This window comes from Hyperolius riggenbachi, chromosome 4 (assembly GCF_040937935.1).
Source record: "Hyperolius riggenbachi isolate aHypRig1 chromosome 4, aHypRig1.pri, whole genome shotgun sequence".
Taxonomy (NCBI): Eukaryota; Metazoa; Chordata; class Amphibia; order Anura; family Hyperoliidae; genus Hyperolius; species Hyperolius riggenbachi.
The window spans coordinates 456327396-456471574 of NC_090649.1; the positions used below are offsets into that span (position 1 = coordinate 456327396).

Below are 144179 nucleotides of genomic sequence, written 5' to 3' on the forward strand. Positions count from 1 at the left end.
CCAGAAAGGCAGGAACAATCATCCGACAACGATGTCTCTTTATTGGAATCAATTGGTTGGTGTGTGTGCAACTCATCCAAAATCGTTTGCCATACATAGATCACCAGATCCACATCATCCTTGTCACATTCATCGGAATCAATCAGAAGGTACATAGAGTCAAGACAAGCATTCAAGACATCTTCGCTTTTTGCGATGTAAAAATCGCAAAAGGCTTTCCAATCAAAATCGAATTCCTCCAGCAAGGCCCCAACATCCCAGGAAGCAAATGGGGGTTCAAACAGGCCAGTATCCAAATAATCTCCATAGGGGTGGAGTTCAGGAACAAGAACAGATTTTTTAACTGCTTTAATGTAGTGTGCGATCCTACCTATAGCAGGATCCACATAAGCTTTGGATTGGGGCAGAAAACCTGGAAACTGATCAGCAGATGCATTATAAACATCATTATCATACTGCATGGTTTTGCCCATTTCAGACTTGACAGAAATAACCTCTCTATCTGTGGTTGCCATGGGCAACGGATCTTTCCGCTGGGAAGCCTTCCTAGATCTTTTACGTTTAGACTTAGAGGCTTTGGATGGCTGCTTTGTGGATGAAAGAGTAGATGGAACAGCTGATTGAGCTGCTGACAACAACTCATTAAGGGGGTATGGAAATTGAGGTAATCTCAGCCAATTGTGAATTAAAAAGGCCAAGAATTCCAGGGGTCTTTGACTCAGGGTGGTATGATTTAACTCATCATAACCCCACATTGACATTTCGCCCCCCAACAGAATGTAGACCATTTGGGGGGCCCAGGTAGACACTGGGGTGCATTGGAATTCAGGGTTCGCTAACAGTTTCGTACACTCAGACAAAAATTCGTCTGCTGATTCAGGTTCAAGTTTTTTAAATCTCTTAAAGGTACAAGAGCCATATTCGACAAAATTGTACAAATCGGAAATTCCGTCTACACTGGGGTTTTGGGTTGGGCTGGTCATTCTGTCACGAATGTGGAACTTTCCCCGTGATCAGCGCACAACGCGTGCGCTGACACGGCGGAGATCCTCCACAAGCGTATAATTTGCAGGAACCCAGCAAAAGGTGCTACGCACCTGTAGAGGGAAATTCCTGTCGGCAGATGGCGCTGGGGAGTGCAGAGGAACCAATCCTCTGTACCTCCACAAGTGCCAGACAGGAATTGTACGAAGCGCAGAACGCAATCGCAAGAGAGGCGATTGCGAATGAGATTGAGCAAAAGGGATAGGTTGTATGTGTGTGCGCCAATCCAGTCGCCACTCCGCGACCGCGCACACACAACAGCAGATACGAAATAGGAACGCGATCGCGAGAGGTGCGATCGCGAGACGTGACACAAGGCAGAACAGAATAGAATACGAGGGTAGCAAAGGCACAGCAAATACAATAAGGAGATATGGAAAATAACAACGCTAGCTAACCGCGAACACCGCACTCATTCGCAACAGTGCACGCGGTTATGCGCGATCTCCACGTGATAAGCACAATAGAGACAAGCACGCCTAACTAACCATAAACAGACAAACATGAAACAGGGGACGCAAGCGCTTGCTTAACGGTTACCTCACCGAGCCTGTAGCAAGCGCAGCGGACAAGACAGACACACGAAAAACAAGAACTAGGCAGGAAGGATCCACCGCTCTTCCGCCAGAGCAAGTGTGATCCAAGCAGGAACACAGATCAGAAAGATCCACAGCCGCTAACGCTAGCGGCTAGTGCGATCTCAGCAAGACAGAACGATTCGCTATCAACCGCCGCTGGTGACAGCGCAATCGCGACCAACAAGACAGAACAGAAGGATCCCCAGCGCTCGCACAAAGTAGCTAGCGCGATCCCAGGAGACAGAACAGAAGGATCCCCAGCGCTAGCACAAAGTAGCTAGCGCGATCCCAGAAGACAGAACAGAAGAGATAGCTGGTAGCAACCGCTGCACCAGCTATACTCCAAGAACATAGATCAGAACCATTTCCTGTCAACCACCATAGGGACAGGACAATGGCAAACAGGCAAGACAAGACAGAACAGGCAATACAGATAATACAACCTGACTGGGCTAGAAGGGGAGCCTAAAGCAACCCCCAGGAATTAACTATACTAGATAGCAATGGCTGACACTCCAGCAGTGTCCATCAGGAACTGAGCATGGAAGGGAAATGACCAGCCAAGCATTGTGGGAAAGACATGGTACTTATAGTACACGCCTCCAATGAATGTGGCCAGGCAATTTGCATGACAACGTATGCAAATTCCTCTGCAAGCACAAGCTGCAAAACTGACAGAAACTCTTCTTTCCAGAGTCCTGCAGCATGCAAACTTACACAATGGTCAAAGGGCTGCCTGTCTGCACAGGCAGCTGAGCAAATCATCACACTAACCTATTTAAAGACCACGCCTCCTGAAAAATAAATGTAGGGGTTCCTCGAGACCAAAACATTTTTTGCAGGGGTTCCTTGAGATCCAAAGTTATTTACAGGGTTCCTCCAAGGTAAAAAGGTTGAGAAAGGCTGGTTCACGGGTACTTTAAAGCTCGATTGTCACCATAAAAATCTAATTTCAACAGCAACTGATCTGAGTGTATTAAGTGATAAAAATGCTAATCCTGCATTCAAAACTTTCAAAACTTTTTCTGCTGTTATGGTTTGGAGTTATCACATACTTTAGGAGCACTGGCCCTTTAATAATCAGTGCCAAACAGTTGCATGCTGGGGGTTCTTTTTATCTATAATATATTCCTCTTCCATTTATTTCCCTGCCTAGCTGCCTATCTGAAACCCGATCCTCTGCTCACTTGTGTTTACAAGCAAGGCTGAGGTGACTCAACGATTGGAGGAGAAAAGAAAAAAAATTAAGGGCAGAAATGACATCAGGATTTAGCCTCAAACTGTGGACAAAAGACATGGTTCGCACCAGGAACAGAATTCTCTTCATTTACTATATAAAATTCACTGAAATCAAAACGTGGACAGTACAATATGTGTTATGTAAGTAGATCAAGTATTTATCTACTTATATATGTGTTTTTTCCTTAGCATAGTATGGCTAATCCTACTGCTTTAAATTAAAGGGGCTGCTGTACTTGGATGGTACAAATGGGGGCTGCACATGGAATGGGACGGGTGTTTATAAGAATGCAAGGGGTGGTTGTCATATAGGAAAGGGGTTCTGCAGGGGGAAGGAGAGCCACAAGCAGTTAAGTGTACATATATGTTTGTATGTGGAACAGAGGCGCCAGCAGGATAAAAGTCGATAAAAGCCTTAAAAATGCTTGGAGGAAGTGGTGGGCTTGCCTCCTAGAAGCAGACACGAGATCCTGTCTTCATATAGATCAATACATTTATTATACGGTACCCCAAATAACAGTGCAACACGTATCGCAGGTCAAACCTGCTTCATCAGGCAAACAGAATGGGGACAACAGGACTTCTGTAGTATTAGGTTTAGCGCCTCAGCACCTGAGTGTGTACATATATGTTTGTGCATAGATACACTCGTGTTTGCTTGTCCGTGTGAGAGTCAGTGTGAGTCAGAGTGTGCATGCATGTGTGTGTCTCTGCGTGCAAACGTTCACGGTACATGCATTCTTGCATGTGCATTTGCATACCTTCCAATCGTCCCGTTTTGTCTGGGACTGCCCCAAGTTGAGAGTGAAGTTCCCGTGTCCCAGATGAACAAATCAAAGGACAAACAATTAAAAAGTGCAGATGTGTACATGCAGAAAAACGCAGTAAATTGCATGTCGGATTCGCACAGATGACTGTGAGCTCTGCTTATTTGATCCTTTTTGGTCGCGTAGCATAAATTACCATCAATTTCCTCAAAGCTGACCAATACATTTCAGCTGATTTTGAGGGATCGGATTAAACAGGTCTTGACAGATTGCACAGTGTGTGGCAGGTGTAAGCAATTCCTATCCTCTATAATAAAATCTAACTGTCCCTGCGTCATCCTCTTTCCCTGTCTATGTGTCCGCGTTTTTTTGTACTGCGCATGTGCGCAATACAGTCAACCATTGGGGCAGGAGGACGGGCCAGGGAGCAGGGCAGGCGTGTGCGCGGCGGGCATGCGCACTAACCTGCGGCGGCAGTGGTGGCAGTATCACTACCTAAAGCCTGTTTAAAGAGGCTTAGGTAGACTAGTTTATCTATAAAATCTATTGAGTGCCTCTTTCTCGTTTTCTTTGTGCGTTTGCGGACTGTCTTCTGGTGTGTGACTGTCATAATAACTCTCCGGAAAGTGAGGAGACATTTTCTGTACACGTAACCTGGTTAACCTGCTCCCCCTCCGGTTTTCGGATGACCCCCTCCCCCCATTGCTGGAAGATTTGTTTTTGGTGAAGAGTTTATTGGGGAGTAAACGGCCGTCCTGCGAATCGTTTTCCAGCTGTCTGTGATGGAATCAAGATTTATCTCCGCATCCTCGCAGGTTTATTCCTCTTAACTTTCTCCTCTGCATATTTCTTCTAGACAGCTGATACTTCAAACTGCGCCATTAGCATTTTTCTGGCATGTCGCGCTGTCGGCCCGCATTACCCTCACCTTTTTATTAAGAATCGGAATCTTGTTATCGCAGGTTTATACAGAGAAATGCCAAATGTATTCTTACCTTTCAGAATTCCTTAGACTTTAACTGATGTTCTTAACTTTCTTTACTGGCTTCCTTTCCTTCCTTTTTTTCTCTCACTTCCTCTGTCTCCCTGTCTCTCTACCTTCCTTTAGTTTCTCTGTACAGGTGTTCATGGTCAAATTTGGCATAACCGATTCAAAACACCAGAATACTCTCGACTGCCGCTGTTCAGCACCGAACAAGCAGACAGGGTCAGCGAAACACAACGTGACTCGCAAGCCAGTGAACTCATCCTACTCTGTTTGCTTCCTCCAGTCTCTCTCTCTCTCTACCTCCCTTCAGTCTGTCTCTCTCTACCTTCCTTCAGTCTCTCTCTCTCTCTCTCTCTCTCTGTCTCTCTCTCTCTACCTCCCTTCAGTCTGTCTCTCTCTACCTTCCTTCAGTCTCTCTCTCTCTCTCTCTCTCCCTCTCTCCCTCCCTCTCTCTCTCTCTCTCTCTCTCTCTCTCTCTACCTCCCTTCAGTCTGTCTCTTTCTACCTCCCATAAGTCTGACTCTCTCTACCTCCCTTCAGTCTCTCTCTCTCTCTCTCTCTCTCTCTTTTTAATGTCATGTGTCCATTTCTCAAAAATAAGATAAAAATAATCAAAAATAGCTATTTTTGGCATGACCAAGATAGTATGCAGCAATTGTTACTGTGAATGCCTCCTCTCAGACTATGGCTTGCTGTGATGTAGTGTGAAGCGATTGTCACTGTGGATTCCTCCTCTCAGTTTGTGGCATGTTATGACATAGTGTGCAGCAATTGTCATCACGGACTCCTCCTCTCAGTTTGTGGAATGTTGAGACATAGTTTGCAGCGACTGTTACTGTGGATTACACCTCTCCGTTTGTGGCGTACTATGACACAGTGTGCAGCGATTTTCACTGTGGATTCCTCCTCTCAGTCTGTTGCATGCCGTGATGCAGTGTGCAGCGATTGTCACTGTGGATTCCTCCTTTCAGTCTGTTGCATGCTGTGACGTAGTGTGCAGCGATTGTCACTGTGGATTCCTCCTTTCAATCTGTTGCATGCTGTGACGTAGTGTGCAGCGATTGTCACTGAGGATTCCTCCTCTCAGTCTGTTGCATGCTGTGACTTAGTGTACAGCGATTGTCACTGTGGATTCCTCCTCTCAGTCTGTTGCATGCTGTGACATAATGTGCAGCAATTGTCACTGTGGATTCCTCCTCTCAGTCTGTGGCATGCTGTTAGATAATGTGCAGAGATAGGGGGTGAGTCCAGGGAAATGGGTTTGGGACAGAGGTATAAGGTAAGCAGTCCAATGACTTTCCCTTCCAACTCCCCATCTCTCTCCACCTCTTTCACACCAAGTCCATTGTGTCGCAACGGACAATATAATCAAATCACAACGCGATGCAATGGCTTTAGGGCCTGTTCAGACTATCTGCGTATGAAGAATGCGTTTAAAATCAAAGAAACGCAAGTTGAAAAACGCATGCGTTTTTCTTGCATTCTAATGCGTATTCTATTGCGTTTTGCACACACACGTGACCCAGGGGAAAAAAAAGAATTATGGGAACCGCAGAGGAAAACGGACGCTAAAAACGCAATAGTACGTGTTTTTGATACGCGTCCATAGACTTTCATTGCGTCCGTTTCTATCCGTGGACGCACAGAACTGCGTGCAGCAATGCGGATGAGAAACGTATGCGTCTCATACGCATACATGTGAACTAGCCCATTCAAAAGCATTAGGAGCCGTTTCTATGTGTTTTTGGTACCCAGACACGTTCCCTGAAAACGTCTAGGAACGCACATAGTCTGAACAGGCCCTTACCCGGAACGTTGCCACACGTTGTGACTTTTCGACAGCGCTGCATTGCAATAATATTGTAACGCAACCAGCACAGTAAGAGCCCTTATGCCTTTCCTCCCACCTCCTTTCCCAACACTACTTATCTATGCCCCTTATTCTTTCCTCTCCTCCATTTCTCTCACGCCCTCTACTGCATACCTCCCAACTTTTTGAGATGAGAAAGAGGGACACTTAAGCCACGCCCTTGCCACACCCCTGACATACCCCTAGCCATGCATACCATACAGATTTCATAAGAAAAATATGTAGTTTTATAATTCAAACCACACTGGCCCTTTCTATCCTGGTTCATTTTCCTTCATATTAACATTCTAAAATTAGTAATATATCAATGTAAAGGATGGGAATAATGTTTAGAGTCAATCAAATACATTTTTTAGTAGAGAAATATATATATTTACATAGAAAGAGGAACACAGTCCTGAAAGGGACAAATGAGGAGGAAAAAGGGACAGAGGGACAGGGCTCCCAAAGAGGGACAGTTGGGAGCTATGCTACTGGATGCATACTCTACTGCCTAAGGCTGCATGCTGTACTTTTGGAATTGCGAAACGGAATGGATTGCTAAACATAGCAAACTGTATGTAGTGCAACACAGCCTTAAAGGGACTCTGTAACAAAAATGTCATTGTGTTTTCTACCATCCTACAGGTTCCTAAACCTATTATAATGTGCTCTGGCTTACTGCAGCACTTTCTACTATCACCATCTCTGTAATAAATCAGCTTATCTTTCCCCTTTCGGACTTGTCGTCCTGTGTCTGGAAGGCTGCCAACTCTTCAGTGTGAACTGCTATGCATGCCCCCTCTATGCACACTCCCCTGTGTGTGTGTGTTATTTACATTAGCCAGCTTTTCTCTGCTCTCTTATCTTTTACAAGCTGGATAAATCCTCTGTTCACATACTGATGAGTCACATACTGCAGAATTACAGACAACGGGGCAGAGCTGTCTGCAAGAAGAAACAAACAATCAGCTTGAAACTCTTCAGTGAGCTGCAGGGGGAAAGAAACACAAAAATGATCTCTTGAGATTCAAAAGGAAGGCTGTATACAGCCTGATTGTGTATGGATGTATTTTCTATGTGTGGACATACTGTACATCAACCTACTTCCTGTTTTGGTGGCCATTTTGTTTGTTTACAAACAAACTTTTTAAAACTGTTTTTGACTACTTTTAATGCGGCGGGGAGCGGCGAAATTGTGACAGAGGGTAATAGGAGATGTCCCCTAACACACTGGTATGTTTACTTTTGTGTGATTTTAACAATACAGATTCTCTTTAACACCAAACAAACTATTTACCCTTTAGCAGCCAGTTTATTTAGAGGTTTGCAAGTGCTCCAAGCCAATTTTTTTTTTGTATTGGTTTCATTTTGTTGCTTCTAATTAGTACAGCTGTGATGCGCATTTACAGCCACTTGTCACTAGGGGGCAGTGAGAGACATTAACAGAGGATTTCTGCTTTCAGTTTCCATATTTTCTGCTAGCACAGAGACATCAAAGCATTCCAAGAATTTACAGCACAGCGAGTTCTGCGAGTACTGAGGTCAAAAGCAGCACACTTATCTCAAACGACATAACTCTATTGAAGCTGCTAAGGGTTAACACCGTACTAAGATCAGTCTGTTATACCCATAACGTCTAGTTACGTGCACATAAAGAGAGGTGGTCAGAAATAATTCTGATTTCCATACAGATTGTATGGAGCTTTGAATTGGACCAATCAAAACAGTCTGGAACTGCATTTGATTCCAAGCTGCATACAATTTGCATTATATTTGCATGCATGACAGTATTATAAACCATGTCATCATCGACCACCTCTATACGCAATGATGAGGAGTGGAAGCAGCCAAAATATGATAGTCCTAATATATGTAAATAGAAAATAATACAAAGACTGTAAAAAGTAAGGTATCCAACCTCTCCAGATGACACAACCCAGACAAAAAAGCGATGTAGATCAGGTCAGATTTATTTAAACAAGTATAAAGCAGTCAACGCATTTCACCGGTCTCTGTTCACTTCCTCAGGTCAATACGAGTGCCTTAAAGGGAAGGTTCAGGGTGGCTCTTAAAAAAATAAAAATGCCCATCCACTTACCTGGGGCTTCCTCCAGCCGTGGGCAGCCAGGACGTGCCCTCGGCGCCGCTCCGCAGGCTCCTGGTCCCCTCCGGTGGCCAACCCGACCCGGCCAGGCCGGCTGCTAGGTCGGGCTCTTCTGCGTTTCAAAATGCGCCTCACGGGGGCGCGCTGACGTCATCGGACGTCCTCCGGGCTGTACTGCGCAGTACAGCCCGGAGGACGTCCGATGACGTCAGCGCGCCCCCGTGAGGCGCATTTTGAAACGCAGAAGAGCCCGACCTGGCAGCCGGCCTGGCCGGGTCGGGTCGGCCACCGGAGGGGACCGGGAGCCTGCGGAGCGGCGCCGAGGGCACGTCCTGGCTGCCCACGGCTGGAGGAAGCCCCAGGTAAGTGGATGGGCATTTTTATTTTTTTAAGAGCCACCCTGAACCTTCCCTTTAAGACGTTCAGGTTTGCAAAAGGGCGCCAAAATTACTATTATTAGTAGTAGTATTTTTGGCACCCTTGTGTAAAATTGAACATCTTAAGGCACTCATATTGACCTGAGGAAGCGGACAGAGACCCATGAAACGTGTTGTCTGTTGTTAAACATGATTGAGTAAATCTGACCTGATCCACACTCCTTTTTTGTCTTGGTTGTGTCCTACCACACTTTTCATAGTCTTTTTTATTACTTTCTATCAACTTATATTCTGACTATCATATTTTGGGCTCCTCCACCCCTCATTATAGCCTACCACACCTCCTCTAAAGGTGATCTTCCAAGTGGTGTGGTGCTATCCACAGCCAGTAGGGATCCTAGGAAAGCAACCATCCAGTTCTGGCAGGAGCTGAGATACAGAGCGGGGATGTGACATATGGTATATGGTGGTTGCAGGTTTTGCAACCCACTTTTGTGAGGTAGCAGGAAAAACGTCCCCCGGCTGAGGGTGGACTAAAAGGGCGCCGCCATAGACTCTAATGCAATTATCGTTAATATGGTGAAAAAAGCAGAAAAAAATGTGTCACAATAAATATCGTTAGCAACATTAGAACATTACAGTTTTTGAAGTATGTTATCGTTTTAGAAGCTTGCAACATTATGGTTTTTATCATATTTTGTTTCTATGTACAGATTTTATGTTATCAAAGATATCATCGTTTCTATGTGTAAAAGGATGTTTCTGGAGAGGGAGTGGTTAGGTTTAGGCACCACCAGGGGGAGTGGTTAGGGTTAGGCACCACCAGGGCGGCGGTTAGTTTTAGGCAACACCAGGGGGGGGGGGTGACTAGGCCTAGGCACCACCAGGGGGGTTGTGAGGGGTTAGGCACCACCGGGGAGGGGGGGGACGGGGGGGGGGGGGTAGTTAGGGTAAGGCACCACCAGGGGGGATGGCTAGGGCTAGCCGACACCATGGGAGTGGTTTGTTTTAGGCACCACCCAGGGAGGGTTCTGTGTGACAGTAGGGTTGGGTTAAGCTGCATTGTTGAATTACGTAGCGATTTTTAACGTTAATCTCTTTTTGTTATTATTTCCTGTCTGTTTTTACAATGGTATTTATCATTAACCAAGTTTGACAACGATGTTTATCGTTATCAGATTTCGTTATCCACCTGCGACATTTAGTTATCGAGCCGGGCCTTTTTTTTCACGCCACCCTTTTTTCATGCATGCCCTTTGTGAGTATAACTACTCTTTTCTACTTGAGCTTTTCCCTTATCCAACGATACTGCACCATTTGGCTCCTGGACTCACCTTATCGCACAGGCTACAGTGGATCCCCCCCAGTAACCGTTCCTACCTCTACACACAAAGATCTTTTTCTGTGAGTCGCACCCCCACCAAACTTTTTATGAATGACTTCCCAGCAGCTGAGCGCAAAAAAAATGGGAGCGGGTAATTTTTTCCCGTTCGCCATGGACCCACATAAAGAAAAGAAAAAAAAAAACCCGAAAACAAATAGACACATAGCGATAAATACATCCATGTATATTATTGGCTCAGGTCTGATGAAAAGTCATTCTGTTTTGTCCCCTGTAATAGCTCTGTTCTTTCTGCATTACAGGAAATAAATATGCCATATTTCCTGTCGCTGCTCTCCAATTAGACATTAAAAGCAGTGAGAGGTATTTGACATAAACGTTAATTCAATCACTAAGTATCCGGCGTGTTCGCTCTTACAAGGCACAAGTGCATAAATAGTGACATTTGTCATTTTCCCAGCATCCTCTCAAGAACCATTCCGATGGAAATATGACCGGCGTGTTGAAGGGCAGCCAAGCCGATCGGCCTCGCCGCGGCGCGGGTCGCCATGCTGCGTCCTTTACAATTGTGTCTGAAAATGATGAAGTTTCTAAGTGCTTATATATTATCTTTGCTATTACAGTTACAAATCATTGTATTACTTAGATTGCACCCTCAGACGCCGGCCGGGTCCTGATTTACGGTCGCTGGAGGGTGACGTGACAGCGCGGCGATCTGGCAATGCTGCGAATGTGTCCTTCGCTGAATTCACTAAAACGCTACTTGGCAATGGGATTCCACGTTCAACTGTACATATTCTGCTCCACGGATTTACGTTTTCTGCCTTTGAGGATAACTTTCTTATGCTCCCGCCCCCTTCCATGTACAGCCCCCCACCACCAAGTACAACAGCAGCCCCATTCCAAGTGAAGTTCACTTATGCACAGCAGCCTCCTCCCATTCTATGTGCAATCCCCTCCCCCCACACATGTACAGCAGCCTCCTCCAATTCTATCTGCAATGCCCTCTCCCACACCAATGTACAGCAGCCTCTTCCCATTCTATGTGCAATCTGCCCCTTCCATGTACAGCCCCCATAGGCAAACGCAGCCGGGGATTACAGCTGCCCAGAATCCTCCCCTGCGACCAGGGCCTGTGCAGTGTCAGGGGACAGGCACAAGTTGAGACACCAGAATATCTGTAGGTGTCCTGCAGCTCACAGGCAGCACCGCCCCCTTTCTTTCCATACTACAGTTGTCTTTGGATGGAGCAGCAGCGTGTGTACAGAGAATGAAGCAGCTCTGGGGGAACTTAACAGAGTCAGGTATGAGCACAGCCCTGTGCCCTGCTGTGTGAATGTTTCACTTTCCCCTTCATTAGCATTGTCAACTGTCCTCATTATTAGTTACCACATTTTCAGCCTTTAAAGGGACAGTATACATAAGTGTTTACACATAGCTCTATTTGTTTAGTAACTGTCCTCATTATTATCTGTATCCAAACTGCTCATGATCGATCCCGTTGTCAATCGGGAGCAGATTAGACATGCCGGAAATAAACGTCAAATCCTGTCAGTCAGATGGGAAATTGCATTATGTGTACCCAGCATGATGTCCTACCATATTACATAATATTATACTGTATTGTCTGTGACTGAGGAAGAACTTTCAGGAATCCCCCCCTTCAAAATCCTGGGTTTGCCCCTGGCCCCCCATTACCAATAACAATAGCAGCCCCATTCCATTTGAAGCTCCCATTGTATGTGTAATCCCCTCCCCCCACCCATGTAAAGCAGCCTCCTCCCATTGTATGTGTAATCCCCTCCCCCCACCCATGTACAGCAGCCTCCTCCCATTCTATGTGCAATTCTCTTCCCCCACCCATGTGCAACAGCCTCCTCCCATTCTATGTTCATTTTCCTCCCCCCACCCATGCACAGCAGCCTCCACCCATGCTATGAACAATCCCCTCCCCCCACCCACGTACAGCAGCCTTCTCCCATCCTATGTGCAATCCCCTCCCCTCAACCATTTGCAGCAGCTTCCTCCTATTATATGTGCAATCCCATCCCCCCACAGCAGCCTCCTCCCATTCTATGTGCAATCCCATCCCCCACCCATGTACAGCAGCCTCCTCCCATTCTATGTGCAATCCCCTCTCCCCACCCATGTACAGCGGCCGCCTCCCATTCTATGTTAAATTCACCCCCTTCCATGTACAGCAGCCTCCTCCCACTCTGTTAAATCCACCCCCTTCCATGTACAGTTCCCCACCACCTAGTTCAACCTACCATTTTATGTGCAAACATGCCACACCCCTGATTCTTCCATCCATATATTCACATATATTGCTAGTTGGCTGTTTGATCTTCCTATGGGCCCTCACAGTGTTAGTTAAAATAGTGTAAAATGTACTAAAAATGGTTTAAAAAGGGAGGTAGTGGTGGACTTTCTTCCCCAAACTTAGACTCAAAAAGCCATGATTCAGCATAAAACAGACTTTAATGAAATAAGCTCCAAACAGGCCATGCGTTTCGCAGTCACAACTCTCTTCTTCAGGCAATGAAAGGAGCAGCTTTGTTGAACTATCAGCCAAAAATAGCGCCTCCTTTTTTGGCTGATAGTTAAAGAAAGCTGCTCCTTTTATTGCCTGAAGAAGCGGGTTGATGCCTGCGAAATGCCTTGCGCTGTCGTGCAGCTTATTTGATTAAAGTCTTATATCTGCTGAATCATGACTTTTTCAGTTCATGCTTTGGGGAGGTAAGTCCAACACTACCTTCCATTTTCAACTGTTTTTAGTACATTTTACACTATTTTGGTGCCTCTGTTTCCAGTTGTTTCACTACTAATAGTCCACCCTTGGTGGAGGAGTGTTACTTCTTTTCATTGTTTTTTTAACATCTACGGAGAGTGACATCTTAAGTTCTTAACTCGAGTGGGGTCGGGTGTAATCTCCCCACCTGTCTGTACAGTGGTTGCATTGGTGGTAACCTACCTTTGTGAGTATTCATTCACTACGCTAATATTGGAGATTGTCTCATCTAACGTACTACACTATCAGGGGCTATCAATGGTGTCCCCCCTTCTAGTCTTACTGAGATGAAATAAGCTGACCTGAACCGAATTCGACCATTATTGATTCTCTTCATAGACTGGGGACAGTGTGGATAGAGTCCATTATAGTGTCTTCTCAATGCTGTTGAAGTTATTAGACTGCCACACAATACTGAGGTTCTCTCCATGCATAACAAGCTAGGTTTCTGGGTGAACTGGTTAGTTGTTAGCATAGTTGTTAAAGAGTTGAGAGGATATCAAGGTATCTCCCTTTGGTTGGTCATTATAAGAAATGCCCCACATACTTATAATTTTCTGTAGATAAATGAAAAATTGTTTATGTTCTAAAAGTGTAGGGGCACAGTCCCTGCCATTGCAGCGGGACCCAGAGCTGTGGTGGGCCCCCAGCTACTAACATTCCGTTTCTCTGATTCAAGGGACGATAATTCAGATCAGAGTCCATATGCAATTCGAGGAGATAAGAATCTTAATACATGCAAGCTTTTTATCTCCTCACATCGCTCAGGATTTACCGGCAAATTGAATTGCCATTTTCACCTGAGCGATGTCCTTGCGTAAAGAAGCATAACTCAGGTGAATACTAGGTATTCGCTGAGCGATGCTCATGTGTAGTGAGCGATGTGGAGCGAGGCATTAGTGCCGGGGAGCTGTCCTTGAGCACCACAGCACTGCAGCCTCACTCCCCCGGGAAATGCGCACGCATCGTCGCAAGAGCCAGCCTTTGCTCTTACCCGCCGCCCGCCGCCTCCTGCCGCTCGTCGTTGCTACCGCGGGACCTTTAGCAAAAAACATACCTCCATCGTTCCATCTCGCCGCATGTCCCACACTGCTCCTCCGCTCATTCTTCCTCCATCACTGTGCATTGTTGGAGCCGGCAAAGGATCTTTGAGTCTCCCGCCGGGGCTCCCCATTCATCCACTAAGTAGCCCAATGAGAATCATCCTGATTCTAATTGGACCAATGAGAATCAGAATGAGATCAACCTCAGCTCAATGCATTTCAGCAATTCAGGATTACAGGTTTCAACATTTTTTACAGGTAGTATGCAAGGAACATTGACCACAAGTTTTTTGCATCTGAAAGAGGAGCTGTCAGCCATACTATCTGAGAAAAAAAACATATATATAAGTAGATAAATACTTGCTCTACTTACATAACATATGTACAGTATTGTCCTGTCCACATTTTGATTTTAGTGATAGTAAAAAAAAAGAGAAAATGCTTCATAGGATTCTGTGTCTATCTTGAAACCAATCCTGATGTCATTTCCTCCCTTACTCTCCTCTGCCTGATTGTGTATGCATTGCCCGCCCTCCTCCCAGTCTTCAGACACTCCCAACCAGCATTGCAATAGAAAGTGCATTGTCTCAGCATGAGAAATATTGGCCAATCAGAGAGGAACAGAGGTGTGGGAGGGGAAAACAGGGGGAAAGAGGCTTCAGCCAATCAGGCTGCATTAGCAAAGTAAAGACGCAAAAACAACCCAGCATGTCCTGCAACTTCCTTTGTGCGTCAATGTACCAAATAAGAGTAAAAATAAAGAATTGATTTTTTATTTTATGCCCGACAGTTACACTTGAAGGTTCCTTGCCAGGCTCCAACTGTATGACAACTCTTGGTTTTCGCCATAACGTTGGAATGTTACATGTTTGGGGACAATTACTGAAGAAAAAATGTGTTGGTTGTATCAACAGGATTACCTAAACTGCAATATAATAAAGCAACCACGAGATGTCACTGTCTGTAAAATGCTGCAATGATCTCTGTGGTATTGTGATTTCCTGCATTCATTCTGTGTTCCTCTCTGTTCTAAGTAAGCTGCATTATCTGACGGTTGTGTATGTTTTATCTCTGCATGTTTTTCTTCAGTAAAGATCTTCTTACACTGGATGTACCTACCAATCTACTCCATCAAAATTGGGGATCTGTTTACCACAAATATCATCAAAACGAGCAATGAATCGAGAGCAGCTCTGTATTCAGCTTCTATGAAAGGTTAGCTGAAGATGTCTATCTTCTGAGCAGGTATTTGCTGTACTTTTGCCCTCTGTGTCTTGTCCAAAGATTACTGTTAAGAAGCTGATGTCTTGCAGCCTGGTTAGCATTGATGTTGTTACAACATTGTTGTAGTGCTGCTTGGCTTCCCTCTGGTCTCCGGAGAGCTTTCTTATTGCGGCCCATACCTGCTTGCTGTTGTGTGACATATTAATGCTTTCAATGCATGTTGTTTGCTGGTTCTTCCTCCTTTACTTGCTGAGAGACTATTTCTCATCTGGCTTATAATCTTCTCTCTGGGATCTTCTTCATCCAGCCAAGTATTATTATATTGCTGATTTATATTGCACCATCATCTTCCGTGGTGCTGTACAATGGAAGAAACAAGAAGGTACATAATATACAAACACTGGTATACATGACAATACTGCCCTGTGTCACTTCTCCCCTTTGCATCCAAATTACTTAAAGAGAATCTGTACTCTAAAATTCTTACAATAAAAAGCATACCATTCTATTCATTATGTTCTCCTGGGTCCCTCTGTGCTGTTTCTGCCACTCCCTGCTGCGATCCTGGCTTGTAATTGCCATTTTTATGCAGTGTTTACAAACAAAAGACATAGCAAGTGATAGGCTCAGTGTGTGAGTCATACAGAATGTGCAGGGGGCCTGGAGATGGTGTGTATAGCTTCTATCACAAGCAGCACAGCACATTCCAGCTTGACTGCCTCAGCCCGACAGAGCCGACAGAGGAGAGAAGATTAGATCATATAACAGAGATAATAGAGCCACTGTGCAACTAGGAAAGGATGCAGTTAGACAGAGCACATTAGAACAGGTATAGGAACTTACAGGATAGAAGAAATAAGGATGAAAATTTTGTTACAGAGTCTCTTTAACGCCATATACATGCTGAACTAAGCCATTCGCTTGCCGGTGATCGAGCTAAATTTCCCGCCTGGATAGATCAACTGAATCGATCGATTTTAGGTGGAAATCGGTAGATCGGTCAACATTTGCGTAATGATTTCACAGCAGATTTCAATCACAGTGAACGAATCTGCTGTATATCGGCCGGAAATCGTTTAAGTATATGGATACCTTTAGTCCTTCAGATATTTTTATCTGTAGATATAAAGGGCCTTGCTCTCTCTTGGATGTCTTTCTATCTCTCTAGAAGGTCTTTCACGGTCTCTTAAGGTGGCCATACACTGATAGATTTGCAGCAGATTTGACCATCAAATAGATTTCTGTCAGATGCCTGTCAGGTCGAATCTGACAGAAATCTATCTGATGTGTGCCACACACTAGGAACAGATTTCTAATAGAATTCAGAATGAAATCTATTGGAAATCGATCTAAATGCATTACTGCACCATTAAAACCAGTGCAACTCTATGGGCCATTGATCTAGATTTTCCATCCTGTCAGCTAGATCAAATTGATCGAAATTGGCCGCAAAACGATCGCTCGGCCTATTCTATACAATCGATTTGCTATCGATCGATTATATAGAATTGATCAATCACTGAAATCGACCAGTGTATGGGCCCTTTACTCAAATCAGATCTCCTCTTTACATCTTTTATCTGTGGGGGTACCTCAGGGTTCTGTCCTTGGCTCCCTCCTCCTACAACTGTACCTCACGCCCCAGACCTTATCTCCCTCCTCACACGTGTTCCTGACTGCTTGTCTGCTATATCCTCTTTCCTGACCTCTTGCTTCTTAAAACTTAAAGAAAACCTGTAGTGAAAAAAAGTTCCCCTGGGGGGTACTCACCTCAGTAGGGGGAAGCCTCTGGACTCTATCGATACTTCCCCCATCCTCCTGTGTTCCACGGCGGTCTCGCTGCAGCCCAAAGAACGCACAGGCGACAAATCCGACAGCCTGTGCAATATTTACCTTTTCGGACTCCAGCGGGGGCGCTGTTGCGGCTTTTCTAACAGGGATAGGCGAAAATAGCCGATCTCCGCCGGGTCCGCTCTACTGTGTAGGCGCCGGAGACTTGCGCCTGCGCAGTAGAGCGGCCCAACGGAGATCGGCTATTTCCGCCTATCTCCGTGGGAAGAGCGGATACTGCGCCTGCACTGGAGACAAAAGGTAAATATTTACATCGCCGCCGCTCCGGGGGATTAGCCTCAATAGGATCCGGAGGCTTCCCCCACCCGAGGTGAGTACCCCCCAGGGGAGTTTTTTCATTACAGATTTTCTTTAATATGAGTAAAACAGAACGTATCATCTTTCCACTGTCTCTGCCTGACAATAATAAATGTTAATAGCACCCTTTAACTTCAGTTCCCAAAGCATGTTGCTCAGCGATATTATTTGACTTATTTCTTTCACATATTCACTCTCTAACCAGCTCCTGTCATCTCCAGCTCAAAAACACCTCCAACCTTTTCTCACTTGGGACACTCCTACAATGCTAGTACCTACTATTATAATATCTGCTTTGGACTATTATAATATACTATTTTGTGGACAAACTAACAGACTGGCACTGCTCCAATCTGTACTGAACTTGGTTACTGTACTCATTTATCCCTCTTTTCGCTCCTCCTCTGCTCCTCTCGGTGAAGCTCTTCTTTGGCTGCCTAATTAACCAGATGACCCAGTTCAAACTCCTAACCCTAACCTACAATGCTCCTCCCAATCTCTTTCCCCTGTACATCTCCTGACTAGTTTCCAGATACAACCCCAACCGCAATGTCAGATCTTTACACAAGCTTCTCATGTCCTCTAAAATCACCTCCTCACATTCATGTATACAAGACTTTCCACGTCCCTCACCCCTCCTCTGGAATCTTCTACCACAACACATTCGTCCCTCTACAACCGTTGAACTCTTTAAGCAATCCCTCAAAACTCCCTTTTTGTGACAAGCATACTCTATAACTTAGGCTGCCTAAGGCTGTATAAATATAATAATTGTATACTACATATTGTATACCCAACCTCTTGTTTCCTCCCTGTTCTTTCAGATTGTAAGCTCACAGGGGCAGGGCTCGCTCACCCTTTTGTGTCTTGGAATTTGCTTTATATTTTGTTCACCATGTTACAATTGTCACTGTAATTATTATGTCTACCATTTCTGTATCCTGTATCAGTGTCAATATATTGTGCATACCGTTGTCTGTATTAATATGTCCCATGTTTTGTTCTTACTCTGTACAGCTCCACGGAATTTGTTGGCACTTTATACATCGATAATAATAATATAAAAGTGATGATAGACAATGTAATACGTTACAGTGACAATTGTATGGTAACATACAGCATTCTACAAGACACAAAAGGGAGAGAGCCCTGACCTTTTGAGCTTACAATCTAAGAGAACAGGGAAGAAAGAAGAACATTAGTGATGAGCTTGAATTTTGCGTAATCGTAATTCCACATCGTAATTTACAATTACGATGCAAAATCGTAATGCTACATTTTGGGAAAAATCATAATTTTTATTTGTAAATGTAATCAGGAACTGTAATTTTGCGTAATTGTGGGAACGAGACCAAAAATAATTTTTCAAAGACATTGTAGTTTTAAAAAAAAATTATTTTCAAAATGCAAAGGAAAAATTATTTTTAAACTGCCATTTTTACTTTGCATTTGTAAAATCGATTTTCTCAAAAACTAGAAGGTCTTTTTGATAAATTATCTTTTCTCAAAAACTACATGGGGCTTAATTCACTAAGACAAATAGCATGCCTTATCAGAGTTAACACACCTTATCAGAGTAGCATAACAAGCGCTACAAAATTATGCCTGCTAATTGGCAATGACGAGAGCTCCACTCGTCCTGCCCTGGTCCATCCACTTTAAAGGACATTATCTGTCAAGTTTTCTGTCAAGGCAGCCTATTGGGCCAATCAAAGTGCGAGGATAATGTTCTTTACAGTGAGTGGACCTGCAGGGGCTCAGGGCAGGACGAGTGGAGCTCTTGTCTTTGCCAATTAGCAGGCATACGTTCGTAGCGCTCACTATGCTACTCTGATAAGGCATGCTATTTGTCTTAGTGAATCAAGCCCAAGGTCTTTTTGAAATAGTCTTTTTTTTCCCATGTTTCCACTATTCTCCTACATAGCAATTTAGGTAAGGATAGAATGTACTGGGGCTTCGCTATTAACCGCTACAGTTGGCAAGAAATTAGGCGAAAATTATACAAAAATTACGAATGGAATATACGAAATCAATTGAGTATCCAAATCATAATTACGTATGGCTGTAATTGTAAAAAATGTATGCAAAATTTTGCGTAATTGTAATTAGCAGATTATGATGATATATTCAGAGTACAGATTGTCGAGACGCTGAATGATGTGGAATGTCCTATATTGGATTGTATGCTAGTCTGAAAAACTGTGTTTTAAAGGAAACCTGAGATGGACAGGTACCTTTAAAATAAACCCCTGAAAGTGTACGCCAAATATCGGCTATTCCTGTAATTTTTGTTTCTCTCCTGTGCTCCTCTCATTCTTAATTTTTCATTTTTATCCTGTCTAAAATCCAAGATGGCCGCCATCTGCCTCCGGGTCAGTGTCACTGCGTGTAAAGTCCTCCATCAAACACACACACACACACACACACACACACACACACACACACACACACACACACACGTGTGTGTATATATATATATATATATATATATATATATATATATATATATATATATATATATATATATATATATATATATATAATATAAAACACTTTTGCACTTTTACTTAGAAGAAGATGTAGATTTCTCCCAGATTAAAATGCATTGTAAATTACTTTCCTCCTGTGATCCTGTTCCAGATCTGATATTTTTGAATTAGTCCATCTCCTTATGGTGAGTTGTCAGACAGTAGCGTAACAATAGGGTCCACAGCCCCTGCGCCCAAAGGGACCGGGGCCATTTTGGGAGGCAGGAGTGGTTGCAGCATGAGGGGAAACTGTGGCCACACATCGGCGGGGAGGGGGGAACAGACCCCTCCTCCCTCACCTTGGGCTCTCCCCTCAGAGCGCTTCCCTACTGCATCAATTAGTGGCAGCAGGCGGCAGGCAGGAACACATACCTCCATCCACGCTCTGGAGGTTTCCGATCTCTAAGTGTCTGACGCTGCTTCCTTTTTAAACAGGAAGTAGCATGAGGCACTTCGAGATCGGAAACCCAAAACGGACCTGAGCGGGCCTTACGGGGTGTCCAAATTTTTGCAAGGGGGCCCGGGGGTTTTCTAGTTATGCCCCTGTTGACAGGGTTTTCTTTATTTTCACAAACACTTGCTGAACAGCATTTGCTCAGTGTGTAGATGAGTAGGGATGATGGCCGTCATCTTTGTATAGATCATTTCCTTTTTGTAAAAAAATAAAGGAAATGCTAAAAAAAATCCTCCACGAGTAGATGGACTAGTCTAACATTTGCCAGATCTGCAACATTTTTACCACCTACTGTAAGTGACAGCTAAATAGGAAAAAAAGTAATTCACAGGGCATTTTAATAGGGGAGAAATTTACTTCTTATAGTATGTGTACACACGTACTTTAAATTTTAAAATTTTTCGCAATAGTGGTCCTTTAAAAAAATGTATATTTTGTTATAATATATTTTATTAGTATTAGTGTAGTTATTTTGTACATATTACCCTCTATTGTAAACAGATTGTACATTAGAGATGTTCCTGGTTGTCTGTTTTTTTCATGAGGCTCTTCAGACTTGCCCATACACCTGCCATGAGACTCTTCAGGCATTGCAATGCCCCTCCCATAAGGTTCTTCACGCTAGACCATGCTTCTCCATGAGGTTCTTCATGTTTAACCATGCTCCTCCCATGAGGAACTACAGGCCCCTCCCATGAGGTTCTTCATGTTTGCCCATGCTCCTCCTTGAGTAACTACAAGAAGTTGAGGAGCAGTGCATTATTGTCCTTCAACAGTGTAGGTTGGTAGGAAGAAGAGACGTGCATCTGTTGTTGACTGACTGAACTTTTAAAATGCAAAATATGATCTTTAACAGCCACTTTATTTCAATTTTCTGTCCCTGTTACTATTCGTAGAGATGGAAAATTTAGCCCTTTCACTGTACACAGTTCATTCGCCTGTTTCTCAGATGAAAGTTATTTTCCAGGTAATGTGCTATTTGCTTTTCTTGGGGGAAAAAAACGCATTTCAATTTCAGAAAATATGAGTGGCGGACGGCCAATCTGTGATGCATCAGAGATATTCTGGATTGGTAAACACTATTCAGAAAACGCTATGTTCCCTATTGATGATAACGCAATATAGCTTCAGTAAATCAATCTGCATACTCCGTCGCTTTCATTCATACGACAAAATGTATTTTTATAAAGTGCAAAATCATTACGGTAAAAGGGGGAGCCTCAAAGTCCAGTCTCTCTAGTTCAAATGATAAACTTCTGATTTTTAATGTGACAGTAAGTGAGACTATATATACTAGTAAATGTGGGTGACGTGATCCCAAGCCTGGGAGGACTGAGCTTGTTATGAGAAGCCAAAGTGCTGCTACAATAGGCTAGCCACACCGTAAGAGCTTCTATAAACAAGCAATCATTTGTAACATACTGTATTTTTTGGACTATAAGACCCAAAAGTGGGGGAAAAGTCCCTGCGTCTTATAGTCCAAATGCAGGGAGTTCCTGACTTGTAAACGCCAGCCGATACAAACCTCAAACCCACCACAATATCGGGGACTCCCTGTACTGTGCCCATGCTGAGGAGGACACAAGGGGGACACAAAGGGGCATAGAGGAGGGCTCTAGGGGGACACTAAGGGGCTCAGAGGAGGACAAAGAGGGGCACGAAGGGGCAAAGAGGAGGATACAAGGGGGGCACAAACGGGAATAGAGGGGGACATGAGGACAGAGGTGGACACAGGGAGACACAAGAGGTACAAAGGGGGCATAATTCACAAAGCCCCTTCACCATGGATGCACCAGGTTTAGTGTATATAATTCCTCTAGTTTTTGTCCTCTAAACCTAGGCATGTCTTATGGTCAGAAGCATCTTATAGTCTGAAAAAAAATGGTAGTTGCTGAAAAGGTTAATAGACTGTGTTTCACTTTGCTTAGAGGAGCAAAAAATACTCGTCTTAAGGTGGCCATACACTGGTCGATTTGCCATCAGATTCGACCAACAGATAGATCCCTCTCTGATCGCATCTGATCAGAGAGGGATCGTATGCCCACCTTTACTGCAAACAGATTGTGAATCGATTTCAGCCTGAACCCGATCACAATCTGTGGAGCTGCCGCTGCTGACGCCCCCCCTCCATACATTACCTGTTCCGGCCGGCGCGAGTCCCCTGGTCCCCGCTGTCTGCTTCTCCGCTCCGGGCTCTAGACCGTTCCTGCAGCTACTGAACTTCCCGTCCAGGGAAAGTTTAAACAGTAGAGGGCGCTCTACTGTTTAAACTTCCTGCCGGGACAGGAAGTTCTGTGTAGCTGCAGCCGGTCCAGAACACAGCGCGGAAAGAAGACAGTGGGGACCAGGGGACTCGCGCCGGCCGCAACAGGTAATGTATACCCGCTGTATTTCGTCGGTCGTCGGGCATTCAAACGCCGCTATCGACGTACTCCCAACCCGCCGGCGATCGAGAAAAATCTTCTGCACGGACTGATCGACGGGAGTCGACGGGAACGATCGATTTCGGATGGAAATCGATCGTTCTGTCAGCAGTGTGCGTGGCGATTTCACAGCCGATTCGATCACTGTGATCGAATTGGCCGTATATCGGTGGGAAAATCGTTAGGTGTATGGGCCCCTTTAGGGTAATAGCTTGAGGTGTGTTCCAATTGAATAAGAATACTACTTTATATAACTCTTATCAATAAAATATTATAACTTTAATTCAGTGTAAAAAAAAAAAAATCACAAAAACTTTGCTTTTGAAGGATTCATTGTAACTGTAACCCGAAAACCCGAAAAGAGTCACTGTAATAGTTTTCATAATGAATACATCTATTGCAATGCTCGTTCCCAGCCTAGCTGTACCCCGAGCTGGGGGAGGGGGAAGAACTTACGAATTAGGCGGTGTTTGCCCATTGTGAAAGCTCTCCTCTAACTGATTTACATTCAATTTATCACAGGTGACAAATATTTAGTACTGTCAGGTGCATCTCTATGGAATGTTTGGTTACTGAGATTTCTAAAGCCAGTACACAACATACCTGGTCTTCCAGAATGTTCTGGGAGGAGAATTACGTATATATAATCAGCCTAGGCTAAGCATCACTGGGAGGGCGGGGCTACATAGCAACACACAGCAATTTAGAGGTATAGGAAAGTGTTTCTGATGCTGAACCAAGGAAAATTACCGTAAAATGTATTGCATTCTACTACATGTCACTACAGTGCCTCTTTAAATTGGGCTACTGTTTTATTCTAGTTGTAACCATCCCCCTAATTTAATTCAAAATGCATCAGCTTATCACTTCTCTGTTCAAAGCACATTATTAATTTGGACATAATGGATTAAAATGCTGTTCAGCTTGTAGCCACCAGGGGGCAGGTTTTGACTTTGTATTCATTCCCTGGCTGCAATGAATAGTTTGGAAACTCTTCTGTGCAAAGATAAAAGCATTCACATATTTGTGTTTTATATCAGAGAGAATGAGCTTGAGCTCAATTTTTGTAGTGTCATTAGAAATCTTGGTTCATGTGAGCATTGTCAAATTGTGGAGATAGCCAGACACACACCAAGCATTTCACATTAGGAAAGGCATGACTGTTGGTCTGACATCTTCCCCTGCCTCCCCCTGAACCCCGCAGTGACCAGTCCTTTCTTCTTTTTTTTCTCCAGTGTTGCCCTTAATCTGTGAATCAGCACTATTTACATATCTGAGATCAGATTCACGTATCTGTGATCAGTGCATCATGAGTGACAGGATGTACAGGGAATCAGTGATAGGGAGGGGCGATCAGACCTAATGTGTAGATAAGAGATGATAGATAGATGAGTAATCCTGTCACACACAACCTTGGACAGCAGTGGGGGAAGAAAGATGCAGGAAGTAGAAAGAAACATGCTTGTGGAAGCTATATGCACTCATTCACACAAGTGGATCAACGCTTGCTTTACTGATTTTGTTTTTTTCCTCTGGTAGGAAAACATTTCTGGCTGCCAGGAAAACAAGCATTTATAGGAATCAATGGGAATACCACAGATAGCGTACACAGGCAGTTCTTAGTGATGCCTATTTGTTGTCATGGTTACCAAGCTGGAGCAGTGATGGGTATACATGAACAGGTTAGCACAAAAGGGGACCACATGTAGCCCACAGGCAACCAAAAGGTTCCTACAGAGCAGTATCATCCACACGGCCATGGCAGTTTCTAGGCTAAATTGCACGCAGAGCGAGGGTATAAAAATTCTGCCCCCTTCCCCTGTGGACTCTCAAAACCTTACTTAGGGACAGTAACACAACCACAGGTCACAAGTAGAGCTGGCTACTTACTAGTGACCAGCCGATCATCCAGGAGGAAGCAGGGACCAGGATAACACACATGCAAAGAGAGCCCCGGCAAGCCGACTCCTCCATGGACGCCGCGCACTGACAGCCTGCAGTACCGCTGCTGGACATCAGGTGTCATCACGCGGTGGTGTAGTGATGATGACTTGACGTCTGACGCAGGCAGCCCAGGAGGAGCCAAGGAAGGTGATCGCGCTGGTAATCTTCTTTCTTCTTCCATTTGGCTGCACCGCGCGTCACCAGCTCCCTAGCGGTTATGTTATTCTGCCTGTGCCCAGCTTCTTCTACTTGCCGGTCTAGGCTCAGGACGGTTGCATTGCCCAAGAAGCTGCCCTGCATAAGGCAACCTAGGCAACTGCCTGGGGCCCAGTGGCCATCAAGAGGCCCAGCTGTCAGAGAAGTCCAATGCCCCACCTCAACTTACCAAAACTACTATAGGAGGAATGCTTAAAAACAAGAAGAGAATCGAGAGCCCAATATGGTGCAGTATTGTCAGGTAAAATGAAGAGTTCAATACAATTTTATGTATATATATACTCACAAACACGGGTTACCAATAGGCAACCACTTTAAATGCAGGTGGGGAGCATTAGGACCTGACCCCACTCAGGTTAAGAAGTCGCTCTCTGTAGATAGTAGATGGGGATGCACCCCTCCACCCAGGGTGGACTAGAAGATCAGCAAAAACTCGGTATACAGAGGCGCCAGAGTAGAGTAAAACGTTTTAAAAACCGCTTAAAAGGAGAGGGGGATGTTAAGGTGGACTCACCTCCCTCTTACAAAAAAAGAAAACTCACTTGAGTCTCAATAAAATAGAATTGTCAAGTAACTTATTCAACTCCACAAATGCAACGCGTTTCGCGGGCGTGACCCCGCTTCCTCAGGCAAAAATGGGAGCACAACTCAGTGGGTCAAGTAGAGGTGCTCAAACTTATTGCTTGACCCACTGAGTTGTGCTCCCATTTTTGCCTGAGGAAGCGGGGTCACGCCCGCGAAACGCGTTGCATTTGTGGAGTTGAATAAGTTACTTGACAATTCTATTTTATTGAGACTCAAGTGAGTTTTCTTTTTTTGTAAGAGGGAGGTGAGTCCACCTTAACATCCCCCTCTCCTTTTAAGCGGTTTTTAAAACGTTTTACTCTACTCTGGCGCCTCTGTATACCGAGTTTTTGCTGATACTATAGGAGGAAGCAAAGGATAGTACCTTGCCTTGGGCCTCATTTCATCCTAATCCTCTTCTAAGTTCTTACATGTGTTCCTGCATAATACAATTTTCTGCACCGAGGACAAAGTACTGTCTTGTTTCCTATACCTTCCTCCTGGAGATTTAGCACCTCTAAAGAGGATTAAGATTAAAGCAATCAAACTACTGTCCCTACTAGTTTGTACCCATCGATGCAATGCGAGGGTGCACTTACACTATGCTGGGGTGTCTTATAACTCAAGTTGTAATCGCACAGCAATGAGCTGCAATGGTCCCACAATGAGCAATCATGGGTCCTGCAGCCTGCGCCAACTGGACCTGACTGCATAAATTACCGCCTAGTGGAGGATCCAGTCGGCTTGAAAGGATGGCCAGGGACCGATGAGCCTGAAGGGGGCTAAAGAAAGCCCCAGGTATGTATATATATTTTTTTTTACATGGTCTTAAGTACACTTTAAAGAGAATCTGTACTCTAAAATGCTTACAATAAAAAGCATACCATTCTATTCATTATGTTCTCCTGGGCCCCTCTATCAGAATCCATTTATTTCACCAAGTACAATGTGAGTTGTACCCGGAATTGATTTTGGCACAAACGGGGTCGGTGATGGTACAGTATTAGATATACAGTGGATACATACAGATGCATACAGTAGATACAATGCATATTCAGGCAGAGTGTAGCATATAAGGTATAGGTAAAGGAACCGTAAAAGATAAACAAAAGGGAAAGGACCGGGGGATATTCCGCCGCCGTCCATGGCACTCAAAACGCTTCTGCAGCGATACTTTGAATCGGATGTCTCCCGGTCTATCCTGGAAAAAGAGAGAGAGGAGAGGAAAGAGAGAGAAGGAAAAATAGAGAGCAGGTGAGAGAGCAGGGACAGTGAGACCCCTTAGGGTTGCAGTGTAACCAGTAAGTGTCCCGATTGGCTGGCTTTGCGTCTGTAAGCGATTTGCTATAAGGGATCCATGGCTGCTGGTCTGGCAACATCCTAGTGAAGATGAAGATGGGCCTTAGGATGCCAGACTGGGAAGCCAGGTTGCCAGTGTGATTGTTCGATCCATGTGAGGGCCAGGGTGGCTAACCCACAGTAGGAGCCAGCAGCCAGGGGGCCAGGAGGGCCACAGCAAGTTCAGCAGTGGAGGGCCTGGATCCTGGATGGAGGGGAAAAGATGATGGTCTGGCACCCTTGGGTGATGTTAGGCTCACCTGGGCAGCAGCAATGACACTGGCGGCAAGGGGGTCCGGAGGCCTGGAAGCCCAGATGTTGCATCCGATCCACCGTCGGATTCCCCCCAAACAGAAGGGAACTGGCAATGGCTGTGTGTAGCTGGTGTAGTCCATCTCGCCTTAGCTCCAGCCTGCACGGAGGTTGGTCCCTGCACTCCCCGGCAGAGGCAGCGATGGGGGCCGATGCAGAAGTCGAGACCACGTGTGTGTCAGCGACAGTTGATGCCGAAGCAGCTGGTCCTCTGGTCCGGCGGCGGCAGCGTGAGCATAGGGAAGCCTCCGACATCGCAGCCTCACGTGCTTGGATCATTCTGGCAGCCACGTGCTGAAATGCGGAGTGTGGTGATCGGCTCTGGCTTCGGTGTTCAGGTGGCTGAAGCTGGGAGCCCGCTGTGGCTGGGACACTGGTAATGAGGCTGCCAGTTGACCCCAGGATGGTAGCGGAGGAAATCCTAGCCTGTCCCTGATGTCGGCAGCCTGCGGTGAGTGCAGGAGCTGTGTTCTCAGCGGTGGTGCTGCTGGGGGCTGCCTGCTCATCCTGCGAGTCCCTCCACGTGGGTGGCCATGTCCTCAGTGGGATCAGCTGGCCGGCTGCTACGGAGAGAAAGTTAATCCGGAGGTCCACTCGCAGCTAGCCCAGAAGCTCAGCACCGCATCCCTGGATCCCTCGAATCAGAGGGGATCCATCCCCCAGAGATGGTGATGTTGTGGAGGGGGAAAGGGGGAGAGAAAGAGGAAAGGGCCGGAGCCCTGCGTGCCCTGGCAACCTTCCTACGGCGCCATCTCTGTGCTGTTTCTGCCACTCCCTGCTGCAATCCTGGCTTGTAATTGCCATTTTTATGCAGTGTTTACAAACAAAAGACATAGCAAGTGATACGCTGAGAGTAGCTCAGTGTGTGAGTCATACAGAGTGTGAAGGGGGGCCTGGAGAGGGTGTGTATAGCTTCTATCCAATAACAAGCAGCACAGCACATTCCAGCTTGACTGCCTCAGCCCGACAGAGGAGAGAAGATTAGATCATATAACAGAGATAATACAGCCACTGTGCAAGTAGGAAAGGCTGCAGTTAGACAGAGCACATTATAACAGGTATACTTATAGGATAGAAGAAATACGGATGAAAATTTTGTTACAGAGTCTCTTTAAGGCGAATAGTGGGAACAAGACAAAAAAAAAAAAAAAAAAAAGAGAAAATAGATTTAAAAATGCAAAAGGAAAAATGTTTTTTAAACTTTCATTTTTAAAAAAACTACAAAGTCTTTTAGAAAAATTATTCTCCCCCCCCCCCCCCCCTTCCACACACACACTACTCTCCTTAACATAACTGCTTACGTAACAGCATAGTCCCCAACCGTCCTGTTTTCGTCGGGACTGGCACGATTTGGGAGGGCTCTCCCGCTATCCCGCTATGACCCCCCAGTGTCCCGGCTGGCTGGGGGGTCAGACGCAGGGGCGGACTGTTAGCGCAGGAAGGGAGGCAGCCAGTGAAAGGGAGCTGGTGGCGAAGCGGCGGAGAAGGGGGGGAAGTCTCCCCCCCCCCTTCCCTCACCTTGGTGCTCCCTTTCCTGGCTCTCCCTTCCGGATTAATGTGTCTCTCTCCGATGGCGCAGCGGCTGACAGCGGGCGGAGAGGACTTACCGCTGTTACGCAGCCGCCGGAGAGAGCTGTGATCTGTGCGCCGCAAGTCTGGTCTACTCAAGACCAGACTAGCGGCGCACAGATCTCAGCTCCCTCTGCCGGCTGGAAGGACATCGGTAAGTCCTCTCCGCCCGCTATCACTCTGCCGCTGCGCCATCGGAGGAGACACATTGATCCGGAAGGGAGAGCCAGGAAAGGGAGCACCAAGGTGAAGTAAGGGGGGGGAGACTTCCCCCCTTCTCCGCCAATTTGCCACCAGCTCCCTTTCACTGGCTGCCTCCCTTCCTGGGGGCACCTATACACCTGGCTATACTGGGGGCACCTATACACCTGGCTACATATACTGGGGGCACCTATACACCTGGCTACATATACTGGGGAGACCTATACACCTGGCTGCATATACTGGGGAGACCTATACACCTGGCTGCATATACTGGGGACACCTATACACCTGGCTACATATACTGGGGAGACCTATACACCTGGCTGCATATACTGGGGACACCTATACACCTGGCTGCATATACTGGGGGCAGCTATACACCTGGCTGCATATACTGGGGGCACCTATACACCTGGCTGCATATACTGGGGGCACCTATACACCTGGCTGCATATACTGGGGAGACCTATATGCCTGACTATACTGGGAAGACCTATACACCTGGCTGCATATACTGGGGACACCTATACACCTGGCTACATATACTGGGGGCACCTATACACCTGGCTACATATACTGGGGAGACCTATACACCTGGCTGCATATACTGGGGAGACCTATACACCTAGCTGCATATACTGGGGACACCTATACACCTGGCTGCATATACTGGGGACACCTATACACCTGGCTGCATATACTGGGGACACCTATACACCTGGCTGCATATACTGGGGACACCTATACACCTGGCTGCATATACTGGGGAGACCTATACACCTAGCTACATATACTGGGGAGACCTATACACCTAGCTATATATACTGGGGAGACCTATACATCTGGCTGCATATACTGGGGAGACCTATACACCTGGCTGCATATACTGGGGGCACCTATACACCTGGTTGCATATACTGGGTGCAGCTATACACCTGGCTACATCTACTGGGGACACCTATACACCTGGCTACATATACTGGGGAGACCTATACACCTGGCTACATCTACTGGGGACACCTATACACCTGGCTACATATACTGGGGAGACCTATGCACCTGGCTACATATACTGTGGAGATACTTTAAATTGATATATTACTAATTTTAAAATGTTAATATGAAGGAAAATGAACCAGGATAGAAAGGACCAGTGTGGTTTGAATTATAAAACCACATATTTTTCTTAGGAAATCTTTATGGTATGCGTGACTAGGGGTGTGACGGGGGCGTGATAAGGGGTGTGGTGGCAGGGGCGTGGCTTAAGTGTCCCTCTTTCTCATCTCAAAATGTTGGGAGGTATGCGTAACAGTGTGATGGTAGCATGTATGGGGCGAGTGCTGTGATAACAGCGCAGGAGATTTGCGCGGAGCCGGCGCCGCCATAGACCGTAATAGGAATTACTGCTATAGCGGCACACAGTCAGTAACTTCGGCATCGTCAAAAGACTGAGCTGAATTTACTTTTAAAACAGTGTAATTCGGGCCGCCAGCAATAGCTGGAAGCCAAATTACATCATTCCCCACCATCCACATGGACCTGGAGGGGGAATAGTTATTAACGCCGCCAGAACTTGTGCAGGAGCAGGATAAGCCATACCGGCTGTATCCTGCGCCCAAGTCTCCCGGTGACGATTTAATATGTATGCGTATGGGGACTTTGCTATTAACTCTGCTTAAATCAGCATAAAATTAGTCACAAATTAGGCAAAAATACGAATTGGTTACACAAAATCTGTTGAATTTCCAAACTGTAATTAGGTATGGTTGTAATTTCAAAAATGTACAGGAGATTTTGCATAATTGTAATTAGCAGATTATGGTCATCACTCTTGTGCTATGTGCATTTACAGTGGCAGTGAAGCATGCTTTCAATGTACTGTATGCTTTACTGTATGGTTGCACCGCACGGTAACATTTCAGGATCGTTGCAGTAAAAAACATGTTTTAACCTGCCTGGCGTTCTATTAAGATCGCCAGGCAGGCTGCGGGAGGGTTTTTTTTTAATAAAAAAAAAACTATTTCATGCAGCCAACTGAAAGTTGGCTGCATGAAAGCCCACTAGAGGGCGCTCCGGAGGCGTTCTTCCGATCGCCTCCGGCGCCCAGAATAAACAAGGAAGGCCGCAATGAGCGGCCTTCCTTGTTTTGCTTACATCGTCGCCATAGCGACGAGCGGAGTGACGTCATCGACGTCAGCCGACGTCCTGACGTCAGCCGCCTCCGATCCAGCCCTTAGCGCTGGCCGGAACTTTTTGTTCCGGCTACGCTGGGCTCAGGCGGCTGGGGGGACCCTCTTTCGCCGCTGCTCGCGGCGGATCGCCGCAGAGCGGCGGCGATCAGGCAGCACACGCGGCTGGCAAAGTGCCGGCTGCGTGTGCTGCTTTTTATTTCAGCCAAATCGGCCCAGCAGGGCCTGAGCGGCAGGCTCCGGCGGTACTGGACGAGCTGAGCTCGTCCAGACCGCCCAGCAGGTTAAAGAACAACTGTAGCAAGAGTGATATGGAGGCTGCCATATTTATTTCCTTTTAATCAAGACCAGTTGCCTGGCAGTCCTGCTGATCCTCTGCCTCTACCTTTAGCCATAGACCCCGAACAAGCTTACACCATATCAGTAGATCATCAGGGCTGCCAGGAAACTGGTATTGTTTAGAAGAAAATAAATATGGCAGCCACCATATTCTTCTCACTTCAGTTGCCCTTTAAAGTGTACCTGAGATGGGCAATTATAAACTAAATTTACATACCTGGGGCTTCCTCCTACCCCCTCTGGCCTGATCGCTCCCTCGTCGTCCTCAGTCCCTACTTGGTTCGTCCACAACTGGCCCTGGCAGAAATCACTGGGTCCCCCCTGCAAAACTTTAGATGAGCCCCCCCCCCCCCCCCCCGCTTTCTGCATAGGTAAACTGAGAACCAATGTTATTTAATTGGCTAGTGCACACTTGAATGTGTTTTCCCCTTGCAGATAAAAACAGACAGCAGTGAAGCACTGCACACAGTGGGCTTGATTCACTAAACCGCGATAACTATTATCACGGTCGCACTAGCGTTTTTCACGCATTATAACATGCGTAGCGCTTTGTGCACACCAACACGATGTTTTGTGCGAAAATTCACGTTTTCGCATGCAGAATAGCAGCGATTTTGCGTGAAAATTCACGACACGCGAAACCGTTATGCGCGTTATAACGAGTGCAAAACTCTACCGCGGTTTGGTGGTTTAGTGAATCAAGACCAGTCTGTCCATCTCTGATAGAGCACAATGATTCCTTATCAGTGGCTGAGCAGATGCAGTCATTAGAACAATTGTGCAGAGAGCAGAAAGCTTTTTCTCTCCGTGCCCTTAGTTGTCAGTCTCTCAGGACTGGGAAAAGAAACTTTTCCACCCACGGGGACCCCCTGCAGCTTCTGGGCCCCCATGTGGCTGCATCCCTTGCAGGGTCTATTGTTACGCCCCTGGGCCCTGGTAAGCCATCCAGTCTAGGCCAGTCGGCAAAGGCGTATTCCGGCCACACGCGCTCCCTTGTCTATCTACCGTTGCCGGGAGCGTTCTCCGCCTGTGCAGCTGGCCTCGGAGTGGAGGACTTTCTGGGGCCACTTGTAGAAGAACGAGGAGACTGAGGTAGATGGCGCGAGAGCGGTAAGCCTGGAGGAAGCCTCAGATATGTATATTTTGTTTATAATTGCCCATCTCAGGTTCCCTTTAAGTGTGAAAGGGGCCTTAGTCTAGGCTCATAAGACCGAATAAAGGGCCGGGGTAATGATTACAAGAATTGTATCAATGCACAGAACTGGCCTGGAGAGAATTATCCTTTCCTGAACAGACGTGCGCGCACACACGCACGGCACAATCTCCAGGCACTGCTGTCCTTCCAGCCCGGCCAATGCGCTTAGGAATAACAAGGGGTGAAAGGTCACACAGAGATCGGTTCCTCTCCCCTCCTGATACAGTTCTGCCCGGCAGTGTAATCTGCTGGAAGCCTGTATGATACAAGCTGCGCACGTTTCAGCGCTGCCGCCCCCCCATGTGCTCACAACAAAGGGAGGAAGCCTGGCTTTACGTACCTCAAATAGAAAATACTCTCATATTTATTTGTTCAGAGTTTAATTTAGTATACCATAACATTCGCTCCCCAGCCAGACCTTCAAATGAAATCCTACCTTCCTCTGGGTTAAAAAAAGAATTTCTATGATACATCTCAGCACTACACAAGTCATTTCATGTAAGTAATAATATTATTCAATTTCAACTGAACTAGGCCATAAACTCAGCTATTTTTTTTTAACTGTGAAAGTGTATTTCTGTGGGTTTCTAGGCTATAGAACTCCCAGGGCGAGGGTTTGTAAATTGCACTGAAACCCCCCACCCCCGATTCGGGGACACGATTACGAAGTGGTAAAGGTGCCCCCCCCTATAAGTTAGCCCCAAACACTGTATAGCTCACCAGAGGTAGCCCCCAGTGGTAATAATTCAAATGCAGCCCCGTCCCCAGAATTGATATTCACAGGAGACCCCAATATTAGACAGTCGGATGCAGCCCCCTCCCTTTCCCAGTTTAGATAGCCACAAGTACCCACAGTATTAGGTAGCCAGATGCAGCCTCCCCACCTCGCCACTATAAGAATTCCCCCTCCCCATGTAGGTAGCCAAAAAGTCCCCTATAGTAAGCTAGCGGGCCTCCCTTTAGGTAGCCTTAGAGACCCCGTTTTAGGTAGCCAGAGAGCCCCCATGTAGGTAGCCAGTAAGCTTCTACCCGTAGGGAGTTTTAGAGCCCTCCATTTAGGTAGCCAGAGAGACCACCATTTAGGTGGCCAGAGAGCCCCCCATTTAGGTAGCCAGAGAGCCCCTGTTTTGGTAGCCAGAGAGCCTACCGTTTAGGTAACTAGAGTGCCCCCCTGTTTAGGTAGCCAGAGTGCCCTGTGTTTAGGTAACCAGAGAGCACCCGTTTAGGTAGCCAAAGTTACCCCTTGTTTAGGTAACCAGAGAGCAGTGGGGGGGGGGTGTAGAGTACGTAGTGGGAGCATTATGATTACTGACCTTTCCGGGATCTACAGATGCCACATTTACTTCCTGGTCCCGGTCATGTCATCTCATGTTACCATCCGACGGGATGTCCAGTACCAGGAAGTACATACGATGGCAGTGGATCTCGGCAAGGTGAGTAAAATCGTAACACTACCGATGTGCCCTCTGCCACTGGGTCTGCACTCTCAGCTATACTTAGGATAGCTAAGAGCAAAGCATCTTTAAATTTCCCTCCAAGGTTCCCCATTGGTTCCTTAACCAACCAATAGGGATCCTCCTGATCCCCATAGGTCTGTTAAGGAACCAATGGGGAGCCTGGGAGGGAAATTTAAAGATGCTTTTGCTCTCAGCTATACTATAGCTGAGAGCAGTGCGCGGGGGGAGCGGCGTGTGTGGCGGCGGTGCGCGGTGATCTTCAATCAAAGTAACAGAAGAAGATTGCAAGATAGAGGATATTGGCATGGGACCTTTCTTAGGATATTGGCGTGGGAACATTTTTTAAAGGTACAGGTAAGTATTTCTGGTTAACTAAGATTAATAAAGGATTTTTTTTGTTTTTGCATTCTTATTTCATTTAACCCTTTGTGAAAATGGGTAAGGGGTAGTCTGTACCCCTATACTCATTTCTCCTGGTAGCGGGGGAGGGGGGGGCAGGCATCTGGGATTCCCTTCTTAAAGGGGACTCCCAGATGCCACCATGCCCCCCCCCCCCCGGGAGTCATCGCCCCCACCTCCTCCTGGGGCACCAGAGGTGGGGAAGAGCCCCTTGTCCATGGATTGGACAAGGGCTCCGGGGGAAGGGGGAGGCTTGGCCGCCCCCTCCCCCAGAGCCCCCTCATACCATGGGGGCTGGTATAGCTCAGGGTGCGAAGCCCCACTCGGCCGGGGCTCCGCATTCTGACTATCCCAGTCTGCATGGGAGACAAGGGCTTAAAGGGAAGGTCCAAGCAAAAAAAAAAATGAGTTTCACTTACCTGGGGCTTCTACCAGCTCCATGTAGCCATCCTGTGCCCTCATAGTCACTCACTGCTGCTCCAGTCCCCCGCTGGCAGCTTTCTGACCTCGGAGGTCAGGGCCGCATTGCGTACATTTTTACGCATTCCGGCTAGTGCAGGAACATTAACATATACATTTTTACGCGTTAGTGGTGCAACGCATACATTTTTGTTCCTGCACTAGCTGGAATGCGTAAAAATGTACGCAATGCGGCCCTGACCTCCGAGGTCAGAAAGCTGCCAGCGGGGGACTGGAGCAGCAGTGAGTGACTACGAGAGCACAGGATGGCTACATGGGGCTGGTAGAAGCCCCAGGTAAGTGAAACTCATTTTTTTTTTTTTTGCTTGGACCTTCCCTTTAAAGATGCTCGGGAGGGGGAACCCACATCATTTTTTTTTTTAATTTCCCACAAACTGAACATTAAAAAAAAAAGGTCTAAAAAATAGGACAAGATGCCAGTGATCTTTATACAGCTATATTGCGGCTGTTTAGTGATCCCTGGCCAAAGCGTTGTTGCTCCAGAGGGGGTTTGGAAACCCCATCATGAAATTCATTGCTCTTTCTTTTCATATATGTAAATTTACACTACCGTTAGGTTTGCTACGTTAACTGTCATTTACCGCATTTCCCCCCCCCCTCAATTTTTCCCTCTTGTTCCCACTGTTCTTCTTAAGATATCTTGCAAATTTGGTGTTTCTAGCATGTAAGGGGGTTTTGCTATTAACCGCTAAAGTCGGTAGGTTTTTAATCATGAATACTAACTCGTGATCTCGAGTAACTCGTGAGTGCGATCATGAGTGCATTCGTGATCGCCATTCGTGATCGAGAGCCAATCATGGATGCCGATTACAAACTCGTGATTGCAAAAAACAGCTCATGATCACGAGCTCGTGATGAGCACCACTGACCTGTGAGACTGAAATTCTGTGTGTAAAAGAAACCTGAGACGAAGGTGGAGGGAAAATTCATACATACCTGGGGCTTCCTCCGGCCCCCTTCAGACCATTAACAACCTTGCCGTCCTCCTGGGCCATTTTGATCCTCCGCTAGGGTCCTCTGAAATTTCTCCAGTCAGGGCGTACTGTGCATGCGCCCCCTCCCATCACGCTCCTGTTGCTGGGTGCAGGACAGGCACAGAATGCTCCCGGTGACGGGTGTGTAATGGGGTGAAAGTGTAGCCGAACTGCACATGCACAGACTGGCCCCAACTGAAGAAGTTTCAAAAGACACTAACAGAGGAACTAAGGAGTAGGGATGGTTGGAAATGTCGATTTCTGATTCTGCAGAAATTCCGATTTCTGCCAACGCTGATTACCGATTTCACGGACTTCAGATCGGTTTCCGATTTCCGAGTTCGGATTTCCGAGTAGTGGTTTTTTGGTCATTTTTTGCATTCTCTGATTGGTCCAATGCTTCCAAATTCTGTGATCGGGCTAAAATTACCGAGTTGTGGTAATGCAGTATTTCTACAGAAATCTGATTTCCGATCTGTTTCCGATTTCCGAGCAGGGGTTTTTTTTTTGTTTTTTTTTTAACATTTATTGCATTCTCTGATTGGTCAAATACTTTTGAGTTGTTTCTGCATTCCTGATTGGTCCATTGATTTAAGTTTTAAGTTTTAAGTTCTGTGATTGGGCTAAAATTACCGAATTGCGGTAATGCAGTATTGCTGCAGAAATCCGATTTCCGAGTTCTGTTTTCCGAGTTCCGATCAGAAATTCAGATTTCCGATCGGAAGTTCGGAAATTTCAATCCCGTGAAATCTGATTGAGCATCCCTACTAGGGATGGAGGGAGGATGGTGAGAGAGCCAAAGCTCTGAAGGGGGCTGAAGGATGCCCCATGTATGTATGAATTTCCCCCCCTCTTTGTCTCAGTGTACCCGAGGTGAAAGTTAACCTCCTGCCGACCTCGTCACGCCGATGGGCGTGGCCACGGAGGCAGCCCCAGGACCGCCTAACGCCGATCAGCGTAAAGTCCTGGGGCCAGCTAATTCAGGAGATCGCGCGCAGTCTGCGCGCGCATCTCCTGCTTGGGGGCAGAGCTCTGCCCCGCCTTCAGTCTCCGCTCGGGAGACTGTTAGACGGCGTGATTGCCGTCTATTTACATGTACAGCACTGCAATCGGCAGCAGCTCTGTACTGGGGACAGCCATGTGACACGACAAGAGGGCGATCGGCTCTCATAGGCAGAAGCCTATGATAGCCGATCGCCAGGATTGGCCGGCTGGGGGGAGGGAGGGGTTTGTTGAAAAAAAAAGGAAAATATTTTAAAAAATCACACAAGAACACACACATAAATATTTATTTAAACAAAAAAATAAACAACTGGGAGGCGATCAGACCCCACCAACAGAGAGTTCTGTTGGTGGGGAGAAAGGGGGGGGGGGGAATCACTTGTGTGCTGTGTTTAGCGGCTCTGCAGCTTGGCCTTAAAGCCTCAGTGGCCTATTTTACTAAAAATGGCCTGGTCACTAGGGGGGTTTAGCACTGCGGTCCTCAAGAGTTTAAATACGAAGAAGGGAGCCTCTCGATCATGTAGAGCCTTCCCATGCCATCCTCTAGTTCACCGCTGCCAAGTGTGGACGCTCCAAAGGAATCCCACAAGCTTCCAAGCTCATGACTGAACTCTTCTTCAAGCAAGAGTGCGACCATAATGTGCCTGTGCTAACACAACCGCACTTGCGCAGTAAGCCGTAGCAGTTTGTTCATAGGTTCACCTCAGGTTCTCTTAAAGCACATTAATGGAAATCTGCAATAAAAAACAGTCCCCTCGGCAGAAATAGCTGAGCCCAATGTTGTTCGTTGTGCTGCACAGGCGCAAGATGCCTGCACTGTAGAGCGCACCCGATCGGGCTCGGCTATCTCCACCAGAGCTCATTGAAAAACCGTTACTGCGCCTGTGCAGGAGCGTGGATGGTAAATATCGCCGGGCTTCAGGTACTACTGCGCTTGCGCAGATTTTCGGAGGAGGATGGGGGAAGCCTCCTTAGGATACAGAGTCTTTCCTCTACCAAGGTAAGTACCCCGAGTGGCTCTTTTATTGTTACAAATGCCCTTTAATTGCCTATTAACCACTTGAGGACCGCCCCCAGCCGATGGGCGGCGGCAAAGTCCGGGACCAAACGACCGCAATACGCCCATCAGCGGGGGCGGCTGCGGGAGTGGCTATGCGGCGATCGCGTCATTCGTGACACGATCAGCCGCCGGGGACTCGCTCCGCCCACCGCTCGTAGTAACCCGCCGGCCGTTCGGATGCGCCGGCGGGTTACTAGCACCCGGATCGCCGCTGCACGTATGTATAATAGGCTTTGTAATGTATACAAAGCCTATTATACTGGCTGCCTCCTGCCCTGGTGGTCCCAGTGTCCGAGGGACCACCAGGGCAGGCTGCAGCCACCCTAGTCTGCACCCAAGCACACTGATTTCCCCCCCCCTGCCCCCTGATCGCCCACAGCACCCCTCAGACCCCCCCCCTGCCCACCCCCCAGACCACTGTTTGCACCCAGTCACCCCCCTAATCACCCATCAATCACTCCCTGTCACTATCTGTCAACGCTATTTTTTTTTATCCCCCCCCTGCCCACTGCCCCCTCCTGATCACCCCCCCCACCCCTCAGATTCTCCCCAGACCCCCCCCCCCCCGTGTACTGTATGCATCTATCCCCCCTGCTCACCTGTCAATCACCCGTCAATCACCCCCTGTCACTGCTACCCATCAATCAGCCCCTAACCTGCCCCTTGCGGGCAATCTGATCACCCACCCACACCAATAGATCGCCCGCAGATCCTACATCAGATCACCTCCCAAGTGCAGTGTATACATCTCTTCTCTCCTCTAAACACCCACTAATTACCCATCAATCACCCCCTATCACCACCTGTCACTGTTACCCATCAGATTAGACCCTAATCTGCCCCTTGCGGGCACCCAATCACCCGCCCACACGCTCAGATTGCCCTCAGACCCCCCCTTATCAATTCGCCAGTGCAATATTTACATCTGTTATTCCCTGTAATAACCCACTGATCACCTGTCAATCACCTATCAATCACCCCCTGTCACTGCCACCCATCAATCACCCCCTGTCACTGCCACCAATCAATCAGCCCCTAACCTGCCCCTTGCGGGCAATCTGATCACCCACCCACACCAATAGATCGCCTGCAGATCCGACATCAGATCACCTCCCAAGTGCAGTGTATACACCTCTTCTCTCCTCTAAACACCCACTAATTACCCATCAATCACCCCCTATCACCACCTGTCACTGTGACCCATCAGATTAGACCCTAATCTGCCCCTTGCGGGCACCCAATCACCCGCCCACACCTCAGAACGTCCTCAGACCCCAGCCCTGATCACCTCGCTAGTGCATTGCTTGCATCTATTTCCCCCCTCTAATCACACCTTGAGACACCCATCAATCACCTCCTGTCACCCCCTAGCACACCTACCCATCAGATCAGGCCCTAATTTGCCCTGTGTGGGCTCCTGATCACTCGGCCAAACCCTCAGATCCCCCTCAGACCCCCTTCCGATCACCTCCCCAGTGCATTGATTGCATCTATTTTCCCCTCTAACCGCCCCCTGAGACACCCATCAATCACCTCCTGTCACCCCCCTAGCACTCCTATCCATCAGATCAGGCCCAAAACATCCTGTCATCTAAGAGGCCACCCTGCTTATGACCGGTTCCACAAAATTTGCCCCCTCATAGACCACCTGTCATCAAAATTTGCAGATGCTTATACCCCTGAACAGTCATTTTGAGAAATTTGGTTTCCAGACTACTCACAGTTTTGGGCCCGTAAAATGCCAGGGCAGTATAGGAACCCCACAAGTGACCCCATTTTAGAAAGAAGACACCCCAAGGTATTCTGTTAGGTGTATGATGAGTTCATAGAAGATTTTATTTTTTGTCAAAAGTTAGCGGAAATTGGATTTTTATTGTTTTTTTCACAAAGTGTCATTTTTCACTAACTCGTGACAAAAAATAAAATCTTCTATGAACTCACCATACCCCTAACGGAATACCTTGGGGTGTCTTCTTTCTAAAATGGGGTCACTTGTGGGGTTCCTATACTGCCCTGGCATTTTAGGGGCCCTAAACCGTGAGGAGTAGTCTAGAAAACAAATGCCTCAAAATGACCTGTGAATAGGACGTTGGACCCCTTAGCGCACCTAGGCTGCAAAAAAGTGTCACACATGTGGCATCGCCATACTCAGGAGAAGTAGTATAATGTGTTTTGTGGTGTATTTTTACACATACCCATGCTGGGTGGGAGAAATCTCTCTGTAAATGGACAATTGTGTGTAAAAAAAATCAAAAATGTGTCATTTACAGAGATATTTCTCCCACCCAGCATGGTTATATGTAAAAATTTACACCACAAAACACATTATACTACTTCTTCTGAGTACGGCGATACCACATGTGTGACACTTTTTTGCAGCCTAACTGTGCTAAGGGGCCCAAAGTCCAATGAGTACCTTTAGGATTTCACAGGTCATTTTGAGACATTTGGGTTCAAGACTACTCCTCACGGTTTAGGGCCCCTAAAATGCCAGGGCAGTATAGGAACCCCACAAGTGACCCCATTTTAGAAAGAAGACACCCCAAGGTATTCTGTTAGGTGTATGATGAGTTCATAGAAGATTTTATTTTTTGTCACAAGTTAGCGGAAATTGATATGTATTGTTTTTTTTTTTCACAAAGTGTCATTTTCCGCTAACTTGTGACAAAAAAAAAATCTTCTATGAACTCACCATACTCCTAACAGAATACCTTGGGGTGTCTTCTTTCTAAAATGGGGTCACTTGTGGGGTTCCTATACTGCCCTGGCATTTTAGGGGCCCTAAACCGTGAGCAGTAGTCTAGAATCCAAATGCCTCAAAATGACCTGTGAATAGGACGTTGGGCCCCTTAGCGCACCTAGGTTGCAAAAAAGTGTCACACATGTGGTATCGCCGTACTCAGAAGAAGTAGTATATTGTGTTTTGGGGTGTATTTTTACACATACCCATGCTGGGTGGGAGAAATCTCTCTGTAAATGGACAATTGTGTGTAAAAAAAATCAAACAATTGTCATTTACAGAGATATTTCTCCCACCCAGCATGGGTATGTGTAAAAATACACCCCAAAACACATTATACTACTTCTCCTGAGTATGGCGGTACCACATGTGTGGCACTTTTTTGCACCCTAAGTGCGCTAAGAGGCCCAAAGTCCAATGAGTACCTTTAGGATTTCACAGGTCATTTTGCAACATTTGGTTTCACGACTACTCCTCACGGTTTAGGGCCCCTAAAATGCCAGGGCAGTATAGGAACCCCACAAATGACCCCATTTTAGAAAGAAGACACCCCAAGGTATTCCGTTAAGAGTATGGTGAGTTCATAGAAGATTTTATTTTTTGTCACAAGTTAGCGGAAAATGACACTTTGTGAAAAAAACAATTAAAATCAATTTCCGCTAACTTGTGACAAAAAATAAAAATCTTCTATGAACTCACCATCCTCCTAACGGAATACCTTGGGGTGTATTCTTTCTAAAATGGGGTAATTTGTGGGGTTCCTATACTGTCCTGGCATTTTAGGGGCCCTAAACCGTGAGGAGTAGTCTTGAAACGAAATTTCTCGAAATGACCTGTGAAATCCTAAAGGTACTCATTGAACTTTGGGCCCCTTAGCGCAGTTAGGGTGCAAAAAAGTGCCACACATGTGGTATCGCCGTACTCAGGAGAAGTAGTATAATGTGTTTTGGGGTGTATTTTTCCACATACTCATGCTGAGTGGGAGAAATATCTCTATAAATAGACAATTGTGTGTAAAAAAAATAAAACAATTGTCATTTACGGAGATATTTCTCCCACCCAGCATGGGTATGTGTAAAAATACACCCCAAAACACATTATACTACTTCTCCTGAGTACGGCAATACCACGTGTGGCACTTTTTTGCAGCCTAACTGCGCTAAGGGGCCAAAAGTCCAATGAGCATCTTTAGGCTTTACAGGGGTGCTTACAATTAGGCACCCCCCAAAATGCCAGGACAGTGAACACACCCCACAAATGACCCCATTTTGGAAAGTAGACACTTCAAGGTATTCAGAGAGGAGCATAGTGAGTCCGTGGCAGATTTCATTTTTTTTTGTCGCAAGTTAGAAGAAATGGAAACTTTTTTTTTTCTTTTTTTTGTCAGAAAGTGTCATTTTCCGCTAACTTGTGACAAAAAATAAAATATTCTATGAACTCACCATGCCTCTCACTGAATACTTTGGGATGTCTTCTTTCCAAAATGGGGTCATTTGGGGGGTATTTGTACTATCCTGGAATTTTAGCCCCTCATGAAACCTGACAGGTGCGCAGAAAAGTCAGAGATGCTTGAAAATGGGAAAATTCACTTTTGGCACCACAGTTTGTAAACGCTATAACTTTTACCCAATCCAATAAATATACACTGAATGTTTTTTTTTTTTATCAAAGACATGTAGCAGAATAACTTTCGCGCTCAAATGTATAGGAAATTTTACTTTATTTGAAAAATGTCAGCACAGCAAGTTAAAAAAGTCATTTTTTTGCCAAAATTCATGTCTTTTTTGATGAATATAATAAAAACTAAAACTCGCAGCAGCATTCAAATAGCAGCAAAAGAAAGCTGTATTAGTGACAAGAAAAGGAGGTAAAATTCCTTTAGGTGGTAGGTTGTATGACCGAGCAATAAACCGTGAAAGCTGCAGTGGTCTGAATGGAGAAAAAGGCTCTGGTCCTTAAGGGGCGAAAAGACTGTGGTCCTCAAGTGGTTAAAGAGCATGGTGTACTGTCCCCACTGGCTTCAAGGATCCATCTGAAAATGGCGCCTGCGAATAATGGCGCACGGTGTTGCCGCTAATCCGTTTGTCGCTTATCGATATTTAACGTTAAAGCCTTATCGTTATTTAGCGTTAACACACAGAACCCTCTCTGTACCTATCCCTAACCCCTAGACCCCCCTGGTGGTGCCTCACCCTAACCACTTCCCTGGTGGTGCCTAACCCTAAGACCCCCCTGGTGGTGCCTAACCCTAAGACCCCCCTGGTGGTGCCTAACCACCCCCCTGGTGGTGCCTAACCCTCCCCCTGGTTGTGCCTAACCCTAACCACCCCCTGGTGGTGCCTAACCCTAACCACCCCCCTCTGGTGCTTAACCCTAACCACCTATCTGGTGGTGCTTAACCCTAACCACCTCTCTGGTGGTGCTTAACCCTAACCACCTCTCTGGTGGTGCTTAACCCTAACCACCTCCCTGGTGGGGCCTAACTCTAAATTAACCACCCCATGGTGGTGCCTAATCACCCCCCTGGTGGTGCCTAACCCTTACAACCCCCCTGGTGGTGCCTAACCCTAACCTTGACAGTGTTACATTAAATTCATTCAGCGTTTTGCAGTTAAATAACGTCTGCAGTTTGGCTTATGCAGGGCGCTATTCATAAATAACGTCACTGTGCACAATAACGTCTGCTGTTTGGCATATGAACGGCGCTATTGATAAATAACGTTACTGTGTGCCGTTTTTCTTCTTTTTCCCTGTGCGCCATTGTTATACAGTACTAACGATAAATAACGATAAGTGTATCTTTTTGATGTGGCGCCATTTTTATGCATAGGCGCTGTGCGCCATTATTCACTGATCCGGGCTTCAATGCATTCTGCAGTTGTAATAAAAGAATATACATTATGGTAATTTAATGTGACAAAATGCAAAAATAATGACTTAACACATATAACATCTCTTTACTTACCAGTATATTTTAGGATGTGTAAGGAAGGAAGCTGGGGCACCCAGAGGAATCTTACACAAAGGGAAACGCACAAACTCCATGTGGGTAATGATTATTATTATTATTGATTTTATAATGATCCCTGTTGGGATTCAAACCAAGGACCCCAGAGCCGCAAGACAAGCGTGTAGGGGGGGAACCCAGCTGAGGTTATGCAGTGTCTGTATATACTGCATGATGTATAGGAACTGCCACTGGACTGTTCTATAGACTACCTTACCCTCCAGCCATGGCATCAGTAATATGGTGAATGATTGACCAAAATGAGAAAATGCTTCATTAACTTGATGGGAAAAGCCTAAAAAAAACGTGACCATCTCTAATGCCCTCTTTCCCAGGATTCCTTGTTGTCCACCAACTTTGGCGGACAACAAGGAATCCTGGGAAAGAGGGCATTAGAGATGGTCACGTTTCTGTTAGGCTTTTCCTATCAAGTTAATGACTTGATTTGTGACTTTACAAATGCAAACTTTATTTGCTTAAAGAGAAACCGTGACCCAGAATTGAACTTACCGGTAATTCCAATCAGTAGCTGATACCCCCTTTTACACGTGAAATCTATTCCTTTTCACAAACGGGTTATCAGGGGCTCTGTATGACTGATATTGTGGTGAAACTCCTACCACAAAAAAACTGTGAGGACCATGGTCCTGGAAGTTTCCTGTCTGTGAACCTTGTTGCATTGTGGGAAATAGCTGTTTACAGCTGTTTTCAACTGCCAAAAAAGCAAGCAGCAGCTACTTCCAGTGACATCACCTGCCAGCAGTAAAAATGTTAGCATGTGATAAATGTCAGAATGTAAACCAGGGAAAGGAAAGCTTTTGACTAAATCATTTATATATAATTATTGTAAAAATTAAGCACTTTTTTGTTACATTATTTTCACTAGAGTTCCTCTTTAAAGAGGAAATGTCGCGAAAATCTTAAAATTTAAAACACATACAAATAAGAAGTACATTTCTTCCAGAGTAAAATGAGCCATACACCACTTTTCCCCTATGTTGCTGTCACTTACAGTAAGTAGTAGAAATCTGACATTACCGACAGGTTTTGGGTTACTCCATCTCTTCATGGTGGTTTCTCAGCATGACCTTTATTCTTTATAAAGATATTCCCTGAAAAAGATTTATACAAATATGCTAGCCAGCCTCCCTCCTCGCTGCACACTTATTTGGCAGTTGGACGGAGCAACTGCTATTTACTTTTAAAAATAAAGAAAACCCTGAGAACCCCCCCCCCCCCACATGAGAAGATGGGCTAGTCCAAAATCTGTTGGTAATGTCAGATTTATACTACTTACTGTAGGTGACAGCAACATAGAAGAAAAGTAATTTATGGCTCATTTTAGAATTGTACTTCTTATTTGTATATCAGCACTTTGGCATAGTGGTTAGCGCTCTCGCCTTGCAGCGCTGGGTCCCAGGTTCGAATCCCAGGCAGGTCAACACCTGCAAGGAGTTTGTATGTTCCCCCCGTGTCTGTGTGGGTTTTTTCCGGGCACTCCGTTTTCCTCCCACATTCCAAAAACATACAGATGAGTTAATTGGCTTCCCCTAAATTGGCCCTAGACTATGATACATGCACTGCATGATACTTACATAGACATATGACTATTGTAGGGACTAGTTTGTGAGCCCCTCTGAGGGACAGTTAATATGTCAGCGCAATATAAATACTTAAAATAAAAAATAAATATATGTTTCCATGTAACAGAGGTCCTTTAAAGGAGGTCATCTATGCCAACAGGGCTACAATTAAAGTTCAACTAAAAATGGTAGGATGCTAAACAAGTCTTTTTGCAATTCATGACATTAATAGTCTCAATTTTCAGTTGTGTATGAATTCTCAAACTTGACAGTAAGCTCCAATCCAAGCCTCAAGTCTTTTCATTCTCTGAAGTATAGACTGCTCAGAATTTCCCTTCTCTGAAGTATGAACTGCGCATAAATGTAATTCTCTGAAGTGTGGAGTGTTTAGAATTACCCTTCTCTGAAGTATTAGCTGCTGAGAATTTCCAGTGTTTTAAGTATTGTGATCTGTTAAAATGTATTTTCTCTGACGTATGGACTGCTTAGAATTCCCCTTCTCTGTAGTATGACCCGCCCAGATTTTTCCTTTTCTAAAGTATTGACTACCAAGAATTCCCCTTCTCTGAAGTATGGTTATCTCAGAATTTCCCTTTTCTGAAGCATGGGCTGCTCAGTTTCCCTTCTTTCGAGTATAGACTGCTCAGAACTTCCCTTCTATGAAGTATGGACTGCTCAGAATTTCCTTTCCCTGAAGTATGACCTGCGCAGAATGTCCCTTCTCTGAAGTATGGGCTGCCCAGAAGTTCCCTTCTCTGAAGTATGACCTGCCCAAAATTTCCTTTCCCTGAAGTATGGACTGTATGGAATTTTCCTTCTCTGAAGTATGGGCTGCTCAGAATTCCCCTTCTCTGAAATATGACCTGTCCAGAATTATTTACATTCTCTGAAGTGTGACCTGCTCAGAATTTCCCTTCTCAGGGGTATGATTTGCTCAGAATTTCCCTTCTCCAGAGAATGGACTGCCCAGATTTTCTCTTCTCTGAAGTATGGACTGCTCAGAATTTCCTTTCTCTGAAGTATGACCTGACCAGAATTTCCCTTCTATGAAGTATGAACTGCTCAGAATATACCTTCTCTGAAGTGTGGACTGCTCAGAATTTCCATTCTCTGAAGTATGGGCTGAAGTATGGACTGCCCGGAATTTCCCTTCTCTGAAGTATGGTCGCTCAGGATTTCCATTCTCTGAAGTATAAACTGCTCAGAAATGCAATAAATCCCCCTTCTTTGATGTATGACCTGCTCAGAAGTCCCCTTCTCTGAAGTATGACCTGCCCAGAATTTCCCTTCTCTGAAGTATGGACTGCCCAGAATTTCCCTTCTCTGAAGTATGAACTTCTCAGAATTTATCTTCTCTGAAATATGGACTGCCCAGAATTTCGCTTCTCTGAAGTATGGAGTGCTCAGAATTTCCCTTCTCAGAAGTGTGGACTGCCCAGAATTTTCCTTCTCTGAAATATGGACTTCTCAAAATATTTCTTCTTTTTCATTAGTAATTAGCTGTAACTAGAGATGGCGAACTTGTTCGCGCGAATTCCGGGGGTTCGCGTTCGTGGCTAACCACGAACCTTTAGCGAGTTTGAAACGCCCCCTATAACACATCATTGGGCTAAACTTTGACCCTCTACATCACAGTCAACAGACACATGGCAGCCAATCAGGCTGCATTCCTTCCTAGAGGCCCCCCCCCCCCCCCCTTATAAAAGGCAGCAGTGTCGGCCATGTTCTCACTCTGTGTGCTGCTGTGTTAGTGAGAGAAGGAGAGAGGTTGCTGCAGAGATAGGGAAAGCTTAGTTAGGCTCTTGTTAGCTTGCTCCTTGCTGATATTTGTTGCTGAAAAGCACCACCAAAACAGCTCTTTTGAGAGCTAATGTTCTTGTGATGCTTTTTTTTGTGTGTGGCCCACTGACACTGCATATACAGCCCCGTCTGCCGCAACTGGCCCTTGCTAATTGCTATAATGTGCCAGGCCCAGCACATTCAGTGCCTAGTGTGACTGCTGCACATTGTATTATAATACCAGTCACTGCATACATTTCACTGCACCTGTGTGACCGCACGCTGTTTTATATACCAGTCACTGCTTACCTTTCATTGCATCTGTGTGACCACACACTGTTTTATATACCAGCAGTCAGTGCATACCTTTCACTGCACCTGTGTGACTGCACATTGCATTATACCAGCAGTCAGTGCATACCTTTCACTGCACCTGTATGACTGCACATTGTTATACCAGCAGTCACTGCATACCTTTCACTGCACCTGTGTGACTGCACATTATTATACCAGCAGTCACTGCAACCTTTTCACTGCCCCAGTGTGATTGCACATTGTTTTATATACCAGCAGTCAGTGCATCCATTTTCACTGCACCTGTGTGACTGCACATTGTTATACCAGCTGTCACTGCATACCTTTCACTGCACCTATGTGACTGCTGCACATTGTACAGGCCCAGCACATTCAGTGCCTAGTGTGACTGCTGCACATTGTATTATAATACCAGTCACTGCATACCTTTCACTGCATCTGTGTGACTGCACACTGTTTGATATACCAGTCACTGCATACCTTTCATTGCATCTGTGTGACAGCACGCTGTTTTATATATCAGCAGTCACTTCATCCATTTTCACTGCACCTGTGTGACTGCACATTGTTATACCAGCAGTTGCTGCATACCTTTCACTGCATCTGTGTGACTGCAAACTGTTTTATATACCAGTCAGTGCATACCTTTCACTGCATTTGTGACTGCACATTGTATTATACCAGCAGTCAGTGTATACCTTTCACTGCACCTGTGTGACTGCACATTGTATTATACCAGCAGTCAGCCAGACCGCAATTATTTTTCTAAAAAGGCGATACCCAAACTGTACCATGATGTTGAAAGGCAAGTGGAGTCATCTCTGGCACACACCGTTGGGTCAAGGGACCATCTGACCACAGATGCCTGGTCTGCAAAGCACGCTGGAAAGCTGCCATCACCTGCACTCTCGCCATGGTGCGCACCAGCACGGCCATCTGTTTGCAGTGCGTTACACAGTGAGTTTGGTCTTTCAGTGTGAAGCAGTACACTACTTACACTACCTGATCCATGTCTACACACGCAAGATGTTTTCAAGCACTTTATGCCTCCAATTTAGGAATGCAATGTGATTTCTGCCCTTTAGGGAATATAACCCTGCTGTGTGTCACATTCGTAATTTTCACCGGGACTTTTGGCATGTATCCCACTCCGCCATGCCCCCCTTCAGGTGTTAGACCCCTTGAAACATCTTTTCCATCACTTTTGTGGCCAGAATTAGTATTTGTAGTTTTGAAAGTTCGCCTGCCCATTGAAGTCTATTGCGTTTCGCGAAGTTTGCCGGTTCGCAAACCGAAAATCGGAGGTTTCAGCCAACTCTAGCTGTAACAGAGCAGGAGATCTTGTTACACATCTCCAACTCCTAGACTAATCCTGTGCTTGGCAGCCAACTTTGACCCCTCTTCGTAACAGATTCTATTAGGTGAGATGGCTGTGACTTGTACATGGATGCAGAGATGGATTAAGATGTAATGGGGCCCTAGGCAAGGTACCAGATTTGGGGCCCACCTGTGGTCTTTTTGGTTAGCTGAAATGTAGAGAGGTCAGAGAAGCTGGCTGGTGGGCCCCTTAACACCTACTAGTTCCCAGGCACCTGCCTAGGTTGCCTGATGGATGATCCTGCTCTGCTTGGATGACAAGGTTAAAAATATTTGCCATTAGTCCTTGCAATGTGTAGGGCTCTAGATTCAGTGTAACAGAGCATTATGCGGACGATACAGATCTTTAGCATTGCTCAGTTCAGGAGTGATTGCTTTTGCCCAGGAGATCTCTAGCCTTTGAGCAACGTCTGGAAAATCATGTCTCTAATTTCGCCTTATTTATGTCTCGTTGTTTATAGCCTCCCGAAATGACTGCAGGCTGTATATTAGCTGCCTGCTGACAGTGAGAGAGTCCGTGCAAAGAAGATGCATCCTATTCCAGGAATCTCTGGGGAGTGACAGATGACGATCCCCCTGCGATATATATATAACTATTGTCTCTCCTCTCATTTATTGTGACCTTTTCAGGAGACGCAACGCTCACCACCCTGGCTGCCATATACAACCAATGCATAGGCCGACATCTTATCTCACCTTCACTTGCATATCCAGGAAGGTGACCCAGCTGCAGGAGGCTCCACCCACAATTCCAGGCAGTTCATTGACTTACAGGAGGAACTGGAAAACACTAGAGTGTTATACCGAAAACTATATATGTTTGTTGGTACGGTAGCAGGAAAAAAGGGCGCCGGCTGAGGGTGGACGAAAAGGGCGCCGCCGAAGACTTTAATGCAATTATAGTTAATGCGGCGAAAAAAGCAGAAAAAAGGGCGCCATGAAAAATGTTGTTAATAACATTACAACATTATAGTTTTTGAGGTAGTTATCGTTTACAACGGTATAGTTTTTTGTCATATTATTTCGTTAATAACTACAGATTTTACATTTTCAAAGGTATTATCGTTAATATATGTAAAAAGGTGTTTTCTGCAGAGGGAGTGGTTAGGGTTAGGCAGAACCAGGGGGAGTGGTTAGGGTTAGGCACCACCCAGGCGGCGGTTAGTTTTAGGCACCACCAGGGGGGTGGTTAGGGTTAGGCACCACTGGGGGGGGGTTAGGCACCATCGGGGGAGTGGTTAGGCGCCACTAGGGGAGTGGTTAGTTTTAGGCACCACTGGGGGGGTTAGGGTTAGGCACCTCTGGGGGGGTGGTTAGGGTTAGGCACCATCGGGGGAGTGGTTAGGCGCCACTAGGGGAGTGGTTAGTTTTAGGCACCACCAGGGGAGGGTTCTGTGTGAAGGGAGGGTTGGGTTAGGCTGTATTGACGAAAAACGTAACAACATTTAACGTTAATATTTATTCGTTATTATTTCTCGTTTGTTTTTGCAACAGTAATTATCGTTAATAAAGCTTGACAACGATGGTTCTCGTTAGCAAATTTCGTTAATACCTGGCGCCAAATTCGTTAATAAGTCGGGCCCTTTTATCACAGTGCCCTTTTTTCATGCACACGTTGGTACCCTTGTAGCTGATTGAAAAAGGGACTTATTTTCCCAGAGATGTGGTTAAATGAAAAGCAATTGTCCCATGTATACCGGCATACTGCCGGTGTGTCTTCCAGTAGAGTGTAAAATAGATACAGTACAGTAGAGTATACTTTAACCGCTTGATGAATCTGGGGCAGTATAGGCCCCGTTTACACTTAATCGGTTAGTATGCGTTTTTTTTTTCTCCTCCATAGCAGTGCATTGAGAAAATGATTTCAGTAAAAACGCGTTAAGTGTGAAAGGTGCCATAGGAAAACATGGGCATTACTTTGAAAATCAGTTGTCCTTTCAGTTATAACTGAGAGCAACTGATTAAGTGTAAACAGGGCCTATATCTACGCCCCGCAGGAGGACCGTTGCTGTTCCAGAGGCGTATATATACGACTCCCGCCACATCGCCGCTGAGTGCGCTCCCCGCCGTCTCCCACGCACACTCCTACACTCGTTCACATCCCCGTCGGACCGGTTAGCAGGGAACACTGTTCCCATTCATTGATCTAAGTCCCCATGTCAATGTACACCGGCATCAATGAGATGCCTGCGTCACTGTATCGTTATTGTAACACGTCCATGCATTACTTCCTGTTTTGCATACTTATAGTACGCTAATAGGAAATAATGCGCGAGGACATCTTGTGGCCAAATAGTAAAATCACACCTACATACATTTATTTTGATAAAAAGACCCACAATTACATTCCAATTAACTCCTTCCCTCCTACACTCTCCCATAGTACCCCCCATTTTTTTTTTTTGCATTAAAAAAAAATGACAATTACAAAAAAAATACATAAATAGATACCTTAGGGACGGAACTTTTTAATATGTATGCCAAGAGGGTATCTTACTGTTAATTTTTAAATTATGGGCTTGTAATTAGTGATGGATGAAAACTGAAAAAAAATGCACCTTTATTTCCAAATAAAATATTGGGGCTATACATTGTACTAGGGAAAATTTTAAATGTTGTAATAACCGGAACAAATGGGCAAATAAAATGTGTGGGTTTTATCCACGGGTAGAACATTTTATTTTAAAGCTATGATGGCCGAAACTGAGAAATAATGATTTTTCCCCCCTTTTTTTCTTACTATTCCCATTAAAATGCATTTAGAATAAAATAATTCTTAGCATAATGTACGAAAACAAAAGGAAAAAATATATACGTACCAGGGGCTTCCTCCAACCCCCTCCAGGCTGATCGCTCCCTTACTGTCCTCCTCCGCTGCCTGGATCTGAAGTGAGAAGAATATGGAGGCTGCAATATTTACTTCCTTTTAAACAATACCAGTTGCCTGGCAGCCCTGCTGATCTATTTGGCTGCAGTAGTGCCTGAATAACACCAGAAACAAGCATAGCTAATTTGGTCAGATCTGAAAAACACCTGATCTGCTGCATGCTTGTTCAGGGTCTATGGCTAAAAATATTAGAGGCAGAGGATCAGTAAGATAGCCAGGCAAGTGGTATTGCTTAAAAGGTTATAAATATGACAGCCACCATATCCGTCTTGCTTCAGTTGTCCTTTAAGAAAAACTTTAGTTAGAGAATTCATTCTGGATAGAGATTTCCCATTCCTCCATTCAACCAATCGTTCCACTCATCACCTATGGTGTAGGTATTTGGCGGAAGAGTTCCTCTGAACTGCTCGTGTCCCCAGGTAGCTCTGAGAATGAGCACATCACTACTGCGCATACGCAGACCAGACTCACACATGTGCAGTAGGGATGCGCTCACCCTTGGAACTATTGGGGGATGCAAGTAGTTTAGAAGGCTTGCAGTAAATTTGTGTACACACTAGTGGTGGACGTTTGGGTGACGCCATAGGCGCCCACTGAATTTAGCAGTATTGGAGGGGAAATTTGAGCGCATGCATAGAGATGGTGCCCAAATTAACCCTCAAGGGTGTTTGTTCGGGGACAGTTAGGGTTAGGGCCCGTTTCCACTAGGAGTGGTGCGATGTGGCTACATAGCCGCATCGCACCACAGGTGTCCTGAAACACTTGCACAGCTATGAAAGACTTTCCACATGAGTGCATCTTGTGCGGAGCGGTGCAGTGCCATTGGCAGGATTTGGTGTGCCGTATCAATTGTTATGTATAGAGTGCTTGGGGGGCCCCATTGTGAAACTTGCATCGGGGCCCAAAGATCCTTAGCTACGCCACTGCTCGCACTGCCGCATCCGCCCGCAGCCGTGTCCTATTTCCTCCAACACACTTCCGCATCGGGAGATACGGAAGTGATGCGGCCGGAGGCAGAAGTGATGTGATACGGCTAGGCATTCGCATCACCTTGTAATGTAAACCGGCCCTTAGGCGTCAGGAAGGGTGTTTGTTCGGGGAGAAAGTTAGGGTTAGGCTTCAGGATGGGTGTTTGTGCTGGGGGGATGGTTAGGGCGTCAGGAAGGGTGTTTGTTCGGGGAGAAAGTTAGGGTTAGGCTTCAGGAAAGGTGATTGTGCTGGGGGGACAGTTAGGGTTAGGCTTCAGGAAGGGTGATTGTGCTGGGGGGACAGTTAGGGTTAGGCTTCAGGAAGGGTGATTGTGCTGGGGGGACAGTTAGGGTTAGGCTTCAGGAAGATTGTTTGTGGGGGGGGGGATGCTTAGATGTCAGGAAGGGTGTCTGTTTGGGGAGGGGGGGGGGGGGGCGACAGCTAGGGTCAGACGTAAACTTACAGATATTCTACTATTGGCTTTCCTGGGTGTCCAAATTTCCAGGCGCCCTTTTATTACTTATGCATTCAGGTTCTTTGACCTAGCGAAGCAAACCGCTACACCAATAGACAGAGCTGGAACGAGAGGCCAGGTGAAGGAACACGGAGACTCTCTGCTATCCAAAGCCTTCACTCTACTCAGGTAAGTGATTTTTCTCACTTTAGGTTTACTTTAAGCGAACCATGATTTGTACTCATATATCATTTTGAGTTATTAGATTGTGTTGCTGGGGCAGTTTACATCCAGCATGAAATTTTTCTGTGTGCGTTGGTGAAGTAAGTATAAGTCTGCTCACATGAAGGATAATCCATAGGTAACAGAAAGCGCTGAGTCCCTCTTAATCTATAGCACACAAAATGTCTTAATCTAATTCATTCTGGGCACAATGAACAATGGAGCAGCCGCAGAGGGCACCGCCACCGCCGATATGGCAGAACAGAATACCCAACCCAGCCAGAGATCGCAGACCAGAGAAAAATAACTACATTGCTGTAGGCAATAGAAATGGCCTGAACTGTTCGCCGACAGACAGTTTCCTGCAAATTTCCGCTGTTCGCCTTCTCGACGAACTGCGAACATTTGGCGTGTTCTACCCGCCCCCTATAGATCATCGTGGAGCCAAACTTTGACCCCTTACCTCACAGTCAGCAGACACATGGCAGCCAATCAGCTAGCAACCCTTCTTGGACCCTTCACCCCCCTATTAAAAAGCAGTTGCGGTAGCCATATTGGATTAATTCTCTGCTGGCTGCTGTTAGTGAGAGCAGGGTCAGTCTTGCTGCAGATAAGTAGGGAAAGCATTAGCTAGGCCTGTGTTCTTATTCCTCATTGACTACTTGCTGAAAGCACCCCAAATAGCCCTTTTGAGGGCTAGTATATAGGTCTCCTGTGTTTTTATTTTGTGTGTGACATTCCACAGCCCACTGACACCCAGAGCTGTGCACACTACTGCTATTGTGGCCACATTAAGTTGCAGGCACAGAGTACCACTCCAGTGCATTATTTGTAGGAATGTACTGTGATTTCTGCTCTTTAGGGATTAAAACCTGACTCTGCATCAACTCCGTAATTTTTGGTGGGACTATTGGCATGGATCCCCCTCTGGCATGCGGAAGTTCGCGTTCACTGTTCGTGACCCCAAAATTTGATGTTTGTGACATCTCTAGTAGGCAATACCTCTTACTGGAAAATGAAATATGTCATCGGACATCCTCCGGGCTGTACTGCGCAGGCGCAGAACTACTGCGCCTGCGCAGTACAGCCCGGAGGACGTCCGATGACGTCAGCGCGCCCCCGTGAGGCGCATTTTGAAACGCAGAAGAGCCCGACCTGGCAGCCGGCCTGGCCAGGTCGGGTCGGCCACCGGAGAGGACCGGGAGCCTGCGGAGCGGCGCCGAGGGCACGTCCTGGCTGCCCACGGCTGGAGGAAGCCCCAGGTAAGTGGATGGGCATTTTTATTTTTTTAAGAGCCACCCTGAACCTTCCCTTTAAGAAGACTCAGGGGACTGTTTATGAAGTTGTATTAGAATGTGAAATGTCTTTCCTATCCTATATATGTAGTGAGAATCATTGCTAGTGCCCAATCAATTTTCCCATGAGAGCATCCCCATCATCTGTTAGGCTACTGCAGTCAGGGCCAGTTCTAGCGACAATAGGTCCTTGGGTAAATTTAACATGGCGGGATGGGGGCTGACGGATCCCTTCTACCTTTCTCCGACAGACCATACCCACACTTACCTGAGGCAGCATTAAGGCCCTTTTTTTTTTTTTAATAATCTTTATTTATAGAAAAAAAAAATTTCTTCCATCAAATATACAAATACAATAAATATCATACTCAATATAATATCAAGCACATCCTAAATCCAATTAACCATAATGCCATCCTAAAATTTTTTAAAAAAAAAAAACAAGCCAGCACCTCTATTGCGTACATTGCCAGTTCGTGCCAGATGTGTAGCTTAGAGACCCAATAATTGAAGGGTGCAGATGGATTGTTCAACACGGCTACGCCATCTGACATGTAGTCCTTGACCATCTTCTGCAGGCAATTGGTGTTGGAGGTGGAACTGGGCGATTGCTGTTCTGTGGGCTGCTGCATGGGTGTCAGAAAATGTTGCCACTCCAAGGACACTGCCGATACCATTCCCTTGTGGGCACTAGCTGCAGCTTGCGTTCTTTGTTCCCCAACTCGTCCTGGGTTTGCAGAAGTCAGTCTGTCGGCGTGGAACTGGCTAGAGGAGGAGGAGGATGTCAATCTCCTCTCTAATGTCTACACAAGGGCCTGCTGCTATTCTTCAATTTTGACCTGTCTGACACTTTCTCCAATGAGTTTTGGAACATTGTCTTTGTACCGTGGATCCAGAAGGGTATAAACCCAGTAATCCACGTCGTCCAGAATTCGAACAACGCGCGGGTCGCATTCAATGCAGTCTAGCATGAATTGAGCCATGTCTGCCACAGTCCTAACAGAATCCTCATCATGTTCTTCTGAGCTTGACGCACCCTCATCATCATCACCAGCATCACGCCGTCGCCCACCTTCTTCCTCGTCTTCTTCTGCTGTCCATTCCCGCTGAATCGTGGAAGTCCAACGTGCACCGCTCTATCCCTCGGCAGTGGGGGCATCCAAGTCCTGCTCCAACTCCAGCTGTTCCTCGTCCTCTTCTTCAGCATAGCTGGGAGGACCAGCGTTTCCTGAGGCAGATTGTCTGATGTTGGTATCATCATCACGCTGATCGTTGTCCTCTTGAGATTCCCCCACTTGCATCCTGACTGCAGCTTTCTTGATCTGCAACATTGATCTCTTCAGTAAACACAGCAGTGGTATCGTAATGCTGACTAAAGAGTTGTCACCGCTCACAAGCAACGTGGATTGCTCAAAATTTTGGAGGACTTGGCAGAGGTCCAACATGGTGGCCAATCAGATCCACAGAACTTGGTAGCTGCCCGGATGCGCCTCGGTACTGCGCCGTCATGTACTGGACCACTGCACTCTTCTGCTCGCAAAAGCATGCTAGCATGTGCAGCGTCGAATTCCAGCGCGTGGGTACGTCACACACCAAGCGATGGTTCGGTAGATTGAACCGCTCCTGCATCTTGGTGAGTCCCTCCGAAGCGGTACTGGACTTTCGGAAATATTTGGCCACTCGTCGCACCTTCAGCAGAAGATCTGCCACGCCTGGGTATGTCCTCAGGAACCGTTGAACAACTAGGTTCATAACAGCAGCACGGTGGCGTAGTGGTTAGCTCTCTCGCCTTGCAGCGCTGGGTCCCTGGTTCAAATCCCAGCCAGGGCACTATCTGCAAAGAGTTTGTATGTTCTCTCCGTGTCTGCGTGGGTTTCCTCCAGGCACTCCGGTTTCCTCCCACATTCCAAAAACATACAGATAAGTTAATTGGCTCCCTCTAAAATTGGCCCTAGACTACAGTACTTACACTACATAATATAGACATATGGCAATGGTAGGGATTAGATTGTGAGCTCCTTTGAGGGACAGGTAGTGACAATATATATATATGTATACCCTGTACAGCGCTGCGTAATATGTCGGCGCTATATAAATACCAAATAATAATAAAATAATAATAACGTGTCCCAGGCAAGGGATGTGTCTCAGCTTAGCCAACTTAAAGCGCGAATGAGATTGCTCCCATTGTCACACACAACCATGCCTGGTTTCAGGTCCAGCGGTGCATAGCCCCCAACCGTCCCGGATTGGTCGGGATTCTCCCGATTTGGGGGGGCCCTCTCGCTGTCCTGGGCCCCCCTCTTGAATCCCGGCCGGCTGGGCAGATAATGGAGGCGGAAAAACTGATCGAGGCTCCAGCCTCGGTAATGAGGGATGCGGGAGCTTCACTGCTTCCTCCCTCTCTCTGAATACCCCCCTATGTATGTCTGTGTGCCCCCCTCCCCTTCCTGTAGGCAGAGTGAGCGCAGCGGAGCGGGCAGTCGGGTCCTCTTACTGCTAATGCACGCGTACACTGTCTCTGGCATCCGACCTCCATGTGCTTCCTGTTTACTATGACGTCAGTGTTGCTGGGGGGTGGAAGCGAGCCGCTACCCTGGCCTTGCGTGTTTGACCACAGAGTGCTATGTTTGGCTACAATGTGGCGGCGCATGCTGGTGGTGGAGAGGTTGTTGACATTTTTCCCCCTGCTCAGTCGGGTCCTGCACACCTTGCAAATCACCATGGTAACATTCACCCTGCAGTCTTCAAAGAAAGCCCAGACTTTTGAGCTCCTGCTTTGCTGGCGAGTTTGCTTCGTGCCTCTTTGGCGTCTCACTTGTACGGCTACGCCTGTTGTGTCCGAAATACCCCGTCTACTTTGTGGCACACGGCGAACTCTTGCAGCAGTGGGTTCTGCAGCAGACTTATCTGTACTGCTGCTATCCCGACGGCGAGGTTCTACTCGATAATCCGGGTCTGTGTCCACATCGTCCAAAACCTCCTCTTCCATCTCCTCATCTGTGTCTGTGTGCAGTGGACTAGAGCTCCCCAGAACACCCTTTGCGCACCTCACTCCCATGTCTTCAAGATGTTCTTGGTGGACCTCCTGCAATTCCAATTCCTGCGCACATTGCTCAGGGATTTGGGTGTCTTCGTCCTCGCCTTGCATTTCAATGAGTGGTGCAGTTTCCTCGCACAATGGTTGTGAATCCGGGCACAACATTTCTGGCTGTTCCATTGTTTGTGGGGGTAGGAGTGGGAATAGCTCCTCCGAAGAGCCCATTGTGTCCGGAAATAATTGTTCGGATTGGTTATTTGGCCATTGTGTGCATGGTGTAGCTGCTGGTTGTGTCCCCTTTGTGCCCACTGGCTCCTTGTAACTGGCAGAGGACCTCGTGCGTGACAAGGATGTGCTGGTGCTGCTGCTGCTTAACCCACTGCTGGACGCTTGAGAGGTCAACCAATTCACTATCCGGTCCTGCTCTTGTGGATTAGTGAGGGTTGTTTGTCTGGCACACATGGGTGGTATTGAGTGGGTTTTCTTAGGTGCTCCACTGCGGCCTCTACGTGAACCGTCAGGGGAAACACCTCTTCCCTTGCCCCTCCCTCTTTCACTGGATTTCTTCATTATGGTTGTACTGATCCCAGCAGTACACGCACACTGACTGGCAGTACAGTGGCAATAAGACAATGCTATATAGTATGTTATACACTGGTGAGGGACGGAAGTACTACTGATCCCAGCAGTACACGCTGACTGTGGCAGTACAGTGGCAATAAGACAATGCTATATAGTATGCTATACACTGGTGATGGACGGAAGTACTACTGATCCCAGCAGTACACGCCGACTGTGGCAGTACAGTGGCAATAAGACAATGCTATATAGTATGCTATACACTGGTGACGGACGGAAGTACTACTGATCCCAGCAGTACACGCTGACTGTGGCAGTACAGTGGCAATAAGACAATGCTATATAGTATGCTATATACTGGTGACGGACGGAAGTACTACTGATCCCAGCAGTACACGCTGACTGTGGCAGTACAGTGGCAATAAGACAATGCTATACAGTATGTTATACACTGGTGACGGACGGAAGTACTACTGATCCCAGCAGTACACGCTGACTGGCAGTACAGTGGCAATAGACAATGCTATATACTGGTGGCGGAAGTACTACTGATCCCAGAAGTACACGCTGACTGGCAGTACAGTGGCAAATAGACAATGCTATATACTGGTGGTGGAAGTACTACTGATCCCAGCAGTACAAGCACGCTGACGGGCACTACAGTAGTATGACTAGGAGGCTGGGGGGGGCCCTGGCTAGCCTAGCTGGTGAGAGAGTCTAACCTGCCTGCCTACCCAAAGCTAAACCCAACTTCAAGTGGTGGAGAAATGACGCGGTTCGGGTATTTATTTACCCGAACCACGTGACCCGCTCGGCCAATCGCAGTGCGAGCCGCGTGTTCGAGCCCGAACCACGTGACCCGCTCGGCCAATCACAGCGCGAGCCGAACGTTCGGGGAACGTTCGGCCATGCGCTGTCAGGCCGAACAAACGTTCGACCGCATGGCCGAACGCATGGTCGAACACCACGAGGTGTCCGGCGGAGCCCGAACCGAACTCGAACAGCCCAAAATCCGGGCGAACCCGAACAGTGGCGAACACTGTTCGCCCATCACTAGTTATAACGTCTTTTGAATATTCATTGCTCTCCTTGTTTCCAAGTGGGAACATTTTAAATACTTCCTGTGCAGACAGGAAGTACAGGCACATTACATCTTAAATGGTGACAGGGACAGCAACAGATAAACTTTTATGAAACAGTGGGGAAGAGATACCATCCCTATCTAGTTGTTTTTGCTGTTTAATGACATATTAAAGCTCAAAACCTCCATGGATGTTCCAAGGACAGGGAGTGAAGGTAATTATGTTCAATTGGGACACAGACTGCAATAAAACACCCCAAAAGCTTCAAACCCCTTAAAAACTTAAACACATAATCAATACAGCAGGATCTGCTATGGCACCCACATTTAATTGTCGGAATAAATTTTGCAGCTTCACTGAAGTTTCAAGCAGTTATTAATAAAACAAACCAGCATGAACAACAACACAAAGACTAAAATAGATTTAAATACAGCACTGTGTAGATAATGTAACAGTGAGTGACATCTAAGGCTGGAGGCAGAAATGCCACAACATAGATTTTTTTTTTTAGTCAAAGATAATGCACACCTACTACAAAGTACTTACTACTCAACCCAATCCTGCCTAAATCCTCCCACAAAATAGCACGTGGAACTGCAAACAGTCATGTGGCAGAAACGTTCAGAACTCTTTAAAAGCTTTTACACCCTTCCTATTACCAAAAGATTATAATTGTTTGATTTCTACACACTCCCCTCTATTTAGATGTACAATTACTTTTATCTTTTAATTGTCCGGGTTGATCTTACTCATTACCTGCTAGTGCTGATTAAACACTTTCCATTCCCCAGAGGAAAAAGGAAAAAAGAAAACAGTCATGCCAGCAGCGATTCTGGCAGCAAATCAAGCTGAGTATTCTTAGATTACGGCCAAATGAATTCCCTTGGATCAGAGCCTCCATTAAAGATGCCTAATACGTAACGTTATGTAATAGCAAGGCCGGAAATGTAAGCCTAGGAAATGCTTTACTGAGGAAAAGAATGAAGTGTTGGCCAACCGTCACTGTATTCTTGCCAGTTGCCCCAGATTTCCGGCAGGGTCACACGCCTCTCCACACTCAGGCTGCTGGTTTAACAAAATGCGCCTCGTACTTTGCGTATTTTAGAAGTTGCTACACACAGTGCTTGTGAGATACTTGATGAGTTGCATACTGACGGCAAAATGTCTTGCACTTTTGTTTGTAGCTTTGGAGTTCTCAGTTCAGTGCCCACCATAGACGCAAAGTTGTATACTCACCTCCCGAGGCAGGAAGATGGATCCAAACAATGTCTCACAATGACTAGCGTAACGTTCCCCAACCCCTTCTCCTGCCAGTGTGTATACGCGTTGTCACGCAACAGCGCACGATGGGCGCAAATGAGAGTTCAAACAATCGCGGTACTTGGCATAGGTGCCTGTATCCACGTTGCAAGATCGTGAAAACGATTGCTCGTCACTCTGAAAATCCTGTTGATGGAAAAATCATCATAAAAATCTTAGTGGGTACGGGCCTTAAAATGGGAGTCACCACTCTGCAAGTGAAAATGTATTTCACTTGTTTTTCCCCCATATTTATAAAAGTGGAGGAAATCTTCAATATCCTCCATTTCCTATAGTTCACTAATTTTGTTTTCAATTACACCATCCGTATAACATGTTGAAATGAGATTTTAACCAGGAAGGAAAAAAAATGTAAACTTTCTCATTTTTTAAGTATTGCGGAAAAAGTTGTGTAAAGTTGACCTGAATTCTTGCACAGGACAGAAGGAAAACCTAGAAAAATGCACCCTGTATGTATTTAGAGAGTTTAGCCTAATTCCCCCTCATCTGTGACTAATCACAAGTTGCAATGTAATTCGATCTCTCAGCTGTGTCAGCTCTGGAATCTCCTGCGCAACGGCAGAGCAGCTAATTTGTAAACACAGGATGTTAACCCCATGTCTGTTTCCATGAAGGCAGGAAGTAAACACACTGAAGATTTATTGATGATTTATTGCAGGATTTCAATCAGCTGTAACAAAGAAATGTTTTTCTTTAAAGGTTATAACTTATTGGTATGTTGTTGCTTATCTTTTACAGCAGAGAGGAAGTTCTGAGTTCAGGTCCACTTTAACCATTTTAGCCTTTTGGACATATCTACTATGTCCAAAAGGCTGCTACCGCACTGCTGCGTACTCCTGCGGTCGATCGCGTGCCCCGGCGCGCTCCACCTGTTAATATTCTTATAATAAAAAGCATACCATTCTATTCCTTATTTTCTCCTGTACACCTCTGTGCTGTTTCTGCCACTCCCTGCTGCAATCCTGGCTTGTAATTAACAGTTTTAGGCAGTGTTTACAAACAAATGACATGGCTTCTAACCACAGTATCATATGCTGTTAACAGCTATCTGGTGTGACTCATGCAGAGCTTGGAGGGGGTGTGCAGGGCCGGCCCGCCCATGAGGCGGGGTGAAACTTTTGCCTCAAGCGGCACTTCTGGGGGGGCGGCACCCGCCCGTCCATGTGTGTGGGGGGCCGCCCGAGCTGGAGGGGATAGCGGGCAGGAAGGGGGTATTGGGCCTAGCGGCGGGGAGGGGGGTCGGACCCCCCCCTCCCTCGCCTGGGTCCCCCGTCCTCCGCTCCCCTCCAGCTTTAAAAAGGTCGGTGCTGTGGCTGCAGCTATTCGTAAGAGGCAACGGGCGGGGATTACTCACCTCTTCCTCGTTCCAGGCCAGCGTGCGCTCCACTGACGTCACTTCCTGCTACGCCACAGGAAGTGATGTCAGTGGAGCGCATGCTGGCCTGGAGCGAGGAAGAGGTGAGTTATCCCCGCCCGTTGCCTCTTACGAATAGCTGCAGCCACAGCACGGACCTTTTTAAAGCTGGAGGGGAGCGGAGGACGGGGGACCCAGGCGAGGGAGGGGGGGTCCGACCCCCCTCCCCGCCGCTAGGCCCAATACCCCCTTCCTGCCCGCTATCCCCTCCAGCTCGGGCGGCCCCCCACAACAACGGCTTGGGGGGGGGGGGGGGCGGCAGCGATTTCACTGAAAATTGCCTCAGGCGGCAAAAAGTCTAGGGCCGGGCCTGGGGGTGTGTTAAGCTTCTGCCAATGACAAGCAGTGCTGCACATTCCACACTTTCCAGCCTCAGCCCGACAGACAGGACAGAGGAAAGGAGATAAGATTTATTACAGAGACAGTGCAAGTAGGAAAGGCTGCAGTAAGACAGACCACATTAGAACAGTAATAGGAACTTATAGGACAGAAGAAATAAGGCACAAAATTTTGTTACAGAGTCTCTTTAAGGACGGCAGTAATTTTTCCCTGTAGCGCACCTCCCATTCATTTGCCAATAACTTTATCGCTACTTATGATACCAAAATTATCTATATCTTGTTTTTTTTTTGCTACAAATTAGGCTTTTTGGGGGCGATACTTACTTTCAGTAATTATTTTATTTTCTATGCATTTTAGTGAAATACAAGAAAAAATACACAATTTCTTCAATTCCATCCCCTATACAGTAGTTTTAAAATAAACAATGGTACTATAGAGAAGACCCCCACACATTTTATATGCCCAGTTCTCCTCGCTATCACAACATTTAAATTATGTCCCTAGTACAATGTATGGTGACAATATATTATGTAGAAATAAAGATGTGTTTTTTTCTGTTTCTACCCTATCAATAATTATGAGCCCCTTATTTGCTAAAATAACAGTAAAATACCCTCACTATGTACATATCAAAAAGCTCAGACCCTAAGGCAACTATTTATGTTTTTTTTTTTAAACAGTCACTTTTTATCTTTTTTTTTAACGTGTTTATTTTTGGTAGCTACGGGGGAGGGGGTGGAGGTTAATAAGGATTTATCAAATATTCAATTTATTTATTTACATTTTTTTTTTACTTTACTTTTGGCCACTAGGTGGTGCTATACACTATCCTGGTAGTTACCAGGAAGTGCTCGAGCTTTTTTTTTATTTTACAATGCTCGAACTTTTGTTTGGTGAATCATTATGCCTTGTGATTCAAGGTATGTTGATTCATTCACAAGGGCTTCGGTTGGCTCGAGGAATACATAATCCCCTTCACAAATCAATCCCCTGTAAGTGCCAGCGGGAATAAGCGACGGGAGCATGTGCATTCGCCACAATAACACTGGACACAAATACACATCCAGATAGACTACAGCAGCTCAGATAGAATTAACTGGTCAAACAGCATAGAATTGCATAAAATCCACATAACATTTGCATTACCATGTAATTATTAGCATCTCTTTGATTACCCCTACTGTTGATAGTCTTCATACACCTTCCTGCCTAATTTTGCCACTTTTTAAAAAAATATTCAATTTTTCACCTTTATAAATATGGTGAATCCCCCCCATAATTTTTTTTTGTACAAAATTATAAATTGGTGATGTGTAAAAATGGACTGGGTAACATTTATTTAATCACTCATTTATAGATTCATATAGAGATTATTTGGTCTGCATTGCCCGAGCATCCATGACTAGCATTTATCAGTATTTAAAAAGTGCAAATTAAAAAAAAATGACCATGTCAGGCCAATAAAATTTTTTAAGAAAAACAAATTTTTACAGATCTTTTCTGACTGGGTGAATTTTTTTTCTAAATGAAAAACCGCCAAACAACTTTATAAATATGGAGAAGTTTCCAGCAATCCTTGTAAAGATGAAGAATGATGAGTGCAGGCATTGAGTTAAATGTTTTCTAAATAGGCTCCTTTCTTTTTGAGGTTTTTTTTTCCTGCTATGTAAATGAGATAAGTTTGCTGAAGAAGACACAGTTAAAATTTATGCAAACTTTTACCAGGGTTGATGCTCTGCCGTAAACTTTTATTCAGTAAAGCCTATACATCATTCTTCCACTATTGTTGTGTTTGTGGACTAAGCCCAGCAGTTGCCTAGAAATAACTGAGGCTGATTGTGAAGGACAAACGACCTCTTTGACCTCCACTACCAAGTTCTTGACACATGGGCCCTCCCTTCTCCTGCCCTGCATTGTTCAGCTCCCTGTACCCTTGAGATGTTCTATTTCCAAGTACAAGGCTGGGTGTACGTGGTCCCAGCAGCGTACTACTTCATTATTCCAGGGGGCCACTTGAGTGATAAGACAGATTAGGAGCACAACATGCCCGACATTCCACGTCAACTTGTAGCGGTTTCAGATTTCACCTGCTTACAAACTCGTGACCAATTAAAAAAATGGCAACAGGCAAGGCATAGAATGGATTTATCAGACCTCCATTGATAGCTAACCAAAGTCAACATCTCCCCCAGTTCCAGTCCAGACCAGATTATGAGGATTTCCCTTCAGGAAGGTCACGTGGAACTCACATGGTCTGGGCCTCTAACAAGCCCTCCGGATGGATATAAGGACTGGACTCCCAAGGAGAAGCATACAGCACTTGTGTGAGACACAGGACACAGAAGCATCCAAACAACAAGATGGGTCTATCTGACAGTGAGAAGGCTGCAGTCAGCTCCCTGTGGGTAAAGATTGCCCCGCAAACCAACAAACTGGGAGCAGAGTCCATGGAGAGGTAACTCAGTTAGTTGGGCATGTAGCATGGGCATCTCAGCTGTCAGGTGCTGTGGCCTAATGTGCCAGACACTTACAAGATAACTTATTAAGAATTTATGGTGAGAATGCACTTGTTTTTTAGATTAATTTGCAAAGAAAAAGATGTGCAGGGAAAGCACTGAAGTTATTTAGTGTTCACTTTAAACATCCAAATGTTTTCTTTATAAAAACAAGTTTGTTTACAGGTGTTTTGAAGTCTAAAGTGAACCTATGAGAACTTAATTGATGTTTTATTTTAGTTAATCATTTTCTTTGAGCTATTATTGTCATTTCTACGTGGTTTTTACCTTTGACTTATAATATTTGTTTGTTTGTGTTTATACATAAAGTCTTGCCTGTTCAGTTTGGTGACTATTTAAGCAGTACTCCTACTGATCAACTGCTGTCATAAAATCTCAGCCCAACAAAGGCTTATTTAGTAAGTACCACAATATATAGATATTGCGATTTGTACTCATTGCAATAAAACTTCTGTATGTCTCAGACATTCAATAATTTTTAACAGAAGTTCCTTTGAAACAAAAAAAAAAACAACTTGCCAACTGTTCTGTTTAAATTTTTGAGTAATTTTATAATAATGAAGCGTCACAAGAATAATATAAACATACTGGAATTTATAAAAAAAAATTCAAAAAGAAAACCAAAATGTTTTTTAAATGTTGAGCAAAGGCTAGTTAGTCTTTTGTTTATGTTTTGTCATCAGTGTCTTTTTAAAAAAAAAAAATAATTCCAGTTAAAAATGATTAAAACCCATTTTGGGTAGTTTTCCTAAATGGTTTAATACTGTGCCACTGTACCCAATCTTGGATAGCCCGCTCAAAATCAATAAAAAGTTTTTCTACATTTTAGATAAATGTAATTTTGGATAAATGTATACATTTTAGACAGATATGTTCAAAATGACTGAATCAATCCAGTTGTCATCAATTCAACTATGTCTTGACATCCCAACAACCTGCAACTGTCAAAACTTTTTTTTTTTCTAAGTAAATCGACACAAGTGACTTTCACTGATGTTTCTTTCACTTCTCTCCTGATACCCCAGCTGTAATAATTAACCCAGCCCCTGAAGGTCAACGGTATTTTTCCAAGTGACCCCAAACATGTCAGCACTCTGCAAATTATCTCATTAGCTTGGTTACTATTTAACTGACCTCCTGGCACAGCTTTGATCAGCGGGGGTTTTAATATTACCTATTCACAAAAAATTGCTTCATTTGTGAATGCATTGAATGCAAAGTGGTGGAGAGGGTCATATTCATACTAAAACAAAGTTTTAGTATAAATACGACCCCTGGAGTTTGTAGATTATCCCTGTGTCTGTGTGGGTTTCCTCTGGGCACTCTGCCCCCCCCCCCTGCATCCTAAAAACATGCAAATAAGTTAATTGGCTTCCCCCTAAAATTGGCCTTAAGGTGGCCACACACAATACAATAAAATGATCCGATTTTAAGGCAATTCGATAAAAACGATCGGATCTCCCGAAAAAATTGAACTTTTTTTTTTCCTTCAACTGAAAAATCCGATCAGATTTCCCATTTTCTTCGATTTTTATCGATCCGGAATGCCATATATTTTTCTTCAATCTCTCTAAAGATTGTAGTGTGTGTTAGATTGTCAATTTATTAATATACACACCCTAGCAATTTTGTCAGAGTTTCCAATCATTTTTATCATAATTGGGGAAAAATTGAACATAGGTGTGTGGCACATTGGTCAGATTTTTGAAATGTTACAATCAGTCAGAAAAATTGATTGCAATTCTTAAATTGAACAGATATTTAAAAAATTGTATGGTGTGTGGCCACCTTTAAACTACTACAATACATACACTACACAATATAGACATATGACTATGGTAGGGATTAGATTGTGGGACAGTCACCTGAAGTGCTATACAGCGCAAATAATAATAATATCTACTTTTCAAAGTCCTCTCAACCTATTCTCCAGCCATTATTGTATTATTTATTTATATAGCGCCAACATCCTCTGAAGCGCTGTACATAGTACAAACAAATAGTGGGGAGCATAGATACATAAGACATTCAAATCTCTATACAATCAGGACATCCACTGGTACATGGGTAGGATGGAGTGTTCTATTTTAGTGTTTACAAACATAAATACAAATAAAAAAAATAAGAAAAAGAGAGGTAATGGCTTACCTCTCCAGAAGACATAGACATCAGTTCACTGGTAAAAAAGTTTTTTATTCAAAAAGCAATCTGACAACGCGTTTCACTGGTCATGGCCCGCTTCCTCAGTTCAATACAAAACGCCTTAAAGGCATAGGAGATAGAGTGTCGGCGCCTCTAAAGGCCCATACACACGGGCTACAACTGTTGCTGGAAACACATGGCGCGCGCATGTTGCGGCAACAGGTCCTCCATGTGTATGAGGCGCGCGCAAGCAACTGTTGCTAATCAGAGCTGTCTCCAGGCGATTGACTTGTTCAATCCCCGGCAACAGCTGTTGCAGCAACCGTCCCTAGTCTCAAGTCGGTGCGGTCGTGTGTATGCTAGTCTCTAGCAACTCATGTGAGTCCGACAGTTCATTGAACCTGCGACAGAAGTTGCTGAGCAACAGTTTCCGCTTTGTTGCAGACAGGTTGTTGCCGCGTGTATACAATCGTCGCTTGTATACAACTGTCGTTGCTGGAGACTTTCAACTGTTGCTTGTCTCCATGCAACTGCAGACATCCGTGCCTCATGTGTATGTAGCTTAGTACTGGTACATGTTCATATGATAAATTGCAGCAGAGTAAGAATCACTAGGAGGAGGTCACTGTCCATGCATGCTTCCCAACTTTTTAAAATAAGAAGGGGGAACACTTTTTAATGTATACTAATTATTGGGATGGACATGACTCCTTCCATAATACTACACTGGTAGAATACATCATTTTCTTGAGCAAAAAAACTGAACACCCCCCACCCGCCCCCACCCAAAAAAAATTATACATTTGCTTTTTTTAACCTCTATTTTTAATTCATGCCACTACCCCATACTACCCAATGCAAACGTTTTGTGAATAGAGCAGTAAACATTGTGGTACAACCGGTACAAACAATATTATTAGCTGAATGGTGCATTATCCAAATGTATTCATCAGGACAAAAAGAAAGGCGTGAAAGAAAAGGTAAGAAGAAAGGGGTCATTTGCTCACATTTTCTCCAAAAGTGGGACCTTACTGACCTATGCTGGATACTGTGGTGGAAGACCGGCGTTTAGGAAGACAGGGTGATGTTGCCCATATTAATGAATATTTAGATTAATTTTATTATGCCAGCCATAGCGAGAATCTGAACAGCTGTGAAAGGAGGCTTCCTATTTTGGCTGAGTTCTTTCAGAATATCCTCTTAATATGTACCGGCTGCACTCTACGCTGACCCGTACGTAATGTAGGGCGTAAACAATGCAAAACAAATTTAGGCTTTCGTCAGACTCTCATTAAGAGCTGAGGAATGCTTGGAATCACTGGCAGTGCTGAGCAGCCATGAGTGGGATGGGCTACTGCAACAGAGACACAAGTCAAAGCTGTCTAAACTGTTGTCAGACCTCAGCTGACTCTCCCAGCTGCAAGTCCGGGGCTTACACAGCTTCCAAATGTCCCTCTTCTGAAGCACACATCTCTTTTAAAATAAGTCTCCATGTCCCTATGTTGTCTCTCTTTTAGGATTTATACAGGGATCTATACTATGCAAATTCATGTGCTGTTTTACATCAGGATGATTCCATTTATCGGCTAACTAAAAAGAATGAGAATAAGCAAGCTTTCGGCTTTGCAGCCTTTGTCAGGCTTAACAGGACTTAAGCCCGACGAAGGCTGTAAAGCCAAAAGCTTGCTTATTCTTATTCTTTTTAGTTAGCCAACAAATGGTATCATCCTGATTTAAAACTTCTTGCCAATAGTTTACTTATGTGCAGTGCTAATTCTAATAGTAAAATATCGGTAAATGTTACCGATATTTTACTAGAGCTAAACCTAACCCTACTCTCACACAGGGCCATATGCAATTAACTTTTTCTCCCGAGTTTTCTCCAAGGTGATATTTTTAGACTTGTCAATAAAATGCATTTAAAGCTACCAGCAAGCTAGAAAATACTCAAAATAATTTTGATAGCACTTTTTCACCTACCTTTTGGTACATTTTCAATTACAAAATGCTGAAAATCTATTTTAAAAAGACATTGATAAATTATCTCCTAGGAGAAAACTCAGGTGAAAAAGTGAATTGCATATGGCCCACAGAGTCCTCCCTCTACCTATGCCTAACCCTAACCACCTCCCCACCCCTTTGATGCCTAACCCTAACCACCTCCCCACCCCCCATTCTATGGCTAACCCTAATACCCTCCCTGCCAATGCCTAACCTTGATCACCCCTCTCCGATGCCTAACCCTAACTAACCCCTGCCCCAGCAATGTCTATTGCCTAAAAGAAATCCCCACAGACCCAGTGGCGCAGCGTAAATACATATTATGGGCCGCCCAGAAAATCTTTGATAGGGTCCCGTAATTTCCTCACCCTTCCCCTTGCCTACCCCTGCACACCATCACAGCATGGGGGCCCATCTTGCAAGGGTCATATGAGAAGTGTGGCTACCTAGCAAGACCCATAAGCAAGTGTAGCCCCAAAAACACCTCATCTGAAGGATGAGCCCCTTTATCAGAGGAAGTGAGGTAGTAGTTGGAGCCCCCTTACAGCTCTGGGCCGCCCTGTAGTTGCACCCCTGCACAGACCCCTAACAGTAACCCTCCCCCGCTTGCCACAAACCTGCTGATAAACTCGCCCTATAAAAATGAAAAATATTGGGCAATGCCATAAGTGGCCATAGAAATGTTGGCTTTAGGGGAAAATTAGGGTATCGGAGGCTCCTGACACAATAGCGTGCAAACTGTGGCTACAAATAGCCGGCACCTATATGTATAGCCGAAAGACCCATACCGGCTATTTTATTGGGTGAGTCAAGTACTCTGATCTACCTATGGCCAGTGGCCGCCCAAACTTCCATGTCGCCTCTGGCGCCCAAATTGCTTGCTTCCCTAAGCTGTAGGTCCATCCTCTACATTACTACACTGTTTACTTTTTGGGTTTTATTTACTAAATTTTCCCTAGTGAAAGTTATTAATATTTATCTATCTATCTATCTATCTATCTATCTATCTATCTATCTATCTATCTATCTATCTAACATCCTTGCGAAGATGCAAAAATGTACCAAACTTGTCTAACTGTCCTGCTGACAGAAATATGAAAGTGCCTGTTTGTACAAGAATGCGTATTTTTGCAAAAATTGGTATTTTTTTTATTATTAATTGGGAGGAATCGTCAGGGCAACAGGCAACTGTGCAATTTTCTGCCAGTTATAAATAGATTTCCAGAGTCCATCATACACACAGGGGCTTCTTCACTAAATAGTGGTAAAATTGTAAAGCACTTCCTGCGCAATTTTACCATTACTTGTGCCAGTCTATTAGAGGGTGTGCACTGGTCTGGCATAAGTAAGAATAATATTGCCTGCGCATCGCCTGTCCACGCCTATTTAACCGCTATTTTGTGAACATGTCCCATAGAAACTTAAGTACTGCCTGCACTAGCAAGCCCAAGATACATGCTGGTGAGTGATGTAATTAAGTCTTACTTGCATGCAAAGTGTATGCAAGTCTCCCTTACACTGCTACTGCCAATAGAGCGCGTCCTAGTGGCTGCTGCTCTGCTCTGGCGCTTTGAGTCCGCCAGGAGAAAAGCGCAATATAAATGTTATTTGTCTTGTCTTCCGCAATGCTGTACAGAGTATATTGTCTTGTCACTAACTATCCCTCAGAGAGCTCACAATGTAATCCTAGCATAGTCATGTGTCCATCATAGTCTAGAGCCAATTTTTAGAGGGGTCCAATTAACTTATCTGGAAGTTTTTGGGATGTGGGAGGAAACCGGAGTGCCCAGGGGAAACCCACACAGACACAGGGAAAACATACAAACTCCTTGCAGACAGTGCCCTGGCTGGGATTCAAATCAGTGACCCAGCGCTGCAAAAGTGCAAACCACTATGGCACCGTGAGGTCAAGGAAGGTAACGTACAAAAGTTCAAACTTAGGGTATCGCACCAAGATCCTTAGGCCAGCCCTGCATTCCCTTGTAGTATCAGTTGTAGCACGACTGTCCCTTTAAGTACTTACATGCCGTGGGGTGTTTTGCAATGCTCAGCGGCAGAGCTTACTGAGCACATGTGTGCAATTGATAATGCGGACCACACACAGGGACCTTCAACAAAAGTGAATAAAAGCAGATCGGACTCTATTCTCTTCCTCTCCATTCATTCTGGCCTGAAGGCTCCTCGGCGCTCGGTGATCAGGACAGGCAGCAGGTATAATCTGCAGAGCAAACTAACTATACCAGCCAATCGCATTTCATCTACACTCTGCGTGGAACGCTAAACAATTATGGTGGATGATTGTGTTCTTGCAGAGGTCTGCACTTTCCATGTAGCTGTGCCATGGGAGCTCATCTATAAAGGCTTCTTAGCAAGCATCAGAAAATCCTGTGAGAGAAGCACCCCGCTGTCTATAGTTTCATATAAAGAGCTGCGGACAAAGAGTCAGCCATTAAAAAAGCGATGGACTATTCAATAAGAGGGGTGAATTTGTCACCGCGGACTTCTGTCCAGAAGCCGGGATCAAGTTGTTCTTTGTTAGTGGGGGAATTTTTCTTGTTCGAAGTTTTGTTCAATACGGGCATTACTAAATAGAATATATCTTGGTTATAATAAATTTGTAACCGAAACAAAATGTATTTCTCAACTTAAAGGGATACTGTAGGGGGGTTGGGGGAAAATGAGTTGAAGTTACCCGGTGCTTCTAATGGTCCCCCGCAGACATCCTGTGCCTGCGCAGCCACTCACCGATGCTCCGGCCCCGCCTCCAGTTCACTTCTGGAATTTCAGACTTTAAAGTCTGAAAACCACTGCGCCTGCATTGCCGTGTCCTCGCTTCCCCTGATGTCACCAGGAGCGCATGGTGCAGGCACAGACCATACTGGGCCTGTGCAGTACGCTCCTGGTGCCATCAGTGGGAGTGAGGACATGGCAACGCAGGCACAGTGGTTTTCAGACTTTAAAGTCTGAAATTCCAGAAGTGAACTGGAGGCGGAGCCGGAGCATTAGGGAGTGGCTGCGCGGACACAGGATGTCTGTGGGGGACCATTAGAAGCCCCGGGTAACTTCAACTCATTTTCCCCTGACCCCCCCTACAGTGTCCCTTTAAAGGACAACTGGTGGGAGAAAATTACGGAGGCTGCCATATTTATTTCCTTTGAAACAATACCAGTTGCCTGGAAGTCCTGCTGGTCTGTTTGGCTGCAGTAGTGTCTGAATAACACCAGAAACAAGCATGCAGCTAATCTTGTCAATAATGTCAGAAACACCTAATCTGCTGCATGCTTGTTCAGGGTCTATGGCTAAAAATATTAAAGAAAGAGGATTAGCAAGACAGCCAGGCAACCGGTATTGCTTAAAAGGAAATAAATATAGCAGCAGGTGCATAACTAGAAATCACTGGGCCCCCTTACAAAACTTTGGATGACACCCCCCCCCCCCCTCGCTTTCTGCACAGGTAAAATGAGAACCAATGTTATTGGCTAAAGCACATTTTAATGTGTTTTCCCCATGCAGATAAAAAATGACAGCTCTTATCAATTACATTGGCTTCTGTGATAGATGTGCATGTTTTCACACATACAGACACGTGGTGTGCTGAAAATGCATACAGGAAACCAACAGACGTGTGTGCTCCCAGCCTCAAGTTATTACACTCACTCTGTCCATCTATGATGGAGCAGAACTGGCTCTGCAGACTTCTCCTGCATCACTACAGTACACAGCACTTGGGGAGGGGTAGAGAGGCTGGGGGCAGAAATGGCTCTGCAGACTTCTCCTGCATCACTACAGTACAGAGCACTCAGGGTGGGGTAGAGAGGTTGAGGGCTGGGCGCTGTACATGAGACTCTGCTGAACACTCAATAGGGGCTGTCTACAAATCTTTGTATGATTCTTTATCAGTGGCTAAGCAGATGCAGTCATTAGAACAATTGTGCAGAGAGCAGAAAGTTTTTTTTCTCTCTGTGCCCTTAGTTGTCCGTCTCTCAGGACAGGGAAAAAAAACCTCTCCACCCACGGGGCCCCGTGTGGCTTCTGGACCCCCTGCGGCTACATCCCTTGCGGGTCTATTGTTACGCCCCTATATGGCAGCCTCCATATCCCTCTCTCTTTAGTTGTCCTTTAAATTGACATCTTACAAAACTTGTATTGTAGACAATTAACTCGAGTTCTGCGGGAGAGAATAGAAGCTAGCTATAGAATTTTTTATCTCCTGCCTTTGCTGCAAGTGCTGACTTGGAAGACCAAATGTTGCCCTGGTGGAAACCCTGACTTATAAACGCTCCATGACCTAGGCTCCTCTAGTATTCATTTAAAATTATTTTTGCATTTTCTGTCATCTGAAATTTCTGGACAGCCACAAAGATCCACACTAATTGCTTTCTTCCTTTATGTCTAGACTCTTCCAGGCCCACCCCGAGACCAAGTCCTTCTTCAGCAAATTTGACGTGACCCCTGGCTCTCAGGACCTCCTAACCCATGGAGGAAAGATCTTCAATGCCATTGGAGAGGCAGTAAAGAATGTGGACAACCTAAAGAAGTACCAGGACCTCCATACCAACAAGCTGAAACTGAGCATGGACCACATGAAGGTAACTAATGCTTTACACTTCTGTCCAGTACATGCCATCAATGTTGCTTCTGATGTGGGCCAAGGTCACATTGGTCTTAGGGACATTTCAGTTATAGGTGGGGATAGTGAGCTGTCCCACACAGGTTTCTCTCTGTATATTTCTTAGGGATTCTTGTGACATAAGCTGCTTATGATAAATTATAATTGCAAAGTTAATTAGTCTCAAAAATAGATAAGAACATAGAGTTAAACCAGTAAATCCAACAAAGAAGACAAACTAATCCCCAGTTGATCCAAAGGAAGGCAAAGAACCTTTCAATGTCATGGACCAATTTCATAAACGTGAAACTGAGGTCAGGTGAAACCAAAGGGAGTCATTGCACTCACCCATTTGCATGAACATGTGGTTGTTTTTCATACTGTCCAATGAACGACCTTTCCCAACCAAAACCTGCTCCACTTGGACATATTCTCACCAAGGACTAGGGGTTTTGTTACTTATCCTCATAACTGTATTCATCCCTGTATCAGCACGCCAACTGACCTTTGGTAGCTGAACCCATGATGACCAATAGGCCTATTCTCAATACTTACTACTTTTTATAATCTACGGACTGGTCTGCAGATGGTAGGACAACCAATGATTCTTCCCAGCTTACCATTTGCAGACTGGAGTTGATTTCGTGGCTTACTTTTTAATAGAAAAAAAACTCCTTTCATCTCTACATCAGATAAAATCCCTTGGCCACAAATCTACTATTTATTATGAGTAATTTGCATAACCCTCCACTATATGTTGTTTTTGCAAATAAGCATATATTACGTTTGTGGAATTCTCTACCAGTTCTGATGGAAGACAATTCCACATTTTGTACAGTTCTTGCAGGAAATAACCATTTTCCTCTAACCTCAAAAGAGTGCAAGAGCGCTTGGGCAACATCTAGAAAATAACTTTACTTGGTTTGGATTTGCAGAGCGATCGGGGGGCCGCGGGGCAATTGCCCCCTTTGTCTACATTGTAGCACTTGCCTGGGATGGAGATGCAGAGTAGAAGATATTATGCATAAAAAGACGATGATGGGGCATAACTAGGAGGTAGCAGCCCCTGTGTGGGAGGGCTTCAACTTCTAACCTTCCCTTACTCTGATACTCCAGATCAGGCGTTTTTGTGGCTACTCATGTTATAGGTGTGAAGACCCTCATGGCCGCACTTGTTTCATGACCCTTGTAAGATGGGTCCCCAGACTGTGAGGGTCACCAAGAAGAGGCAAAGGAAGCGTTATGAACATTAAGGGGCCCATCAAAGTTTTACTGGGGGGGGGGGATGATTTGTAGTTTTGTCCCTGATGATTAAACTAATTCTAGTCCTTTACATTTTTCCTTTTGTCTTTTCTTCTCCTCAGCTGATGTTTGTTGCAGTTCAGGAGGTTCTTTCTGGCCACTTCGGTGGTGACTTCAACCAGGCCGCATGGTCCAAATTCCTCAACGAAGTCGGAGCTATGCTGATCTCTAGCTAAACTGCTGCTTGGTGGACAGGACTCCAGAAGATCCAATATTGCTGTATTAACTATCTTCAGGGAATGGTACTTGAACACAAGTACTGATCAACCTCAGTGTCTAGCTTCTACCCGTCCCTATGCATGTCTGACACCGTTCACCCTTACTAGTGCCTTCATGTTTAAATTAAGTGTATACCTTACTTTTGCTATAACACGTATTAATTGTAATATAACTCTATACTTAGCTTTGGAAAGATTCTAAAGTTACTTTGAATAAAAGATGTTATTTACTGTCCTTGTAACTTAGAGTCTTCTGTCTGTGAAATAGGTCTAGAAAAAGTGTTAGGATAATTTCCTCATTAACCTCCCTGGCGGTATGATTACCTCTGGAGTTTAGGGTCTAAAATCGGTGCAATTTTTTCACAAGCTTTTAGACCCTAAAAGTCGTAAAAAATCATGCCACTAGGAAGATCAGAGGCAGCACTGCTCATTACTTACCTCCCCTGGATGCAGCTTTGCAATTCTCCCTCTGCCCACCATGTGGCACGCTACCACTACGGGCAATGTCCCCAGTGGGATTGAGAGCCTCCGAGGACCAGAAGAAGAATGGCTGCCAATGTCTGGATCTCGGGGGAGGGTTACAAACGTCTGCTGCACAAAGACTCCACATATGCCTCCTGGTGGCTACCCCGAGTCAGGCTCGGGATTACCGCTCTTGACTTCTTTTTTTCACCCTGTGCCTGACTCGGGGTTACCACCAAGAAGGTTAGTATAAAATACAACTTGCTATCAAGCAAAATTGTAAAATTTAAAATACATGTTAATGCACACATATAAAATGTATGTTTTACCCAGAGTAGGGTGCACTATAAATTACTTTTGTCCTGCGTCGCTGTCAGTAGGTTGCTGGCAGTAGGTAGTGAAAACCTGACAGGCTTTTGGCTAGTCTATCTCCTCATTCTCAGTATTTCCTTTTTTTCTTTATGCATAACTCTGTCTCAAACATTGCCACTTGCATAAACTATTATTGACATCCACTGCCAACCATTAGATGGCCTGTCCAGTCTTTGGACAATCACAGCAGTTCTCTGGTCCACCTCTGGGTGGTGTTGTGAGTTGTATAAATATGCTAATCACTGCAACAATTCTTCGATCCACCTGTGGGTGGTACCAGGAGTTCTTATTTATATGTTGATGAGGTCACCTGACAGACTGGACTGCCTATTTAAGGGCTGTTTGTACTACAGACCGGTGCCAGATTATTGGGTATTACCGTATATTACTGATATTTGGAAACCAACCACAGATGGATCAGAGAACTGCAGTAAGTTTCAAAAGGCTGGAGGGCGCCATCTTCTGTTGGGCAGTGGATGTCCATAATAGTTTATGCAAGTGCTGCCAACAGCAGGACAACTGAGGCAATGTATGTGACACACTACTTGGAAAGGATCAATCCAAATATGTTGGCCGACCTCTCTACTGATTTGCACCCTATTGTGGCAGCTGGACTGAGTGAGCAACTACAGGGCTGGCTTTCTGGAAAGGCCGTGCAGCCCTGGGTCTAAGGCAGCTGCTGCCTAATGGGGTGGCTGGACATGGAAAAGAGGTTGTGTTAATTGTTCTATAGTCCCAGAAGCAAAATTAACTGAGTTCACCAACTCTCTCGCTCTTTCTCTGTGTTTCTAGGTAGGGAAAAACAGTAACGAACTACCCACAACAGTCTAGCTCATACATGTCAAATCTGGATACTAGGGAACTGTATAAAGAGGGAAGGGGATCATAGGGCACCAAGGAACTGTATTGGGGAAGGAGGGGGCTATTAGACACCAGGGAACTTTGTAAGGGAGAGAGGCGGCCTCTAGACATTGAGGTCAGCCCGTGACTTGGTCCCAGAACTCAATTTCGTCCCATTTTGTATTTGGGTTTGACAACCCTGGTCGAGATAATCTCATGCAGCAATACAAGTAAAACAGTGCCATCTACAGGCCAGATGTATGAACACCACACAAATAGCCTATGTCCCCATTTACACTTAATCAGTTGCTCTCAGTTATAACTGAAAAGACAACTCATTTTCAAAGAAATGCCCATGTTTTCCTATGGCACAGTTCACTTGTAACGCGTTTTAACTGAAATCATTTTCACAATGCACTGGTATGGAGAAGAAAAAAACGTGTACCAACTGATTAAGTGTAAACGGGGCCTTACATAAAATTTTCAAATGGTTTTTCGATATCCTACCAGGATGTGGAGATAAAATAACTGTAATTGGTGAGGAGTTTTGAGAACAGAGCCACTCGGAAATGTGCTATCTGAAGTTTAAGGCAAAGTCCGGGCTCCTAGAAAACATTTAAAGCCATATAGGTTCCTGACTCTCCTCTGAAAAGGTTCACTTTAAAACTAAAACTAAATAAAGATTGTAATTGCCTTTCTTTATTTTTGAATATGATATTGTGACGGTTTAGTGCCACAACTCAGATGTCTGATTATTGGTGATCTGCGGAATCACCAAAAATGCAGACGCTATACCCGATTATGTGTGATCCGCAGAATCACCAATAATACCAGTATAGCAAGACCAAGAGCAGAGTGTGTAGTGTTTGGTGCAACCGTAACTTTAATGGTTTTACAGGACCTTACCAGAAGAGTTGGTAAGGAAAAATCTGGATACAAACAAGACAGATTAGACAAAAGGCTCCCCAGTGGTGCTGGGAAGGATACAGACAGAGAAAACGGAGGTAGTATAGCTGTTCTCTGCCAGGGATGCCGGCAAGAGACAAGAACCAATCAGACAGATAATAACAGACATTCACCAAATAGCAGACTAGTCCTATCAGAGGAGCTGGCAAGGAGCTAGCTTAACTGGCAGCCAGAAGCTACCCCAGGCCTTTTCAGTGGAACTGGAAAGGTAGGTGACACAAGTGACTTAGAACGCTTTGGTTAAACCTTCCAGAGGAGCTGAGAAGGTACCATCAATCACTAAGCTCTACCTCACCAGTGGAGCAGGTGAGGATAGTAAATATATAACAGGTGCTCATCAGTGGAGCTGATGAGCCTCAGACACCACGCAGACTAGGCCCCTACAGAGAAACAGGCTGGCACTAGCTGAAAGTAATAAAGGCTAGACCTCTACAGAGGTGCTGGCTGGCACCAGCTACACGGCCCTGCTAAATACGGCCAGACCTCCGGGGCCCTCAGAGAACATACTAACAGATATGCTAACAGTATAGTTTGGCAAGACCTCGCCAGAGATGCTGGTGAGGTACTAAAGATACACGGGCTGTCCGTATAATAAAGTAAGAAACTGAAACTGAGATTGAATCTCCCGAGGAGCGGGTGTTTCAGACTGCACTGCAGCCTAGGAACAGAAGATACAAACAGTACTGCACTAGCAGGTGATTCAGACTGTACTGCAGCCTAGGAGCTACAAATAGTACTGCATTCATGAATAACTTCACCAGAGGAGCTGGTGAAGTTATCACCTCACCAGTGGCGAGGGCCCACTGGTGAGTAGGGTGGTCTGACAGGCAAGGTTCGGCAACAGGGAGGCAAGTATCGGTACAGAATCGTGAGACAAGAGAGTAATCGGTAATCAAGCAGAGGTTCAGCAACTAGAAGACAGACAGACGGAAGCACAGGACCAGAAAGCAGGATCAGAGTCAGAGTAGTTAGCTAAGAGTCATACACAGAAATCCATACAATGCAATATCCTAGTTTAGGTGTGAAGTCCTTGGCATCAACACCCAGGAACTAGTCTAACAGATAACGGAAGCAATATAGCAATTTCCTAGTCTAGGTGTGAAATCCTTAGCATCACACCTGGGATCTAGTCTAACAGATAACAGAAGCGATACAGCAATATCCTAGTCTAGGTGTGAAATCCTTAGCATCACACCTGGGATCTAGTCTAACAAATAACAGAAGCGATATAGCAATATCCTTGTCTAGGTGTGAAATCCTTAGCATCACACCTGGGATCTAGTCTAACAAATAACAGAAGCGATATAGCAATATCCTAGTCTAGGTGTGAAATCCTTAGCATCACACCTGGGATCTAGTCTAACAAATAACAGAAGCGATATAGCAATATCCTAGTCTAGGTGTGAAATCCTTAGCATCACACCTGGGATCTAGTCTAACAAATAACAGAAGCGATATAGCAATATCCTAGTCTAGGTGTGAAATCCTTAGCATCACACCTGGGATCTAGTCTAAGGTCTGAGTGCTGACACACAAGCATTCACGACAACAGACAAGGACAGAGTAACAACTCCAGGTTTAAATACTGAAGGCAGATTCAAGCAGCCCCGCCCGAGGGATTGAACCAAACTGCAAGGTAGATTGACAGGTAGAAGTCAGCTGACCACAATGTCAGCTGATCTGTCTCCTACGCCCATAAAGGTCCTTTTGCTCCATGCGCAGGCGTGTGGACTTAAGCTGCTGTGAAACAGAGACCCCTGTCCCACCTGAGTTGGGAAGCGACACCCGGGATGGCGTGGCCGCAGAGGTGACATCAGGTGTGAAAGCAGCTGCGCTGCTTTCCACCACAGAGGTAACATCTTTCATCGTTACAGATATCACAATAACTTCGCCATTCTAGTCCCACTGCACTCTCCTAGCAGAAGAGCCACTGGGAGGGGTTAACGCTGCTTCCTGTTTCGCCTGCCTGTTAAACACAGGACTACACTTCCCATGATCCTTAGTGGCAACTATTAGCAGCTCATATCCAGCTGGCACACTGAATCTTGATTGCTGTTGTCCGTTTGTAAGTCTGATGGCCATCTGGTGACAATGGAAGGGGCAGTATCACAGTGACTCCCACCCATGGTCATCCCAACACAGTAAATGCAGCCTAGGGCTGGTGCTACAATAGGGGCAACCTTAACAATTGACCTAAGGCTCCCGAGTGCTCCTGCCCCCCCCCCCCCCCCTAGGTCTTCCCTGAATGGTTCTACCTGGATACCGTACACCTTAGCAACGCACCTGTCTTTGCCAGCATGCTCCTCCTATAGTCCATGCTGCCCATCGTTATCCCTTTCTCAGTGGCCTGCCACATGTTTGGATTACGAAGATGAGGCACCCCTACGTGGATGAAGCTGAGAGTGCACAAAGCAATGGAGCAGCGTGCCAGCCAGGACAGTTGCTATGCTGGCAAAAACTTTGCATGGGCCCAGGGGGGTGTTGGGGATGCTGGGAAAGAAACAAAGTTGAAGGGGGGGGACCTGTGGGAGGAGTTGGTGGGAGACCTGTAGCGAGAGTTGGTGGGAGATCAGGCCTGATCTGTGCATCAGTCCTGAAAGAGGGACAATGGAGGAAGAAAGAGGGACTTTGTCTCCAAAGAGGGACTGTTTTTTTGAAAGAGGGACAGCTGGGAGCTATACATATCACATGTGCAGAGGGTTCAACTATAACTTCATTTACCTCTACCAAAATATATGTACCAGGGAGGGTCATAGTTAGGCAACTTCGCTATGCTGGAACTACGCGTAGTTTTACGCAATTACACTTCGCCAAACTACGGCTTCGAAATCAAATATTTGCTTTGTTTGCATTTTGTAGACTACGTGTTAAAATACGCAATTACGCGTAGTGCGAAGCGTAGTGTATGCTTATGCCCGTATGCAGAAAATTGTACGCATTAATTTCTCTTTAAATGCTTATACCGTGACCTTTTCTTTGCGTACATTTGCCTTTCCAATGCGTAAATTTGTAAGCATACAATCGCACGCGGAAAATTAGACGCGAGTAACGCATTCGTAGTTCACTACGCAATACACATGTTAACTACGCATAGTGGGTGTAAGCTACGCCTAGCGGTACTTCGCTATGCGTAAGTTCGTAAGCGTAGTTTTGAAACTTCACCTATGAACTACGATGCGTAGATGCGAACTACAATGCGTAAATTCGCACTGGCGTAGTTTCTGCTCATCCCTGATATGTACATCTGCATCTTTGTATAGATGCTTTCCATGGAGTGCTTTTGTAAAGAATACATTCTGAGAATCCCCCATGAACAAATGGACTAGTCAAAAAAAAATGTTGGTTCCATTGGATTTCTACTAACTGTTGCATCGGGACTCCTCTTCCTCCAGATATCTGCACGCTCTATGCTGCCATCCTCTGGCTCCCAATACATGTTATGCCATCAGGACCCTCAGAGGGGCAGTAAAAGGACACCCAATGGAGCGTGGAGTAGGGTAATATGCACCTGTGTAGTGCTTGCAGAATCAGACCCCAGTGCACTGAGCTCAGGCCAGGAAAAAGCAGCAGTGACTAAACACTGCCACATAATTAAGCATGAGTTATTACATTATTATTTAGTATTTGTATAACGTCAACATCTTCTGCAGCGCTGGGCAGAGTATATTGTCACTAACTGTCCCACAGAGGGGCTCACAATCTAATCCCTACCATAGTCTTAGGTCTATGTATGTATCATGTAGTGTATGTATCGTTGTCTAGGGCCAATTTTTAGGTGTAAGCCTATTAGCTTATCTGTATGTTTTTGGGATGTGGGAGGAAAGCAGAGCGTGCCTGGAGGAAACCCAAGCAAACCCAGGAAAACATATAAACTTTGTGCAGCTGCTCATAAGTTGACCGCTGGGATCTTCTAACAGCCCCACCAAGCTAAGCTTCCAGGAGCAGCACAGGTATATTGGCCTTTGCTGTAGACCAGTGGCGTACCTGGGGAATTTAATACCTGGTGCTGCTGATTATTTACAGACCCCCCCCCCCCCCCCCAACAACAATTTTTTTTGATGGGAGGGTTGACGGGTTGGGGCGCCAAGCATGTTGCTGCAAATTTGGGGACTTTTGGGGGAAAAGGAGTAGTCAGGATGTGGACGGAGCTAACTTATGAAACTCTGTACTCTATACAGTGCTGCAGAAGATCTGTGCTGTATAAATACACAATAATAATATGGTAGGACATTAGACTATGACTATGGTACGATAAGATTGTGAGCGCCTCTGAGGACAGTCAGAAAAGGGGGACATACAAAAGAGGGGGATGCATAGGAGGGAGGGGGGGGGTGTTAAAGAGGTAGAGGCACAAGACAGAGAGCCTAATGGGAAATGATTGTTATGGTGATACTCCGCTCAAGAACTCAATCTACCGGCAGTGCAGGAAAACAAGCTGCTCGAATCCAAAAATCCATATAGTGAAGGTGAAGTCCGCACACTGCCAGTTGAGTAAAATGGCTTTATTAAATCAGGCACATATTAAATAGATATCCAAACTCCACATGCAGAGCTCTGACTGGGGCCATTATGTGATGATGATGGGGGGGAAATGTATTTTAATGTTGGGGGAAGGTGGATGTGTATAGCACTTGTATTATATGTATAGCACCCTCTGAGGAAGCCTGTTGTGGTTAAATGTGGCCATGTTAGGGTTTTTGTTCATGTACAGCACCATGCACATTCTTTAGCACTGTTCAACAACCCCATCCATCATTTGTGTGTGTGGCTGCAACAATATTTTGTGGCTGTTCCACTGGCAGTTAGCTACACTGACTGACATGCATATAGTCAGGGTTCATACCACCACAACCACACAACACTTCGTGTATGGGATAGCTACACCCCACTACCTCAATATTAGGGGAGTGGAGGGGGATCAGCAAGGACCCCCACATATTTATATAGGCTGTTTACCCCGATTGTGGGGACTTCATTTGCAGGAAAACCCACGACACTGGTACCCAAACTCTCTTTTACCTATTAAAGTTTACATAATAAAAGATCACCTCTTTTATGTACCTATAGGGCTCATCTATAAGACTCTAGTGTCTGATCTCCCCTCAGTGATTAGGAGGCATCGCGATTGGTTCCTGATCACATGATCGCTATGATCGTTGGCGGATCGTAGTGATCACTGTTAGAGCTGCGGCAGTAGGGAAAGAAGAGGATCCACTCACTTTCTTGACGTTCCCCTGGGGATCGGTGCTCCCCTCCGCCCTAGCCGGCATCCCCGATCGCTCTGAGGTAAGTGTCGGGTCCCGGCTTGATGACGTTAACCATTTACCAGCCAAATAAAGTAAAACTTGGCTGCAGGACTGCATTTTTCCTGCCGCTATAGACATGTGCCTTCCTCAGAAAAAAGGGATTGGGAAAACAAGAGCGCTCTCTAGTGCATTAACTGTTTTAATTTGGCTTCATACGCAAAAGGGTTAAAATAAACTTACAATATAATCAGATAAAACATCGCATATCTCACAAAGAGTGTATCATCACCGCTTCCTGCAGATGGAAAAACCAACTCTGGTCGCCTCAATACTGTGGCCAGCAGTGATTGGAATCCGGAGTTCCGGTAGCGCGGATTCCAATCACTGCTGGCCACAGTATTGAGGCGACCAGAGTTGGTTTTTCCATCTGCAGGAAGCGGTGATGATACACTCTTTGTGAGATATGCGATGTTTTATCTGATTATGTAAGTTTATTTTAACCCTTTTGCGTATGAAGCCAAATTAAAACAGTTAATGCACTAGAGAGCGCTCTTGTTTTCCCAATCCCTTTTTTCTGCTTATCAGCCAATTACTGGTCCCGAGTAACCCAGGAGCAGCACCCTAAAGTGATTAACCACAGACCCCGTGGAGGTTCAAGTTGGAGCGCAGTGGAAATTTGTTTTGTGATGTGCCTTCCTCAGCCTGTCATATCATGTGATCGGGCGTGATCAGGACTAGAAGACATGTTGGAAGTTCAGACCCGCTGGTGGAGGAAAAGAAGAATCCGTCCGGAACAGGTAACAATAACTGCTCCCTGCCACACACTCGTTTAGCTGCACTGGGCAAGCAAACGAGATATGCCAACAGAGGTTTAGAAGGTTAGAGTGCACTGTTCAGCACTCTCTTGTGGAGGAGATTACACAGTTCACACCAGGAGCTATGAACAAGGGAGCAAGATTTCTCAGAGCAACCACAGCTCTGAGCTTCTGATATCCGCCACAATAAACAAGACACAATGGTTGCTCAGTGCGACCGCAGCACTGAGCATCTGATGTCCACCACACTGAGTAACAAAGACAGGCAACAGACAGACGGAATGCTTGCCAGCTTCAGATAACCGTCACAATAAACAAGACACAATGGTTGCTCAGTGTGACCGCAGCACTGACCATTTGATGTTCACCACACTGAGCAACAAGGATAGACAACAGACAGACAGACGGAATGCTTGCCAATCTAATCGCTGCCCCTGCATTAGCAACATTCACACTGGCACGGACAAGACAAACAAGTAGGGGCATAACTAATAGCAAACCGCATCTTATAGATACGTCCACAGGAACAGGACTAGCAAGAATATTACCAGTCACCAACGAGGTGAAGGCAGTCTCCACACTATCAGGATAGCAAAAGACTTCACTGTACCCCTGCAGGTGCAGTGAATGTCCAAGCAGGCAAGGCAAGGTAATGCAATACAATATTCAAACTTCACACAAGGAACCCAGCAAACAACTAAGGCAAAGCTGAACGCTATGACGGGCCAGGTGTGAGAGGAGGATCAGGCTTTTCTATAGACATCAGCCAATGAGAGCAGGCATGCAAATTCCCACACAGCTGAATGGTAATCACACAATCCTGTGTTAGGCTGATTGAAGGCTGCAAGCTGACGGTGAATGGAAAGGACTCTCATTGCAAACACATGCCAAACTATACAACAACATGCATGTAAGAAATCCATTGCTGTCTGGCTGCAGTTCAACTGCAGCAAGCCTTAGGTGGATTCATGACAACATCCTGAGCTACTCTGAACTGCAGAGTGATTGCAGATGGCAATGAGACTCACCACAAATGCAATCAAAACTAAGCAACCAAATGCAAGCAGAGAAATCAAAATTGCTCGGTTGCAGCTCCACTGCAACCATCAGGACATGCTACAGGCAGGATCCTTACATGTCCTTTATACACTGACTTCATTGGCCATTCATAAAAGCATGTGCGATAAAAAAAATCTGGTCGGGAAAATACCGCATTCAGTATTTTAGACTTTTGTGTGCTAATTCATAAACATTTTCACAGCTGCGATAGAAGTGCTGTGTTTTATGAAGCCCAACTGTCGGTAACATTGTTACAACATTGTTACATTCCTGTTCTCCGTGCAGAGACAGCATTACAATAAAAGAGGCATCCCGAACTTCCCTTTAGATGTACATGTTATGTTATACTGCCTCTGCTTGCCCTGAATCAGCTCTGTATCTGTCTATTAGTCTTTCTTAACAATCTATTTAATTGCCACAGTGTAGAAGAACTAAAACTTTACACATGCCAGGCTTTCTGAAGTAAAATACACATCTTAAAAGCAGGAACCCAAGAGGTTAAACACACAGCCTAAAGGTGGCCACTAATGGTCCAATTTCTAGCGAAAAATCGTTCGAGCGATCGGAAATTCTGATCGGATTGATTGTAAATAACCTCAGTTGATGGACACAATCGATTATGAACGAGTGAAAAAAATGTCGTCCGAATGAACTTTCGTTGAACCAAAATTTGGGTTTTCTTGTTGGTTGTGATCGATAGGAAGCAAAGATTGGTTTGTTGATGGTGTAGTGAACGATGTATTACAATATTTCACTTCCGATCAGAATTTCTGATTGCTCGAACGATTTTTCCTTAGAAATCAAACCGTTAGTGGCCACCTTTAGGTATTCAGGGGAAACCTTGTTTGTTCCGCTCTCACTGCTTCTGATTCTCCATTATCACTCTCTTATCACCTCTTCAAAGCAGGCGGTATTCTTTGTGCCATTACCGCCAGCTATAATCTTTATGAATTGACATTTACTGACATGCGTTGAGGTAATTACCGCACAAGTCGGTAATTTACCTCGCTGCTCGGGAATTTCAGCTTTTCATGAAGTAACTGCTTTTATGAATTGACATTTTGTTAAGTGCTCGGTAAAGTCAGCTGTTTTCTGCACTACTGCATGAGGTAATGCTTTATGAATGATAGTCATTGTGTGCGTTTATAACTCATTTCAGGTGTACTGCACAGTCACATGACACACATCACACCCCTGTTACTTCTCACATTCCCTTGTCTAGTCAGTCCCAGTTTCATTTTATATGCTGTATGTATAGGCAGTATTAAAATATTGAAAATGAACTATACCTGAAAGTACCATTTAACCTTAAGCAGGTTTTAACCATTTCAGCCCATGGGGATTTTTCACCTTATGCATCAGAGCAATTTTCACCTCCCATTCATTTGCTACTAACTTTATCACTACTTATCACAATTTATTGATCTATATCTTGTTTTTTCCGCCACTAATTAGTCTTTCTTTGGGTGGTACATTTTGCTAAGAGCCACTTCACTGTAAATGCATTTTAACAGCATTAATAAGAAAAAAATGGAAAAAATTCCATTATTTCTCCGTTTTCAGCCATTATAGCGTTAACATAATTAAAACCTATGTATTTTATTTGCCCTTTTGTCTCGGTTATTATACCATTTAAATGTTGTCCCTATCACAATGTATGGCGCCAATATTTTATTTGGAAATAAAGGTACATTGTTTCCATTTTGCGTCCATCACTATTTACAAGCTTATAATTTAAAAAATGTTTCTAGGTAACTATTCATGTCTTTTTTTTTTTTTTTAATTGTAATTTTTTTTTTCCATTAAAAATTTGATTTGGGTAATATTTTGGTGTGGGACATAAACAGTTAATTTTTAATATTGTTATATGTGTAAATTGTAATGTAAAAAATGTTAAGATGTATTTTTACTATTTGGCCACAAGATGGCCACCTTCATTTTTGTTTTCCCTCCTTGTACTTCTCGCTAAGCGGAAGTACAAGGGGAATGCGACATCTCTCCGGGCAGAAGAACCGAAGCCTCACGGGTGAGCGCTTCTGTTTTTCTGCGGGGGACAGGGATCGGTGATCGGGAACCATGTTCCCTTTCACTGTTCCCAGGACTACCGGGGGAAACCACGCGGGCACGGGGGCGCGCCCGCGATCGCGGGCGGTAGCGTGCCCAAGCGCGGGAGCGCAATAGAGCAGCTGCCCGGACGTGAGCTTCACGTGCGGGCAGCTGAAATGGTTAAAACAGGCCTCACGGCTGGTGCACACCAAGAGCTTTTTAAAAATGCTAGCGCTTTGAAAAGCGCTTGGCTAATGTATTTCAAAGGGATGGATCACACCAGAACTATGTGATTTTCTCCCAAACACAAACGCGGGTCCTGCAGTATTTCTGTTGATTTCTGGGGCGATTCAACAGTCAAGTATTGGAATGTGGAAAATTGCTCTGAAAAGTGCTAGATCAGAGCGGTTTTCCAAATGGTTTTGTTACAGAAGCTGTTCAGTTACCGCTCTACTGTAACAAGAAATAAAAAACACTACACCAAAACGCTCCAAAAATCACTAGGCACGATTAGAAAATCGCTAGGCACATGCCTAGAATTGCCTAGAAAAATCACTTCAAAAAGTGCTGAGTGTTTGCGATTATGCTAGCGCTTTTTGGTGTGCACTGGCCCTCAAACAGAATTTTTTGCCTCTGTCGGCATATCTCATTTGGCTTCTTACTGTGTGGCAGTAAGAAGTTATATTTACCTGTTCCAGGCGGCTTCTTCTCTTCCTCCAACGGCGGCTCTGATCTTACGGCAAGTCTTCTGGGTCCCGATCACACACGATCACATGATATGTCATGTGATCGGGATCCAGGAGACCTTGTCAGCATTACAGTGCCACCCGGTGGAGGAAGAGGAGTGGTGGAAGAGATGCAAGAGACTCTTCCATCTCCCTCTTCCACCACCAGGTGACACTGTAATGCTGACATGGTCTCCTGGATCCCAATTACATTTCATATCATGTCATGGCAAATGAGAAGACATGTCGGGGTTACATTGTGGCTGCGGTGGAAGAAGATGAAGCTGATCCAACTGTCCAGACAGATAACTATAAAAAGCTCCCTGCCACCCACTCTGCATACCTTGCTAGCCTGCAGGAAAAATACGGCCCAGCAGCCAAATAAAGTTGTCCTTCATTCAAGGTTTGTTATTTTCACTACAGGTTCTCTTTAAGGTTTTACTTTATTTGGCTTCTATAGGGTTAAGAAGGAACTCTAACCTAGGATTGAACTTCATCCCAGTCAGTAGCTGATACCCGCTTTCTCACGAGAAATCTTTACTTTTTCTTGAATAGATCATCAGAGACATCTGTATAGCTGATATTGTGGTGAAACCCCTCCCACAGTGTGATATCAGGGCCATGGCCATGTGAACCTTGTTGCATTTTGGGAAATAATGGATGTTTCCTTGTGCCAAGCCAGAAGTACCTCCCTCTGTACATAGAACTCTCAGTAATTGAACATTCTGCAGTCATGCACCTGGCAGAACTAGAAATGTCACCACCAGTCATAAATTTCAGAATGTAAATCAGGGAGAGAAAAGATTTTACAATGGGACAAACACTGACTAAATAACTTATAAATGAATATTGTAAAAATAAGCAATTTTATTCATTACGTTCTTTTTACTACAGGTTCTCTTCAAAGTGTACCTGAGACTTTGAATAGTGCCGTATTTAAACTTTCTCCAGCCCCGTGAGGTGCGTGGGCTCCCTCTGCGTTCTCTCCGGCCGTTCCATTCTCCAGTTATCATCCCCACTATTCTGGCCAGTCGTATCCAGTCGTACTTTCCTGTGCAAAAGTGCCCCGGCCGTGCGCATGCTGCCGCCGTGATCCTGCCCCCAGGAGCATTCCCAGCTGCAAGAACATGGCGGGGCGCATGTGCAAAAGTGCACGACCGGCCAAATTAGTGAAGGTAACCAAGGGAGAACTGAGGTCTTTTTAAAGTCTCAGGTTTCCTTTAAAGTAGGTCCCCAAAGTCTAAGGAAAGACAACGTTGGATCGCTCCTCATCTTCCCCTGCCAACACAAACATATCAGTGCGACAGGCCGCTGATAATAAGCCCCCAATTCCTAAGTACCTATAAAAACAACACCCACGTCACTTGAATGTAGATGCTTTTCAGAAATCTGATGGTAAATATTGTCTGCGTTACACTTTTTTTTTTTTCCCACATCTAAACTTAAAAGCCCCCCACCCCCCTCCCCTTTCCCACAGCGATGCCGTTTGTTCCCAAGCTTGAAAAAACATCCAAAGAGGAAATATCTGCACAGGACGACGTCTGGAGGGAACAAAACCAAAGGCCTGAAAATACAGAAGATCTTAAGAGTGGCTTCTCTCCTCCTTTCGGATGTTATTCATGTTTGGGAACTGATAATAGCCGGGTGGGTGGGGGGTTGGGGCGTCTTTTTGCTGCGATCTTAAGAGCAGAAATTTTAATTAACCAATGTAGATGAGATTTATACATTTATTATTACCACATTAATGAAAAGCTTTGGTGTGAAATAGGTGTTGTCTTTCTATAAAGCTGTAAAAAAAAGTTGACCGACCTATCGGTTCCCGTTGCCAATTACTGACTGGTTCTTATATTAAAAAAAGAAAATTATGATATACCGTGAATTTATGATTCTTGCCATGGGCGTCCGCAGAAAATTTTCCAGGGGGGTGGGCAAAAAATAGTAAGAATTAGATTGTGAGTGCCTCTGACACAGGTGCTCCCCAGTTTAGGTAGTGGCAGGTGCCCCCCAGTTTAGGTAGTGACAGGAGCCCCCCAGTTTAGGTAGTGACAGGTGCCCCTAGTTTAGTTTAGGTAGTGACAGGAGCCCCCCAGTTTAGGTAGTGACAAGAGCCCCCCAGTTTAGGTAGTGACAGGAGCCCCCCCCCCCAGTTTAGGTAGTGACAAGAGCCCCCCAGTTTAGGTAGTGACAGGAGACCCCCAGTTTAGGTAGTGACAGGAGACCCTAGTTTAGGTAGTGACAGGAGCCCCCCAGTTTAGGTAGTGACAAGAGCTCCCCAGTTTAGGTAGTGACAAGAGCCCCCCAGTTTAGGTAGTGACAGGAGCCCCCCCAGTTTAGGTAGTGACAAGAGCCCCCCAGTTTAGGTAGTGACAGGAGACCCCCAGTTTAGGTAGTGACAGGAGACCCTAGTTTAGGTAGTGACAGGTGCCCCTCAGTTCAGGTAGTGACAGGGACCTCCAGTTTAGGTAGTGACAGGGACCCCCAAGTTCAGGTAGTGACAGAGACCCCCAAGTTCAGGTAGTGACAGGGACCCCCAGTTTATGTAGTGACAGTGCGGTATCCGCGAGGTCCTAGCGCCCGCACTCACTGGTCACTGGCTGATCGGAGATCTGATGCTGGGCTGGCTGTTCTGCCTTGGGCAGCGGGGATAACAGATGGCACAGATGGCGGCCAAGGGGGGAAAGTGCCCCATTTTGCCATATGTGCGGACGCCCATGATTCTTGCATACATTAGGACAGGGTTGTTTTTAGGCATAGGCAAATTAGGCAGGTGCCTAGGGTGGCACTTGTAGGAAGCGGCACCTCAGAGCTATTCTCAACTGATAGTTGCTTTGAGGGAGGTGGTCATTTTTAACCACTTAACCCTCAATGGTTTTTACCCTTACGCACCAGAGCAAATTTCATTTTTCTGCGCTCCTCCCTTTCATTCGCCAATAACTTTATCACTGCTTGTCACAACGAAATTATCTATGCCTTGGTTTTTTTTCGCCACCAATAAGGCTTTCTTAGGGTGGTACATTTTGCTATGAATTATTTTATTCTAAATGCATTTTAACATAAATAATAAGAAAAAATTGGAAAATTCATTATTTCTCAGTTTACAGCCATTATAGTTTTAAAATAAAATGTGCTCCTGTGAATAAAGCCCACGTATTTTATTTGCCCATTTTTCCCAGTTATTACCACATTTAAATTATGTCCCTAGTATAATGTATGGCAACAATATCTTATTTGGAAATGAAGGTGCATTTTTTCAGTTTTGTGTTTGTTACTAATTACAAGCGAATATATGCAAATATAACAGTAATATACCCTCATGCCACATATAGTAAAAAAGTGGAGTCCCTCCCTAACGTAACTATTTATGTATTCTTTTTGTAAATTCTTTCTTTTTTTTTCTCCTACAAGTGTTTTATTTTGGTAATTATGGGGGGAAGAGGAGGGAGGAAAGAGGTATTAATTTATTTTTATTTAATGTGTTAAATATAGTGTGTATTTTTAATTTTTGTGTGAATTTTTTTTGACCGCTATATGTCTTCACACTCTCTGTCTCTGTGCGACTGAGAGGGTGCTGTTAAAGCAAATTTCATTGGCTTCTCGTTGAAGCCATGATCTCTTTGCTTACGGGTACTTTGATTGGTTAAGGTACCACATCTACCATTTCACCAATCGCGGCTCTGCATGTTCCGACAGCAAGCGCAGCGGGTGGGGGGGGGGGTTGGGGCATGATCGTTCACGGTAGCAGCGGTGTGGAAGGATTTTTAAAGCGTTCTGTGGTCCATTAACAGGGACCAACACGTTGTTTTAAAACAGCGCACAGTCGCATAATGGTTAATACCTAAGTGGGCATCATAACAGAAAAAGACTGAATAGCATGACATAGGTGTCAATATGCTAATTCATTTTAGAGTTGGTCTTGATTGATTGTTTGAACTCATCTGGATTTCCAGGACGATAGTACAACCTGTAAAGACCCAGACACTGTAATTTTTATATATTTTTACTAAGTAGCTACACACTCACTAACACGTATATAAAGGGTCTGTTACATGGGATCTCAGAGTTTGGGTGATTGAGGTGTGACTTATTTTGGGAAACTACATCCTATGTATATAAGCAGTCTAGGATCTTTATATTCAAGTGAAAGGAGAGGACGGGTGTTAGGGTGGTGGTGGTAAAAGATGCCTTGCCTGGGACACTACATTTGCCAGAAACAGCCCCGCCTTGGGGATCTATTCACTAAACCTCAAAAAAACTTAACATGTACAGAGAACTAAATTAAAAGTCCAATTCAGCTTTAATCGAATACAAATGATAATACATTTTCATTAATTAGCAAAGTAATGAGAGTTTTGTGCATTGCACACCTGTAATTTTTGCATAAAATAAATTTAACATACCTGGTTGGCAGGGTCCAGCAGCTCCTTGCTGCCAGTAGAGTGGGAGTTGCCTCCTTAGCTCAGAACTGGTCAGAGTCACCTGACCAGTGTGCCTCCTCCCTCTGCTGAGACCACTTTGTGGTCAGCACTGCAGAACTATCCCTGTGTGAAATGAAGCATTTTACCTTTTGGAATCTCCCCAAGTCCTCTCATAATCCTAACTGCTTATTATTCCTCTGTTCTTCCATTTAACATATATATATATATATATATATATATATATATATATATATATATATATATATATATATATATAGATGCACAAGGGATCAGCAGCTCCACGTGAATATCCCTAATGAGGGAAGGTGTGCAAGCAAACGGAGGATTCCCCAGGTCCTCAATGCATACAACAAAGTTCCACAAAGGTTTGCAGCACACAAAAGCTCTTTATTGAGCCAAATAAGAGCTTTTGTGTGCTGCAAATAGAGATGAGCCGAAATTTTCGAAATTTCGAACTGCTTTTATTACGAATGCGAAATTTAACATTACGACCCAAATTCGTAATTTCGTAATTAATTTTCAAATCGTAATTTACAATTTCGTAATCGAAATTTCACTCCCGTAATGACGAATTTCGTGTCTCCAACCGAAATTTTACTTTTTCAGGTTTGTAAGGGTTTCTATCCCTCTAGATGCCTAAAATGAACAGCCAGCCACTCACTCACTCACTCACTCACTCACTCACTCACTCACTCACTCACTCACTCACTCACTCACTCACTCACTCACTCACTCACTCACTCACTCACTCACTCACTCACTCACTCACTCACTCACTCACTCACACTCTCTCTCTCTCTCTCTCTCTCTCTCTCTCTCTCGAGATCTGTAGTATTTCAAAACCATACTCACATTCATGACATGTCCAGGGATCAAACCCAGGCCAACCACATGGAAGACAGCTATGCTCACCACCATACCACCAAACACACACTAAATAGACTGCTAACCTAAATCTTACTTGTAGACAGTCATATGAGACACATGCTGGGTGCAGGGCTTTGTGATTGGACCATGGACCATGCGATAGAGTGAGGTGCAAAAATGAAATCATGCCTAGCAGAGGATGGTTTCACAATGCTAAATGCTAGGCTGGCTGTGGTGCAATTGGTTAGTGCGTCTGGCTGGTAACAGCAAGGTTACAGGTTCGATTCCATCCAGGCATGTCTTTTCCTTTTGAGTTCAACAGTTGTCCAAACACCGAGCACAAAGTTTTGCATGCGTAAAGTTTTACGCACGCAAAATACCCCATGGGGTTCAATGGCGCAGCGCGCGCACGCAAAAGGAAAAGACATGCCTGGATGGAATCAAACCTGTAACCTTGCTGTTACCAGCCAGACACACTAACCAATTGCACCACAGCCAGGCTAGCTGTGACCTAACTCTACATGGCTATCTGGGGCTCTGTTGGCTCTGTTTGGACAACTGTTGAACGCAAAAGGAAAAGACATGCCTGGATGGAATCGAACCTGTAACCTTGCTGTTACCAGCCAGACACACTAACCAATTGCACCACAGCCAGGCTAGCTGTGACCTAACTCTACATGGCTATCTGGGGCTCTGTTGGCTCTGTTTGGACAACTGTTGAACGCAAAAGGAAAAGACATGCCTGGATGGAATCGAACCAGTAACCTTGCTGTTACCAGCCAGACACACTAACCAATTGCACCACAGCCAGGCTAGCTGTGACCTAACTCTACATGGCTATCTGGGGCTCTGTTGGCTCTGTTTGGACAACTGTTGAACGCAAAAGGAAAAGACATGCCTGGATGGAATTGAACCTGTAACCTTGCTGTTACCAGCCAGACACACTAACCAATTGCACCACAGCCAGGCTAGCTGTGACCTAACTCTACATGGCTATCTGGGGCTCTGTTGGCTCTGTTTGGACAACTGTTGAACGCAAAAGGAAAAGACATGCCTGGATGGAATTGAACCTGTAACCTTGCTGTTACCAGCCAGACACACTAACCAATTGCACCACAGCCAGCCTAGCATTTAGCACTGTGAAACCATCCTCTGCTAGGCATGATTTCATTTTTGCACCTCACTCTATCGCATGGTCCAATCACAAAGCCCTGCACCCAGCATGTGTCTCATATGACTGTCTACAAGTAAGATTTAGGTTAGCAGTCTATTTAGTGTGTGTTTGGTGGTATGGTGGTGAGCATAGCTGTCTTCCATGTGGTTGGCCTGGGTTTGATCCCTGGACATGTCATGAATGTGAGTATGGTTTTGAAATACTACAAATCTCTGGAGAGAGAGAGAGAGAGAGAGAGAGAGAGAGAGAGAGAGAGAGAGAGAGAGAGAGAGAGAGAGAGAGAGAGAGAGAGAGAGAGTTGGTTATTCATTTTAGGCATCTAGAGGGATAGAAACCTTTGCAAACTTTAAAATACTAAATTTCGTAATCGTAATTACGAAAATTTGCGTAATTTGCGAAAATTACGAAATTTCGATTACTGCTAAAATCGTAATTGTAGTAATTTCGCGAAATTTCGGAAATTCGTAATTAGGTCATTACGCTCATCCCTAGCTGCAAACCATTGTGGAACTTTGTTTTATATATATATATATATATATATATATATACATATACATATATATATATATATATATATACATATATATATATATATATATATATATATATATATACATACATATATATATATATATATATATATATATATATATATATATATATATACATATACATATATATATATATATATACATATATATATATATATATATACATATATATATATATATATATATATACATATATATATATATATATATATATATATATATATACATACATATATATATATATATATATATATATATATATATATATATACATATACATATATATATATATATATACATATATATATATATATATATACATATATATATATATATATATATATACATATATATATATATACATATATATATATATATATATATATACATATATATATATATATATATATATATATATACATATACATATATATATATATATATACATATATATATATATATATACATATATATATATATATATATATATATATATATATATATACATACATATATATATATATATATATATATATACATATATATATATATATATATACACATATATATATATATATATATATACACATATATATATATATATATACATATATATATATATATATACATATATATATATATACATATATATATATATATATATATATATATATATATATACATATATATATATATATATATATACATATATATATATATATATACATATATATATACATATATATATATATATATATATATACATATATATATATATATATATATATATATATATACATATATATATATATATATATACATATATATATATACATATACATATATATATATATATATATATATATATATATACATATATATATACATATATATATATATATATATATATATATATATATATATATATATATATCTCTGCGGTATGCTGCCAGCGAGATACTTTAAATATTGAACAATCCCCAAAATTCTGTGTATTACCAATTATGTAGATTGACTACCAAACATTTTACATAAGGGAGGCTGAACTGGGTCTGCTGCCCAAAGGGGACAGGAAATAAATTGTAATGATGATTGTAGTATGCTAGTTTTGCTTACCTGAAATTTTGTGTAAAATTTTGCACTTACGATTACTCATAATTACGACTTTGAAATTGAATTCATTTTGCCTTATCCATGTGTACATTTTGCATGTTATGTGAAATTACAATTGTTTCCGTAATCTGTTAAAACATTTGCACAAAGCAGAAAGGAGAATAGGGGGAATAGTGGGAACAGGTCAAAAAATTCAAAAACACCTTGTAGTTTTTGAGAAAACTGATTTAAAAAAAAAACAAAGAAAAATAATTTTTTTACTTTTTCTGTGGTACACTTTAACCTCCTAACGACCGCGTCACGCCGATAGGTGTGAACACAGTGGCTCCCCCAGGACCGCCTAACGCCGATTGGCGTCAAGCACTGGGGCAGAGTTTTGCAGGAGATTGTGCACCGATGCACGCGCATCTCCGCTTGAATGATGGAGCTCCACTCCGTCATCAGCCTTCCAGCGGCGATCACTGCCAGGAGACTGTTAGATGACGAAACTGCCGTCTATTTACATTGTACAGCACTGCAATCTAAGGCAGCGCTGTACTGGGGACAGCCGTGACACTCGGCTGTCCCCCTGGGACACAGGAGAGTGATCGGCTCTCATAGGCTGATGTCTAGACTATGAGAGCCAATTGCTGGGATTCTCTGCCAGGGGGAGTGAGGCAGCGTGGGTAATTAAATAGTAAAAAATGGCCAACTTTATAAATAAAAAAAAGTCAAACAAACATCCCAGGAGAGATCAGAGCCCACCAACAGAAAGCTCTGTTGGTGAGCAGGGGTAATCACTTGTATGCTGAGTTGTACGGCCTTGCAGCGAGCCCTTAAAGCTGCAGTGGCCTGATTTGTAAAAAATAGCCTGGTCACTAAGGTGGTGTAAGCCTGCGGTCTTTAAAGGGACTCCGAGCACCTCTCATGGGCATGCCTTTAAGAGTCTGACCAGTACTGCAAAGCACTTAAGTATGCATACCTTTCTTTAGCTTGTGCTCTCCTCTTTCATTTGATGCCTGAATCGCTGTTCTACACCAGTTTTCATTCGATTTCAATTTAAAAATTGCGGCTGCCATCTTGGCTATGTTATAACTTCCGGGTCACCCCTCTCTTCTCTGTTAGAGAGGTGCATCACTGAATGAAGCAGGAAGAGGAAGTGACACGCATGGCCATTGCAAGAGGCTCCTCTAGAGGGGTCATAGCACGACTTTATTGGAAGTCATCTGGCTTAAAGGCATGCCATGAGAGGTGCTCGGAGTCCCTTTAAGAGGTTAATATATACCAAATTCTGAATACTTGTTTTATACAGGGCCCCAGAGGTGGGGAAGGGACTTTGGGGGAGAGGGGAAGGTGTTGCAGGCTGGTTGCCGATCCCCCTGCGCTTTAGGTTCCAAATTCCAGCTATACCAGCCTGCGTGCATGACAAGGGGTTAAAGAGACTTGGAAGGGGGGACCCTGTCATAATATTTGTATACGGAATTCAGTATGTATAAGTGTACCACAGCAAAATGTAATTTTACCCAGTCTAAAAAACTTTTCCTTCTTTTCATTTTTTAAATCGGTTTTCTCAAAAACTACAAGGCCTTTTTGAAAAAATGTTTTTGACTCCTCCCTAAAAACATGAAATTTCGCATTTACACATAATTACATAATTACCGAACATAATTACAGTTACCAGAAATTTTGCATTACGATTTCACGTCATAACTGCGAATTTTAATACAACATTACGATCATGCGAAATTCCAGCTCAACACTGAGGATGAGGGAGGATTCAGACAAGATTCAGGCAGGGCACACACTAGGTAGAAACGCTAGCGTTGCGTAAAAAAAAGTATTTATGCGTCTAATTTTAGTCAATGAGCCACATAAAAAACGCATATAAAAAAACGCCTGTGCGTGTTGTAATATGCGTTTTTAAAAATGCTGGTTTTGATGCATATTTTTCAAAAACGCACATAATGAAAGTCAATGGTGATGCAGAGGTATTGCATTGTAGTGCGTTTTTAAATGCATTTTTTTTAAAAGTTGTTTTATTATGTATTGCCGCTTCCTGTTGACTTAGTGATTTGCATAAAACGCATGCAAAATGCATACAAAACGCATATGTGTTTTGTATATGTGAACCTCAAACGCATTCAAACGCATGCAAAATACAAGAAAAACGCATGTGTGGGAAAAAAACAAACCGCAAACGCACAAAAAAACGTACAAAAAATGCATTTAATATGCAAAAACGCACATGACAGAAAACGCAACCTTTCACAGCCTCACACTTTTGCATGCATTTGCTAATGCGCAAAAACTCATTTGCTGCACACCCAATGAAAGTCAATGGAGACTCACGCTTCTTCTAAAATGAGTGTTTTCAAATGCGTGTAAAAAAAACAACTTTCTTCTTGCAGCATAAATTTGCACATTGCATGCAAATTCCCAATGGCTTTCATTACCAGGTATGAAAAAAACGCATGCGAAAATGTGTTCTGCTTTTCATAATGAAAACTGAACATTTTCACATGCGTTTTTTTTTGCAATAAAATTTGCATGTGTTTTTCAGAACAGTTAAGGGCTCATTTCCACTATTGCGGTGCGGAATCCACCGCTGACGAAATCGCATGCGGATGCGATTCCGCATGCGTTTTTTGCCGCGAATTCGCATAGGTGAGTGTATATGCGATTTAAACCATGTCACTGCCTGTGTGAATTTACATTGGTACCTATGCGAATTCGCATGCGAATTCGCGGCAAAAAACGCATGGGAAAAACGCATGCGATTTCCCTATTAAATACATTGTGTGCGATTCGCCTGCATTCCACACGCAGGCGAATTCTGAGGGCATGCCGTGCAGAAAAATCCTGCACAGAAAAACGCACAGCAAAACTGACAAGTGGAAACAGGCCCATCCACTTGTATTGGCTGTGCGAATCTGCATGCAGGAAACGCATGCAGATTCGCGATAGTGGAAACGGGCCCTAAAGGAAGTCATTGGGGATGTGCATATGATGTGCAAATTTATGCTGTTTTTTTCACATTTGCGCAAATGCGAACTTTAAAAGAAGTGCGATTTTCTATTGACTTTCAGTGGTTTTCTGGACGCTAATTGCATTCATACACTTTTTTGCATGCACATTTTTTCCTCAGATAATGAAAGTCAATGGGAAGTCGCATGCAAATTTTGCTGCAGTAACTACTTTTTTCCCCACACATGCGAAGAGGAAAAAAAATAGATTTAACAAAAGTGCGGTTTTCCATTGAGTTTCATTAGATATGCAACAAATGCGTTTTTGCACATTTGAAAAACGCACATGATTTTGAAGGACGACTGAAGCAAGATGGATATGGTGGCTGCCATATTTATATCCTTTTAAGCAATACCAGTTGCCTGGCAGTCCTGCTGATTCTCTGCCTCTAATACTTTTAGCCACAGACCCTGAACAAGCATGCAGCAAAAGCAAATTAGGTGTTTATGACATTATTGTCAGATCTGACAGGATTATCTGCATGCTTGTTTCTGGTGTGATTTAGATACTTCTGCAGCCAAATAGATCAGTAGGGCTGCCAGGCAACTGGTATTGTTTAAAAAGAAATAAATATGGCAGCCTCCATCTTCTTACTTTAGTTGTCTTTTAAATAGGTGTGAGCACAGCCGTAGGGATTTCGCGCTATTTTTAGCGCTGGCGATTTTAAAAATTGCCTTAAAGAGACTCTGTAACTTGAAAAAGATCCCCTGGGGGGTACTCACCTCGGGTGGGGGAAGCCTCCGGATCCTAATGGGGCTTCCCACGCCGTCCTGCGTCCCACGGGGGTCTCGCTGCAGCCCTCTGAACAGCCGGCAACAGGCCCGACTGTAATTTCAATATTTACCTTTGCTGGCTCCAGCGGGGGTGCTGTGGCTGCATTCGGCTCGGAAATAGACGGAAATACCCGATCTCCGTCGGGTCCGCTCTACTGCGCAGGCGCCGGAGACTTGCGCCTGCGCAGTAGAGCGAACCCGACGGCGATCGGGTATTTCCGCCTACTTCGGAGCCGACAGCCATCAGAGCGCCTGCGCAGGAGCCAGGAAGGTAAATATGACGTCACGGCTGTACGGAGGGCTACAGCGAGACCCCCGAGGGACGCAGGACGGCGTGGGAAGCCTCATTAGGATCCTGAGGCTTCACCCACCCGAGGTGAGTACCCCCCAGGGGACGTTTTGCCGTTACAGTTCCTCTTTAAAAGCACTAGTGCAATGTTAGCTTATGTGAGTGTTCTCACATAAGCGATGAGCTTTCCATCCAATCGCAAATGTGGCTACTGCACCATTTTCTGAGCATTTGCGATTCAATAGAAAGTATAGGTAAATCGCAAAGCATTTTGAATTGTGATTCCGCGAGCGCTTTAATGATTAAATACGTTGTATTTATTCATTTCCGTGTCAAAGAGTTCACTTCCTGACGTCAAAAAGTGAAAAGAACATCGCTGCACAAAAGCGCTTAGAAAAGTCTTGAAAATCCCTCCATAAATTGTTCAGCGTTTGCAATAGCGCTGGCGATTTATAATGAGAACGAGGCCTAAAGGAGTGCAGCATAGATTGCAGAAGAATCTCTAATCATATATAATATATAATAAGTTAGTCAGTTATTCTGCAGAGTGAGGGATGGAGACAGTTAGATCACTGGATACATTTGTCTCATTTTCAGACCTTAATTAGTCCCATTAACAGAGGCTGCATTTCGTCATATTCCGCCATTTATTGCCATAACGGGAGGCGCAATACGCAGCCAGCAATCAGATCAGAGACCTTCTCTGTCTCTTTCTACGCAATTCTATGACTCACAGCCACTCCTTTGACACTCGCAACAATGCACAATAGTTTTTAGTAATGTCAAGCCGCCGAGTCCTGTCCTCCACGAGCCTCTGTTCTCCCGCCACCAGCCACCGGGACACTGCGCCTGCACAGCTCTGGCCACGCGTATCCTTTCTTCATGTTCCCCTCTGCAAAAGCGCTATTGCAGAGGGAAAATGAAGAAAGGAAACGCTTGGCCGGGCTGCGCTGGCCTCGACTTACAAGTTGAGGAACGGAACGGAGCGGCGGCGGGAGAACGGAGAACCGTGGAATACAGGACGGCTGCTGGGGGCTTGCAGAAGACCCAGGTAAGTGAATCAGTGTGTTTGAAATGTTTGTACAGTTCGGCTTTAAGCGTGGTATGCGCAAGTGACAATTGTCACCTGTCCAGGCCTGCAAGAGCTTATAGGCACAGATGTCCTGGCTGGCAGATAATCTGACTTCGCCCTCCATGAACCTACAAACCCCACCAAACTGCACTGCAAGTGTGCTGGCTGGTTGTTACAAAAGTCATTTCTCCCTTACTTCCCTTGCCCATCTGGTAGCTACAGGTCCCCCTCAGAGGTGCCCCCGACTGATGAGAGGTTACTCACCCGGATCTCGGCATTCCACTGACCAGATCTCCCTTCAGGGTGGCTACAGACATCCAATTTTGATTGAGCAGTTTTACCACCTTCATGTAGTATGAGGACCAACAGATTTTGAATACTATGAGCAGATTGCGTGAGTAAGCTCTCATATTTTATGGAAGTGGTAAAATTTGCCAAACAAAATTGGATGTGTGTATGAATCGGGTTCTGTCTGTGCACCTCAGGCCTCCAATCACACAAGAAGAAAAACCTGGTACACAACTTCAATTTTGATTGGCCAATCACTTACCGATTTTATTACCCTCATGTAGTATGACAACTTACCTACACAATCTGATCATAGAGTTCAATATCTGTTGACCATCATACTACATGGAGGTGGTAGAATTGCTCAGTGATTGGACAATCAAAATTGAAACTGTGTACCAGGCTTTAGGGCCCGTTTCCACATGTGCGAATCTGCATGTGTTTCCTGCATGCAGATCCGCATAGACAATACAAGTGGATGGGACTGTTTCCACTTGTCAGGATTTCTGAGCATTTTTTTTGTGCAGAAAACATCTGCACGGCAGAGCCATCAGAATTTGCATACCGCTATGCGATTCGCATACAATGTATTTAATAGGGAATTCGCATGCGGTTTTGGTATACAAATTTTCATGCGAGTTCGCGATGGAAAAGCACACAGGCACTGCCATGGTTAAGCAAAAATTACAGAGGCGCCAACAGAATAAAATAGGACCAATTTAAAAACAATAAAATCAGGGGGGGGGGGGGGCATGTAAGGGTGGACTTACCTCCCCAGAAGCCAAAAACCACAACCACTGTAGTAAGTATAGACAAAATTTAATCTGTACTCCAGAATAACAATTGCAACGCGTTTCGCGGGTCTCAAGCCCCCTTCCTCAGGCAAAATACTGAGGCGCTGCGCTGTACAAGCACAACTTCTGAGCTGCTCCTTTTTGTATTTTGCCTGAGGAAGCGGGCTTGAGATCCACGAAACGTGTTGCAATTGTTATTCTGGAGTACAGATTAAATTTTGTCTATACTTACTACAGTGGTTGTGGTTTTTGGCTTCTGGGGAGGTAAGTCCACCCTTACCCCCCTGATTTTATTGTTTTTAAATTGGTCCTATTTTATTCTGTTGGCGCCTCTGTAATTTTTGCATACTGTTATCCACCTGGTGGATGGGTGTGAGCACACCTTCTTCTTTCCTACTACAGAGAGCGACTTCTTAGCCTGAGTGGGGACAGGCCTAACATCCCCATAAGCGCTAAAAGTGGTTGCCTGACAATTGGCAACCTATGTTTGTGAGTATATCTCTGATTATCTACCACAATTTATCCAAATATCCTCAGTAATACACTATTGGGGGCTCCCGTTTGTCTCTCCTTGGTTTTTGTCTTACATACTGCCATGGTTAAGTTCGCATACATTGTCATCCTTGCGAATTTGCATGAAATTTCGCATACACCCGCATGCGAAATTGTACCGCGACGATTTGCACCGCACAAGTGGAAATGGGCCCATAGAGTTTTACTACACAATCTGGAGCTTGCTGGCTGGGTAATCTGTAATTTTGACAGTATGCAAAATCTGTTGGCTTCTTATACCACATGGAGGTGATAAAATCATTGGGCAATCAAAATTGAAGGTGTGTACCAGGCTAAACTCACAACACGGCAGTTTTATATGTCTCTATTTGCCCGAAGCGGTTGTTTAATTTCTCCTGCCTGTGATCCGATCCTGGGAAAGAAGAAGTCCGGGCAGTTTTTTTTTTTTTCCGTTTTATATCTGTTTGATTTTGTACAGTATGAGAAGCACATAATCCTCTGATCAATACAAAGTGAGGAGAGTGACCTTCATAAATAGACTGTCACTTCTTTACAGTGCAGCCAGGAGTGCATTTTATCTCCATTTCAGGAAAATCGATACAGACACGGGGCCTCTTGTTTGCTGATGCAGCAGCAGATATAGGAACCGCTTTTGGTTGGGGATTTGCGGGAGAAACAGTGGAGGACTATAGATAGGGGTCATCTATGCCGGCTGGGTGTAATGTGCGGCCTGTCATCAATATACATGCCCTGACAGAGAGGGAACTCTATCCAACATGCGTATACCAAGCAGCGCAGTTATCAAAGCTTAAAGGGAACCTGAAGTGAGTAAAGTTATTTAAAAAACGGAGGTAACTTCAAATGAACAATTGCATAGTTACCTTGCCATCAGTTCCTCTCAGCAGGGACGGATCAAGACCAAGTTGCGCCTGGGGCAAGGTCAGGTTTTGGCGCCTAAAGGTCAGGCTTTGGTGCCTAAACTGCCATTCATTTTGCCGCCTTTTTAAGAATTCAACAAACTGCGCCTGGGGCAAGATACCCGCTTGCCCCCCCCCCCCCCCCTAGATCCGTCCCTGCCTCTCAGAAGCTGACCATTTTCTTCTGACAATGATCCCTTCCAGTTCTGACAACATATTGTCAGAACTGAAATATATCAGTTGCTGTCAGTTATATATCAGTTGCTGTCAGTTATAGCTGATAGGACAACTGATGTGCTAGGTAATGTCCATGTTTCCCTATGGCTCAAGTGGGCGATGTTACAGTTTAACAGTGTGCTGGCCAGAATGGGGTAATGGCCATTTTCAAAATGGAGGATGGAGAATCCCATTGATCACAGTGGGCAAATAGGACACAGGAAAGGAGAAAGAGATTGAGGAGTAGACTACGCAGGAGGTAAGTATGACCTGTGTATGTTTATTTTGACTTTTAATTTTCAGTTCAGGTTTTCTTTAAAGAGAACCAGAGATGAAATATGTAAAAGATTTTATACATACCAGGGGCTTTCTCCAGCCCCATATGCTCCGATTGCTCCCACGCCGCCGTCCTCCGCTGCCCGCAGCTACTAGAAACGGGTCCCGCACTCCCGCCATTCGGACCCCGTCTAGCGTAGGAGAAGTGCGCTGGAGAGATACGTAGAGGGCGCACTTCTCCTGCGTAGCCCGGGTTCTCATAGTTGCGGGCAGCTGAGGACGGCGGCGTAGAAGCGATTGGAGCGTATGGGGCTGGAAAAAGCCCCAGGTATGTATAAAATCTTTTACATATTTCATCTCTGGTTCCCTTTAAGGACATAGATTCACAGTAGCCGTTGCGTTCCCTGTAGCAGCAGGAATGCAACGGATAGTAAAAGCAGCACTGCACATTATCTATGCTTGTGATGCATACAGTCAATGATGCTTCTTAACATACACTTTTGCGCATTGCAGTGCGGTTTGCAAAGCGTTTGTTATGCCACAGCGCAAACGCACCACTTTCTGTGAACAAAGCCTAAGAGGGGCTGTTCACACTTATTGAAATTTGCATCACATATTTAATGTATTTTAATGGCATTATTATTATTATTATTTATTGTATTTACAAAGTGCCAACATATTACGCTGCACTGGACAATATATAAGGATACTCACAATGTATACAGGGGTGACAGACAGAAAGGTAGCACACGGCTACACAACATAGCACAAGGTTATATATGCAAACAGGGTATAAGATGCATGATCATTCAATTTAACAACTTCCCTACTAAGGGATTTTTTCCCTTATGTACCAGAGCAATTTACACCTGTCATTGCTCTTTCCATTTATTTGCCAATAACTTTATCACTACTTATCACAACAAAATGATTGATAGCTCGTTTTTTTTCACCACCAATTAACCTCCCTGGCGGTAAGCCCGAGCTGAGCTCGGGCTATGCCGCGCAGGAGGATTTCTCAGGCTCTGTTGGGGCGATTCGCCCCATTCAAAGTGCTGTGCGCGCAGCCAGCACTTTGCTAGCCGCGCGCACAGCTCGATCGCCGCCGCTCTGTGGCGATCGCCCGCACGCATCGGCGGAAGAGGCCCCCCCCCGCCAGAGCCCTGCGCTGCCCGAACCAATGAGTTCCGGGCAGCGCTATGGGCTGGACCGAGTGCGCCTGCCCACTTGTATCGTCATGCCGATCGTCGCCATGGCGACAGGAGAAGCCAAACAGGGGAACGCGTTATATACGCGCTCCCCTGTTTGCTATTGATGCCGGCGACGATCGCACTAGAGGGCCACATGCGCCCTCTAGTGGTGTTTCATGTAGCTACCACTCTGGTAGCTTTACATGAAACAAAAAAAAAAGAAAAAAAAAAGGATTTTTACCCATTTGGCAAAATAAATTAACCGCCAGGGAGGTTAAGCTACCTTTGGTTTGTACGTTTTGTTAAAAATTATTTATTCTAAATGCATTTTAACAGGAATAACAAGAAGAAAAAAATGAAAAAAAAAATCATTATTTCTCCGTTTTAGGCCATTATAGTTTTAAAATTAGAATGTTACTGTGAATAAACCTACACATTGTATTTGCCCATTTGTCCTGGTTATTATAACGTTTAAAATATGTCCCTAGTACAATGTATGGTGACAAAATTATTTTATTTGGAATAAAAGGTGTATTTTTTCAGTTTTGAGTCTGTCACTAAATACAATCCTTTATTTGCAAAAATAACAGTAATATACCCTCATGACATACATATTAAAAGGTTGATTCCTATTTATGTATTTATTTTTTTAATGCCATTTTTTTAAAATAAGCAATTTTGTTTTCGAGAAGGGGGGGCTAACTATAGGAGCGTGGTGGAGGTAAGGGGTTAATTTTAATAGGGAATTAATGTATTTTTAATAAATGTAATGTATGTAGAGTGTAATTTTACTATTTTGGCACTAGATGTCCCCCCACCCCCCAGTTTAATCCTGTGTACTGTGTGAACACAGTATCCACATGCATTGTGCATTAGAATCTGACGATGAATATCTACGTCCCTGGAACGGGAATAGTCTTCCCGCAGGGCATAGATATACTGCTGCAAACAAGGCTAGTGGTCAAAAGTGACCCAGCAATTAAAGTTTGAATTAGTCCATGGGAAGGGTGTCATGGTGGAGTTGCAAGATCAAGAAGGACACACTAAGGGTGGGAGATCCTGCCAAAGGATTACAATCTAAAGAGGAGGGACACACAGAGGCGTATGTAGAGGGGTGCAGGCATGGCTAGTGCTATGGGTGCCAATAGCATCAAGGGCACAATGCCTGCACCCGTGCTGTGCCAGTGAAGCCCCCTGGTGTGTGTCCCGATAGCAGATACACACAGACAAAGCTGCTAGTTGTACGATCATCTGGGCACTCATGGCGGCGGTACGTCGAGACCCAGGCTGAGGTGCAAGCTTCTGGGTCTCAGCAGGCCGCTGACGTCACTGGAGCTCAGCCTGGCGCTCAGCTCCCATTGGATAGGCGGCGGACGCGCTCTCAGTGCGCTCTGCGACGCTGTAAACAGTAACCATGTGTGTGTGTTGCATGTCAGCTGATGAGCTGCTATTGGTTGATTTCAATTCTGTTTGTTTCTGATTGGTTAGTCCTTGTATTTAGGCATGGTAAGGGCCCCCAGACTTCGCCCGTGATAGCATTAGCTTTTGGCTTGTTGCTGGGTACGCGCTCACAAACCATTGACTCCTGTTGCCGATTCTGCCTTGTATCTTGACTAGGTTTACTCTAGATTGATTCCCTGGTGCCGACTCTGCTTGTATCCTGACCACGCTCTATTGAATTACCCATTGCCGACTCTGCTATTGTACCTGGACTTTGCCTGTTTGCCACCTGGATCGACCTCTGTCTGGATAAGGACTTATAAGAATGCTGCCTGGACTGACATCTGGCTAGTACTGACCACGCTATCTCTTAAGTGCCTGAACTGCATAACCATTCCTCCCACTTTCAGTCATCTGACTCTCGTCTGGATTGCTGCATTCTCCAGGCCTCAGGTGACTATTACTTGTGATATTGTGCCTTGTATGATTATTATTGGTTCTGTTTGGTGGACACTGTCTGTCAGTCTGTATGCTACATCTACCTGCAGGGTTATTGTAGTTCTGTGCTAGGTAGGAGTTTGTGCAGGTGTTAGGGGCTGGGCTATAGGTCAGTCATATGGGCATACATCCTGACCTATAGTCATTGACCAGACAAGCCTAACACTCATTCTGTCCAGGGGAGAACAGAGAGGAGGCGCCACTAGGGGAGCTCCAGACGAGAGAGTGCACTCAGCTCAGTATAGTTGCCCCAGTACAGGTTAGATAGGTAGGTGCCCCCAGTATAGGTTAGATAGGTATATGCCCCCAGTATAGGTTAGATTGGTATATGCCCCCAGTATAGGTTAGATTGGTATATGCCTTCAGTATAGGCTAGATAGGCATATGCCCCTAGTATAGATTAGATAGGTATATGCCCCCAGTATAGGTTAGATAGGCATATGCCCCCAGTATAGGTTAGATAGGTATATGCCCCCCATATAGGTTAGATTGGTTTATGCCCCCAGTATAGGTTAGATTGGTATATGCCCCCAGTATAGGTTATATAGGTATATGCCCCTAGTATAGGTTACATAGGTAAATGCCCCCAGTATAGGTTAGATAGGTATATGCCCCCAGTATAGGTTAGATTGGTATATGCCCCCAGTATAGGTTACATAGGTATATGTCCCCAGTATAGGTTAGATAGGTATATGCCCCCAGTATAGGTTACATAGGTATATGTTCCCAGTATAGGTTACATAGGTATATGCCCCCAGTATAGGTTAGATAGGTAGATGCCCCCAGTATAGGTTAGATTGGTAGATGCCCCCAGTATAGGCAGGATGGTGGATGCAGCGGCAGGGGGAGCGGGCAGAGAGAAGTTTCCACTTACCTGCCTGGATCCTGCACGCAGCTTCTATCTACTTCCTGTCACGGTGCGCGTCACATTGGTAAGAGCTCCCCCTGTGATGACATGCGGTCACATCATCACAGTGGGCGCTGTTACCATAACGACAGATGCCGGGAAAGGAAGTAGATAGAAGCTGGCAGGATCGAGGCAGGTAAGTGGAAACTTCTCTCTTCAGCTCCCCCCTCCGCTGTGCCCACCCTCCTGCTGCTCTGCCTGGCGTCCCCACCTACACGCCTGCCACCAGCAGCAGAGCGAGGCCCCACGCAGTGTGAGGCCTCAAGCGGGGGCATATGCTAGCGGCGCCCCTGCTGGACTGGGGTGGATCATCTCTCTGGACTGTGGCGGAACACGTTGAGAATGGTAGCTGCAGAGAGCGGGAGACTTGGGCAACAGATGACTGGACAGGGGTGGATCATCTCTCTCTTCCAGAAGTGGTTGAGCAGTGGCTCCTTCCGTGCCTGCACTATTCTTCCCCTCCTCCAGGATCACAGATCTGCCCGACGCTCCCCTTGGCATCATGGTAGTGGAAATGGGCAAAGAGGTAGCCCTGGGTCCTTTTACAGCCCCCCATTCCAGTCCCTCTATACCTATTCAACCCAGATGGTCAAATGGCTTTCTTCTGGGCAGCAAAGAACATAATTGCACTGGGAATGCGCAAGTACACCCAACAGAGGGAAGCAGTTGTGCACAGGAAATAAATGTCTCCATGTATTAGTGCTTCCCTCTACTGGGCATGTGTGGACCATACCCCCGGATGCCCAGTGTAAATGTGCTAGTTCCAAATGTTCTTTAGGACAAACTAAAAAAGTATTACCTCTAAAGAGGTATGACAAGAACCCCTTAAAAAAGGGGTTGAGGTGCCCAATGCATAAAAGATAGTCTGTTAATCTTTTAAACAGAGAGTTAATCTTACCTCTCTTGAAGAATTTGGTCCAAACACCAGTTTATTGAAATCTAGTGTAAAAAAAAAGGTCTTTTATTTGAACCCATAAAATTGACAACACATTTCAAGGGGGTGCTTGCCTACTTCCTCAGGTCTGCGAAAAAAAAGGTGCCTTAACTGCTATGGCTGTGTAGCAAGCATGAGCACCTCTATCCTAAACACCTTTGTATTTATAAGATAAACAGCTTTATTGGCCTATCTTTTATGCATTGAGTGCCTCCACCCCTGTTTTAACCCTCTTAGCGGTAACCCCGAGCTGAGCTGGGGGTAAGCCGCCGCAGGGGATATCTCAGCCCCTGGTGGGGCGATTTGCTTCATTTGAAGTGCTGTACGCGCAGGTAGCACTTTGCTACCCGCTTGTCCAGCTCTGCGGCGATCGTCCACACGCAGCGGCGGAAGAGGGCCCCCCCACCAGAGCCCTGCGCTGCCCGGACCAATGACTTCCAGGCAGCGCTATGGGCTGGATCGGAGGCGTCTGACATCAGGACGTCGGCTGACGTCCATGACGTCATTCTGATCGTCGCCATGGCGACAGGAAAAGCCAAACAGGGGAACGCGTTATATACGCATTCCCCTGTTTGCTATTGATGCTGGCGACGATCGCACTAGAGGGACACATGCGCCCTCTAGTGTTGTTTCATGTAGCTACCACTCTGGTAGCTTTACATGAAACAAAATAAAAAAATGTTTAAAAAATGTATTTCTGCCTATTTGGCAGAATTAAAGAACCGCAAGGAAGGTTAAGTTAACCTGAAAGATGCAAGTTACATTAACCATTTCTGCCGCCCGGACGTGAAGCCCACGTCTGGGCGGCTGCTCTGCTGCGGTGCCGCGCTTCGTCGCAATCGCGGATGTGCCCCCGTGGTGTCCCCCGGTAGCCCTGGGATCAGTGAATGGGAACATGGTTCCCGATCACCGATTCGTGTCCCCAGCAGAAAAACCGAAACGCTCTTACAAGAGGCTTCAATCTTTCTGCACGTAAAAATTTCCGCATCCCCCTTGTGCTTCCGCTTAGCGAGAAGCACAAGGAGGAAAACATTTTTTGAAGGTGGCCATCTTGTGGCCAAATAGTAAAACTACATCTACATATTTTTTTACATTACAATTTACACATATAATAACATTAAAAATTAACTGTTTATTTCCCACACCAAAATATTACCCAAATACATTTTTTAATGGAAGAAAAAAAAATTACAATTAAAATAAATAAATAAATAGTTACTTACCTAAGGGTCTGAACTTTTTAAATATGCATTTGAAGGGGGTATACTACGAACATTTTTTAAATTATAAGCTTGTGAATAGTGATGGACGCAAAATGGAAAAAATGCACCTTTATTTTCAAACAAAATATTGGTGCCATACATTGTGATAGGGACAAAATTTAAATGGTGTCATAACCAAGACAAACGGGCAAATAAAATACATAGGTTTTAACCAGCTTAGCGGTATGGACGAGCTCAGCTCGTCCATGACCGCCGCGCTGGATTGCTCTGGCTCTGGTGGGCCAATTTTCATAATTTTTTTTAAAACACGCAGCTAGCACTTTGCTAGCTGTGTGTTTATACCAAACGCCGCCACTCGTCGCCGATGAGCCACTACCCGCCGCGTAACAGGGCCCCCCCCCGAGACCCCGTGCGTAGCCTTGCCTATCAGCGCCAGGCATCGCTAAGGGGTGGATCGGGACTCCCTCCGACGCCATGATGTGGATGACGTCATCCCGATCGTCGCCATGGCGACAGGGGAAGCCAAACAGGAAATCCCATTGTGAATGGGATTTCCTGTTTGCTCTGATCGCTGGAGGTGATCGGAAGGGGTGGGGGGATGCCGCTGCACAGCGGCTATCATGTAGCTAGCGTTAGGCTAGCTACATGATTTAAAAAAAAAAAAAAGTGTTGCGCTGCCGCCCTGGCCATTATAATAGAATGCCAGGGTGGTTTTAATTATGGTAGCGTGGATTATTTTAAAGCTATAATGGCCGAAAACAAGAGAATTCATGAATTATATAATGGCCGAGAAATAATGAATTTTTTCCATTTTTTTCTTATTAATCCTGTTAAAATGCATTTATAAAAAAATAATTCTTAGCAAAATGTACCACCCAAAGAAAGCCTAATTAGTGGCGGAAAAAACAAGATATAGATCAATAAATTGTGATAAGTAGTGATAAAGTTATTAGCGAATGAATGGAAGGTGAAAATTGCTCTGATGCATAAGGTGAAAAATCCATGCGGGCTGAAATGGTTAAACAGAGCGAATATCTTGCATGGCAGATAAAAGCGAACGGTTGTTACTTTCTGGTTGACCCTCCATATAAATAATAATTTTGAAAATGAATGCTAAAGGTGGTCACTAACAATCCAATTTCTAGCGAACAATCGTTTGAGAGATCAGAAATTCTGATCAGAAGTGAAATATTGTAATACATCGTTCACTACACCATCAACGAACCAATCTTTGCTTCCTATCTATCACAACCAACAGGAAAATCCAAATTTTGGTTCGACGAAAATTCATTCGGACGACATTTTTTTCACTCGTTCATAATCAATTATTTACAACCAATCCGATCAGAATTTCTGATCGCTCGAACGATTTTTTTCGCTAGAAATTAGGCCCGGTTCACATTAGCGGTGGCCGTCCGGAATCGCCGTGCCGGAGCCGGACCGCTTGCAGAACGGACGGAACGGACGCACGGCAATAGCAATGAAAGCCTATGCGTCCGTTCACATGCGTCCGTTCTGCCGGACCGGAGCCGGACCGGATCCGGACCGGATCCGGACTCCGGCGTCCGTTCCAACATGCGCTATTTTTTGGTCCGGCTCCTCCGGCAGCCGTATCCGGGGCGGAGCCGGACTGCACCATCCGGCCAATACAAAGTAATGAGAACCGGAGAGCGCACAACACACTGGCTACAAAAACCGGACGTTCTACCCCACTTCCTATGCATTTTGGATGGGGACCACATGGAGTTCACAGAGTGGGGCAGCAGCGATTTCATGCTGGAGCTCTAGGCAGCAACATGTCTGATATAAGTCTGATAACGAGGAGGCGAACAACAGAGAATTCCCAGGTATACGAAAAATGCCTGGATCCATGGTCCCAACTGCAGTCTCTGTATCCACGGATGGTCTCCACACGTCCACCTGTCTCCAACAATGACCCCAGACCCTTCTGCTGACCTCCCAGACCCCAGGTATTTACAGGTTGTTATCTCCTTAAGAAACCGGATCCGGACCGCAACCGTGTTCACACCGCACGGAAACCGGATGCAAACGGACCGGATCCGGACCGGATCCGGATAGGAACCGTACGGATCAGGTCCGGTCCGGATACGGTGCGGTCCGGACATCCGGTGCGGTTTTGACAAAACCGCAAGTGTGAACGGGGCCTAAGATTGTTAGTGGCCACCTGAATAGAGCTCTGCTCCTCTACATTTATATCACTATCACTAAATGTACATTAGCAGTCATATGGGATACAGTTTAGTCTCCGGCGATGGCTATTTCTAGGATTTGAGGCGTATTTTTTGTGGCTCTGATCCAGCGAATTCATTTGACATGCGGAGATCAGGAAGGAGCATTCTTACCCCGCAAGGTGAAGTTGGCTGCAACCTCCCAGGGGGGGTTTGTTTTGTTTTCCAGGATCAGAAGACCGGAGCCAAGTATTGAGACTGAGCTTGATGGACATTTGTCTTTTAACAACCTATAGAACTCGGTAAGCTCAGTGGTGCATCTGTAACGTGACAGTGGCGCTGCCTGGATGTGCGACAACAGTTCCCATCTGCTTCCTGCAGGCCTAAAGTTAGTCCTTAAAGGAAATATAAACTTTGTGCAAAAAAGGGAAACAATTCCCTTTAGAGGTAGTTGAGCTGAATGTAAGTGTGTAAAAAATGGAAATTTGGGGTGTATCGGTCTCCAAACAATGCACCGCTGTCATGGATACCAGTAAACATATTTTGAGTCACCCGTCGTGTCAGGAAATTCACAGCTGGCCGTGGACTAGAAGGCAGAAGTAATACAAGTATTACATTACTAAACGGCTGGTGTTCAGTCTGATAGATGTCACATCAATCTTTCAATGAAAATTCAAATTTCCTTTTTCGGAGGACTCCCTGCCTAGAAAAGTCTTTAATATTGTATGAGATACCTTCTGCATAGTGCACACGTCTGTTCAAAACTTAAAGAAGAACTGTAGTGAAAATAACATAATAAAATTGTTTCTTTTTTTACTATATTCACTTATAAATTATTTTGACAGCGTTTGCCCATTGTGAAATCTTTCCTCACCCTGATTTACATTCTGAAATTTATAGCAGGCGCCAAGATCTGTAGTACTCGCAGCAGGGCCGGCGCTTAAAGTAAGGCAAAGGGGGCAACTGTTTGGAGGAGACAGACGCTGAAACCGAACCGCTTGGAGGAGGTATGTATATAGATCATGTATCTCCTTCTGCCAGCAGGTTCAGAGAGGAGGAGGAGGAGACAGACGCTGGAACCGAATCGCTTGGAAGAGGTATGTATATAGATCATGTATCTCTGCCAGCAGGTTCGGAGAGGAGGAGGAGGAGACAGACGCTGGAACCGAATCGCTTGGAGGAGGTATGTATATAGATCATGTATCTCTGCCAGCAGGTTCGGAGAGGAGGAGGAGGAGACAGACGCTGGAACCGAATCGCTTGGAAGAGGTATGTATATAGATCATGTATCTCCTTCTGCCAGCAGGTTCAGAGAGGAGGAGGAGGAGACAGACGCTGGAACCGAACCGCTTGGAGGAGGTATGTATATAGATCATGTATCTCCCTCTGCCAGCAGGTTCGGAGAGGAGGAGGAGGAGACAGACGCTGGAACCGAATCGCTTGGAGGAGGTATGTATATAGATCATGTATCTCCCTCTGCCAGCAGGTTTGGAGAGGAGGAGGAGGAGACAGACGCTGGAACCGAATCGCTTGGAGGAGGTATGTATATAGATCATGTTTCTCCCTCTGCCAGCAGGTTCGGAGAGGAGGAGGAGGAGACAGACGCTGGAACCGAACCGGAGCCGGAGGTATGTATATAGATCCTGTCTCTCCCTCTGCCAGCAGGTTTGGTTACTTCACTTCCCGCATGGCCGCACAGCCACCCCACCCGCACCAGGCAGATGGTGCAGAGTGCCAGACGGGGCTCCTCTAGAGGTCTTGCAGAGTGGAGATAACCTGTGTTTTTTCCCTCCGCTCTTCCTCTTCATAATTTCAGCTACTGTGAAGGGGCCTCGGGAAGCATTGGGGTAGTGCTTATGGGGGGGGGAGGAGTTGGAGGGGCGTCCCGTGCTTAAGCTTGCCCCTGGGCCCCTTAAACCGGCCCTGACTGGCAGGTGATTCTATGCACAGGAGATGCTGCTTGCTTGACAGTTGGAAACAGACATTATTTCCTAAAATGCAACGGGGTTTACAAACAGGAAACTGTCAGGACCATGGTCGGGACATGGCATCACATGACTTATCACTCCTAGGGCCTGATGCACAAAATGGCAGTAATACTGGCATGCACAGACAGCGCTTGACAAAGTTACCCTTACTTCCAGCAGCAAGTACCACAAGTTACGCTATTAACACGACCTGCGGTACTTAAGTAGCGCAACTTTTGCTATTGTAATAAGTGTTCCTAACACTAACGCTCATTAGTAATACATGTTACCGTTTGTGCATGGCAAGTATTACTGCCATTTTGTGCATCAGGCTCATGGCCCTTCTTCAATTAACTTTTTAACTGGGTTTTCTCACTTTCACACCTTATCAATATAAAACATTTTAATCCAAAGCAAATTAAAAAATACCCATAATAGTTCTGATCAATAATGCTCATCATGATCTCGGAATCATGGGTAACCCATGATTCCAAGCCGATTTGAGCCATCACAGGCTTGGAATTGGAATCCGTGGTAAGCCACGATCATGGATTCCGATTCCGAATGCATCTGTAATTTAATCTGCATTCCACCTGTAATCACAGCTTCTGACCCTGATCACTAGTCAGAATCCATGATTAACTTTAACAGTTAATTGCAATTAGCCCCCATAGGTGCGAGGAACACCAAATTTGCAGGGTATGTTAAGGAGAACAGTGGTTACATGAGGACATTTTTCAAAAAGACCTAGTTTTTGAGAAAATTTATTTTAAAGTTTTAATAGGAAAAATTATACATTTAAATGTAGTAAATGACAGATAATGTAGCAACCTAACGGCAGTGTACATTTACATATATCAAAAGAAAGAGCAATGAATTCCATGACGGGGTTACCCCGTGGAAGTGGCAACACTTTGGCCAGGGATCACTTTACAGCTGCAATATGGCTGTATAAAGATCTTTGGCAACTTTACCTATTTTTTAAACTTTTTTAATATTCAGAGTGTGGAAAATTAAAAAAAATGATGTGGGGTCCCTCTCCCGAGCTTCTTTAACCCCTTGTCCCCCATGCAGTCTGGGATAGCCAGAATGCAGAGCCCCGGCTGAGTGGGGCTTCGCACCCTGAGCTATACCAGCCCACATAGTCCATGGTATGGGGGGGGGGGGGGGGGCTCCAGGGGAGAAGGGTGGCCTAGCCTTCCCTTCTCCCCCACAGCCCATGTCCAATCCATGGACAAGGTGCTCTTTCCCACCTCCGGTGCCCTAGGAGGAGGTGGGGGTCGACGACGCCCTGGGGGGATTCATGGTGGCATCTGGGAGTCCCCTTTAAAGTGGATCCAACGTGAAAAACTAACTATAACAAGTAACTTGTCTATATATCTTATCTAAAATGTAGATAGTTTGCACAGCAAATCTAGCTGCAAACAGCTTGAACTGTATATGATTATTTCTTTCTGTGATACAATGAAAGCAGCCATGTTCTGCTTGTCACATTACACACAGGCAAGCTGATAGCATCTCCAGCCCTCAGCCTGTGAAAACTTCACTCCTCTCTCCTCCCCTCTGCCTCTTAAATCTCTGGCTAGCAACACCTCCTCCTCCTGCCCAGACTGAGCTCCCATAAGCCCTTGCTACATTGCTCTAAGAGTGCCAAGGCACAAAAGGAGCTGTGGGCGAGGCTTGTTTCGTTTATAGGGAATGTTAGTATTAAAACAAAAAAAAGTCTTTGGCTTGAGGAAAGCCCTTTAAACTATATGAAAGGAACACAACTATGCGATGAGTAAAAGTTTATCTCCGATCCACTTTAAGGAGGGGACCCCCAGATACCCGCCCCCCTCCCAGGAGAAATGTGTATAGGGGTACAAAGTACCCCTTATCCATTTCCACAAAAGGTTAAATAAAATAAAAACACAACAACGAGTAAAGTATTTTATTATCCTTAATTAACCAGAAATACTTACCTGTACCTTTAAAAAAAAGTGCCCAAGTTTTTTTTCCTCTTGTTCCCATTGTTCTACTTAACATACCCTGCAAATTTGGTGTTTCTAGCGCCTATGGGTTCTGTTAAAGTTAATCACGGATTCCAACTAGTGATCACGGATGTAAATCATAATTTGGATTTGAAACCGCATTTAAATCGGAATTTCAATTCTATGCGTGATCACGGCCAATCCAGAAGTGGGTGGGGCCATGATCGGAATCACTGGAATCCGTGATCAGGTGTAGCTAAGCAACTTTGGTTCTGATATTTTTTTTTTTATTTTTTTTTATTTATTTATTTTTTGCTCACTTTTTTAATACTTTTTTTTTTATTGCAAAGGCCTGAAAAGTTAGTTGGTAGAAAAGATGAAAAATGATTTCAGGAGAAAAGTGAATTGCATACTGGCCCGATTCAGGTTGTTTCGTTAAGATTGTCATGTGCTAATATTACCAGTACTTACACTACTGATTTAGTGCATTTACCACTACACATGTTATCTAGGTAATGGTCGCATTGAAAAACTAGCATTGCATCCTCCAGCCCAGACCAGCCCAGTTCCCGTAGCCTTTCTGTCAGCTCAAACCAGTCTGGCTATTTACCTTTAACTTTCTCATCAAAACAAGGTGTTTCTGCAAATGGGAGGCATGTTCCCTGGTGCATGCCATTACTTGCCATGTATTTTATTCTGCTCTCTGCCCCGCTCTATGCCAGGATGTGACCTTCAAAATCTACCAACAAGCAACTTATCAGTAGACTAACAGTCGAAGGGGTGCCCCTTGCAGGAGAGGCACTCCTGCAAAACAAAACCTCTGGTGTTAGGAACGCCCTTTCCCCAGCTCGCAGTGGCTCAGCTCTGCCTCTGTCCCGATCCTTCCATGACTCTCTGCGATGAGACACGCAGAGCCAGAGCTGCAGCACCCTGACCCTGGGGTCACAGCCTTATTTTTTTTCTTGTTGTTTTTTCACAAATTGAAATTCAGCCATTGCAGTACGAAGAAGCAGCAGGCACTGGCTGTAACATAAGCTACCTGATCTGGCTAGCTCCCTCCCAATCAGGTAGTATGGTTTTTTTTTAATGAAAATTTGCCGGCTCAGGTTTGTTATAAAGCAGCAGGGACAGCCATACTATCCCAGGGAAAAAAAACATATACAAGTAGATAAATACTACTTCTACTTACATAACATAATTTATTGTACTGTCCACATTTTGATTTCATTGAATTTTGAATAGTAAATAAAGAGAAAACTGTTCCTAGGATGTTCCATTTTTATTTCTTCTGACTGAAGCCAATCCTGATGTCATTTCCTCCCTTACTCTTTTTTTCTCTCCTAGAAATTGCACTGTTATATCTAGCTTGCTTTGTAAACACATGTGAGTACAGCATAGATCATATTTCAGCAGCTTCTGCGTTCTCAGCCTACTGTCACACTGGACTGCCCTCAGCCAATCATTGAGGAGCAGGAATGTGGGAGGGACAAGCTTACTTCTCGTCGACAATGTTCCAAATAGAACCAGGCTGACTGAGATAAGATTCACTACAGCAGAAACATGTATGATTAGATTGGAATGCTTGCAATGCAGGGTTAGGTTACATGCTGCATAATAAACACAGAGCAGTGGGCAAACGGAATTTGATTTTGTGGCTGACAATCCTGCTTTAAGAACTGGAGAGCAGCAGTTGGGGAAACACAGTATTCAGACCAATCAGTCTGACACAAATAATCATGCAATGGTCAAAGTCAAACGCCTTGAGATCAGTTTTCACATTCAGATGTTTATGTGAACATTATGTATCTGCATGATTTGTGCATTGTACTGTTGCCACATGATTGTCTTATAAGACAAATGCATGAAAAAAGCATGTGCAAAGGTGTTGCTAATAAAGTTCTCAGTGAGTGGATTTGTGACTGGTTTTCTTTGAAGCCTATGTACACTTTTAAAAGTTGTCTACCCCCTCCCTCAACCACAACTCAAAGCTGTGCTCCCTCTTCCCAAACTTCCACCCAAATCTATACCCAGTGGAACTTCTACAAGATCCAGTGATATTGTTAAGTTGGGAGTATCCTTTGGACAGGGGCGTAGCAATAGGGGGTGCAGCGGTAGCGACCGCATCGGGGCCCTTGGGACAGAGGGGCCCCGAATGGCCCTCCCTCAACTACAGTATTATCTCTATATTGGTCCTGTGCTCATAATAATCATTTATATAGATACTTTGAATAGTGGTAATCATTAACAAACTATTCCCCATCCCCTTCTTGCACCTCTGACATTGTAGTTGCCATTGGCAGCTTTTAGTGCGCCGCTTCAATTGCTATGTATAGAGTGCATGGGGGGCCCCATTGTAAAACTTGCATCGGGGCCCACAGCTCCTTAGCTACGCCACTGCCTTTGGATCTTGGTCAGCATCTGAAGTTGGCTCTCAATGTCTTTACAGCAACTTGCACTTCTGAAGAAGGAGGGGCGTGTGACATTTGGAGGGGGTGTGGCATGTGCACCACTCACAACAACTCTTCTTTGATGATTAGAAGAGAAAAAAAGGCTGTTATATTCTCAGACCTCCCGCAGTATGTTGAGTAACTCGTGTGGGTGTAGAAAAGGGCGGCGTAATTTAAGCAGGAGGTTTCGGAATTTGAGGTGCGTACCTTCTTAGGCCTGGGCCACACTAGCTCCGGGTGCGGGACGCATCCGCGGTCCGGGCTCCGATTTTCAAAACCCGGAACGCAAACGGATCCGTGCTGCTTTTTTTGCAGCACACGTTTTGGATCCGCTTGCGTTTTTTGTTTTTTTTTTGCTAGAGGGGGTAGCAGCCAGGACGGGGGGCTGCGGGCAAAGCGGCGGCCAGGGGGGTCACATCCCCCCCCCCCTTGCTCACCTGGGTGCCCCCTGTCCCCGCTCCCCCTCCAGCTCGCATATAATGTAATAATTTGTACCTAATGAAGTTCGGCGAGCCGGGCACTTCCGCCCACACCGCTCGCCGTCACTTCCTGCAATGTCGCCCTCTGTATTTCAGTGGGCGGCATCGCAGGAAGTGACGGCGAGCGGTGTGGGCGGAAGTGCCCGGCTCGCCGAACTTCATTAGGTACAAATTATTACATTATATGCGAGCTGGAGGGGGAGCGGGGAGGGGGGCACCCAGGTGAGCAAGGGGGGGTGGATGTGACCCCCCCCTGGCCGCCGCTTTGCCCGCAGCCCCCCGTCCTGGCTGCTACCCCCTTCAGCATGGCGGCCCCCTCCTTCACCATGGGACACTGGAAACTGATCCGTTTCCAGTGTCCCAAAATGTCAGTGAAGAGGGAGGCCCGTTTCCCCATTGATTTTCACTACCCGTACGTGTATACGGGTCCGTGAAAAATGCTGCAAGTCCGGACTCAGCGTTCCGGGTTTAAAAACGTATTCCGCGGATCGCACGCGGATACGTTTTTAACTTGAGTGTGTGCTGTTCCTATTTTTAACATTGGTATCCGTGGCTACGTTTTTCGTCCGGGACAAAAAACGTAGCTACGGATACGTTTTTAAATTAAGTGTGAACTAGCCCTTAGAGTGCAGCATGGTGAATTTTGAGGTGGGGGAGGTGAGCTTGGGACACCAATGTCTTTAGCTCCATAACATCTCTAGACGGATGGCGGAGTAACAAGACCCTAAAGACGGCAAGACGCAGACCCTTGGAGCACGGGAGAGGGGGTTTTAAGTTGGAGAGCAGTGTTGCTTGCAAATTTTCACCAAAGTCATTTTTGCATCAAAAATGCTATTTTTTGATTTTGAGAAGATTTTAAGGAAAATAGCTTGTATGTTTATGTTTTTGTGATAGCGCAAAAAAAGGAAAAAATTTAGTGAAAAGCGCAAAAATGGAAAAACAATATTTTCCTGCAACATTTTTTTCCCATGAAAAAATGAAAAATGAATATTTTCATAAATATCGAAAATTTGCAAAAAATAGAAAAACATATTTTCAATAGCATTTTCGCTGCAAAATCGGATTTAATATTATGTTCGTGAAAATGATTGCGAAAAGACTATTGGCATTTTCGCTCATCACTATTGGAGAGTACACATGGTAACAGTAGTGAAATAGGAAGGATAGTGCAGTTTATAGAAATTAATGGAACCAAAATTGAACTGTTTGGTTCCCATGTTGCATGTCATCCAGACTGTTTGTTTATTACTGTAAAGGACACATCCTCCCTAAAGCCTTGAGATTTACTGGGCTGAGACTCTAACGTGTACAGGTGTTCCCTTAGGTCTGCTGAGGCTGATTAATGATCCAGCATGCCAAACCATTAGGCACCAATTGGTGGGTGAGCCCATTGTTCCCCTCCTTGCCCCACCCACCAGCAGCCACTCCATCCTGCACCACACATCGGAATGAGGAACTTAATTTTTTACATGTTTCATGAGTCCTAATTGCTTCCTCAAGTTAAAGGATACCCGAACTGACATTTGACATGATGAGATAGACATGAATATGTACAGTGCCTAGCACACAAATAACTATGCTGTGTTCCTTTTTTTCTTTCTCTGCCTGAAAGAGTTAAATATCAGGTATGTAAGTGGCTGACTCAGTCCTGACAGGAAGTGACTACAGTGTGACCCTCACTGATAAGAAATTCCAACTATAAAACACTTTCCTAGAAGAAAATGGCTTCTGAGAGCAAGAAAGAGGTAAAAAGGGAAATTTCTTATCAGTGAGGGGTCACGCTGTAGTCACTTCCTGAGTCAGGACTGAGTCAGCCACTTACATACCTGATATTTAAAAAAGGAACACAGCATAGTTATTTGTGTGCTAGGCACTGTACATACACATGTCTATCTCATCATGTCACATGTCAGTTCGGGTATCCTTTAATATCAATAGTATCTGTGAAGACGATTCTCAGACTTGAAGCGCCACATACTGATCACTCAATCAGTTCATTATAGACCGCTACTGCATATGCAAATAATCTCTTTATGCCCCTGGAGCCAGGCTTACATCCAGAACTGCTGGCTTATACCAAGCCTATACTTTTACATTTTACACAACCACATCAACCTCACATATAGACAGCCTGTTTGGGACTTTTGGTTCTCTTCAGTACATGGCAGGGATTAATATGGCTCTATGGGATAGAGCTTGGACCAGTACAACAGAGTAACCAAGCAGCTCGGGTTGACCCAAAACCACAAGGACAGTACAGGGGACTAAAAGAGACCGAAAAGCCCTCCTTCTAAAAAGCAATGCTTAGTGTGCTTTGCCTTCTTAAAACAGAAAGTATTTGCGATAATTCAGCTCTAGCTGAACATCTGTGGTTACCCACAATGCCCTGCTACTGAATATGCAATATTCTATTTAAAGGGAAGGCTCACGGACATGTTTGAAAAAAAATAAAAATACTAATGCACTTACCTGGGGCTTCCTCCAGCCCGTGGCAGGCAGGACGTGCCCTCGACACTGCTCCGGAGGCTCCCGGTCTTCTCCGGTGGCTCACCCGACCTGGCCAGGCCGGCTTCCAGGCCGGGCTCTTGTGTGCTCCAACGTGCGTCTCACGCGGTCGCACTGACGTCATCGGAAGTCCTCCGGGCTGTACTGCGCAGGCGCAGTAGTTCTGCGCCTGCACAGTACAGTCCGTAGGACGTCCGATGATGTCAGCGCGACTGCGTGAGACGCACGTTGGAGCGCAAGGAGAAGCCCGACCAGGAAACCGGCCAGGTCGGGTGGGCCACCGGAGAAGACCAGGAGCCTCCAGAGCGGCGTAGAGTCCTGCCTGCCACGGGCTGAAGGAAGCACCAGATAAGTGGATTAGTATTTGTATTGTTTTAAACATGTCCGTGAACCTTCCTTTTAAGGGGCATAAAGAGTAAATTTGCATATCCAGCAGCGGTGCATTGTGGGTAACCACAGATATTTCCTTAGGCTGAATTATTGCAAATACCTGCTGTTTTAAGAAGCCAAACCACACTAAGCATTGCTTTTTAGTAGGAGGGCTTTTCAGTCTCTTTTAGTCCCCTATGCTTTCCCTAAGGTCACCCTGAGCTGCTTGGTAACTCTCAGTTCATTATGTGTCCTTTCTGGGAATTTTCATCGCCATAGAAATTATTCTTGCAGATTTGATCCTGGGCTGTGGCCTACAAGGTTGGTGAGGCATGTCATGGAGAGACATCACATCATGTTGTTACCATGTTTACTAAACTCAGCTGCCTGCAAGTTCATAGTGCCATTTGTTGAGTTGGATGGCGGAGTTCCAAGTCAGAGTCAAGAATGGTCAGTTTGCAATGAAGGAGCTATACATTACCATGCAACAGCAAGAGTAGAGATGGAAGAACTGCAAAGGTGTGTAAGGAAGGACCATGGTGTTGACTGCTCACTTGTGGAGATGGTGACCATAACTAATTAATCAGAGTTAGGTGATCAGGAAACAGGAAGTCAGAACTATTCTCCGTTTGTGAGCAGCTCTCAGGTTGTTTGTCACACGTAGCCTGTGATTGACGTCAAAAATAGTTACTGGGTGTTCCACCACCACTCCTGTTTCCAGGTCACGGTAGGAAGACCCCCAGCTTTGGCTGCTAGAGACAATAAGATCATCTGCTGAGCTTCCTTCCCAGATAATTCCAAAATAACTCCTACTTGAGTAAGTAGACAGAAGACGGAAAGATGATCTGTGGCTTTGGAATCTGAGCTATGCGTTGAGCGTACATATTCCATACAGTACATGCACACTTGGGAAGGCTCCCCCGAGTGGCCTCTGGGGCGACGTATGGTTCTCAAGTAGTTACATTGACAGTTTACATCCCCAGTGACCTCCCTGACTAGCGTTCTGCATTGGTATGTATTGGTGGTAACATTAAGCTCTCAGCCTGCAAAGTCTTCCACTATCATTAGCTTACATTGTTCTAACACAATACATGTGTGCTGTGCAGTTTGGTTACAAATAGAAAAACATTAATGTATGTTGGAGGCTAAAGTGGGCCATAGTCTGAAGCAGGTAATTTAGGCGCCTGCGGCACTATGGTAAAATGGGTGCCGCATTGACTGCAATGTTAATTGCAGCTATGGCGGCACCCATGGGCTAATTATTATTATTATTCATTTATAAAGTGCCTACATAGTCCGTGGCGCTGTACGTAAGTCTGTGGGTCGTCCCGAACGCAGTGATGTGAAATGCGCAATGCGATTTTTTGATGCATTTAAAATTCGCTCAACGTGTTCTTTCTTTGTACAATTTAGAAAAAAAATGGGTGGCCTGCTGTCAAAAGCTGACATCACTACCTTATATGGGGAGCGCCAACCAGAGGACACTCCTCAATCTTATCAATAGATGAATCTGTTAGCTCTGCACATGCTTGTCAAAAAAAGTTTATTAATACAAAAATATCTGGTCAAACAGCATGATATCCCCAATAATAAAAACATCCAAAAACACAACAGGGTAAGAGGGAGCACTCCTTCACTTAGGCCCAGTGCACACCAAAACCGCTAGCAGATCCGCAATACGCTAGCGGTTTTGGGAGCTGATTTCAGAGCGATTCTAGGCATGTTTAGAGAGATTTTCTAAACATACCTAGCGGTTTTGGGTGCGTTTTTGTGTAGCAGATTACACATATTGTTACAGTAAAAGCTGTTACTGAACAGCTACTGTAACAAAAATGCCTGGCAAACCGCTCTGAAGTAGCGTTTTTCAGAGCGGTTTGCGTTTTTCCTATACTTTACATTGAGGACGAAACGCTTCCGAAATGCGCAAACGCGCAGCAGGAGGCACGTTTGCGGCTTGGCAAAAAACTCAAACCGCCGGTGTGCACCATCCCATTGCAATACATTAGCCAAGCGTTTTTTCAGGCGGATGCGGCCGGCGGATCGCTCCAAAAACCGCTCGGTGTGCACTAGGCCTTAGTTTAATCTACTGATTCATATCAGGTAAATGTTCAAGAAAGATACCCAGTGTAAGCTTATGCAAATCATCTTGAGTTTTTAGATGATTTTACTATTGGGGATATCATGCTGTTTGACCAGATATTTTTGTATCAATAAACTTTTTTTGACAAGCATGTGCAGAGCCACCAGATTCATATATTGATAAGTTCTTTCTTTCTGCATGCGTTATGTGAATCCTATGTTTTTTGCATTCAATGCTTTCCTATGGAAAATCAAGAAGTTTTTTATGGTTTTTTCTTTTAACCACTTGCCGACTGCTCCACGCCAATTGGCGTGAGCAGTGCGGCAGCCCCAGGACCACTCCACGCCCATTGGCGTGAACTGTCCACTATGGGGCTAGCAGGAGATCGCGCGCACGCTGCGCGCGCATCTCCTGCTCGGTGGGCGGAGCTCCACCCCACCTTCAGTCTCCGTGCGGCGATCGCCGCTCGGGAGACTATTAGACGGCAGATTCGCCGTCTAACTGGTTTGTACAGCAGTGCGAACAGCAGCAGCGCTGTACTGGGGACAGCCGTGTGACACAGCTGTCCCCCTGGAGGACAAGAGAGCGATCGGCTCTCATAGGCAGAAGCCTATGACAGCCGATCGCGTGATTGGCCGGCAGGGGAGAGGGAGGGAGGGAAAGTGAAAATAAAAAATAGTAAAGTTCATTGAAAATAAAATACATAAATGTTTATTAAAAAATAAATAAACAATGTGGGGGCGATCAGACCCCACCAACAGAGAGCTCTGTTGGTGGGGAGAAAAGGAGGGGGGAATCACTTGTGAGCTGAGTTGTACGGGCCTGCAGCTTTGCCTTAAAGCTGCAGCGGCCCAATTAAGTAAAAAAAGCCTGGTCACTGGGGGGGGTTAACACCGCAGTCCTCAAGTGGTTAAAGAAAATAAAGAGTGTGTGGGGGTGTGTGTGGTGTGTGCGTGCGTGCGTGCGTGCGTGCGTTCCTGCGTGCGTGCTCGCGCGTGTGTATTATTTTTTTTGTCACTTAATGAAAATAAATATTCGTTAAATATTCAAAACAAAAATGCATGAAAAAAAAAACACACAAAATGATAAAACGCACCTTAAAAATGCATACATATGAAATACCATAGAACTGCATAGAAAACTGATGCTTTTCTGCATGGACGAGCGTTCTTCCTGCCTAAGGCCTCGTTTTCTCTCTGTGTGCAATGTAGGTTGCCATGGTGACGCACGGCTCTGCGTTGCATTGCGATTCTCACAGATGCGTTTGCGATCGAATTCTTTTATAATGAATGGTATCGCCGTGCAAATACACCAAAATGTGTGCAACCAGGTTCTGCGGTGAATCGCAACACATATATGGAAACATCAGTGCAGTCTATTCATTTTCTGATGTCCCTGCAATGACGAATTTGTTGCCCTTAGTGTCTGTTGTAAATAAATTTGGTTAAGTGAGAGTATTTTTGTGTGGTTGGTATCAGAGCCGGAACAAGGTCCTCCAGCACCCAAGGCTAAGACACCAAAGTGCGCCCCTCCAGCCGTCACACACTGATTCCTATTAGCGTAAGAGGCCCCAGGGCCCCCAACACCTTAATCTCTAATTATCTGCCTTACAGTCACTGCCATGTATCCCCTTTTCCTATTTCTCTCTGCTTCAAACACAATAGGGGAATGATAACTGAGTGAGTTGGGCGCCCTCTCCTACACTGCGCCCTGAGGCTGGAGCCTCTCTCTGCCTCTGCCTCGGCCCGGCCCTGGTTGGTATACTCTGAGCATGTGATGTCATTTTTGTGACACTTTCAAATCACACTGGGAGCCACGACTATTTATGCATTGTGATTGGCTGCACTAAGCACAGGCTTGGAAATAATGATTGTCTGGTAGTGTGTGTGGCTTATCCAAAATAAAGGCATTGTGATTAGGTAATAATGTAATTATGCATGAATCAGAATCTGGGTGGAGTTAGGGGCTTATTTGGAGAGGTTCAACTTTCCTTTTTTCCGAAATGTGTGTGGGGGATAATTGATATTGAGTGAAAAAAGAAAACTCATGATATAATGAATTGATTGTGTAGTACGGATAATAAATAGAACATTAGTAGCAAAGAAAATAGTGTCATTTTTTTTTTTGAGATATATAGCTTTTTTTTATAACATTGCATCATTCTCTAATAATTGCAGTTTCCACAATACACTTAGCATTTTAAATGATTTCACATAGCAGGCTACTGACCCTTTGAACTTTTCTCTGCAGAAATACCATAAGCAAAGAAGAAACAATGAAAGACAGTTGAGATACTGTTAGCCTACTTTCCCACCAAGACGTTGCGTTTTAGGGGACGTTATGGTCACATAACGTGCCCCTAACACAACGCATGGTGGTGTTGAAGTTGGACGTCAGATTGAGCTGCTTTATGCAGCTCTCAAGCAGCCGCTCCAGGTTAGTGATAGGAAGTACGGATCTTTTTAAGGATTCGGATCATTTGAATTGGATCATTGAAAAGATCCGGATCTTTGAACCGAATCATTTGAATCATTTTACTAGGGAAGCAGACTGGACGAAATGACTAGCAGGACAGGACTTTCCCTGCACTGTATGTTCTGTATGTTCCTGTTTCTTCCAGTATCCAGACAGACATCCACTGTGAACCGAATCTTTCATTGTGATGATCCGGATGATTCGGCTCACAAAAAAAATCCGGATCATGATCAGGACAACACTACAGACCCACTATGAGTCACCACAGTGCAGTGAATATTAATTAGCCATGTGGCTGGCGCTGAGGTGGAGGAGGAGGAGGAGGAGGAGGGGAGACCTCCTCCTCCAACATTACTGAGCATGTGCAAACAGTCTAACATGGCTTAGCCCAGTATAACTTACAGCATGCAGCACTTTGTTTAAACCTGCTGCGTTACTATGTAACGCAACGTGTGCACTGTGAACAGCACATTGATTTTACAGTGCTGTGAGTTAGGCTGCGTTACTGGCTGCTGTAACGTGGGACTTTAACGTCTCACTGTGAAACCAGCCTTAGTGCTTTAAAAGACAGTGCTGTCCACGACTTTATAAAGTCGCAGAGCTAGAGAGCTCTTTTGCATAGATAACAACTGAAGTTTCTTAACTCTTCCTGTACTGGAAAACAATATGAGACTCATATCTGTGCTACTAATGTTCTATTTGTTAGCTGTACTACACATACAAATCATCATATCATAAGTTTATTTTCACTTCAGATTCCCTTTAAATAGAGTGACCATATTTTTGTGGGTCCAACCTGGGACGGGGGGGGGGGGGGGGGGGGGGCGGCGCGCGCAGCGCGCCGCGGCGAAAAGTGGGAAGGAGTGAGGAGCACGCAGCGGCGAAGACTGGGGAAGGGCGGCTGCGGCGCGCCGAAAAAATGGGCGTGGCCATGACATTGTATGGGCGGAGCTAACGTAATGATGTAACAGCGAGGCATAAGAAAGCAGTGTTTACGCCATGATGTGGACAAACGAGACTTTGTATCATGGGTGTGCAGAAACTGTGTGATGCTAATAGTATACCGTAACCACAAAGCAGCAAACATAGCCATCTATGACCATTAAATAATAAATGCAGTAACAGTTACCCCGGACACCAGAAAATAAACGCAATAGGCAACATGTCAGTATAAAATAAATGCAATGCGGGCAAACATGTCAGTACAAAATAAACGCAATGCGGGCAACATGTCAGTACAAAATAAACGCACTGCGGGCAAACATTTCACCAGAAAAGAAACGCACTGCGGCCAAACATTTCACCAGAAAAGAAACGCACTGCGGCCAAACATTTCACCAGAAAAGAAACGCACTGCGGGCAAACATTTCACCAGAAAAGAAACGCACTGCGGCCAAACATTTCGCCAGAAAAGAAACGCAATGCGGGCAAACATTTCGCCAGAAAAGAAACGCACTGCGGGCAAACATTTCGCCAGAAAAGAAACAATGCGGGCAAACATTTCACCTGGAAAAGAAACAATGCGGGCAAACATTTCACCTGGAAAAGAAACAATGCGGGCAAACATTTCACCAGAAAAGAAACAATGCGGGCAAACATTTCACCTGGAAAAGAAACAATGCGGGCAAACATTTCACCTGGAAAAGAAACAATGCGGGCAAACATTTCACCTGGAAAAGAAACAATGCGGGCAAACATTTCACCTGGAAAAGAAACAATGCGGGCAAACATTTCACCTGGAAAAGAAAGCATTTACTCACCTGGCAGAAGTGTCCGGCCTCTGGCGCGCTGCTCCGTCCCGGGACCGTCTTCCTCCTCCTGCTCTTCTCTCCCGCGCTGACAGGGCTACGGCAAGATGGCGCCCGAAGCCCTGTACTAGTGACACAAATAGGTCTCCAGTACAGGGCTTCGGCAGCCATCTTGCCGTAGCCCTGCTCGCCTGCCGGTGTCGGAAACAGACACCGGAAGACGAGGCTGGAGCGGGGCTGCGGGCAATGAACTGGCACGGCGTCTATAGACGCCGCTGCCAGTTCATTGAGGAGAGAGTGGCCAGAGTCCCGAGGCCGGGACGTCCCGCTGCTGAAAGCGGGACGTTTCCCGGGACCTCATTAAGCCTGGGACAGCGGACCCCGAATCCGGGACGTGTCCCGGGCAATCCGGGACGTCTGGTCACTCTAGCTCTGACTGAAGTCAGACTGGATTAGCTGCATGCTTGTTTCAGGTGTGTCATTCAGCCACTTCTGCAGCCATAGAGAGCAACAAGGCTGCCAGGCAACTGGTATTGTTTAAAAGAAAAATCCATACCCCTCTCAGTTTAGGTTCCCTTTAAACAGCGGGGGGCGGGGCAGACTGCGACAGGAATCCAGTTGTTAGCCAATTCAATGCAGGCAGAAGACAGGGAGGGAGGGGAGCAGTAGCAGCAGGGCAGAGCAGGGCGGCGGTGGGCCGAGGACGGAACACTGATGTCACATACTCCCGCAGCTGGGACGTCCTGCATCTAAAAGTGGGACTTTTCCTGGGACCCAAGCCAGCCTGGGACAGGGGACCCCGAATCTGGGACCCGTCCCAGGTAATCTGGGACGTATGGTCACTCTACTTTAAACCAAAACACTCCAAAAATCACTAGGCATAAATGAAGAATTGCTAGGCACATGCCTGGAATCTACTGCAAATTGCTTCAAAAAACGGTAAGCATTTGCAATTACGCTTAGCGATTTTTGGCGTGTCGTAGGGCTTAGTCAGGAAAAAACCTGTAAACAATAAACTGGCACAAATAAATACCACAGAACACAACGTACCAGCACAAACCCCTCTTTAATCCACATATGCTCAATAAAGTACATTAATAGAACTTAATTCTGCTTTTTCTGTATTTAGTAAAAGATGAATGCACCTTTCTTCCACCTCTGTTCCAATTTTAACGAGAACAAGCCCGGCGTCGGATGAAAGCCATCATGTGTCGCCCGCCAGAATAACGCCATCGCCTTGTGATAACCCCGCCGTTTCTGGACTCAGCCCTGGAATCAAAAGAAAAGAATTCACCGATCGGGGAAACCTGAAAGAAGAACTATTAAATATCAGAATTAAATTGATAGGAAGGTCCCCTGAGAATGTTTTCCCCCTCCATCTTTAAGTTGAAAGGAAGGCTTGAAATGCCCAGAATGGAAAATACATTTTGCTGTACACAAAAACCTGAAGCCGGTTCTTTTCATATTCGGGATTAAAGATTTGTTAAACGCTGAGAAGGCTCTTACTCCCCGGGTGATTAGCAGCACTGAGGTCACCTTGACAATTTCCTGCAGAGGGACAGAGAGTGCGGGCGCTAAACGGTAATGTCAAGCTGCAAAGCCTGCTGTAGTACAGCTCCTGGATGTCCATTCTTTGGGAACCAATTACCTCTGTCCTTCTCAGAGCCGGATCATTAACAAGGCACACCAAGGCAGTTTCCTAGGGCCTGGAGATTGAGTAGGGGCCTGGTGGATGCTAGCACCCACCAAATCTTATTTAAAAAGTCAGGTAATCATCAGCGATGGGCAAAAATTGCTATCTTGCCTAGGGCACCAGTTCATCTTAAAGGATACCACAACCGAACGGTTGTGGTAAAATTGATTGCAGCACTGTGTATGGGTGTAATGAGCAAATACCTGCCGTTCCTCCAGTCCCCCTCCCTCTGCTGCCGTTCTTAGTTTATACATGCCGGTGTCCGGCGACTTTCCTGAACTTTACCCCGGACATACTGCGCCCTGTGTGCACAGTATGTCCTTCCCCCTTCGCTTCTGGGTGGCGCAGAAGCACGCTCCCTTTGTGCTACGTGTGCGCTCCATTACACCGAGCGTCACATGCTAATCATGTACACAGGGAGCAGTATGTCCGGGGTAAAGTTCAGGAAAGTCGCCGGACACCGGCATGTATAAACTAAGAACCCCCTGGCGGTCTCATTCTCTCGAGATTTTAGGGTCTAGAAGCGGTGCAATTTTTTTGACTCTAATACCTGGAAAAAAAATTACAACCCAGCAGCACTTACTCACCTCCCTGGGATCCAGCTCTGCAGTTCTCCCTCTGTCCTCCCGGTGGCGCTGTAACGCTGTAGTTATATTGCCGTCTGTCATCATGACGACAAATGGCGATCTCACCCGAGGGATGCAGAGACTCGGAGGACAGGAAGGAGAATGGTTGTCGGTGTCTGGATCCCCCAGGAGGTGTGTGAAAACGCTCGCTGCACACTATGCTCTGTCTGTCTGCACAGTCCTGCCGGCGACTACCACGAGTCACGTTTGGGGTTACCGCTCCTGGCTTGTTTTTTCAACCTCGAGCCTGACTCGTGATAACCGCCAAGGAGATGAATCCTTTTCTGGTCCCTCTGTCTCTTTTTCAGGACTGATCTTTAGATCAGTTTGCACAAATCAGAAGCATGTGGTAATGCCGCTGCTGCACAGGCGCAAGGTCCTGAGTAGGGGATGCAAATATTTCCGAGTTCATGCAAGATTGTGTCAATATTTATGCAAATGTATGCAGCTTGAAAATGGGACAATCAAGTCCCACCAAAGTTTAAAGTGGTTGGTGCTTTTTCAAGCTGCACACATTTGCATACAAATTTACATAGCCAGGTAGCTCTTGCACCTGTTAGGCCACTTTTCCATGAGCAGTTGAACTGTGTGCTCAGCAAGCAGTTACCAGGCAGCAGTGAGCAGTTATGAGAGTTTGAGAGACATTTCACTGCCATGGAAAAGAGGCCTCAGACTTGGGATAACTGTCCAATTCATTCAGAAACCACAATGGAAGAAATGCATATGCACATACGGGGTGGGCTTGGTTGAGGATGTGTGTTTATTCCTGTGGATTGTGGAGGAGAGAAAAGAACTTCAAACTGTGAATAAACAGAGCAGTCGCTCTGCAGGTGAGTCTAGCTGTGCCAATCAATGGGATGAAGCACAATACCGACGCATTCCTAGGGAGGACAGAGTGGAGACGACAAGGAAACCTCAAACTACCAAGCCAGACAACAAGCTCTCTAGTTGACTGTAGCTGTGCACATCAAAGGTAGCTAAAACACCATACTGGGGGCACTGATAGAATAGACATAATGGATGCTGGATGGCTGGAAAACACTTCGAAAGGCTCCCTGCACACTGCAAATCCGTTTTCCGATTCCGATTCCGATTGCGTTTCCGATTCCGATTCCGTTTCCGATTTTCCTTGAATACATTCAACAGAAAAAAACGGATCAAAAAACGCAGCATGCAGTTAAGATTAAAAATCTGAATCGGAATCGGATGTAAAAACAGATAAAAAGCGGAATCGGAATCTGAAATGCATGCAGTGTGCAAGAGGCCAAACACTAACTACTGGATGGATGCACTGCTAATCTGGGATTTAGTATAGGCTAGGAGACGGAGCACACTACTGCTCTGGAAACCTAAGATTGGGGCAACCTACTGAGGCTACTGGGAGCCTAGCCTCGGTATATTGTATTGGCACTACTGAGAGCCTAGGCTTGGGATATCCTACTGAGGCTACTGGGAGCCTAGCCTCGGTATATTGTACTGGCACTACTGAGAGCCTAGGCTTGGGATATCCTACTGGGGCCACATAGAGCCTAGGCTTGGGATATCCTACTGGGGCCACATAGAGCCTAGGCTTGGGATATCCTACTGGGGCCACATAGAGCCTAGGCTTGGGATATCCTACTGGGGCCACATAGAGCCTAGGCTTGGGATATCCTACTGGGGCCACTGAGAGCCTAGGCTTGGGATATCCTACTGGGGCCACTGAGAGCATAGGCTTGGGATATCCTACTGCGGCCACATAGAGCCTAGGCTTGGGATATCCTACTGCGGCCACATAGAGCCTAGGCTTGGGATATCCTACTGGGGCCACTGAGAGCCTGGGCTTGGGATATCCTACTGAGGCCACTGAGAGCCTAGGCTTAGTATATCCTACTGGGGCCACTTAGAGCCTGGGCTTGGGATATCCTACTGGGGCCACATAGAGCCTAGGCTTGGGATATCCTACTGGGGCCACTGAGAGCCTGGGCTTAGTATATCCTACTGGGGCCACTTAGAGCCTGGGCTTGGGATATCCTACTGGGGCCACATAGAGCCTAGGCTTGGGATATCCTACTGGGGCCACTGAGAGCCTGGGCTTGGGATATTCTACTGGGGCCACTGAGAGCCTGGGCTTGGGATATCCTACTGGGGCCACATAGAGCCTAGGCTTGGGATATCCTACTGGGGCCACTGAGAGCCTGGGCTTGGGATATTCTACTGGGGCCACTGAGAGCCTGGGCTTGGGATATCCTACTGGGGCCACATAGAGCCTAGGCTTGGGATATCCTACTGGGGCCACTGAGAGCCTGGGCTTGGGATATCCTACTGGGGCCACTGAGAGCCTGGGCTTAGTATATCCTACTGGGGCCACTGAGAGCCTGGGCTTAGTATATCCTACTGGGGCCACTGAGAGCCTGGGCTTGGGATATCCTACTGGGGCCACATAGAGCCTAGGCTTGGGATATCCTACTGGGGCCACTGAGAGCCTGGGCTTAGTATATCCTACTGGGGCCACTGAGAGCCTGGGCTTGGGATATCCTACTGGGGCCACATAGAGCCTAGGCTTGGGATATCCTACTGGGGCCACTGAGAGCCTGGGCTTGGGATATCCTACTGGGGCCACTGAGAGCCTGGGCTTAGTATATCCTACTGGGGCCACTGAGAGCCTGGGCTTAGTATATCCTACTGGGGCCACTGAGAGCCTGGGCTTGGGATATCCTACTGGGGCCACATAGAGCCTAGGCTTGGGATATCCTACTGGGGCCACTGAGAGCCTGGGCTTAGTATATCCTACTGGGGCCACTTAGAGCATAGGCTTGGGATATCCTACTGGGGCCAATGAGAGCCTAGGCTTGGGATATCCTACTGGGGCCACAGAGAGCCTAGGCTTGGTATATCCTACTGAGGCCACTGAGAGCCTAGGCTTGGGATATCCTACTGGGGCCACTGAGAGCCTGGGCTTGGGATATCCTACTGAGGCCACTGAGAGCCTGGGCTTAGTATATCCTACTGGGGCCACTTAGAGCCTACGCTTAGTATATCCTACTGGGACCACTAAGAGCATAGGCTTGGGATATCCTACTGGGGCCAATGAGAGCCTGGGCCTAGGATATCCTACTGGGGTCACTGGGAGCCTAGGCTTGGGATATCCTACTGAGGCCACTGGGAGCCTAGGATTTAGACATCCTGCTGAGGTTACTGGGGGCCTAGCCTTGGGATATTGTACTGGTGCTACTGGGAGCCTAAGCTTGGGATATCCTACTGAGATCAATGGGAGCCTAGGCTTGGGATATCCTACTTGGGCCACTGAGAGCCTAGGCTTGGGATATCCTACTGGGGCCACATAGAGCCTAGGCTTGGGATATCCTACTGGGGCCACTGAGAGCCTGGGCTTGGGATATTCTACTGGGGCCACTGAGAGCCTCGGCTTGGGATATCCTACTGGGGCCACTGAGAGCCTGGGCTTGGGATATCCTACTGGGGCCACTGAGAGCCTGGGCTTGGGATATCCTACTGGGGCCACTGAGAGCCTGGGCTTGGGATATCCTACTGGGGCCACTTAGAGCCTTTGCTTAGTATATCCTACTGGGACCACTAAGAGCATAGGCTTGGGATATCCTACTGGGGCCAATGAGAGCCTGGGCTTAGGATATCCTACTGGGGTCACTGGGAGCCTAGGCTTGGGATATCCTACTGGGGCCACAGAGAGCCTAGGCTTGGGATATCCTACTGGGGCCACTGGGAGCCTAGGCTTGGTATATCCTACTGAGGATACTGGGAGCCTAGATTTGGGATATCTTACTGGGGTCACTGGGAACCTAGGCTTGGGATATCCTACTGGGCCACTAAAAGCCTAAGCTTGGGATATCTTATTGAGGCCACTGGGGGCCTAGGCTTGGGATATCCTACTGAGGCCACAGGTAGCCTAGGCTTGGCATATCCTACTGAGGCCACTGGGAGCCTAGGATTTAGACATCCTGCTGAGGCTACTGGGAGCCTAGCCTTGGGATATTGTACTGGTGCTACTGGGAGCCTAAGCTTGGGATATCCTACTGAGATCAATGGGAGCCTAGGCTTGGGATATCCTACTTGGGCCACTGAGAGCCTAGGCTTGGGATATCCTACTGGGGCCACTAAGAGCCTAAGCTTGGGATATACTGCTGGTGCCACTGGGAGCTTAGGCCTGGCATATCCTACTGAGACCACTGGGAGCCTAGGATTTGGACATCCTACTGAGGCCACTGAGAAACTAGACTTGGGATATTGTACTGGCGCTACTGGGAGCCTAGGCTTCGGATATCCTACTGAGGCCAATGGGAGCCTAGTACTGGGGCCACCAAAAGCCTAGGCTTGGGATATCCTACTGGGGCCAATGGGAGCCTAGGCTTGGGATATCCTACTAGGGCCTCTGAGAGCCTATGCTTGGGATATCCTAAGGCCACTGGGAGCCTAGGATTGGGATATCCTACTGGGACAACTGAGAGCCTGGACTTGGGAAATCCTAAAGAGGCCACTGGGAGCCTAGGCTTAGGATATCCTACTGGGGCCAATGGGAACCTAGGCTTGGGATATCCTACTGAGGCCACTTGGAGCCAAGGCTTAGGATATCCTTCTGATGCCACGGGAAGAGCACATATTGCAGTGTTTCCACAGCAGTTGGATGCTAGATGGTGCCATTAATAGTAAAACATTGGTAATTTAAATTACCAATATTTACACCACCTGGAACTTATTCTAAACTAAACCCTCCACCATAAGGGGAGTAATTCTCCACAGTACACATACCCACAATATCAACAGTAACACTGTTACTGGCGCTCAGGTCTGACAGACCCTAGCCGTGTGGCTCATTATCATTATTAACCTGAAGAAGCAGGCTAGACCTGCAAAATGTGTTGTCCTAGAGTTTTTGAGCAATACAAATGAAAAAACTTCACCACAAATGTCTGATGTGTATCTGCAAGACAGGTATGCCAAACACCGTACACCTAGAGATGGCCACAACAAGATGTACCATCAGATAGATTGGCCTTCACCCTAGTGTCATGTGTGACGAAAGCTGTAGTTCAAACACTAGAGGTCCGACAACATACACACCAGTGTTTGAACTACAGCTTGGCCACCATTAGGCTTCGTTCACATCTTAAAACGAAAACGCAAATGCAAGCGTTTTGCATTTTTGTGCGCAGGTTTTTTTTAGCGCCTCCCGGTGCTCCACTGCGCGCTGCATTTTTGTTAAAAGCGTTTTTCCAGAGCGGTTTTTCATTCACTCCCTGACACAAGCCAGAAAGTGAACTTATAAACACGAACGCAATCGCTGCACAAAGCGATTTTGTGAGCGTTTTGCGTTTTTTCCTATACCTTCCATTATATAGCAAAAACGCCCCCAAAAATGGTACAGTCACTGCTTTGCAGATCGCAAAGCGGATGCAATGAGCTGATATGAACCTTCTCATAGAGATTCATTGCACAAGCCTTTTGTGGGCGGTTTTAAAAAGCATCTGCGCTTGAAAAAAGGGCAAAAACGCCCCTATTGTAAACGAGCTCTTACTGTCTGTGTTCTGGTTATGTCCTTTTTCTCGCTCTACCCAAACCTACAAAAATCAGAGACAATTGAGTTTGACTGGAGTTAGGGCCCGTTTCCACTATCGCGGTTCCCGCCGCGATTCCGCAGAGTTTCCCCGCACATGAATCGCACGGGGAAACTCTGCCATAGGGGATAGCGGCGCCGCGGCCGAATCGCTTGCGGAAGCGATTCGGCCGGAACCCCCCGCAGAATTCGCGGCGGAGGCTGCGAATCCCATAGCCGTGCATGGCACGGCTCATGGGATTCGCCTGCGATCCCGCCCATCCGCTCAGTGTCTACGAGACGCACGCCGCAATAGTGGAAACGGGCCCTTAAGCAGTTGAGCTTTTGTAAATGAAAAGAGAAATTTTGTACACCTTGCAATTTGGTAATTGTTACATCTATGTCCAATGATACTTTTCTTTATTTTTCTTAATTATGAGGGGGAAGCGAGCTCCCTGCGTCTCCGAACACCTGTGTAAAAGCCGCGGTTAATGTAATTTAGCACGGATGTGCCATGGTAATTTTAGCGCAGGATGCAGATCACGCCGTTCGACACCGCAGGTGACACGGGCTGTGCGTAAGGGAATGTGAACGCGAAGAGGAGCTGTCATTTCTCTTTGTGATAAGGATGACAGGAGCTCATTAAGGTTTAGTCAACACAGATTAAATTACGGCCGAGCGTGAGTGAGATCGCATGAGGAACGGAGCAGCTGCCGAAACCCCCAGGGCACCGGCTGTGTGTGAGGGGGCTCCGGCAACCATAGAACCAGCCCACTGCATGTTCTTCAGCAGGCTTTCTGCGTCTTCCCAAAGAGAGAAGGGCCAAACACAAGCATGAATACTGCAGTCTGTATAAAGGGGAACCGCATGGGTATAAAGCATTATAAGTACGCTGGTGTGTGTACAGCAGCACAGACTATATCAGGAGAGTTACAAACAGGAGGGAGCAGAGTCCTCCAGCAGCACAGAGTATATCAGGAGAGTTACAAACAGGAGGGAGCAGAGTCCTCCAGCAGCACAGAGTATATCAGGAGAGGAGAGTTAGATAGAGGAAGGAGCAGAGTCCTCCAGCAGCACAGAGTATATCAGGAGAGGAGGGTAAGATAGAGGAAGGAGCAGAGTCCTCCAGCAGCACAGAGTATATCAGGAGAGGAGAGTTAGATAGAGGAAGGAGCAGAGCCCTCCAGCAGCACAGAGTATATCAGGAGAGGAGGGTAAGATAGAGGAAGGAGCAGAGTACTCCAGCAGCACGCAGTATATCAGGAGGGGAGAGTTAGATGGAGGAAGGAGAAGAGACCTCCAGCAGCACAGAGTATATCAGGAGAGGTAGATAGAGGAAGGAGCAGAGTCATCCAGCAGCACAGAGTATATCAGGAGAGGAGGGTTAGATAGAGGAAGGAGCAGAGTCCTCCAGCAGCACAGAGTATATCAGGAGAGGAAAGTTAGTTAGAGGAAGGAGCAGAGTCCTCCAGCAGCACAGAGTATATCAGGAGAGGAGAGTTAGAGGAAGGAGCAGAGCCCTCCAGCAGCACAGAGTATATCAGGAGAGGAGGGTTAGATAGAGGAAGGAGCAGAGTCCTCCAGCAGCACAGAGTATATCAGGAGAGGAGAGTTAGATAGAGGAAGGAGCAGAGACCACCAGCAGCACAGAGTATATCAGGAGAGGAGAGTTAGATAGAGGAAGGAGCAAAGCCCTCCAGCAGCACAGAGTATATCAGGAGAGGAGAGTTAGATAGAGGAAGGAGCAGAGACCTCCAGCAGCACAGAGTATATCAGAGGAGGAGAGTTAGATAGAGGAAGGAGCAAAGTCCTCCAGCAGCACAGAGTATATCAGGAGAGGAGGGTTAGATAGAGGAAGGAGCAGAGTCCTCCAGCAGCACAGAGTATATCAGGAGAGGAGGGTTAGATAGAGGAAGGAGCAGAGTCTTCCAGCAGCACAGAGTATATCAGGAGAGGACAGTTAGAGAAATGAGCAGAGTCTTACAGCAGCACAGAGTATATCAGGAGAGGAGAGTTAGATAGAAGGAGCAGTGTCCTCCAGCAGCACAGAGTATATCAGGAGAGGAGGGTTAGATAGAGGAAGGAGCAGAGTCCTCCAGCAGCACAGAGTATATCAGGAGAGGAGAGTTAAGGTGCGTACACACATGCGACTATAGTCGTTTGTAACGATCGTTCCCCGATCTTTACCAACGACGATCGTTACAAAAAACGAACCACCGACTATTAAGGCAAACGACGAACGAGCCAAATCGCTACAAAAGAAAGTTCTGTCTCGGCGGATTTAAACCAACGACGATCGTTTGCAAAAGTAGTACATCGTTGGAAACGATCGTTCGTACTAGGCTTGACATGCGCATTTCACTATTTCTCCATGGCACTTCTCATTTTTATGCGCAGGCGCAATAGTTGCTTTCTGTGATGTAACGTTCGTTCTAACAATCAGATCGTTACACACATTTTAAAACTACCTTTACTTAGGTCGTTCTTTCATCAATTAAAAGTTCGTTCGTCGTTCTTAACGAACGATCGTTGTCGCATGTGTGTACGTAGCATTAGATAGAGGAAGGAGCAGAGTCTTCCAGCAGCACAGAGTATATCAGGAGAGGACAGTTAGAGAAATGAGCAGAGTCCTCCAGCAGCACAGAGTATATCAGGAGAGGAGAGTTAGATAGAGGAAGGAGCAGAGTCATCCAGCAGCACAGAGTATATCAGGAGAGGAGAGTTAGATGGAGGAAAGAGCAGAGTCCTCCAGTAGCACAGAATATATCAGGAGAAGATAGTTAGGGGAGGAGGCAGAGTCATCCAGCAGCACAGAGTATATCAGGAGAAGATAGTTAGGGGAGGAGGCAGAGTCATCCAGCAGCACAGAGTATATCAGGAGAAGATAGTTAGGGGAGGAGGCAGAGTCATCCAGCAGCACAGAGTATATCAGGAGAGGAGAGTTAGATAGAGGGAGAAGCAGAGTCCTCCAGCAGCACAGAGTATATCAGGAGAGGAGAGTTAGATAGAGGAAGGAGCATAGTCCTCCAGCAGCACAGAGTATATCAGGGGAGGAGAGTTAGATAGAGGAAGGAGCATAGTCCTCCAGCAGCACAGAGTATATCAGGAGAGTTAGATAGAGGAAGGAGCAGAGTCCTCCAGCAGCACAGAGTATATCAGGAGAGGAGAGTTAGATAGAGGAAGGAGCAGAGCCCTCCAGCAGCACAGAGTATATCAGGAGCGGGGAGTTAGATAGAGGAAGGAGCAGAGTCCTCCAGCAGCACAGAGTATATCACGAGAGGTAGATAGAGGAAGGAGCAGAGTCCTCCAGTAGCACAGAGTATATCAGGAGAGGAGAGTTAGATAGAAGGAGCAGAGTCCTCCAGCAGCACAGAGTATATCAGGAGAGGGGAGTTAGATAGAGGAAGGAGCAGAGTCTTCCAGCAGCACAAAGTATATCAGGAGAGGACAGTTAGAGAAATGAGCACAGTCCTCCAGCAGCACAGAGTATATCAGGAGAGGAGGGTTAGATAGAGGAAGGAGCAGAGTCCTCCAGCAGCACAGAGTATATCAGGAGAGGAGAGTTAGATAGAGGAAGGAGCAGAGTCCTCCAGCAGCACAGAGTATATCAGGAGAGGAGAGTTAGAGGAAGGAGCAGAGTCCTCCAGCAGCAGAGTATATCAGGAGAGGAGAGTTAGATAGAGGAAGGAGCAGAGCCCTCCAGCAGCACAGAGTATATCAGGAGAGGTAGATAGAGGAAGGAGCAGAGTCCTCCAGCAGCACAGAGTATATCAGGAGAGGAGAGTTAGATAGAGGAAGGAGCAGAGCCCTCCAGCAGCACAGAATATATCAGGAGAGGGGAGTTAGATAGAGGAAGGAGCAGAGTCCTCCAGCAGCACAGAGTATATCAGGAGAGGAGAGTTAGATAGAGGGAGAAGCAGAGTCCTCCAGCAGCACAGAGTATATCAGGAGAGGAGAGTTAGATAGAGGAAGGAGCATAGTCCTCCAGCAGCACAGAGTATATCAGGGGAGGAGAGTTAGATAGAGGAAGGAGCAGAGTCCTCCAGCAGCACAGAGTATATCAGGAGAGTTAGATAGAGGAAGGAGCAGAGTCCTCCAGCAGCACAGAGTATATCAGGAGAGGAGAGTTAGATAGAGGAAGGAGCAGAGCCCTCCAGCAGCACAGAGTATATCAGGAGCGGGGAGTTAGATAGAGGAAGGAGCAGAGTCCTCCAGCAGCACAGAGTATATCACGAGAGGTAGATAGAGGAAGGAGCAGAGTCCTCCAGTAGCACAGAGTATATCAGGAGAGGAGAGTTAGATAGAAGGAGCAGAGTCCTCCAGCAGCACAGAGTATATCAGGAGAGGGGAGTTAGATAGAGGAAGGAGCAGAGTCTTCCAGCAGCACAGAGTATATCAGGAGAGGACAGTTAGAGAAATGAGCACAGTCCTCCAGCAGCACAGAGTATATCAGGAGAGGAGGGTTAGATAGAGGAAGGAGCAGAGTCCTCCAGCAGCACAGTGTATATCAGGAGAGGAGAGTTAGATAGAGGAAGGAGCAGAGTCCTCCAGCAGCACAGAGTATATCAGGAGAGGAGAGTTAGATAGAGGAAGGAGCAAAGCCCTCCAGCAGCACAGAATATATCAGGAGAGGGGAGTTAGATAGAGGAAGGAGCAGAGTCCTCCAGCAGCACAGAGTATATCAGGAGAGGTAGATAGAGGAAGGAGCAGAGTCCTCCAGCAGCACAGAGTATATCAGGAGAGGAGAGTTAGACGGAGGAAGGAGCAGAGTCCTCCAGTAGCACAGAGTATATCAGGAGAGGAGAGTTAGATAGAGGAAGGAGCAGAGTCCTCCAGCAGTACAGAGTATATCAGGAGAGGTAGATAGAGGAAAGAGCACAGAGTATATCAGGAGAGGAGAGTTAGATAGAGGAAGGAGCAGAGCCCTCCAGCAGCACAGAGTATAGCAGGAGAGGTAGATAGAGGAAGGAGCAGAGTCCTCCAGCAGCACAGAGTATATCAGGAGAGGAGAGTTAGATAGAGGAAGGAGCAGAGCCCTCCAGCAGCACAGAGTATATCAGGAGCGGGGAGTTAGATAGAGGAAGGAGCAGAGTCCTCCAGCAGCACAGAGTATATCAGGAGAGGTAGATAGAGGAAGGAGCAGAGTCCTCCAGCAGCACAGAGTATATCAGGAGAGGAGAGTTAGATGGAGGAAGGAGCAGAGTCCTCCAGTAGCACAGAGTATATCAGGAGAGGAGAGTTAGATAGAGGAAGGAGCAGAGTCCTCCAGCAGTACAGAGTATATCAGGAGAGGTAGATAGAGGAAGGAGCAGAGTCCTCCAGCAGCACAGAGTATATCAGGAGAGGTAGATAGAGGAAAGAGCAGAGTCCTCCAGCAGCACAGATTATATCAGGAGAGGAGAGTTAGATAGAGGAAGGAGCAGAGTCCTCCAGCGGCACAGAGTATATCAGGAGAGGAGAGTTAGATAGAGGAAGGAGCAGAGCCCTCCAGCAGCACAGGGTATATCAGGAGCGGGGAGTTTGATAGAGGAAGGAGCAGAGTCCCCCAGCAGCACAGAGTATATCAGGAGAGGTAGATAGAGGAAGGAGCAGAGTCCTCCAGCACCACAGAGTATATCAGGGGAGGAAAGTTAGATAGAAGGAGCAGAGTCCTCCAGCAGCACAGAGTATATCAGGAGAGGGGAGTTAGATAGAGGAAGGAGCAGAGTCCTCCAGCAGCACAGAGTATATCATTAGAGGACAGTTACAGAAATGAGCAGAGTCCTCCAGCAGCACAGAGTATATCAGGAGAGGAGAGTTAGATAGAGGAAGGAGCAGAGTCCTCCAGCAGCACAGAGTATATCAGGAGAGGAGAGTTAGATGGAGGAGGGAGCAGAGTCCTCCAGTAGCACAGAGTATATCAGGAGAGGAGAGTTAGATAGAGGAAGGAGCAGAGTCCTCCAGCAGTACAGAGTATATCAGGAGAGGAGAGTTAGATAGAGGAAGGAGGAGAGTCTTCCAGCAGCTCAGAGTATATCAGGAGAGGTAGATAGAGGAAGAAGCAGAGTCCTCCAGCAGCACAGAGTATATCAGGAGAGGAGAGTTAGATGGAGGAAGGAGCAGAGGCCTCCAGCAGCACAGAGTATATCAGGAGAGGAGAGTTAGATAGAGGAAGGAGGAGAGTCTTCCAGCAGCTCAGAGTATATCAGGAGAGGACAGTTAGAGAAATGAGCAAAGTCCTCCAGCAGCACAGAGTATATCAGGAGATGAGAGTTAGATAGAGGAAGGAGCAGAGTCCTCCAGCAGCACAGAGTATATCAGGAGAGTTAGATAGAGGAAGGAGCAGAGTCCTCCAGCAGCACAAAGTATATCAGGAGAGTTAGATAGAGGAAAGAGCAGTGTCCTCCTCCAGCAGCACAGAGTATAGCAGTATAGAGAGGAGTGTTAGATAGTAGAAGGTGCAGAGACCTCCAGCAGCGCGGTCACTTGGGATAGTATATCGCTGAAGAAGAACTGTGAAGACTCCACTTGATTTAGCACTTGTTCGGTAAGAACATTCTTCATTCTGTCATCATCTTCACAAAGGCTAACTGTAGTGAGTGACTCACTGCAATAAGTTCTGTATTGTCTGCCTGATATATGGCACTGCCTCCAGAGACCGCACATAATAGTCCAGCAGTGGTAATATCACAGAGGCCTCCATGTATCTCTGTGGGCAGGAATCACCGACAGCCACACAACTGAGGAAGTCTGAGAATCGAGAATAGAGGAAGGAGCAGAGTCATCCAGCAGCACAGAGTATATCAGGAGAGGAGAGTTAGATGGAGGAAAGAGCAGAGTCCTCCAGTAGCACAGAGTATATCAGGAGAGTTAGATAGAGGAAGGAGCAGAGCCCTCCAGCAGCACAGAGTATATCAGGAGAGGTAGATAGAGGAAGGAGCAGAGTCATCCAGCAGCACAGAGTATATCAGGAGAGGAGAGTTAGATAGAGGGAGAAGCAGAGTCCTCCAGCAGCACAGAGTATATCAGGAGAGGAGAGTTAGATAGAGGAAGGAGCATAGTCCTCCAGCAGCACAGAGTATATCAGGGGAGGAGAGTTAGATAGAGGAAGGAGCATAGTCCTCCAGCAGCACAGAGTATATCAGGAGCGGAGAGTTAGTTAGAGGAAGGCGCAGAGTCCTCCAGCAGCACAGAGTATATCAGGAGCGGAGAGTTAGTTAGAGGAAGGCGCAGAGTCCTCCAGCAGCACAGAGTATATCAAGAGAGGAGAGTTAGATAGAGGAAGGAGCAGAGCCCTCCAGCAGCACAGAGTATATCAGGAGCGGGGAGTTAGATAGAGGAAGGAGCAGAGTCCTCCAGCAGCACAGAGTATATCAGGAGAGGTAGATAGAGGAAGGAGCAGAGTCCTCCAGCAGCACAGAGTATATCAGGAGAGGAGAGTTAGATAGAAGGAGCAGAGTCCTCCAGCAGCACAGAGTATATCAGGAGAGAGGAGTTAGATAGAGGAAGGAGCAGAGTCTTCCAGCAGCACAGAGTATATCAGGAGAGGACAGTTAGAGAAATGAGCACAGTCCTCCAGCAGCACAGAGTATATCAGGAGAGGAGGGTTAGATAGAGGAAGGAGCAGAGTCCTCCAGCAGCACAGAGTATATCAGGAGAGGAGAGTTAGATAGAGGAAGGAGCAGAGTCCTCCAGCAGCACAGAGTATATCAGGAGAGGAGAGTTAGAGGAAGGAGCAGAGTCCTCCAGCAGCACAGAGTAT

At 45.5% G+C, this 144179-nt stretch overlaps 1 protein-coding gene across 7 annotated transcripts; it reads left to right on the forward strand.

Moving 5' to 3' along the window:
• The first annotated feature begins 26328 nt into the window (after positions 1-26328).
• LOC137570966 (hemoglobin heart muscle subunit alpha-type-like) lies at positions 26329-75579 on the forward strand. Of its 7 annotated transcripts, none has more exons than XM_068279658.1 (5): positions 26329-26424; positions 33185-33270; positions 53307-53444; positions 73605-73797; positions 75182-75579. In XM_068279658.1, coding segments are annotated over exons 2-5 (447 nt in total). In that variant the 5' UTR covers positions 26329-26424; positions 33185-33268; the 3' UTR covers positions 75296-75579. The 7 variants fall into 7 exon arrangements, with proteins under 7 accessions (XP_068135759.1, XP_068135760.1, XP_068135761.1 ...); XM_068279659.1 differs by having other exon boundaries at positions 53334-53444; XM_068279660.1 differs by lacking the exon at positions 53307-53444 and adding an exon at positions 64742-65004.
• Positions 75580-144179: the final 68600 nt, after the last annotated feature.

Excerpts from the sequence above, each read along its gene's own strand:
- LOC137570966 (XM_068279657.1), top strand. The coding sequence starts at position 26,393 with ATGAGCCTGAAGGGGGCTAAAGAAAGCCCCAG. Across the intron at positions 26,425-53,306 it reads GGGGCTAAAGAAAGCCCCAG|GCGCCCTTTTATTACTTATG; the intron begins GTATGTATATAT and ends CCAAATTTCCAG. Across the intron at positions 53,445-73,604 it reads AAAGCCTTCACTCTACTCAG|ACTCTTCCAGGCCCACCCCG; the intron begins GTAAGTGATTTT and ends CTTTATGTCTAG.